Source organism: Strix aluco, chromosome Z, assembly GCF_031877795.1.
Source record: "Strix aluco isolate bStrAlu1 chromosome Z, bStrAlu1.hap1, whole genome shotgun sequence".
NCBI classification, from domain to species: domain Eukaryota; kingdom Metazoa; phylum Chordata; class Aves; order Strigiformes; family Strigidae; genus Strix; species Strix aluco.
Genome location: NC_133971.1, coordinates 47,316,393 through 47,447,797, shown reverse-complemented (window position 1 = coordinate 47,447,797; position 131,405 = coordinate 47,316,393). Strand labels below are relative to the sequence as shown.

Genomic DNA, 131,405 nt, shown 5'->3' with positions numbered 1-131,405 from the left:
TGTGTTTTCTTTTTTCTATTCAGTGAAGGACAGAAAGAGATAACCCATAGCTCTTAGGGATCTTTCACTGCAGAGATCCCCAAGAGAGTATCCCACAGGAATCCATCTCATGGTCTTGTTTTCAACAGATCAGTGAGACAGGGAGAGATGGTATAATGTCTGCAGCTCCCTTGTCCACAGGGATATTAGGCTACTTGTCCCTTGATCAGTGAATGTATTCACTTACTGTTTCAGAAACTGAAGCTTCAGACAACTTTTAGGAAATGCAAGTTTCAATGAGGAGTAACTCATTGAATCTCAGTGGAAGCAAAGCCAGAGTGATGCTGACCAGGAAAAATAATTCTTTGAAAATATTGTTTCCCCTCTATCAAAGACTTTTCTAGTTAGTATAAGGACCTCCAGCTGAACTTGACTAATCAGAGAAACCAACTAGCTGCTTTGAGTTTGTTGGTTTTGAGGGGGTTTTTTGTGTCCTTGCCCATCTTTGGCACAAGACTATTCACTGACTCCCACTCAGAGTTTAAAACCATGAAGTACTCCAGTGTTCACATCCTTGTGGGACAGTGCAGCTCATGAAGCCCTTGACTGCTACAAGTAAAACATTCCCATATAAAGGGATCCAGCCATGGGGTGAAAGGGACTGGCTGTTTTTAGAAAACACCCAAAAGTACCCTCTTATTGGAACATTTCTTGCTTAAGAATGATACTGACCATGTGATTTATCCTCAGCTCAATAAACTAATCATGCAAAAAATTTTATAAGTCAGAGGAGCACATCTTTGTCATGAACTTGGTAGAAGAAAACATATTTTTATGTCAAGTCAAAACAAGCATGGTGTGTCAGGTGGCTGGAATAAAATACCACCCTGCTCTCTGTGCCAAATGTGACCATGACAGAGTGCCAGTATGGGCAAGAAGGGTAGATATTATACAAGAAAGCAGTGGGGAAGGTGTTTGAATGTGCTGTTTTGAAAAATGCTATTATGTTACGTAGCAGAATCAGTGTCAAAACACATCAGTGAATAGGTTAAATACATGAAGGAAGTAATACTTTAATAAGGTAGAGCAGAGAGCAGTTTTTGTTATTATATTACCTATTTTGAAGTGTTTTATTAAGTAGTCAGTGAGGTTATTCAAAAGGTATGACAAAAGCCAGTACAAGTTGTTAACCAGCAATCTAGGCTTCCTGATACCATGAAAGAAACTGTACTTCATGTATGTTTTCACCTTCAGGCTTAAGGCTTAGAGCTAACCATTATGTATTCTGGGACTGATGTAACTTCTTAGAGCATTCACACTTACTATTGTACTTACAAATCAGATGAAGTGGATGTCTTTATACACACTAAAATGAAATATGGGTACTAGCAACTTTTCTTTTCCAAGCTATCAAGCTGTGTGATTTGTGGTGTAAGTGAAATAAGAAGTAATATCATTGTTCTGTTATTAGAGGAATGCTCCTGGCTCCAGCCCTGGCAGGCTGTTAATTCAGACTGGGAGAGGTACCAGCATTCTTTGGTGAAAATAATTTCCAAAACAATCAATGGCACCTCAGCAGCCCTTTCATCTTCAGAATGAGAATTGTCTGGAGATAGATATCTTCAGGAGTCAAAGGTTCAGTTTCTGTTCTACAATGCAAAGCTGTGTAAACCCCACACATCTGTCCTTGTTAGTGTCTCCAATGTAAGGAAAGTCACTGGTGGACTGGTGCCATCCCTCCTCCTTTTGACTGGGAGAAGGCATGTGGCCTGAGGAAAGAAGAACAGGGGCATGCACTAGTTTGTGATAACTAGACTGGCTTCTAGGAGCTGTTGGCAGGCAACATATGCTGCAAAACCCTGGAGGCTGTAGTAATTCACATCAAGTGCTGTCCCACTGATGAGCAGCTTGGTAATGGGAGAGTTATGGAAGTCATGCAATCTCACCTTTGTGTCCCCTCTTCTTCTTCTTCTTGGATCCCTCTTCCTTTTGTCAGACATGATAAGCATTTTTTGGCTACATCTGACTCACTGGGTCATCAAGATTCATTACAGTCACTTCAAGAGCAGAAACATGTTTTAAAGAAACTAAACAGTCTTTGCAGTCATTGCAGTATTTGGTACTAAAAATTTAGCCCTGATTTTTGGTGGAATTCAGATGTCAGAGTCTCTGTGTCATTCTGAAAGTTGGACTCAGATTCCTGGTGATTTTAGATCTGTCAGAAGTTTCACCAAGAACAATTTTCCTGTGTTTCGTTGTCAGCGCTATTCTTGTCTACTTTTTATTTTCTGGATTATTATCCCAAAACCCAATGAAATCTGCCTCATGAGATGAGCAGAGTGTTTATAAACAATCACAAAAGTACTGATATTAACTGTACTTATAGTGTGCTGTTTTGTCTTGCCCAGAAACACCGCTGTGTGGGAGCTCCTGATGCCATAAGCCTTAAGTATGGTTTCCATATCAGCCTTTGGGGGAGTCAAATGAGGATTTGGCAAATTAAGAGCTGCCTCTGCTTATAGGTGATTGCAGCTGAGTTCTGAACTTAACATGGGATCTGTGAAATGGTGAGCCTTACCACTCACAGAGGCAAGCCAACATTGGGCTGTGAGGGCTGCGGTGAGACCAGAGCATGCAGGAACTCAGCAGGAGCCAGCAGCCCTCAGAAAGATCTCAGAGGTAGTAACATGCCCTTCCCTCCATGGGTACAATGATCTTCAAAATATGTAGAAATATGGGAGTCCATATTGTCCCATTTCAAACACTGACAAGATGTCTCACTCACATCTCCAGGTTACTCTGTCATGAGCTTTTCTGCTGAGCTCACCAGCCCTGGTGTTAGTTTCTGCCAATGATGATGGTGAGTTCTGTGGCAAGGTTTGTTTACTGCCTAAAGGTTTGCTCTCAACAGAGTTAAGTTCTTATGAGCATTTTTCATTACCGCTTGTCATTTATCACTCTGACTTTTTTTCAGAAGAGGAAAAGGAAATGAGAAATTGAGCTACTTTTCTTCCTTTGTTTCCATACTTTAGTGATTTGTCACTTAACCTTATCTCATCCACTGTTGGCTCATGGTGATTTCCAGCTCAATCCCATGTTTCCTACTGGCACAACACATTTAAAGAGCTGAAAAATGTTTTCCTGTACTTCAAAAACAATGACATTCCATCTAGTTTGCCACAAATGTGCTGTAGCAGCTAAAACTATTCCTGGACAAAATATACAGAAAGTCAGAACATGGACTGACAAGCAAAGTTCAATCACATTAAACAAATGAGCATCCACTTTCAGACCATAAATCAAATCCTTGACTAATGTTTCAGTTGAGCCAGTTGAACCTACCAGTTCCAATTAAAAAATTAGACATTTTAGAAAAGCAATCCTGAAGATCATAGTCAAGCTAGATTAATTTATCAGCAGACTTCAAAAATCAGACATTAATGAAAGAACCCACAATTGCAGATAAACACTGTATGTAAAGTGGTACAGTTTAGTGAGTTGAGAATGTCACAATCCCTTAGTTACCATACAAGTTCCAAAAGGTCCTACACCTTTAAGGGTAGTAGCAAAAATTGCTTATCAGGCCTTAACAAAACAGTTTCATGGTCCCTTTTTCTTAAAGACTACCAGCACTTAGTAGACCACAGCTTGAGGAACAAAAAATTTGTACATGAAATGTCAGTTTCTATTTAAAAGATAGTGAGAACCTACATAGATCTGTGAATTCTCTCCGCATGGCATAGACCTGGAAAATATATAGCACCATACGGAAATTATGTTTTCAGCACTGCCTCCTGACCTCTGACAATTTGTATGCTTAAGCTTTAGTTCAGGATTTGTAAACATTAAATTTGATTCTGTGCTCACTGAAGACAAGTCCCGCACTACCATATGCATACAGGATGGAGCCAGAAAAGCTAAGGGATCGATCAGATGTTGACACGTATATGCCTTAATCAAATTAGTTCCTGGAGGTTTTTATGATAGCACACAAACTTTTGTGGCCTATGTTTGTTTAACAATATCATTTCATAATTGAGAATTAAGTTTGGTTTTATTACCCAGTTCAGGGAGCTGGTCCATGCAGAAGGAATTCTAGGGAGGGTCTTGTCTGAATCAGTACTTTCTTCAGGGCTTCTGTCTGCACAGGTGGTTAGTTGTGCTTCACTGTCAGTGAGATAGGGTTTCTTGAATTCTGTATTTCTGAACTGTGTCAACCAAAGTGGGTTCAAATGAGTTTGCCATATCTGGAGACATGCCTCAGTGTGCAGAACAGGAGGATCATGCAAAAGCAGGATTCAACAGGGGCATGTGTTCCACTAGGAAGCAAAACCTACAAGCCTGGAAAACCCTGCAAGAAGTTGCAGGAGGGACTGTCTACATTCTTACATGCTGTTATTCACTTGCTCCTCAGTCAATATCATAACTGACATACACAGAATATTACTGACTCTAGGGCACACAAGGGTTAGGGACTCATCCTAAATCTGTATTTCTTAGAAAACTTCTGACATCTACAGTTCAAGAAAAATTATTATAATCTGCATAGGGTTGAAATGAGAGATGTGATTATAGAACTGAAAAATCTACCTGACAAGTGAGGACTCCAGGAGCTCAGACTATTTAATTTTTTGAAAAAAGATTATGAAATGCCTTACTGATTGCCTGTACATATCCAAATTACAGACTCTCTTTCCAGAAGAAAAGATTTAACAATCTCCAAGACAGGAATTTGATGCTAGACAAACACAGAAATAAGAGATTTGCAGTGGATTATCTGTGGCAGGATTTTTCCAAACTAATGAACTTTTTTTAAAAAAAATTATGCATAGGTCTAATATGAATAAATTCAGGCCAGCCTTGTGTTACAATATAGCCTGTGGAACATTGGACTAGAAGACTGTTTCAGTTTATAATGAAATATAATAATTGACATAGAATTTTCCTGACAAAAACCGTTAACAAAAGTCTAAGAAATATATTACAAGTAGCCAATGGTATCTCTGATTTAGGTAGTTAAGACTTCAAAAGTAGCAATTAAAAATTAGAAACTGAAAGGTGCATATCTTTTAGAAGTATCTGCATCTTCAGTAGCCCCATCTCTCCAAGAATGTAGTCCTCATCAAACATGGAAATAACAAGAGAAAATTGCTTTGAAGGCAAGAGCAGTTGACCCAAGGTAAGCTTTGTATCTGGATTTGGAAGTTGAATCAGACTGCAAAGTCATATTGGGATAAGAAGGTCTTCAGAGCAGCACTGAGAGAGATCTCTGGACACAACATTCTGAGATACAGTCTCAAATGGAAGGTAAGCTGCTAGTCTGGTCAGAAAGAGGAGACTGATTTCAAAACAAGTAAGTGCTTTGCTTTCCTTGCTTTCCCTGATTGTCTTAAGGGGAGAAAGATTTACCTAGGTTAGCTCACAGGACTTGTGAATCTAAATTATTAGGAAACTGGCTCTTTCAGGTTAGTTTCACATTTTGGTTTTGTAATACATCCAATTCAAAATAAGTTATACTTACTACTGCCTATTTATGCCAGGTTTAAAGGCATGGCTATGCTACAGTCTGCAGCATTGTGTTCAAATATCCAGATAATTTCAATTTAGCAAGATCTGACCTCAAAAGCAGTCTAACCATGACAGTCCAAATAGGCTAATATAGTCTGTTTTCACGCGGATTTTGCAGCATGTGTGACATTCCTTGCTGTTAAGGTCAAATTCTGAAGTGTGCTTGCCTGAACTCCTTTAAAAGTACCCCAGGTATTTCCACTCATGTTGCATTTCTTGGTGTGCATTACTTTAAGTCTAGGAGCAATAGCAAGCTAGAACCCTTTGAAGAATTCCAAACATATAAGTGAATCATTTTTTTCAATAACATGTTTTCCCAGAAAAATTCAGTTAAATATTTGTAAACCCTCTGACCTGGGGGTGAGGGAGAGACAAAATAATTGCACAAATGAAAGCTGAACTTTTTTAGGGTTGGATCTTTTGCTAGTTTTAGGAAGTTATTTGTTTGTCCTTGTTCAATAGCATAATGGTGAAGGAAGCAAAATCAGTTTAGGATAAAAAATACAGGACCAAACTATTTCTACAACTTTGGTTTTAAGTTTCAAAAATATCTTTTCCCACCTTATTTTTTCTTTCATCCAAAGAATTTCAGATTCAAAAATTCCCCAAATATACTGTCTCCTTAGATTTAATTTCACTTATTTCCTAAAAGCTATTTTTGCAGAAGAAGGAATATTATTATTACAGAACACAACACTTTAATAGCAAAGTCCCATATGCAGCAGTTTCCTACTAGTCCCCACTCTCATGATTTTTCTAGATCTAAAGAGAGGAAAGATGTTTGACAAGTACCTTGTTTGCTGCAAACTTGTCAGCAGTTTTGGCCATCACTTACATCTACACCAAGTTTGCTGCATTATCTTGTAGATGAGCTGCATTGCATAAAACAATACTAAACAGTAACTGCATTGACACAGTTGATTATAGTTTGAAACTGATATAATCGCACAGTACCATGCACAGCACTCCACAATATTTGTATAACCACAGAAGTGACTAAAATATTCAGCATAGTGGAGGTGTCAATTATTCTAGAAAAAAAGATTCAAGTACTATCCTTGCAGTATTAGATATTGCACTGTAGTAAGAACAGCTCACTATTTGGTATGTCAAATATATTTTGTCCCTTCTTGTAAACAGATATTTTCACATGTGGTAAGAGTTGCCAAACATGTGCCTCAAAAACGGATTTACTTACATTTTAACAAAAAACAATCTGAAAAATTAGTAAATTTTGTGCAGAGGAGTTGATGTTTGGGGATCCCAAGTATAAAATTGTGAGAGGTAGTCCGTTGGAGCCATTAACACTGATGGTTTGGGGATTTTTTTCTCTGACTCTGTTCATTCAACTTGGACTGATTGACCACTCTGCATCTGCAAGAGGCATTTGAAAAACAACACACGTTTGTGAAAGACCTTGTTGATCTGCCTCGTTTGCTCGTGAATCGACAAAGCCCAGCAGGTGGCAATATAAGCACTTCTCGTAATTTGAAATCATTAAACTCTTGTCTTCCAATAGCATTATTATGATTTAGTCATTTATAGCTCTGACATGCATGGAAAATAAGCTTCAACACAGAAGGTGATTTTATTCACTAAAATAATGCAAATTCCATCTGTGAGAGTCTGGCATTCTTTCCATCTCTGGATCCTTCTTGTGTCTTTGGGATTTACCAAGTACTGTTACATTCATCTCAGGTTGAACAGAGTGTCTTCCAGTTGCTGAGAGCAGATCTAGAACCACACCTCAGATATGTTCTTTATTTCTGTAAATTGACAGAGTGAGCTCTGATCAGATAGTTCTCCTGAAATGCTGTTCTAAGCAGATTTTACATGTGAGTCTCATGAAGTAAACACTCTCATCTGGTTAAGGGTTCAAAAGGTTTGCTCTATCTGCAATTAATCAGCTTCCTTCAAAAGCTCAGTATGACTTTAAGGTCAAGTCTCCTGATAGGTAACTGATTGCCAGTTACTTTTGTACATGAATGTATACTGCTTAGAGATGAGTGAAAATACTTGAAATTGGAGTAGAATGTTTTACTTCTAAACAGGCTCAAAGAGTTCATGGGGGAAAGCGTGTTTATGTTACAAAGGATATATTTAAAGAAGGTGTTTCTAGCTATAAACTACTTCCTTAAAGTGACTTAAATATCTGTATATGCTTAGAGAAATATATCAAGAAAGTGAGCCTAGTGTACATCAAGTTTTCTTCCAGGCTTCTGGGTACTGCAGTAACTGGAGAGTCCCCCAGGGTGAAATTAAGAACCAAAAGTGCTGAGAGCCTCTGGGAACTCTGCAAGGACTGCTGAGAGATCTGACAGACTCTAATAACTGTAATACTTTGCACTCCCATTGCACCTTCCATTCAGAGCTCTCCAAGTACTTTAAAACCAGCCATTAGTTAAGACTTACAGCCTTTGCCAGGGGAGGCTCATTAGTGTCTTTTTAAAGCTGGGGAACTGATTGCTGGAGTACAGCATTACAAATCAGTCCTGTTTTCCTCTGCTCACCTTGACCTCCAAGAAGTGGACCCTGACTAAAGTGTTTGTAGGAACCTGAGGTTTGCCAGAAGCCTGATCTTCTGCACTATAGCAGGCAATCTAGAAATTAAAATAATAATTTATATTGCAAAATTGGTTCTAGAATTAGTTAGATGCAGATAGATCAATCTTAGGCATTTTCTGTAATGTTGAAGAGAAACAGGTCTTTGCAAATGCAGGCCCAAACAGGGATTATGGAGAATAGAACTGGTTGCTTCTGCTCACAGTGGTACAGTTGCTTGAGAAATGTGTGGAGTAACCTGCTCAATGATGTGTCCTTTATACTGCAGTTATATTCATGTAATACCTGCTATTTACATTCATGTCATGCATCTAGAGTGAAAAATGTCTTCACCACAGACAAACCATGTATAAATGAGAGGCTAGTTCACTCCAAACATTCTCCCTGACTCCCAGATGCCCCTACATCTCAAGAAGGAATCCTTCAATAATTACCCAACCCACCATGTGCCAGGGAAGCCAGGAGCTATCCTTATGCTATAAGAGAATAATTCTGAGGATGCTATACATACCTATGTCTGACATGATGCACAGCAATTTTCTTAACATTCAGCTCTTAGCTTTCTGGTACACTATTTGCTCTTTTGCATCTTATTATGGGATTATTTTTTTTCTTTCTTGTTTTCCTCTTTCCTTTTCAAAGAAAAAAAAAATAGAGAAAACATGCTGTCTCAGACCCAGTCCCAGTCCTAGTCACACATGGGGTCCAGAGGAGATCATTGTCTGTCTTCTGGTTAGGCTATGCCAGGAGAGGGCTCCTGGTTTTAGAGTTAACTGGTGTCCCCAGAGGCAGCATCAGGAACCTGAGCAGGTTGCTTCTGCTGGCTACAAGAAGCTGAGGCCCTGTCAGTGAGAAAGACGAAGACCATCTTTTTTCTAAGTCAGACTGTCTGACAGCCTCTCATGGGAAGAGACCACAGTCTGACAAGTCAAAGTCTCCTGCCAGCACTGCGTCATGGTGCTACTCGTGGTCTGTGACTCCCCGGCCTTGGGGCCTAGTCTTCAGATGCAGCCCCATGTGGAAGAAAAGCATCAGGGCTCTGGCCCACCATCACCATCTGGGTTTGATGAAAACAACTCAGAGAGGAGGCCACCCAGAGAGTTGGGTACGGGCATCTTCCTCTCCCCAGCTATCCAATGTTACATGCACCCTCAGCTACCAGGCAGAAGCTGTGCATCATTAAGGATGCAGCTTGGCTAACGTGTGTTTCAACCTGGGGAAAGAGGAGGTTGGTGGGAGAAGAAACATATTTGGGGGCTGCTGGGTGGAGTATGGGAACTGTCAGCAGCTTCCAGCACTTTCCCACATCATTCCTCCCTGCTGTGTACCACCCACAGGCTGCATGGAGGAGCTTTCTGGCTTAGTGGCAGCTTTCCATGTCCAGAACTGCCACCACTGCATTGCTGTTTGGCTCCCCCCAGCCCCAACTGATGCACACAGCGACAGCGACAATTTCCATTGTACGCAGGTCTCCTTGACAGCCCTTACAGGCGTCCACAGCCTGCCACAGACCTGGCATCAATCCCACACACAGAAGATTGCACAGTGAACAGTCACAAGGGACTGGATGAACATTTCTAAGAGAGATTCAGCTTCCCAAGTTTTGAAGTATATCTCAGGATCACAAAGTCCATCAGTTACTCTTCATAAGAAGGGGAAATCCAAGTCACACTCATCAGAGTAGTGTCATAAGGTTTAAATTTGTTGGTACCCAACCTACATTTTTTTTTTAAAATGAGGGTATCTATTGAAAAAAAAGGCATACTAGTAATGCAGGGAAGAAGGTGAGCATTTTGGATTCTGGCATGTATTGATCTTATCTTCTCACTACATTCTTTGAGCCTTTGCTGTTTCATCTCTTCTTTCCTCCCTTCTATTTTAATTTACTATCTAACTATCTGACCATGTCTATGTTAGCTTGCTTTAAGTTTCAGCAGACATACTTTAAACATTGCCAAATCTTGATGGGGAGAGTTTCATTGTGTATGCTCTACCACAGACTTGGAATTTTTGTGGATCAGAAACTTGGTGGAATATATTTGCAAAATTTAAAAAAAAAAAAAAAAGAAAAAGAAAAAAAAGAGACTGAAGCCTGAACCTTAATCTTTAAATCAGAGAATACAGTTAAATTATTTTTTATTTCTGTGTGTGTACCTGAGATCAGACTTTGGCTGTAGCCATGTATTCTGTCAAAGACAGAAGACCACAGTCACCTTCGGGATAATGGTCAATTATAACCATCAGGCTGCCTTTCCTCTGCAGGTGGTGCAAGTCATATCATGTGCTTATTATCCCCAAGTATCTGACTTACTAGGTCTGCAAACTTCCCAGTCTCTATGAGGTGTTCTGTAATGAGGAAGAAATTAATGGTCAAAATCAGTGATAAGCCACAGAGTTCAAGTCCAGACTGGACTGTTGTAAGAGCTGGTGCTGGGAAGGAAGTTTTGGTTATAAGGTTCCAGCTCATCTAATTTATGTGGAGCAGAAATGGATTGGAGGAAGATGTTTGGCACCTGCAAATGTCTGCAGGTGGTCAGCACCGATTTAGGTATGTCCCAGTGTGATTATTCACAAGTGTAAAAAGAAATTGGACTATTCCCCACACATGCATGCAGGATTACAGAGAACAGCAGGAATAGCATTTGCAGTATCCTCCTGACCTTGAATTCACCTCATCCTTTTTTAGTACATAAACTACCGTAAATATCAAATGTGACATACTGCAGTTTGATGCAATCCAGTACAAAATTGCATGTGGTTCATTTAAAGAAATACCTCCTCTTTTAGCAACTAGATAGAATCAAAGATGACCACATTTCCACTGTTTCCTGTATGCACCTGATATTTGCTTCTACAAGTTCTCAGTTACTACTAGAAAAACAGCACATCTTGTGCAGTAATGCCAAAGAGAAGAAAATGATTGCATTGTGCTGAAGCATAGAGATTGTTCATTTTTATCCTGACAGTGCAATTCACCTCTTAATACCTGCAGCAAGCCCTAAGCTGAGCTTTATTTTAAAGGGTGGTGAGAGATACATTTAAAGTTAAAAGGCAGCCTTCCCAGTCTCTGACCCACTTCCTTACGGAAGGCAAGAATGGAGGATGTGGTTCCTGTGATATATTAGAAGACAGGTAGGGCCAGTGTACATCCTCACAGATTCTGCTTGCAGGAATATACACTCGAACTTCTAAAAAAGCTGAGCACGTAGAGTGAGAACCCCTGAACCTGGCTGTGGAGAAGAACATGCTAGATACTGGATTAGTATCTAGCTAGAAGAAGTAACTGCTAGATCTTGGATTAGTGGTAATTCCCAACAGTGCTCCTGCATATTCCAGTCCTTTCCAGTATCTCTGGATGCCAGGAAGAGCAGCTGCAGGTGTTGCAGACAGGTGTGCTTTAATCAACCTCACTTCTGAGAGCTGTCACCAGTTTTCAAATGGGGAGAATGGTGCCCTCTGTCTCCACAGCAGAGTCTCCTCTAAGGAGATGACATTCTTCTTACTCACCAGGTGTCCAAAGAACTAAAACCCTCCTCAGTCCGCTTCGTCAACCTTGCACTGATGCTAAAGCCAGTCAGTTTCAGCTGAAACTGTCAGTTTCAGCTGGTTTTTTTCTCACCACACACATCAATCAGGCTCTCCAACAGTCAGACACTCTCCACATGCTCTTGTGATGACCCAGCACTGGAACAGAGCCTCCAGGTCAGGTTTCTAACTTGGAGACAAAAGAAAGGGCTGTAAAATTTGAAAGTGATTCCAAAAAAGAACTATTAAGTATTTTAAAATAAAATGCATCCTTTTCCTTCACAAGAATGTTAACTATACGTGACCTAACCAGTAAAAAATACATTTGAGAAAAAAAACCTATCCTCCAATATGGAGATGAATACTTCTAACTCCATCATAATAGTTCCTGAAGAAAGAACATGTCCACAAATGTAATGTTCATGTCAGGGTTTTACAAGTGATAGCCAGTTAAATATTTTTCAAAGCATCAACTGAGAAGGAGACCGGAAATTAAAAATACTCAATTATCAGTTAGCTTTTGCCAAACACTTGCCTTTTATCTTTGTCCATATCGCAAGCTCTGAATTCCAGTCTCTGTATCTGTGAAATGTTCTAGGAATAGTAATACTTAACAAAGTGCAGGTACTATGCAGCACTAATGTATTTAATATCTGCAGGATATACGGAAAACTTTATGTGAAATACTTTTGAATACACAGAAGAAAGTCACAGAAATATTTTCCTAAAATGTATATTTTTCATAATCAATCATTGCTAAAGGCCAGTAAATATCTAAAGAGAAAGCCACCGAACTTCCAGACTTAATAGATATATCCCTGTAAAGAAGTTAATCCAAAAGAGTAGTGTGCCTTTGTGTGTTTGTCCAGGTGTGTCTATTAGGCAAAGAAGGGGAGGAACCAAAGATTACTTCAGAAATTAGCTAAGGTGATGAAATACATATGGTAGGTTCTTGTTTCAGCATCTCCAAGGTTGTTTATTGTATAGCTAATTTACTACATTTTGAAAAAGCATGAAATGTGCTTACAATTACGGGTTCAACACAAATGTGTCAGTCTATAAAGGTTGATATATAGTACCAGGAAATGCTACAAGAATGGATTTTATCAAAAACAAGGACTGGGCAAATCTGGCAAGTTGCAAGGTATCAGTAGCCAAAAGATTGTAATTCTTTAGTGGATTAATTTTTACAATACCTATTCCAAATTTTTTTCTATGTTGGAACATGAGCTATATGTTGATGCTGGGAAGGGATACTGTAATATGAAAACAAGGACCAAAGCTCCACAGCAAGCAAAAGACCATTTGCTCAGACTGAGTTTTAGTTGTTTGGAGCACTCCAGCAGCTCCATCACTACTGTGTAATGTAACTTTACAGAAATGTAGTGCTTCAGTTTCCAAGTGAGATACTGCTACTTAGCCTTCCCAGTGATATTATTTCACTGTCTCAGGCATGTACATTAATGAGGGGATTGCCGTTCAGTTTACAGTTCTGCTGTTGTTGGTCACAAAGCATAACAAACTAAAGTCCAACCACTTTCTAGTGCCACTGAAATAACCTTTTCCATTCTTTAGGGTCTTGAATTTTAGCTTTGTATCTGTTGTGCCTTTGTGTAAATCAGTCTTTGTAGCAAAAAAATCTAAAGCTAAAATCCTGACCTTAGAATCCAAGAGAAAATTTGCTATTGATTTTGTTGGAGACAAAAGATGCTGGGGCATTTACCTGATGTAGTCTTTGAGTTGTACTGTTGAGTTGAGTTGAGTTGAGTTGAGTTGAGTTGATCATTCACTGAATATTAAAATAATATTCTATGTTTCTAGCAGGGAAGTAGCCGTCATTTTCTTCTGTGGCATGGAGTTGCAAAACAGTCTTGGCTCATTACAGAAAAAAAGTTATGATGTGTTAGCAATAAATGCTGAAGTGAAGCAACTCTTCAAAACAATACCCATAATCAGGGTATTTTTGAAGGCTCAAATTCTCCTTTTTCTTGTAGGTCCAGATTTCTTGCCATATTACTTCAACCAGTCTTTTAATAATTGCTGTAATTATCTTACCTCTAAAAGACAATTTATAGATGGATGGCTTGATGTAAAATTTTTTGCCTAAGTGAATACTTTGTCCCATTAAGCCACAAATTCAAATGCTAGCAGTATCAATTTACCTCTTCTTTCCAAATCAAAGCAGAATTTCATGCCCTTTTCTTTGTTAGAAGATGATGAGTTATATTAATTATTCTCCGACGTTTTATGCAAGAGATTTTTGCATAGATCAAGTACCTTTGATCTATCTTCCTTTCTTCTCTTTATCATCTAATGTATTTCATGTGCGTTAGTTTTCTCTCCTTCATGGCAGAAGAATAAAACAACTGACGATGTTGCACAGCTATAATCCCTGAAGTGCTTTGTAGTAAAACACAAACAAAAGACTCACTGCTATGTGAAATAAATGTAAAATATTGCTCGGTATTAAAATGTTTTTGTGGCACAATAAGAAGCTCCAAAAAGAACATTTTTAAAAGGAAAAAAATAAAAAGGGTGGTGAAAAATTATCTAAAAGCATTCCCCCAGTGCATCAGTGCCCTGTATGACTCATGCCAGCCTGTAAAATACAGTTCTGATTTCATCTTTTTTATTAGGCTTTTTTATATTCCTAATTTACCAGTGCATATAGGAATTCTATTCATTAAAGGCTTGGAAAAGAATAAGACTTGTTTTCCTTTTATGTTTATACAGTGTTTATACTGTCTTGGAATGTTTATCCAAAGCATACTTGTTTCCGAAGGATAATGGCACTTGGTCCTTCCTTCAGTGAAGTGGGCAAACCAAACACCATCATTTCCCAAGGAAGGAGCATCAGCAAATATAAAAATATAAACGTTCTGTGGAAAGTACCTGATTTCACTGTTCAGTCATCCTGACTAAATGTTCCTTTCTTCTGATTTGAATTTATGCCCACGGCAGCACTCTGTCTTCAGACACCAACCCACAAGCAAATGTTAGCACAGCAGAAGTCATAGCATCCTTTTTCTCTATCTGCAGTTTTGTGCACTGACATTAGTCTGTCATATTTGAAACATTCCATTTACATATATGAAAGCTTTGTAATTGTGACTAATATCTGCATTTTGCAAACTTTCAATAATAATTATATGGAAAATAATTCACAACAAGAAATGACTTTTTTTTTCTGCATTTGGAAACCATTTTGAAGATTGCTAGATGAGAATTTATATTATTGACATGACCTTCATTTAAGCTACAAGACATGTGCAGTTACCTTTTACTCCAACTAGTGTCTTGTCCTTGAGTGCCAGTGACATTTTGTGTGAACAGAATCAGACTTACTGTATAAGACAGTAACACAGGCCAGTAAAACTTGTCCTGCAGCTCCTTTCTGTTGAAGTACTGATACAAAATAACTTAAAGCCCAGCCTCTAGTGGTTCAGAATTGTAGTCAAGACTTGATATCATCATAGCTTGAATGGACCTAAAATAGAAAAAGGCAAATATATTTTGGGTTGTCTTGCAAAAAACCCTTTCATACTCAGTGATTAATATTTCGAGGTGTGTTTTGTGGTTAAAAAAAAAAAAAAAAAAAGAGAAACCAAAGCCCACACTTGTCAGAAACAATGGATTTCCACTTTGGAAGACTTTTAAAAAATAGTAAAACAGGAAAAAATATGACAGGCTGAGCTAGCTAACAGCATCATTTTTCATGTCAGCTCAATTATCAGAAAATCCACCAAGACATGGCAGCTCCAGGTTCAGTCACATTGTCTGCCGGTGGGGACAGAAACAGTTAGTTCCCTTTTGTGTATCCCAGCCACCATGCAATACAATACCTGGGAAGGCTGGAAAAGGGTTTGTGAACATTATTTTAACATCTTCTACTTCATATAAAGCACAAAATTGTTGTTGGAAGATGAAAGTTCTTGCCCTGAAGAGAATGTCAAAGGCATCCATCAATGCAAACAGCATCTGCATCCTCCTTTGCAAAGGAAGCATTTCATACGTGAATGGTCTCTCTTAGGAGGAGATGAACTTTCTCATTTGGCTAATCCTTTCTGAGCTGGACCCAAATTCAAATCTATTTGCTGCCTGAACAGTGTCAAGCTGAACTCATGAATCATTTCAGGATGAGCTATTTCATATTTGAGGAAAAAGAATGGTGCTACTCAGTGCTATACAGTTCAAATTGTGACACTGCAACCACTGACCAAATCTCCAGTATTTGGCCTACTAGCCAGTAACACCAGCAGCCAGGCTGTCTGTGCTACAGGATGCTGGAAAGGCCCAATGAACCTTGAAAACAGAGAGTGAACAAAGGACAGAAAAGTACTTTGCTTTTTGTTTCTCGTTCTGATTTTGCATGACCTCAAACACAGTTGAAAACCTATGATTTTCCTTTTTTATTATTATGTTATTAAATACGCAGTACATAGACAAAGTGGATGTTTAAAATGTCAAGGTCCATCTTTTTCTTTGTTTCCTGTGTTCAGGGGTTCAGTAAGTCTCTAACATAAGAGCCAGAGCATCAACTTACTGCTCCTTTCTCTCAATACAAAGGAAACTAACGAGGGTCTTGATTAAGCCCAGCCTGCCAGGCAGCAGAGCCCATGTCTATGCCCATGGGCAGGGGGGATCCCAGCTGGGAGGTTGCCTTACTCCAGGAATAGGTCAGTAGCTGTAGATCTGGGCAACAGACACAGAACCCTGACCCTGAGCAAGTGAGCAGCCAGGGTGTCAGACAGAGCTGCGCTGAGGATCCTGAGCCCTCATCAAGCTGGTGGGCATAATGAGCACCTTCCACCCTTCCCTTCCCACCAGTGGCAGCAGCATTTGACAGAGCTAGAGAAGCCCAGAATAAGTTCTCCTTGTGGCCTCCCATACCTGGTTTTAGAAGGTAAGGGAACTCAGGGCGAAGGAAAATCTCAGTGTACCAGCAGGAAGTTGTTGCTGTTGCTCCATGCTTTCCATACCATCCATCTCCTCGTTCTTTCCACTTTGATCTATGGATCTGTCCCTGTGTTGTCTGCACAGTGGGATTTCTGGTCTGAGCTGGGTCAGAGGCACTAAAGCATGGCAAATAATAACAATACAATAATGTAGTAACACAAAAAGGAAGTAAAAGTTGCTTTAACTTGCCCTGATATAACCCGGCACTGTATATACTCCACATGCAAGTACCATAATGATTGGCATTAAAAGTATCTCAGTTAGGGTGTAATTTTATATAGTGTACATACTAAAATACCCAGCCAGACCAGGCTGACTTAAGGATATAGTTTTGCCTTTTTAGGTTTAAAAGAGATTATTATCTTTAATTGATGTAGTTTTTCCTTACTTTTGAACATAGCGTCTACAGTAAAACAAAACCAAATCTTGTCTTTGTACAACTTCCAAAATCCAAAAGGATCAGTTATATCCATAGGAAGCAAAGCCCATGCTATTGACACTGTATCCTGCCTGCAGCTTCTTTGGATCTGATAGATCTGTGGAGCCATTAACAGCGAGTGCCTTTTATGAGACATTGCCTCTGATATTATTATCAGACTCTGCAGACATGATATCATGAGAGTGCTGTTAGTGCGGTGCTATGATATAGTATGTCACTGAATTTTTCCATAATGTAGCTGAAACTGTCACAAGAAATAGCTTAGTATGGGTGGTATGTGAGTGCACACAGCTTGTGTGCTGGGGGGATTGTTTAAAGTAGTAGAAAGTATCATTTTGTAATAAGAACTAAGGGACTTAGTCTGCATTTCTTTTATCGTTGCCAATGGCAACTTCTTTTATCCAAAGAGATTAAAATTTGCTTTTAAGTGCTTGCGAAGCCCTGGAATGTGTGGTTTACAATAGTATTAAGAACTGACCTATAATTACAAATAGACGCAGCACTAGTAATTTATTTGGTAAGCTTCTGAAATGCTGACTGTTTCATTCCTTCTTATAGATTGAACTTAGGTTGTACAAAAGCAGACAATGCAGAAGGCCACGGTTTCCTCCTGTCTCCCCTTCCCCCAGGAAATCAAAAAAGCTGTTATTTCTGGACTCATTCTAGATCTAAATGTTTTCTTTCCTTCAGAATCCATGGTACCAAAGCATCCCTGGCTCTGTGTAACACAAGCCGATGTTGGTCAGATGTTTTTTATATGATACTCTTACTGCCAGGAATTATCCACTTTACAACAATGGTGTTATAAAGTGGACAACTTGGATAAAGCAAGAGGTCAACAAGGTAACTTTAAAAAGATTGGGAATAGTTTATAGACACCACCTTGCTGTATAAGTCCTCTCTTGGTAGAAAGTCTTAACACCTTTTCAAGCATCAGAAAAGTCCAGACACTGATTGCTTTCCCTGTGTCATGTGAAAAGCCTTTAGCAGAGACTAGAGAGCAGAGAATGGAAGCCTTTGTCTTTACAGTTCATTTGATGTACTTGCTGAGCCACTCATGTGAGACTGAAATGTACCCATCACCTATGACCAAAGGACTCGCCTTCAAAACCTGGCTTAAAGAGTAAAACTGGGAATTCTGCCTTATATGAATAAACTGGTGACCAATTTTGTTGCTATTTTTACAAGATTTATGTGTCAGCTCAAGTCAGTTTTTTTAAAGTAATCAAATTTTCAGTGTTCCATTGAAAATTAAGAAGTGAAATACAGTTGGGCTTCTTTTAAATCAAAGTTCATGCAAAACTCATGAAAATTTGTTGCACCACAAGTAACTTGTAATTTTTCATCAGACTGTCATTGTTATACAAATAACATTGATTCTTATATTTAATCAAGCTGTGTAAAGAAAAGGAGTGAGAAGGGCTGTCCAACTGTGCTTTCTTGAAAGAATTTAGAAAATGTCATTTTCTTTGTATATGTTGACTCACTTACTTCAGTGATGACATATTCAGAACTGGAATCCCTGAGATTAAGTATTATGGCAGTGGCAGAAAATTAAGCTGACAAGGCCACCCCGTGTCAAGAAAGCATAATTTGAGAATTTGAGGTTCAAAAGTTACATCAGAATTTTTAATGTCAGTCCTAAATAATGAAATAAATTATTTCAGGATTGCCATTTGGAAAGATGTGGGTACTAGCTGGATCAGTTGCTATTACAGTTTTTTACCACTTTCCTCATCTTGGTCCTCATAATTAATGAAATGACATTAGTTGTAATTCTGAGTCTTTAAAAATATTTTTTCTTTAAGCATGAGAATTTGTCTTTACCAAATATTATAACAAGAAAAATGGTAATAAAATTGCATCATCTGTTTTAATTAGTGTTTGCTATAAGGTTAATTATCATGACGCGGTATGCTAAAAGTAGCAGCTGGAAATGGAAGATGCTCATAAGGATTATTAGAAAGGAAGCTAGAAGTGTGTCTTCTTACACAGGTGCAAACCCCACTGCCTGTGCCCCAAGCTAGATAGTGATGGGTCTGTTCCAATCTGGAAGTGATTTTAGTGGTGGTAGTGAAGTGCTGTAACTAATTGAGTAGGGCCTGCTGAGAGTTTTCCTGAAAGGCAAACATATTATCTCAGGTCCACTGCCATGCTAAAGCACGAAATAGCTTCAGCTATCCAAAGTCACCAGACCAAGCTTTTGTCTCCTTGCAGAAGACATACAGACATGATCTCAGAGTCAAACTCATAAATTTAGCCCTAATTTTGCCATTCATTTAGTACTTTTAACTTCAAGAAATTTCAACTATCCCATCACAGATTTTTGCAGGAGTAAGAAAGGACATTTGAATATTGGAAATGGTTTACAGAGAGTAACTCAGGTTTGAAGTGCGTTCTGGAGGTGCACATGAAGAGTTTTTTAGGCTTGCCAACTCTAAAGAAATTGCTGCTTGAAGTAATTTGGACATACAGACAGATAGATATCGATATCTCTATTTTAAGTAGAAGCAGCAGTGGAAGGAGCAGAAAGTTTCAGTGAAGCAACCATGTGCTAACTTACATAAGAATAGGAAGACAGTTTACTCCAGCCTTTGGCCAGTTACAGGCACGAAGAAAAGCTGGGTGATAGGAACAGAGAATAAGCCTCTGTGACTCAATCTAAACTTATTGCACGTGACAAAGGGTACACAAACAGCAATGTGGATATTTTTATTCCTGTACTGTCCAACCTTCATCTGAGTTCTTCGATAATACATTTCTTATTTGGTACCTTTTCCAAAATTTTACTGCCATTTTGCCCTTGCCCTGCTTACTTTGGCTGGTTATCCCTTTAGTCTTCTCTACCATCCTCTGAACAGACACCCCTTCTTCTCTGGTCTACAGTAACCTAGTTGTGACTGCATACTTCAAGGATTTCACTTTGAATCAAATTTCATGGAGAATATGGTGAAAGATACGAGTGACTTTTGGGATACTGTTACTGGATATTTTATACTTTCAGAAAAGGTGATGACAAAGGATAGGTGAACTTTCCATAGTAGTATTTTTGTTTTCCAAAGGCACACCAGTTTGCTCTGGTTGTTACAGTTGACCAGAAAGTATGAAAATTCTGCTGTGCTTGCAACAGCATAATACACTCGAGGGTATCAACATTTCAGGAGGGGATATGGGGAGGAGGTAGTTGTGTTCCTTTTGCCATTTCTCATCATCCACTATAAAAATATGTGCAATGCACCCAATCATTAAGGTCTTCAAATATTTCAGCTTATCACAATACAAGTACTTGAGTTTGCTCTTCTTATGTACAAGCAAAAATCATTGCAGCAAAAGAAAAGATTGGTCTGCTGTTGTGTCCTTTATTTATCATAAAATTTTCTTTTTAAAACAAATTAATTTACTTGCATACTCAAACATGAGCTGATAGATCTAACTCCTGCCCTACTTTTCAGACTGTGCTAGTCTCCTTGAGTAAAAATCTTATATGATGAACTTTTCATGAATTGGACTTCCAGGATTATAACTGAGAAAAACACTGACTTATAAAGGTGTTCTTTCATGCATAAGGAGAAAGGTTTATCCAGCTTGATCCTATTATAGACTCTGTTAGCATAGCTTATACTATTACCATGGCAGTGCTCCCTAATACTTCTGTAGCTAAAAATCTGTCAGCATTCCTCCAACACTCATCTCTTTGAACAATACCCACCTTTTATCTCTCTTAAACCTTGTAAAGATACATTTTAAACAAACAAGGCACATAGATATTTATAACTGTAGCTGTATGAGATTGTAGGCTGCATTATGTACATTGAAAATGTACAATAACATCAAAAGCTTGTGAACAAAAACATATAGTGGTGATGAACTTATTCCTTGGTTTTAAGCATGACAACTCAGTGGAATGAATGTCTATTTCCATTAACTATCTGCATTTTCATCTTACCACATAATGTCCTCCCTAAATCTATAAAAAGAAACAAGAACCTAGGCTTAATCCACCCTGAAATAAAGCATTGCTTTTAAAACTGTTTGTCTAGCAGAACTGAGGGATCTGATACTTCAGGACTAATCTGCAATCTAACCGCATTCCTACAAACCTGAATATATCTTGTTATTTTAAACAGTGACAACAGTTTAATTTCAGAAGTATAGAATTACATCAAATAAAAGATTTCCTATTTTAACAGTTGTTTCACTCTCTGAATCCCTTAAAAAGATCTGAACTTTACAGGTCTACCTCACAGGATATGTGAAAAGCAAACATAGGTTAAGTGGCAAATGAGTTGACTTTTGCAATACGGAAACATGGCATCTTTTGAGTAAAATCCTGACCCCAGTGAAGTCAGTGGAAATGTTGTCTTATTCTTTTCAGTAGATCCAGAATTATGCTCTGCATGGGAGCTTGCAACACTTTGACAACCCACTTTGAACCCTGTACATTAAAAAAAAAAAAAAGAGAAACACACTGAAAAAGATTTTTTTAACTTAGTTGACCCACTTCTCTTCACCATGGATTTAGTGACAGTCTGCAGCTTACTCTGAACAGCTGTATCAAAGCAACCAAGCAAACAACAACGGACAACATAAAATTAATAGTAGGTAGTCCTTGAGAAGTTGAAATACACTATTGATTGAAGATGGATCTATGTTACTATATGTTTCATCCACAAAAAAAAGAACAAAAAAAGTCTTCGATTACCTTCAAGCGTTCAGAAATGGTGAACTAAAATTCAATAAGTGCAGACTAAGAGAACTCAAAGAAACTTTTTATTATTTTTGTATACCTACTTTTTCCTTGCAATCTTAAAAATAGTGAGGTTTCTGTAGTCAACCATAACTCTGACCTTAAATCTTCATCCACTTACCTAATGGGATAGTTTTTCAGTGTATCATGATGTTCACAATATACATAATACTTTCTGTATTCCTGACTACTTATGTTGGAATCTAGTTTGGCTCTAACTTAGAGAGAAATGGAGATAATGGACACTGCTTTCTAATGGACATGAGTATCTAAAAATATGACAAACTTGCCTTGTCTGTTGTTGATGGGATAATTGATGGAATAGTTGAAGCAGGTTAGAAATTAAATTCCACGGAAGCATGTTCACCAAACAGTATGCATCCCTAGCACATTTAGCTTAAGCCACTGTGCAATCAGAATGAAGTAGAGATTCAGCTCTGTGGCATGCATACTTTGTCATTACTTGCCATAGTGTCATGATGCTGACCATGAGGGAAAATGCAGGACAGATATGGGGTGAAAGTATGGAAATGTAGGTTTCCACAATTGGTATATCAAAATGCGAGGAGCTAAAGTAGGAGAAGGAGAGTGAAGATGAGTGATGAGTAAATCACTTCCACCCCAGGGAGATTAGATCGGGCAAGTAAATTTTCATTTCAGTTGGACAACAATTACCCATGTAGTTATATATAGGATTTGGGATTAGATGAGGTTATTTTGTTTGTTTGCTTTTTCCTGATGATAATCTTGCTGAGGTACTTTTTTTGTTGTTTATCTCTGGTTAGTGTTACATATCGAAGAATGACATGAACTGAAAAAAAGAAACAAATAGAACAAACAGAAGGGATACATCAAGTCAAGGATACTAAATCTAAAATAGCAGCTGTCTGAGAGAACGTTTGGCAAGGGGAAGAACAATGCCAGAGATATGCATCTCAGTGCTGCGTCAGGATTACTTCATATTCAACTGCATGAAATGTTTTACTATTTCCTTTAAATCAATAAGGCATTGAAAAACCATCCAGCAGTCCGGGGACATGTGCTATTTCTATGCAATGTCAGAACAGATGGTTAACAACGAGCTAACACTGGCAACAACATTGGATTTCCATGTAAAAAGACCAAAAAAAAAAAAAAAACCATGAAAGAATTTCTCTACCTTATAAATGTCATTTGGGCACCTTTGTGGGCACTACTCTCTGTTCTCACCGACAAAAGAACAATATATTTTATAATTACTCCATATGGTCTGAAATTTCTTGAAGGCATTTACCTTGCAGTTAACACTGTTCTGACTTATTTTCTCTCTGGATCTGCTGACTGTACTCCCAACCTTCTTACGTGTCATGGTCAAGTTCTCACCCACTCACACTAGACGCATTATAACCCCTCTCCTGAATATTTCCTGGTTTTCTCTATTTATTGTGCCTTTCTTTTCTGCTTTCAGGATTCTCTTCACTTTCATGTTCCAATCTATGTTTGGAAAACTTTTGTGAAGTCAGTGTTTAATCTTGACAGGTGTTGAGACTGAAAATTCCCCTGCTTTCCTTAAATGGGGTGGCTTCAAAGGGAAATGTGGGGTTCTGGCAACTATCAATGTCAGATCACAATCACTCTTGTTTTGTCTATTTCATCCTTAAAATTCACAAATCCTTCTTAGTTAATTCACAATTACCTCCATGATCTCCAATGCTTGAACTTTCACTTATATTTTACTTTTCTTGATATCATCCTTAAGTGAAAGAAATGACTGCAGACTCTTAGGTCTGGTTCTCAACTTGGCCTTTTCATGCTTCAGCATTACTAGTTACCCAAAAAGCAATAGCTGGCAAAAGTACCTTTGTTTTTGTGGCTGGCCAGGAGACAGCCTGTTTTGGCAGATGGAGATTTGGCTAGGATGACCAATGAGCTTGTGAGCCTCCAGGCTTCATTGTTGCAATGTACCATATCTGGCCCAAAATAATTCCCACAGGCTGAAGGATGTGACAGACTATTGCTGTACAAATTCTGGTAGTACAGATACAGCATCTGATTCAGTAGGTTTCTGGGTTAAAGTCAAAATTCTGATGCAGATTCTCTGAGGAATTCAATTTGGACTTGGCAATCATATAAAGGGGTGTGGGGGGAGGAGGGCTGAATAGCTTGATCCTCGTGTTAGTCCAATGCCAGCTCCCAAACAGTTTAAAGTGACCAAAAGGAATTTCTAAACCTCACCACCTGCTAGCAGCTCCAGAGGAACCATCTGCCAGGTTAGCACATCCGAGTGCAGTCATGCCTCGATTATGCAACTTCCAGTTCTTGCACTAGGAGGACAAATTGTATGTAAGAAACCAGCTAAATGTTAACACAGGCCTCCTTGGAAATCAGGAGATCCTGTTCTGGTAGCTGACAAGTTTCAAGCCCCTTTGTAATCTTCTTGTATGGCAAAGAGACTACAAGAAGGAGAGAAGATACAATTTCACATCTTCCTTTTCCAACCTCTGAACAGGCTAAGTATTCTGGAGTTGTCCTCATTATGCAGGCATACCACAATAACAACAAATATCTAGAACAATGGAGTTGTCACTAAGTTCAGAGGCTGGTACTTCCATGGTGGCCCATGGGTGGGGAACATGCTGCCAAGAGAGATTCAAATAAATCTGTTTTCTTCTTCAGAAAAAAGTTGGAACCTGTTGCTTTGCCAGTTCAAATAATAATAATATCTCAAAGGAAAAGACACAAAGAAAGAGGAGGATGCATCTGGAGAAAAGAGAAAAATAACTCTAGTGTAGTACACAATGTTAAGAGGACAAACACAAAATATGGATACTATGTAAGACCCATTATCACTGGCTACTATTATGATCCTTACTGACATATTGGAAGGAAGAAAATGAAAGATCAGAGCTGGAATCTCAATGGGTGTAAATCAGCATCGTTCTTCCTTGACTGCAAAAAGCTATGACAACTTAGAACAGCTGTTATTTGGCCCATATTGGGTTTTAGGTTTTTTATTTCTGGTTTCATTTTTGTAAATCAAAGTGATGATCACGGGACAGAGGATGGATTGACAATATGAGCTGTGAATCCCATGGGACATGTCTGCTGTTTTGAGTTTTCAAAGTCCTTTAAATGTTTAATGCAATGCTATTTGAGTAACTAACAAAGTTTTCTTTGGCAGAAACCCTATTTAGTATCAGAACAACAAAATGATGACTTCAAATAACAATTACCAAGTTGTGTTACTGCTGGTTCATAGTTGCATGTTTGAGTGTTGGGAAAGGGAGAAATTAAATTCCGTATCATTGACCATGTCTGATATTCTGGTATTCTGAGTTCAGAGGGAATGAGTTTAGACTTCATTTCAGCTTTTGCTTTGAAAATATGCTTTCTTCCTTAGGGACAACATTGTTACATGTTGTTTCTTAATTAAGTTTTGGTCTATTTTGCCCACAGTCCTTATCTGCTTGTCAAGGATATTTACAAAGAGTACCACAATCCAATAAGCCCTTATAATTGTGATTCTTTTACAAATGACTGATTGCAGGCACATAGGAGTACATATTACTTAGTAGCAATGGCAGAGTTGTAGAAAAAAGAACATAAATTGTTTCTTCTTTAGTTCACAGTACTTTAAATAGCTATGCGCTAGACATCAGAGATGGCAAACAGATAAATAATTACAACAGTGAAAGAAAACAACAGTGAAATACAACATAGCAGAGCCAAAGGAAAATGCTGTCTGAAATAAGCTTGTTTGTAACTGCTTTTGTACAAGGGAAGGAAAAAAGAGTCTTTCCCTATACTGTCATCAAGCAGTCAGGTTAAGTCAGTTTGAAGATTCACAAAACAATTCACTTTATCCACTACGAATGTATATCGTGTAAAAATCTTTAATTTGAAATGTTAATTATGGTAAATGAAAGCACTATTCCCCTGTGCTTTTCTTTGTTCACAATACTATTTCAGATCTTACACACAGAAGTTCAGGCAGGGAGGTGGATTTAGTAAGCTCTGGTGAACACAGATTTGCTAAATATGAAGTCATGTGAATGGAAATTTTTTTTCTTAATGTGAACGCTAATGTTCAGAAGCATCTTGTCAGCCACTGAGGAGGTGAAAACCCTCACCACCTGATCACAAAAAGAAGAGTACTTTTTCTCTGATGCTACAGGTGAACTGGCTGTTTTCCAGGACAAAGCAGCACCTTTAGTGAACGTGGCCATAGCCTCCTGTCAATTCTCATCCACAAAATGCTTGTACTCAACTTCTATGCAACTGCCATGTTCGTTTGCTATCATCCGTCTCAACATATTGAAACTCTGTTATTATTTTTACCCAAAGTAGTGGGTCGATCTTGACAGGAGTATTCTGAGAGGTTGTATAAGAAGGCATCACAATGAGAATGTTCTGTAACTGTGTGGTGTGGCCACTGTCAACACCCTTTCTTTTGTTAGAAGCAAAACATACCACTGTATACTTTCATTTATTGAGCCAACCTAACAGACGAATCTCTTCTAAGTGATTCACAGAGAACTGAGGGATAAAGAATTGGTGTTTACTTCTGAAAACTTGTTTTTAGGGCTACTTTTAGCTATCACTGTGACAAGTTCCTTTCATATAGATAGATATGCAGATAGATTTGTGTCTGTGTGCATCTGTGTGTCTGCATGTGTTGTCTGAGATCCAACAGGACAAGAAAACAGAAAACAGCCACCTTTCTAACTGCCTAGCAACTCCTTGTCTCATCTCTGTAGCCCCCAAGTTGCCTCCACTAAGAATTATTGCAGAACTCTTCATTTCAGCAGAGAAGTACCAGGCCTCAATATAGGCATTTGGTCAACTCCCGAAGTCTTCCACCCTAAATTTTAAATGAGAAATAGTCCTCCTCTCTCATGTAGAGATTTATTACAAGTAGTCTAGAAGTCTTACTTTGCCTTCCTTTCATGCCTTCATTACAAAGTCAGCTGGTTTCCAGAGTTTTCTCCAGTCTGTTTTTTTCCATATCATTATTTTAGCAATTTTTTAAAGATTGTTTGAAATGCCTTGCTTTGACCTCATTCAGGAGATGGAGCGTTCTGCCAAAAGATTGACAGGAAACATGGATATAAAATTTCTTAGAATAATGTTATTAATGGGGCCATCTTCAAAACAGTTGAATTAGTAGTGATGTATTGGTTATAGCTGTAAAGTTTTCACTAATTCATAGGGTTGCTGTGATTCGAATTCACTTCCAGCTCTCACAATAAGTTTATGATGGTAGAGATTTTGCTTAAGGCTCAAGTGAGACATAATATTTGGTCTTCATCCAATCTAATATGTTGCCCAGTCAGGATTTCCTCTAATGACTCATTCATACCCCTACTGAATTGAAAAGGATATGTGTAAATCGACATTGAACTTACTTAAACTCCAAGACTTTTGACTTTTTGTCTTATCTCTAAATTGGCGCCATGCAACATCTTTATATTCTAATCATATAAAAAAATAACTGTTCCCTTTTTCATTGTTTTTCTTGTCTAATGAGGTCACATCAAAGAAAGCAGGTCACACATAAAGGATGGGACAAAAGCGGAGTGTAATTCTGGACAGCCAACTACACATGTATTCCCAGTATGAAACAGTAGCCGAGTAATCCCACAAGCAAGCTATAATGCCGTAAACTAATGACGGAACCAGTGGGGTTCAGCTACCTTGTGGGATCTGCTTCACTGCATGCTCTCACCTTCTGATGCATGCAAGCTCACTTGCCCCTCGAGAAGAGCACACTCCCTTAGCAAGTGTTCTGTCTTCAGCACAGGAAGGAGAAGGAGCTACACCAGGGCAGTTGTGGAGCAGAGGATGTAATCCACTACTTCAAAGTCCATCTCACCTTGTGGCAGCATGTTTATGTGGCCATATCCAAAGGTGGTCTTTGTACACAGAGCAGAGGAATAACAGAAAAAGAAGATGTATTACCATCTGTAATTTGTTTTGAGGACTGCACTTAAAAGCTTTCCAATTTGACAACATTAATTTTCAGAATGTAAATCTGTGATGTCAAATATTCATTAATTCAAAGTTGTAAGCTTGTATTATTATGAAAAACTCAGGGAACTCAAATAAATCCTTTATAACCTATCCAAAAAACTTTTGAGAGGCAGCTTGAAAATATACTGGAAATACATGGATGGTAAGAAAATCTATGAAAATGGAGAGCTTCTTATTTACAGCAGGCAAAGGCAAAACTAAAGCCAGTGTCACAGTTTCAAAATTCAAATGGCCAAATGTGAAGCTGGACCAAGCATACATAATTTAACAGTGAAGATAATTATCTATTACAAACATGTTGTTAGGAGCGTAGTGATCAGGATTGGATCATTTTCTGAAAGATATTATCTCGTTCAACCAGGAATTATGGGGCTTTATGCCAGAAGCTAGAGTAGCTGATTGTGGTAATTGTCCCTGACCTTTTGATCCAGTAATGCCATGTACTAGCTTTCCAAGCGTAGGTATTATGCTCAGTTCTTCTGCACAGTTGTGCTGAATGTGTGAGCAGGATCGTGGATGCCACATTGTGAAGTTATCAGTGTGATTCACCCAACAGAATAAATCAAATCAATAAGCGTTTAATAAAGGCCAGGTTTGAGACTCTTCTCCCCTCAGTAAATCGCCTCTTGAGACTGCAGAACATAACTTCCTGTACAATCCCAGAAACAAAGCTGTATGCACGGAAAGATGTTTTTGAACTAATTATGCAAGTTTTCATAATCCTGTCTCTTCTTATGGATGAGGATCCAGTCTGCATTCTTTTCAAGGCAACCTCTTGCTTTCTGACGTTTATTGGCAGCAGATTCCCCCATTGTGGGCTAACGAATCAGGTTCAGACATTACAAACACTGAAAACAATACAAAAACACAGCAGAAAAACAATTCATTTTTACTGCAGTCCCAGTCTCACGATTCCTTCAGATGTAGCAATTTTGTAAATCTAAGATGGTAGACTTATTCATCAGCATGTGTGGTACTGTTTGTCACAAAGGAAAACAGTAAATCAGTACTTCTAACAGCCTATGCAATGTTGTCATCGTTCTCTCAGTCTAACAAAATTATGCTATATTTTTACTATATTTGCTATATTTTTATATGCTTTTCAGAATTAAAATATTTTTCCAAATTGAGTAAAATATTTGATATATTGTTGGGCAAACTAAAGGTGGCATAAACTAAGAACGATGGTTTTTGAAAGTTAGATGCAAGGTTGACTTGATCTGTGTTCCATTTATCTCCACTCAGAATCTGAAGGTGAAACAATGCACCGGGTTTGGGCTCACTCTTGAAATAAGAACATAAATTCTGTCATGCTCTAAAATGGTAGTTATTCCTACTGGTCCTCAAAGCTGAATGGGATTTTTTTTTTTTTTTTTTTTTAAAGAGAACATCTAAGTGCCCTGATGACTACTTTGAATGACTGTGACTCACCATGAATTATCATATGACTAAGTTAAAGCTTGCTCTTTGTTATTTCAGGAGATACACATTCTCTGTAATTGCTAGGTTTTGCATAATATGATACTGTTGGTGATGTTCTCGGCTGCCTTTATATATGAAGTACTTTTAAAACCCTACGGTGTTATCAACTGTTTAAGTTACCTGTACAGCAAAACACTGATTCCCAACCTTGATGCTCTGAAAAAAAGTGGCAACATACTGCACCTTACTGCATTCATCTCTTCCGGGCTCCTACTGCCTCTTTTCTGTTCCCGCCCACCTTTTCCATTCCAGGACTGCTGCACACTTCGAGGAACAGGTATAGAGGCACCAGAGTTGGTCCTGCACAGGAACAGAAAAGCTCCTGCGGGACAGATCTCCATGGGCTTCGTGCCTTAACTAAGATGTGGTCATGTCTTCATAAGCAGTATCATCAAGCACCACAGTTTTAAATCTGTCTCAGGGTCATCTCTTAGAGGAGTTTCAAAAGTAATGGAGGGTTTTCTCTCGTAATCATTAACATCAATGGATGTGATCACTGATGGATGCTGTGATTGCTGCTGACTGCCATGGGCCCTTGATGGGGGCCACAGAATTCAGCTTTGCAACTGCTGCTAGCCCACAGAAGATATGTCTTTTCTCATCTGCATCCAATCATACACTGTGCCATTCTGGTGCAAATACCAGCCAGCCTCAGCTTCATCAAGTAGGAACACTAAGGTTCAACAAAACATTAAATGATCCTGGAGAAATGTACTAGGAAAACAATGTGCAAACACATTTTTGAACCACTTTATTGGGAATAGGATTACCAATGAGAAGTTGTTTCTATTTCAGCAGAATTTTGTATCTGTGCACACAGCAAGAAGAGAGCTAGTGTTCTGTGATTTTATTTTAGAAAAAAGAAAAAAATAGTTCCATGTAACTGTCAGTAAAAATTCATCCTGAAATTCTTACAAGACCTGAAGTTGAATATTAGAATTTAGTTTTTGTACAGCCATATAGCCTAATCATCACTTCTTATTCAAACAGTATTTTCAGCAGTGGATTCAGGAGTAGATATATAAACAGGGTTATCAGCTCTAATTGAGATACTATCATATATAACACATACAAAGACACTTGGCAAGCTTTTATCTTACAAGCTGTATTTGCATATGGATGGTATTTATAGCCTCTAAATTAAAATAAGATTTGTTTTGTTTTTTCATCAACGTTGCTCATCAAGCAGGCCATACTCCTATATGACATTGTGTTCTGGAGCTGACCTGCATTCCTTTCAAACCATTTAATCACACACAGCTGACCAACATTCCTGTACAAAACCACCTAATCAAATGCATTACAAATACCCCAAATGGTTACTTAATTTCCATATATGTACAAGTGTGAAATGTGCAGTGTCCAAATACGCCCTTTCATAAAAATGACATAAAAGCAAAAGACGTTTCCAAAGTAAACCTTCCCCCCCCCTCCCCCCAATCAGCACAAACATTTTTAAGGTGGTTAAGACAGTATTTCTCCAAGTAGTTGGCCTTGCACATGAAGATCAGAATTCACAGTAATTCATATTTAAGCTTGTTTTCAACACACCTTAAAAATACAATTTAAGAAGAAAGAAATATAACAGCTTTCCACTTTTGGGCAAGTATGTTAAATGAACTGCAAAATATTTGCAAATGCATGACACTGCAGCACCTAGCTAGCCATGCCATGGACGACTGTATTTCCTTTCATCTCCAGGTTGCTGGGTTCAGATGAAAAGCTTCTCAAGGTTGTTACTCTCTGGTGATTGTGTCTCAGGATTAAGCAGAATGAGATTTTTTTTTCCATGTCACTTTGATTAGCACTTTCAGTAGAAATCCCTGTAGGAAGGACAGAGACCCACTGAGCTGGAGACTGAACTGTTTTCCCCATTTCCAGAGATACTTGTCCAGCGCAGAGCTGCTACGTGCTGACTGATGTGGGCATACTTGCGGTACTGCTGAGTGTGCTCTATGTGTTCTGCTGGCAGTAGTTTTCCAAAATGCCAAACTAGCATAAATTCACTTTAATTTCCTACATGCATCTTTTGGGGTTTTGCACCATTTACTCATTAGAGAAAATGAAATGTAAGAAGCTCTGTGTTTGAAATGTAAAAACACACAAAAGCAGGGGCAGATGGAAAGGTATGTAGAGCGATACATAGAGAGGATGAAAATTTGCCTACAAACAGCAAGGGGAAAAAAAAAATCCCTGTTAATGCTGTGAAAGCATGGCACAGAACAGGCTAAATCACAAAGAAGAAAACCAGCCAAATGTTCCCTTTCCTGCTCTTCCGTTGCTATCAGGTGTCCCGGTGGCAGAGGGTTACGCGGGCCCAGCTGTGAGAAGGACCGACCCTTTTCTCTGCGCAGCCCCCGCAGTGGCCGGTGGCGGTGGCAGGATTACGGAGCACTGGGGGCGGCTGGGTGCAAGCGCACCCTTCCCAGCTCCGCTGACCCTCAGCACTGGGAAACGAGGATTTTCGCCAAGGCAGGTGAGACCCACTCAATGGAAAGGTCTTTGAGGGTAACACCGGCTCCACCCGCGTGAACAACAGGGAAGCAGCGACGCTTTCCAGGTTTTACAAGAGACCAGAAAAAAAACAAAAACAAAAAACCCCAAACCCCCAAACCCCAACCCACCAAGTTTTTATTTTAAACAGATGTGAGCGGACTGAAGTCGCTATTTTCAGGTATTTTTAGTGCAGCACAGTGCCACGCGCTCAGCATTTGACACGACGGCGCAGCGTTTCCAGACGCCGAGGGCATTCATTGCCTTACACGTGCGTAAGACCCCGGCGGGTGCTGCCAGCAAGCCGCGGGGCGGGAGGAGGCGGCCGCTCGCCCGGGGCTCCCGGCGGGGCAGCGTTGCCTCCGCTCCGCGGCGCGGTGCCCCGGCTACGCCGCCGCCGCCCCCGCCCCCGCCGCTCGCAGAGCCTCGGCGGGGGCCTCTCCCCCCGCCCTCCCCACGCCGCCGGTCACGTGGCAGCGCCCCCCGCGCCCCGAGACCGCGGAGCGCGGCGGCATTGTGACGCAGCAGGCCTCCGCCGCGGCGGCGGGAGGAGGCGCGGCGCGGCGCGGCGCGGCGTGGCGGGCGAGTGCCGCCCCTGGGAGCGCGCCGCCGGGGGAGACGGGCGTGCGGCGGGGCCGCCCCCCTCCCTCCTCCCGGCCGCTGGCCGGTGGAAGGGCAGGGGCGGAGGGCGGGGCGGAGGGAGCCGGGCCACCGCCGGAGCCCTGCCTGCACCGGCGGGGAGTGGCGGGGGGCGGCAGCCGAGAGGCGGCACCTGGGTCCTTCCCCCTTCTCCATCACCCTGCGACTGCCGCGAAACGGCCGCGGACGAGCGGAGCGGAGCGGAGGGGTGAGGCGAGGGGAGCGGGGCGGGCGGGGGGCTTTGTTGCCGCCGACAACGCTGTCCCCCCGGGGCGGCGGGAGGGGGGCACGGAGCCGGGCCCGGGGTCCCCCGCGGGGCTTGCGGGAGGTGCGGGTAGCGCTGGAGGCGCCCGGCGCGACTGCGGACTGCCCCCCCCCCCCCCCCCCACGCCGGGCCGTCCCTGGGGGGCGCGGAGAGGGGGTGTCCGGGCGGCGGGTGAGGCGGCTGGGGGGTGGGGGCGAGCCCCGGTCCCCGCCAGCCCGCCCCGGGGAAGTGCTTTCCGCATGAAATCAAGGCTGAACGCGGGGGTTTTTATTGGGGCTGAGCACATACGTGATGTCAGCTCTGCGAAGTGCGGCTGCAACACCCCTTGTAGCGCAGCGAAACCCGCCGACACCCGAAGCCGACGCAAATCTGCTTCAGCTCTCCTCGGAGCCAGGCATCGCTAGCGGGGACGCAGCCTTCCACACCCTCTTGACCCACCGGGGCATGCCGAAATCTGGAGGAAAATCAAGTAGGAGATGCATGTTTGTAACAGTGGGGAAGCAAATGCAAAGTTGTCCAGTAGAAAAACTGCGCCTTGGTCAGTCCAAGATCGTGTTTTTGCAGCACCAGGGAGGGATCAAACCTTTTTCATACCCATATCAGTGAGCGTTTTTATGAGAGCAAATGCAGTTTATATGAAGAAGAGCTTGAGGATCAGGTCCTGATGGTACTGGATACAAACCAACCCATAAATAGGCTCAGTCCTCACTGTCAGTGTTATCACCTCATGGCACTTTCAATGGTTGGCTTAAAGCCACAGCTCTTAGAGAAATATTAATCAGCCGCAACTGCTTCTCAAAAAGCCCCCTCCCCCCAAAACTCACCAAAAAACCTCGTAGTGCCTATGGTTCCATAGAAAATCTTGGAAGCGTAGCCTTGTTCTACACCTCAGCGATCCAACCACAAAAAGTAACCAAAAAAGTTTTAAAAAAACTATTCTGAAGCAAATTGCTTGGTTGTTGGACCCGTTTAAGGTATTTAAACATTAGCTGAAGAAAGGGATACAATCATAGCATAGAAAAATCAAAATTGCAAATAGCTCTGATCCTGCTGCCAGGAATTATGTTGAATGATGTGCACATATTAAGCCTTGCACAGCGTGTTGTAGCGGACTTTCTTAGGGTCCTGCCCTTACTGAATTTAGTAGGTGTATGTACTTCATGTACTCCCGACAAGCCATAAATAATATCACCTCTTCCCTTACTACCACCCATAAACATGAGCTTTCTGACCCAAACATCCACTGCAACTAGCTGATGGGCTGCCCAGTGAACATCATAGGGCACTTCTCTCTTCATACTGCTAAGCCTACGAGTATGTCTGGAGCCATATTTTGAAGATTTTGCACCTAAGCTGGAAACCTGGTTTTGAGAGCAGGCTTGAGGGGTTGCTCAAGAGAGAGATCAAACACAGGAAGAAGGGGTTTGCATCTCAATAAAACAATTCAGATTTGACCTGCCCAGCTGTCAAGAAGAAACTTGCCTCAGCACTATAGTTATAGTTCCAAAACTGTATAGTAGCTTTTCCTCTGGGTATTCCTTCAGTTAACACAGAGGCATAATGCCCACCAATGCTGGTGTGAAAAGGGTTCCTTTGTAAGGTGTGGTATATTTCATTTCTGCATGTTTTTGTGTGTCAAAGACGGACTTAAGCAAAGTGACTGTTCCACTTCACCCAGTAACTAACAGTATCTTAAACCAGCAGTTCAGTTACATTTCAGATCTTTGTGATTTCTGGTCTGTGTCGAACTCAGTGTGCTGAAGAAAGCAAATGTGGCTTGTAGCTTGTTTAAAAAGTGGGTAAAATACAATCATATCAGAGGAAGGGGCCAGTGAAGTGTTATCTGCAAAGCCAAGGAGCCTGTAAGAGACCAGCCTTTAAAAAAACCTCCTTGTTTGAGTGAGTAGTCCAGTGTGGGCTACTCAAAATAACAGATAAGGAGGTGGGCAGTCTTTCAGGTAAGGAATTCCTGTAGAAGATAGTCAATGATATTGGATAGAAAGTGCTTCTCTTCTTAATGTTTCTTTTTTTCTAATGACAACGACGTGGTAAGCAAGTATGACGTGATTTCTTCGGGACCAGTTTCTGAGTTTACAAAGAGCTGCATGTAAGAGGTAGACGGTTTGGACAAGGTGACTGACTGGTACCTTTGGAGATGCAGTCCCTCCCCTGGCTACTGTGAATAAGTGATAGGTCACTTTGCATTTATTTTTTTCATGATTAGAAAACCATAATCCCAAATACCTACATATTTTGTAACATTTTTTAACAAGGCATCAGCAGAGCTTCAAGAAACTAGGAAGTGCCTCTTACTGTCCCTCTGCTTCTCATTTGTCTGGTCTCGCTGGGAGCCGAAACCTGTCCCCATGCAAACTCCAAAGGGGAAAGAAGTCTTCTTCTGAGGTGGAATACCACCTGCACTGATGCAGCTCTTCTTCTCACACAGTCCTCTTCCAGGACATCTCAGGCCCCTGTTGTCTCTACACCAACAGCAGCTCTGTCTTGCTTGGACACTTGCCTAATTAGAACCAGGAAGGGGAAGGTGTGGCAGCCTTGCTGTGGGGCTTTAGCTTCTGTCCTCTGAAATGGAGATATGCATGTAGTGCTGCTTCCATGCTGTGTTGAGATGCCAGCAAGAAAGGGGAGCACACAGCCAGATGCAGCCCAGTGTAGGGGACTTGACCGTCATTGACAGCAGCACAAAATCATGTTGGCAATAGTGCAGGGATGCTGGTACTCACAGTTGTGGCATTGTTTGGTGTCATGTATGCATGGAGTGGTGATGCTGCACCTCACAAGCACAAAGACCAGTAGTTCCAGCAGCCTTTGTGGGATGCAGCATGTTACCTCCACTCACATGGTTTTTAAACATTACAGCTGACCAGATAGGATGTGCAGCAAAACTTTATTTCGAGCCCTGTCTGTCTCAGATTACCTTCGTGAAGCTCCAGAAGCAACCCATGAATCGCAAGCATGATTATGGGAGCAAGAAGGGGAAGAAAAGGGAACAATTACCATTTTTATTCCAGTTTTATTGCATCTATTTCAGGTTACAGTTGAAGGTAAAATGCCAGAAGGTGAATATTCTCATCCTTTATGCAGCCATGTTAATCAATACTAAGTAAAATAAAGAAAAATTCCTGTTTTTCAGGTGAAAGTCTTTGTAAGGAGCCCGTTTGCCAATGCTTTACTCTGTATTGCTTAGAAAATACAGTGATTTTGTATGGTTGAAATGTATATGTTCATTGTCAAGATGAAAAATATGTTAAAAAATGTTGAGAAGTGTTGGATTTTGGAAGGGCAAGTAGTTGTTCTTTTCAACTGTTGTCAGAATAAGACCGTAACTAAACTAAAGGAAATAATGGTTAGAGAATTGGCAAGAGGACTTGGAGGAGTGTTGTGTCTGTGCTCTCTCTTTTTCTGGAAGATCTGTCTGTTTCTCAAAGGAGACAGAGAAGAGAGGCTTACATGGAGCAGGTGCATAGAAAACACAAGGGTTTTTCCCTTTAAATGCAAATGTGGTTGTAGGGTGGATTTATATGCACAGCGGAACCATTGGAAACAAGAAGATAAAACATGCGTCAGATACCTTATTGATTTAAGGTCCTAAGAGAGTTTTTAACCAAGGGGAAAAAAGTAACTGATTAATTATTGTGGTAGAAATACCACCTGATGTTTACCTGTCTAAGGTGGAACTGTAATTTCATCTTTTAAGATAAAGCTCTAAGTGATTCAGAGGTCTGAAGATCTTGGAGGTATCAAAGAGAAGTACAATTCAGCTATCATAGTTTGACAGTTATGCATATCATTCATTAGGTATATTTTCTTGTATGTTAAGGAGCATTTACAAAAGCTTATTTTGAATATGAATGTGGTTGATTTGCACTTTATAAGGAGTTATTGAGTAACCCTTGAAAATGTATTTTTCTGCTTAAAACATAGCATTAGGTTTGCAAGGTTTGCTGTAAGCATTTCTTTTTCTGTTTCCTGCCCAGTTCTTGTTTGTAGTCAGACTACTGGCATTATTTTTCTTTGTTTATACTGGAGAAAAAGGCATTGTTTCACTTTTAAACTCAACACAGTGTATTACCATGACCCCTCCTTGTATATAAATCCTCCTTCCCTCCCCCCCACCCCCCATCTGCTTTATTGTTACTGTATCAATCTAGGACTTATCATTTAAAATTAAATTCTAATCAGGAACTTAACATTCCCTTCAAACCCCCCCATTTTAGCAAACTTGTTTACATCTGTGAGTAAAAATAAGGCTGTGCTGCACAGCTTTCTCACACATGCATGACAGGGGTATGCACGGGAATATGATTTGAAGCTATACTGTTCCACTGGTTATTCATTCATGTAGTTCTTTTACAGGATCTAGTCATACTGACTGTCATTTTTCTTAAGAAATAGGAAATACTTTTAAATGTCCAGACTAACAACATATAACTGCTGGCATGTTTATACATGCATGTACATATCTCATGTTCTCTTTTACTAAAATACAACTGTAAATACTCTGCATTTTGAATGCTGTGCTGTCAGTTCCAGTTGAATCTCCGTAATAAATTTATGAAGAGCCCAAAATTGCTTTTGCATTGGCTCAAGATTTTAAATATTAAAGTTGTCAGCATGATGAGAGATTTATTTAAATGTTTGTAAATGCTGTGTCCAAGATGTTTTTAAAAGCAAAACCCAAGCAAACAAAATACAGCAAAATAAAATGGAAATATGCACCGAATGCACACCAAAGCAGAAGACTGCTAGTAAGGTCAATAAGCTACATGTCACATTTCCTGACCCGCACTTCTATTGTGCTCAGTCTAAGTATACTCATTTTTCCTCTTGTGCATTCAGAGTCTTAAGGTACGTATCCTAATTATGTTAAATATTTGGATATTATCATTTTGCAAGGTCATATGTTGAGCACTGGATAAAACACAATATTTGTGCTTGTTGCTAGAACATGGGAAAAAACTACCTTGAGTTACCGAATAGAATCACCAGGAAAATGAGTTATACTTACATCATCAATTATTTGGTTTTCATTGACCTAAACCAGTTTTTAAATTAGAGGTAAAGGAATTTATGGTGGCTAAATGTAAGCAACTTTGAATAAATACTGTAATCTTGAACTCCGTCAATGCTTTTTACTTCATATCTGCAGAATTGTAGTTACCTGGGCCCCTTGACTAAGATTGTTCATGTTTAAGTTAGTGGTCATCCTTGTGGTAGATGTGAATGAAGTGAGACAATGAACCCATGCAACAAGCAACAGGTTAGAAAAAGGAGGATTCAGCTTTTCACTCTCCTTTTGAATATGATACATTCTACATCTTGATGCAATATTTGCTTAAAGCAATTTGATAGCATAATTTTCGGGAGGCTGAGTTTATTTGTATTCTTCTGTATACATCTTTGTATTAGTTATTTGCATATGGCATTTTAAGTTTTCCATAGGAAAAGGAAAACTACCTTTTAAAATGTAATTATGGTAAGAGTAGTTGCTATGATTGAACAGGCTAGATCTTGGAAAAAATGCTGTAAAAACAATTCATTGCAAGTTAAGAGAACCAAATTTGTTATATACCGTTACAGAGCACATGGTGCAGTTCCAAAAATTAATGGATAGAGGTTTTGCATTTAGTTAAATATGTTTCTGTTAATGTTTGTTTGTGTCAGTGTACATGTAGCTTTTATAAATGCTAATGATGCTGCTCTTGGTGATAAGTTGACTCTTAATTCTAGATTCAGGAAATCTCTGTTTACAAACAGCTCAATACAACATTTCTTGGAACAGAGTTTCGGGAGCACCAATATCTGAGAGATTAATATAAAATCATTACTTATTGTTCAGCATTATGGATCTGCTACTGGTGACACAAATATGACCCAATTTAGCAATTATCTCAGCTGCTTGCTAGTGCTTTCAAAACCATAGATAGTGTCAGTCTAATGGGTAGGTTTTTCACACCATAACTGGCAACTTTAGCTGTTGTTCTCTAAGACTGATCAGAGAGCAATTAAACTCTCACCCACCTCCTTACAGTTGTTCGTGAGGGTCATAGATGAAGCACATTAGCAAACAGTGTAACGAAAACTGTATTTCTGCTCTTTGCTGTGATGTCCCCTATGGGGAGGAGTTAACCATTGCCTCTCTGCACTGCCTAGGAGAGCACTTCATGAATCGGGTCTGAGATGAAATGCCTGGAACAGCACTGCCTGATGTCTGGAGGTTTAGCTCTGATGAAGTGCTGAGGTGCCCAGGTCTGGACAGCTAAGTGGAGCATGACTGTGCACGTGCTCAGGGTTTCCCACAGAGAGAGTAAGCAGCATTGGATTTCTATCCCTGCTTCCCAAACTTTCAGTATTTCAATAGCTCGCTTCTTCCTATGGTAAACTGGCCCGTATGTAATCCCTGCTGCTGTGATCTGATTCCTACCAGAACTTTAATTGTCTGAGTCAACACTAGCTTGTGTGTCTTTATACTCTCCTCATAAGGCAGCTAAGCGTGCTGAAGAACTGCATTCCTTCTTAACTTGTCTTCTGGTTGTGATTTAGCAAAATGCACACAAAATCTCCCTGGAGTGAATCATTCATTACGCAGACAGTTTAAGAACATGCGTAAATCCCTTTGGTCACTTGTTGGACAAATGGTAGTAAGCTATCCTTGAGAGGATGTAGTGTCTGTAGTAGTTTGTAACTAACAGAGTATGTAGTGTTTCAGCTGTACAGCAAACCACTGTTAAAGAGAGGGAGGTCCTGAATTTGAAGGACTTTATTAGCTCCAGGGTTTCTGCATCACAGTAAGTTCTGCCCCTGGTAGCAGCAGCAGTGGATGAAGGCATTGTTGGTATCTTGATGTTCTGCTGAAATAACTGTCCTTGAAACAGTAGATAACTAATGCGCCTGCTTGGGTTAGGGCTTCAGCATTCGGTGTTAGTACTTATGAAGAGGAACAAGTGCCATTCACATGTAACATGGTTGCCTCCAGCTCCCTGTAGAGTGTAACAGTGTCTCTGCATTAGATGGTAAAGCTGGGTGAGTCGCTCTACCTGAAGGATCAGGTTAATCTGGCCTGACCGTGTGAATCCACACAGGAAAGGCCAACCAGCACAGGTTACGATGTCCTCCAGGAGTGCAATGGAAGCAGGTTGTGTAGGGGGAGGAATTATCCCGTCTAATACAATTTAGCAAAATGGACACTCTCTCCAGCATGTGTTCCTCGTCAGGTCCCATCTGCTTTACAGTATGTTCCCAGGCTTTACTCTCTGCAAATGCAGTTTTTAGATGAACATATCTACAGTAGCGCTATTTCTGGATGTGTCTACACTGCAGCTGAGTACTGTGATTGCAGAACATGCCAACAGATCTATACTAGCTATGATCTATATATGATGTGAAGACATGCCAGCCTAGACTTAAGATAGGGCTGTCCAAGCCTTCTGGACAGATTGTTAAGCCATGCTGAAGCCTGCTTTCATCTGTCTTTGCTGCTATTTTTAACTGTGCTATCTAGATTAGCACTACCATGGATACTCCTACACATGCTGACATAAATTCATGACTGCATGCCCACTGCACCCCTACAGTGTTGTTGGTGGATGCTCTGCATCTGGGCGTACGTCCCTTATCCTGAGACAGTCTAGTTTCTTTTCCACTGAGTTTAGTTGGTTATTTCACTATTTAATTCCCCTCTGTAAGGAATTATAGAAAGGGCAACAGAATGTAGGAGAGACTTCTGGCAATTTGCCACTACAAAAATTCATGTTATAGTCTCTATTCCAAGTTTAAGTTCAGCCTTAAAGAACCTCCAGATCCAGGCCACACATTTTTGCAAGTGTTAAAATCCAGATGAAAGACCACGTTGATGAAACAATATTAGAAAGTTAGCATTTTAAAATGTTCTTTATGAAATCATTGAATCTAGAGCACAATTATGTAAAAAAAAATATGTGGAATTATATGGAAAATATCAGCAATGATGGTAAGGTGGTTATCATGTATAAAACGCAGTCCAACTTTATTAAAAGGATTTGAATGTATTTTTAAGAGAAGTCATGTGTATGTATGTTTTTTGAATGTTTCAAGGAAGAGCCCTGCACTACTAAGAGTTTCATGTTGGTTTTGTCTGGTTTTTGTTTTTTGTTTTTTAATGGATGTCATAAAGGTTATTTTTGTTCTGTCAGTCAGATTAATTGTTAAGTTATTCCACAGGCTTGTAAATGAAATGTGCTTCTAATTAAGGTACTATGTTGTAAGAGTAAAGTTTGACAACAACAAGTATACTTGCACATCAGATTTTCATAATTTTTATTCAGAAATAGACTTTTCCTTCCTCATTAAAAAACAACCAATCAACAAAAATTGCAGAAAACAGCAAAACTTATCTGTATCTAAGGATGTAGTCTGAAAAGATCTGTCAAGTATCCCAATTCTTTTACTATGCAATTTTCATGCTATATAACAAAGACGGGGAGAAAACATGGCCTGAAAATTGAATTTAGGACATAAAAAGATAAATTCATGCAATTTTTTTCATGCCCCAAAAATATTTCACATAAAAGGGAGTACTGTCAAACAAAGAGGAATACAAAATAAACTCTAACAAGGCGTATGTTTTTGTGACATGAGACACGCTGTGGAGGAGTAAGGTGAAGTTGAGCTTTTCAGCCTGGTGCAATGTTGCAGCTTACTTATCTGCCAAGAAAATATCTTGTTTCTAGATAAATGATTGAACTGAAATAAATGAAATATTCCCTCAACTTTCCTTAAACAGTTCTTTTAAAAAAAAAAGTGTTTCTTATGAGCGTCGTTGCCACCTTTCTGAGGAAAAAGAACAGCCTTGGCTCACCAAGTGGAGCACAAGAACGCAAGCACATACCAGCGAAGCCTGGTTCTAGCACCATGTGGTCTTGAGTAAATTATCTAACTCTTTTCACTTATCCACATGAAAAATGAGAATAAAATATTTTAGGGAACTGCAATAGCAGAATTGTCAATAGCAACATCTTTTTGTAATATGGAGATCTAACAGTGCTTAAGATTTTTCATTATGAAAAAGATTCATCCTTTTCCTGAACAGCTCCACCACCTTCACAGTTTGAAGGTGCTAGAGGCTGAGTGTATCTCCTGTGGTGTACCTAGTCTTCCTCAGTCCCCTCAGTGGTCCTACATAATGCTAGGGGAGCCCTCCCACAGGACTGTGCTCTACACAGATAGCTGGTCGTGTGCTGGAAACGGAGTACTTGACGTCTTATTTTGGTTGAAGCTCCTTGAAAAACAAAGCCATCGTTGGAAATTACATCAATAGTTAAAAGATTTGTCATGGTTACAAAGGTGATTTAAATTAAAAAATGGGAGAGCCACTTCATGCTGTCCTCACTCTTCCCTTTTTGGCAGGTTTCATGATGGTCAGGGATACTTAGCAGATACCCTTGGCTTATTTGCTAATGGAGCTGGGAGGCCCATAGGTAACTGGTTAAAGAAATGTCCTGTGTAACCAGGTCCCGGAAAAGCTAGAAGTACTGAATGCCTTCTTTGCCTCAGTCTTTACTAACAACGCTGACCTTAGAGGGGGGGAAGGTTGGAGCAAGGAAGATGTACCCTTGGTGGAAGAGGATCAGGACAGGGAATACTTCAGCAAACTGAACATACATAAATCCATGGGCCCTGATGGGATACACCCATGAGTGCTGAGGGAGCTGGCAGATGTCACTGTGAGGCCACTCTCAACTTTCTTTTATCAATCTGGGTGGTGACTGGGAGAATTACCTGAAGACTGGAGGAAATCAAATGTCACCCCCATCTTCAAGAAGGGCAAGAAGGACCCAGGGAACTACAGGCCAGTCAGCTTCACCTCAATTCCTGGGAAGATGCTGGAGCAGCTAAACCTGGAAACTATTTCCAGGCACATGAAGGAAAAGAAAATCATCAGTAGTAGTCAGCATGGAGGGGAGATCATGCTTTACCAACTTGATAAACTTCTGTGATGAAATGTCTAGCCTAATAGATGGTGGGGAGAGCAGTGGATGGTGTCTACCTAGGTGCTCAAGTAAGATGCTCATAAGAAGCTGTTTATGTATGGGCTGGATCAGCAGACAGTGAGGTGGATTGAAAATTGGCTGTATGGCCAGCTCCAGAGGGTTGTGACCAGTGGAACAAAGTCTACTTGGAGACCACTGACTAGCAGCGTACCCCAGGGGTCAAATCTGGGTCCAGTCCTGTTTAACATCATCATTAATCTGGATGATGGGGCAGAATGCACCCTCAGCAAGTTTGCAGGTGACACAAAACTGGGAGGAGCAGCTGATATGACAGAGGGTCATGCTGCCAACCAGAGGGACCTCAGCAGGCTGGAGAAGTGGGCTAGGAGTAACCTCAAGTTAGTGCACTGAAGTGCAGAGCCCTGCACCTGGGGAGGGACAACCCTACACACCAGTATATGCTGGGCGTCACCCAGCTGGAAAGAGACTTGGCAGAAAAGGATGCAGAGTTCTGAAGGACACCAGGTTGAATGTGAACTGGCAATGTGCCCTTTTGGCAAAGATGGTAAATGGTATCCTGAGCGGCATTGGACAGAGTATGTCCAGCATACTCTCAAGGTATGTCCAGATACACCTCAAGGGAGTTGATCCTTCCCCTCTACTCAGTGCTGGGTTGCCTGGTACAAGAGGGACATGGACATACTGGAGAGAGTCCAACAAAGGGCCACAAAAATGACTAAGAGATTGGAGCATTTTATACGAGAAAAGGCTGAGATCTGTGGCTGTTCAGCCTGGAGAAGGAAGGCTCAGGCAGAGATCTCATCAATATGTATAAATAACTTCAGGGAGGGTGCAAGGAAGATGGAGCCAGGCTCTTTCCATTGGTGCCCAGGGACAGCAAAAGAGGCAACAGGCACAAACTGAGATACAGGAGGTTCCTTCTGAACATCAGGAAACACTTTTTGACTGTGAGGGTGACCAAGCATTGGCACATGTTGCCCAGAGAGGTGGAGGAGTCTTCATCCTTGGTGATATTCAAAAGCCACCTGGACACAGTCCTGGGCAACTGGCTCTAGCTGGTGCTGCTTGAGCATGGGGGTTGGGCCAGATGACCTTCAGAAGTCCTTTCCAACCTCAACTCTTCTGTGATTCTATGAAACACTGCAAAAAGAGACATTGTTACAATTAATATGGACAAGGCAACATTGACTAGCCTGTGTCTCTGCCTCTGTGATGGTGGCCTTGTATAGTGCTAAGCATGAAATACAAATCATTATATAGCAGGTAGCTACGAAAACTCTGTGCTTTAACGTTTAGGCTGTCTACATTGAGCCTTTTCATGTCTGGTGTGTAGGAGAAATGAACTGCAGTGAGAGCTGTCTCCCACTTCTGGTAGCAATCGATACAGTCTGGAGATACGGATAGATGTGCAGGTACTCCCATGTGCTGTTTCTGACCCTGGCCCTTCTACTCTGTTTTTCTGTGGTTTCCCGTAAGTCCCTTTGTCTCTGTTTCCAATTTATGGATGGGGATAATAATGCTTTCTCATCTTGTAATGCAGATTGTGAATGAATTAATTAATGTTTGTGAAACACGTGGACAATACCAGTGAGCATCCTTAAAAAAGCAGTAAAGATATAAATGTTCTTTCATTCACTATAGGGCTTAGACTAAAATAAATAAGATTTAGACTAGCTAAATGCTGAATAGGGGAAAACAAGAAATGGAAGTAGCCACCTGATATTTCTGGGTAGGTTTGGTTGTGCCCTGAATGAGGTAGGTATGCTTTTGTAAAACATTAAAGTGTGATACTTCAGTTAGACTCTATCAAAATCAATACAAGCAAATGAATGTCCCATGCATAAATTTTGTAACATTGTAGTTTTTGATGTAGTGATGTACATTTCTTTAAAATATTTTCAAAAATGTAATTCAATTTTTGTGAAGGGCTTTAGTTAGGAATCTCTGGCAGAAGACACTACAAAATTACGGTTTAAAACAATATTACTACTTCTATAGGTATTTCTGCCATCATCTCATCCCACACTTTTGTTAAGAGCACTGATATCTGTACAACTGAGCACTAATATTGGGTTGTATCTGCTGGCCATATTAAACAAATAGTATTGGATAGCAGTACTCGATGTAGGATAACATTGTATAGTTGCAGAAGTGTACTTGCAGCCTATTTCTGATTTTGCAAATGAAAAAATACTGGCGGTTTCAGAAGACTGCATTCTGATCTCAGGGGCATAGATGTCTCTCAAGAATAATTTAGCTGTTCTTCACTGAATTTTCCAGTTTCCACCAAACTTTAACTGAAATAAAAAGTTCTTGTTTGACAGTGCCTAAATTTGCAGTAGTTTACACTGTTTAGCTTCTAAGAATTTTTGCAAAAAACATCATAGGCTATATCTAGGGAATAAGGTATGAAAAATTGTCAAGTTTTTGTCCTTCAATTTAATTTTTTCAAAATAAAGATATTTGAATAGTTGTTAATGGTCAATCATGCCAAATATGCTATTGATATTTATGAAAAAATATTTGCAGTAAAATTGTTCAATGCTTTTTAATAGTATTTGTTTGCTTTAAAAGTAAGTACCTGTGATATATGCATACAGTCAGATTTGTGTGATTCATCAAGTAGTCTCAAATGAAAGTGGTCTGGTCTGAGTGATAACGAGAGTGAACTCTTGTGAGTGAGTTTCTGGTCAAGCTTTGTTTTTTTGGTCCATGGTCACAGTATGCTCAGATATATGCTCTGATGTGCCTTGCCTAAGGCTGAGTCACACACCAGTGGAAGTACAATGCTGGGTACCCACTGGTGCCCCAGATCCTGACCATGAGTAAAACCCACTTTGCATCAATGGGAAGTTTTACTTTGAAATTTGAAGTATTGCAGTTTGTTAAGATTTTAGCCATTGAATGTCCTAGTGAATTTCAGTGTGGAAAGGGTGGTACAGTAGAGTTGATTGTCCAAAAATTAAAAAAGAGAAAAGAAAGAGTGCAGATGGAGAACAGAATAGTCCCTTGTTGCGGAGAAAAGAGACTTCCCACACGTGAGCAGGGCAATGCATAGACTTCACACGAATGGTGGATACACTTGACATATTGTGACCCTTGAAGGGAATGTTACTTATATAGGAGTTTTCCCTTGAATTTATAATTAAAGCTCACATGAAGCAAAAAATCATCATGGGACTAAATGCAGTATATATATTTTGGCAGGCAAATGTAAATGAGGCAAGTTCTAAATTTCTGACTTCAAATACATCATTTAAATTTTACGAACTTAAGAGAGTACTGTTTGGCATTAGTTCTTTCCCAGGATATTTCTGAAAGTATTTGAACAGACCTCTATGGGACTACAAGGTGTTGAAATTCTAATGTATGATTATTGAATTTGGGTTGCGGAATTTAAATGAGAAAAGGAAAGATGCAGGGAAGTGTTTGAACAATGCCTTTTTCTCATCCTAAAAATAATAATTAAAAAACCAAAACCCAACATGACCTAACAGATGCTTTCAGCATTTGAAATATATTGAGCAAAGATATCTCAGATTACTTGGTTTATTGAAACAACAGTTATAAATGAAATGTGTTCTTCAATGAAAAAAGCAGCTTAGGAAGATTTATGGGAATGGTATACTGATTAGATTAAGTCTGCATTTTTCTATGATCAGTGCCACCACAGAAGATAAGGTGTTGCATGGTGTTAAGGAGACAGACAAAAGCCAGGATTTGAGCACTGCATCACAAAACTGCAGTATCAGATACCATGGTTTAATTGAACTGATTGTACTGAGGGCAGAATCTTGTGAAGGATTGTTGCCTCAGCGCTACTCCCTCAGTGCTGCTGCCACTGATTCAGTGGAAAAAGGAGAGACCTCAGTTGCTGACTTTAAATGAGAGTGCAGTGAGTCATATCTGCTTTATTAAAGACATTGACACAGAATTCCCCACCTCACCCCAAACGAACGCGTGGTTTGGAAAGGCTGAGCTCAGCTATGCTTGATTTCATTCTAACATAAGTGCTGGAGCCTACATTAGCAGTTGTAGTTGCCATAAGCCCTTTGCTTCTCTGACTGACTTTGGGGCCAGGTATCTAGTTCCTCATGGAGGTTGTTACTAGGGTGTGTTATTTTTGGATTTTTACACAAGAACTAGGCTACCAAAAGAAGGCATCTTTTTTATTTCTGTAGTTCATGAACTTGCAACAGCCCTGCAGATGTTGAATATTCATTACCTTTGCCAAAAGTCTTGAGAAGTTGTGAACACTTTTATGGCACAGTACTTTTCAAATTGTACCTGGAGTAAACTGTTGTTAAAGGAAAATATGCATATTTGTATGTATCACTTTCCTCTCAAGTTGATTTGGAATCATATGTAACCGTTAATTTCCTGAATGTTATGTTTAAGTCTCCTAAAAATGCATGTCTCTGAAGTCTTGCCTAAGTAAATGCAAGGACAGTGTGTACACACACACGTTTTCTCACGTGGTGTTTCTTTACTTTGGTAAAGGTTACGTTAATATGGAGTGGTTTTAGGCAACATGCGGGCTTTGTACTTTCAGCCACCATTTAAGATATAACAGTTGAATTTTCATTTTTCTTCGTGTTTCCCGTACAGAACAGGTTGTGGTGGTTGTCTTGACTAATGGCTTATGGTATGTAATAAGGCACGATAGAGAATGTGAAAATGGAAAGCGAGACGTTGTTAGTATTCAAATAGTTAATTCCTTCTTATTTGACAATGTTACTGAATAGCTGCACAAGGCTCTGCTCTTTCTTTGCTTACATTAGCATTGTACTGCTTGTGTGAAATTAGGACTTCTGATCTCCCAATTGTCATTTAGTAGTTGCTTCCTGAATTAAAGAAAAGGAATAAGCACTGGCTTTGATGTGGAATGCACTGTATTTCAGTTGCTAGTATTCTTTGAAATAATTAAGTAAACTGCAAGTAATCTTGACATGAAATAGCACAGCATTTTATGTCTCTCTTTCAATGTTCCAAGCAACCATGACTTGATCCATGTAAGTCTTTGGTTCAGTCTCAAATTGAAGTTTAATGGAGGATTTACAGAAATGTTAAACAGCACTAGTACTCGTACATGATTGATGCAGTGTTCTGTATATGTTTTACAGTTCTGCATTATACATTATTTGGTGTTTTAGTATTAAAAACAGATGACAATCTATAGCTTTAGTATGATGTAGGCATAGGAGATGGATATATACCCGTATACTCTCTGTATTTGTGATTGTTGAATCTCTATACTATATTAAAATGTATTATTCATTTCTGCCAACAGTTATGAGTCAGTGGAAAATAATGGGCACAATCATTTGAAAAATGCGCATTCACAATTTCCTTGTATTCATCTCAAAGTTCAGACTGCAGATGTTTAACCATTCATTTTACTGTTCTCGGTGATGCGTGTAAACCTCCTGAGGATTCACATTTATGAACTTCCTCCATTGCCATTGGTATTTAAAGTAGAACAGCTAGGTAACACGAAATAAAATCTATTTCTGCCATACAATTTACTGATAGGAGGTAGTTATTTAAAAAAATCAACACTCAACCTGACTGTGTTAGTTCAGCTGCTGTATTTTCACTTGTAAAGTCATAAATTCAATTTGCAGTGGGCTTTTCCTAGTAATTGCAAATATTGTATGTGCATTTTCTCCAAGGAGTCAAACTTTGGAGAAGTGGATTTTTTTTCCTTTTTGCAGGAAGTAGAGAAAAAAGATGAGTGTCTTTTAAGCTTACTTTGTTAAGCAAGCTTTTCTGGTCAGATTTCACGTTTCTAAAATTACTGAAGAACAGAATTGTTAATTCCTGATCTTTCTGCTCAATCATAATTTTTCATGGAAAGTTATGTCATACACAATCTCCTGATCTATATGTGAATGTATTATTTTAACCTGGGTTTGGTGTTAGCATTAAATTACTGATACTCAAAACAAATGTATTTGAAGACTTCTTTGAGTAGCTCTGCTTAAGAAAATATTTTCAAAGCACAGAGGAGGTACAATGAAGTAGTTATTAGCTGTGCAATTTAAAGTTGAGCCTTTGTACATTCAGTGCTCCAAAATATATCAATGGCAGTTTTCCCACTATTGTGCATGTTCTGTTTTATTACTGATTGTTCCACATTGTGCTTCTGGTCTAATTTAATATTATTCATAGCTTGATAGGATATGTAATTTTTTTTTCCTTTGGTTCAGTTCTTTTTATTTTGTTTTAGTCCATTCATTGGTACTATATCCTTTATGTTTCTTCACCGTTTCGATAAGCAAAGGAAAAAGCCCTTTCATAGACTTTCTTAACAGAGCTGCTTTTTACATATTGCTGAGATCCTGCAATTCCAGAGGTTGTTTTAATTATGGGGATAGTGCAGTGTGATTAATCATAAATTTAATGTTGTTAGAACCTCCATAAGAAAATATTGCAGTATCAATCCATTGCTGTAATTTTGGCTCTTGAAACAGTTTGTAATCCAAATTAAGAAAAGCACTTTTTCTAATTTGAAAAAAAATGTTAAGATTGATTTCTGTAATGGGGGAGGAAGCGAAAACGATGTTTTAACTACAAGTATAGTGTAATATAATGTTTCCTAAGCATATTTTAGATCTCCAACTGCAGTGTGAAAAATGCGAGTTTCACCATGACTGACACAAAGATTCTTTTCCCGTAAATGGAGTGGTTTAAACCAAACAGGATGCTTGAAAAAGTACAGCACTTACAGAATCTTTTAAAAATATTTGCGGATTACAGTTTTTCTAGACATGGGCCTCCAGGATGGCAACATAATAAATAATCTGCTTTAAGGGAAATTGCTTCCTTAAAACTGAGAAAGTAAAAAAATCACAAATGCGGTATTTACATCACCATAATTCCACATAGTGAAGGACATCATTCTCTTTCTCACTTTGAAAACTAAATTTAGTGTGTATTTAGAAAGAGATAGTAATTTCTTTGCATCACTCACTCACACCCTATGGAGTACTCTATGGTGCCCTGTCCTGGCTGAGAGAGGTGGTGATTTGGAGCCAGCACAGCTGATGCCAGAACTGTTATGTCATTCATTGGTGAAAACAGGAGGATAATCAGTGCTTGCTTTTTTCTAGACTCGAAGCTTTTCAGATTTCTGAACTGAAAAGTGCACATATGTCACAACTTCTGGGGGCTAAAGTACCTTCCTCTGAGTTCAGTTTTGGAGACTGGCCGATTTAGCAGCTGTGGTTTTCAGGTGGGTAGGTGAATCTCAGTTACATTAGCAGCAAATCCTGTTTGTTGTTTAGCGTAAATCTGAATTTTAGGTTCTGTAGTAGAGCATGATATTCTGTAGAATTGCCTGTTATAGGAATTCTTGGTTTCCATTTATACACAAGTATACAACAGTATTTTCTGTCCTAGTGAGACTGCCAACTGATCCTGAAAGATCTTACTTAGATGTGACTTAGATCCACTTTCCTTAGCATGGAAATAACTGCTTAAAAGGTCTTGCTACATTTTTAGATAATTTGTACAAGCCTTAACTAACTTGCAGGCAAATGGAAAGTTGACTCATCTTTCAGGGAAGAATGTGGCTTCATAAGTATTTTAGTGATGGGCTCTTTGAATCTATAAATTAGAGATTATTGTCTTTACCACTTTTGATTCTACAGTTGTGCCTAATCTCTTGTCAAAACTTTTTAGGGCTCCGCTTAGTAGTTTCTTTGTATGACTGTCCAGCACTTCTTAGGGCTTTGCATGTGTTTCTGCAAATCCACAAAGAACAGTACTGCTACAAAACTCAGTTGCTCATCTGCACTTGTGAATGTGTTGGATCTTCGGGTGTTTGAATAGCCAAAGTGGGTGAAATTCTTCATAAACTGTCAGAACTTCAAGAACTCAACTATGAGGATTCAAGACGCTGTCAGATCCAGGATTTCAGGCAGATTCAGAATTCACTTGCCCCTCTTACTCTTCCTTCTCTGAACTCAATATTGTTTTTAAGGTGGTAAAGTTGGAAAATTTATATGTCTGAATAACTGCCTGTCCAGCGCAGGCAGTATCTGCACTGTAGTTCACATAAGGTTTTACTATGATATTGCAGCTATTCACAAGAAAGAACTGCTGATGATGACATAGGGGATGTTTTCATATTTTACATGAACCTGAATCACCAGTTCGCAGAGGACTCTGACAGCTGCAGCCAATGCATTCTTTTCTTTGCCCAACCGGGATTCTTCTGGAATTGTGAGACATCATCTCATCTCCTGAGAGCATTTGTGAGAGTTACAAGTGACTTTTGAGGAACAAGAATATACTTCTTGGAAGATAGATTTGCTAGATAATGAGCAACCTAAGGTCATATTCGTCAGTAGCAGCTAAGTGCTGAATTGACATTGCAATCCAGAGATCCTTTTCAGACTATACGGCTATGATAAAGATCAGTGAATCATCTGTATAATTGAAACACCATATGAGCATCCTGGACCACATTTTGACAGTATTCCACAATGCAAATTCTGGGATTGGCAGCACTTTCTTCTGTGTAGTAGGATATATGAACCAGGAAATCCTTGTTCTTCCCTGTTCACCAGATGTAATGCCCCTTTACCTTGAACAAGTGAATGGAAAAGATTGGAGTTGGTTTAAAAGGAATAATCTCTTTAAACAGTTGCAAACGGTGCTGATTTGTTCTGAACAATATTAATGCTGTCTTCTCTTCCTGGAACTGGGACAGATCCTACCTGGAGTGTTGTTGCTTGTGGCGGGGGTGGGCGTGGGGGTGGGGGGAAGAGGTTGTAGAAGAAATATTCCTTTGTTGAAAAAATGGAATAACAGTCTTACAACACTGCCTAGCTAAGTACATTTATTCCCAGTAAAGTGACTACACTTGTACCTTGGTCACATGCCAAGACTGATGATGTGCTTTATAGATGCAGAAAATTATGTTAATAAAACTACAAATTATAGTGCTACTATCCACAAGCACAAGCTTTTCTATTACAATATTGTTTACTTAAAAACTAAGCATTATAACATTGATGCTAACTTGTGCAGATTTTAAACCAAATCTAGCCAATCAGTGTTTCTGCTTACTTGTCAGTTGCAGATAACTAAATATTGGCTTGTGAAGCTAAACTGCTGCCAAATGTTCTCATTTTTTGTTTTGTTTTGTTTTTTTTTTCTCAGTAGATAGATGTATTCCCAGTTTCTACTTCTATTCTTTTACACCCTCTTAGAACTAGGAATAGAAATGTTGGTTGTTACAATTTTTAATGAAAAAACAAGAGATGGTGGTATTCGGCCATACATTCTTTCAATAATTCCTGTCAACAGACTGTACTATATGTAACAGCTGTTCCTGGTGGGCCCAATAGTCATTACTACAGGAGAGTTCAAGAGTGCAGTACATGCTGTCTGTGGAGGTGGAGGGGTTGGGGAAACTGAAAATGAAGATTATAGTTTAATGGTGAGAGCTCAGTCCTTCTCTTTGTATGATAGGCATCTTGGACATACAGTTTCTGTATCTTAAATTACAGTCCCTTTCAGAGGTCATCTAAGTGATATGGTTGCATAATTTCAGTTGTGAAGACTAGTGGCTAGGAATCAGAATTGCATATTCATTAATAGTTACCAGAGATTGGAACCATCTGGTTTTGGCTTTTGTCACCTTGAACAGAAATGTAGTTGGTGTGGAGCAAAAATTAAGCTACTGCTGAGTAAAAAGACTTACGTTACAAATCAGTCAAGATCTAAGTGCATCTCTTATCTCATTCACATCACCAGGCCCTATCTGATCGTCCTTAGCTATTAAACTTCATAGTTGTCACTGTCTAGCTCACTACACCGTTTGATAGCTTTATGAATGACTTCTTGTTCAGTGAAGTTTGAGTAGAATATATAAAAATATGTTTTTAAGAGTTTCAGTAGGCACATCATTTTTATCTTTTTGGTTTTCCATTACCTTTGAAACCTTGAGGTCATTGCCACAATTTTTCATTTGAGGCTGATTTTTGAATCATTCAGCTTCTTCATATGCTTGAACAAGAGGCGCTAGATTGTTTCTCTCAGCTGCAAACATTTCCTGTTATCCAGCTCCAAATTTTCCTACTGTTGTCACCCATGTCCATGTATTCTGGTGTTTTTCCAGACAACAAGGCTGCTTTTTGGCTCCCTCATTTCCTCTCCATGTGTCCTTAATTAACAGTGACACCCACAGAAGTAGCTGGAGTCCTTTAGGCAGAGCACTGAAAATCTTGGGCTTTAAGAAAGTCACATGTAATGGAGCAGGGGAGTCTGAATAGTTGTCTGGAGAGTAGAGTCCTGGATGGAAAGTAACAGAAATGCAAATGAAAAGTTTTTATGTTTGTTTTAGTAATTTATAGTGTGGAGTCAAACCCAAGAGATAGATTTAAACTTTAGCGGTAGGAGGTAGGACATCTGTGGTCTGGTTTCCAACTGTAGTAGCAAGTCATTGTGGCCAGCTGACATCCAAAAAGTTAAAAATATTATTACAATATTTTTGCATGTGGTGAAGGAAAGCACACTGGTTTAAAAACTAACCTTACCATCTGTAATACTTCAACTTGGAGGGCATTGGTTATAAATTTGTGTATGTTCATTAAAGGTCTGATTTTTTCTTTCTCCCTCCTGCTTTTTGTGCAGCTATTTTTACCAATACAGAGTAAGTGACAGTAAAATACTGGTAAATCAAAATGGAGGAGTTCTAAATCCACTTTTTACAATGTAGTAAATTACACGGGGCAGAAGTTCACCCACCCCTGTCCTCATCTGTGCTATCTTTTAAACATACAATTTAAACTTGCACAAATCATAAAGGTCAGTATTGCTCCAGTGAGTGGAAGACAATGAGGCATGCCTGTTTATCTGTCTGGTAAACAATTCTGGAAAAAATAGCAGTTGAGAGAGGAGATGATGCATGCTTTCAGAGACAACATACACAGTAGTCCTGGCAGAGTTCTGACTGCTACTGGTTCTGGTTTTGGTAAAAATAGATAATTACAGTAGGTGATACTGGATCACAGAGCTCTTCAGGAAGACTAATGGCTAGGTGTCTGATTTGGAATATGAAAGAACTATGTTTAGAATAAAAAGTTCAAGATATTTCTTGCATTTTTCTTTGGTTGCATTCTGTATATTTCCATGACTAGTGTGATCTTGTTTTCTGAATTGCCTCATTTGATGCAGGAGGATGAAAACTCAGAAAAGAACTAGTGAAGAAAAAATAGCTGAGGAAATCATGCTGTCCATTTTAGATTGTAAAGAGTGATCTACATTTTTCAAGTGGTGAAGTTTTTTAAAATTTTCATCAATGTTAGTGTTCCCCATCCAGAAATTTGTGACTTTTATATGTCCCTAATGGCTTATAGATATTTAGCTGAATGACAATTAGTAAGGGAGCTGTGTTGATCTGTTTGTGTTCTTTTTGACATATCAGTCAATAGTAATAAAAAAACTGTAAGATCAATTTCTAAACCTCTTAGCAACCACATAAAAAATAACAACTGTATTGATTTCGCTGATAATTGTCCTGGAAGAATGGTAGGACTTAATGGTATGAATGTAATGAAATGCATTTATCAATAGACGATGTGTTGGATATACTGTGTTAGAAGCCCACAGTAAGATGCTGTCAGTGGGGCGTCTAGGTATAAACTTTCACGGGCTCTTTCACAGATTGATGAAAATGCAGAAATAATGAAAATAGGAGAGAAAACAAGAATTGCAGAATACCTGTAGCAAAATGCAGACATTTGAAAGGAAATGCAACAGTAATGTCCTCTTCATTAATCTAGCAAGTTCCTTAACAGGACATGAAATGTAGTCTGTCATACATATGTTCTAGATTTTATAGAAGAGACTTTGTGAGAAATATTTTCAGAGCCTGCTGAGATATAGTCAGGATTATGGCAATTTCCCATAAGAACATGTGTTTACCAGCTCCAGCTTCCTTTTGAAACACTGTAAAGAATTGCTTTCATGAATAGTGTTTTGTTTTGTTTTGTTTTTTCTTCTGTTTGAACAGGCAGAACAAACAGGATATCTTGGACGTAATGAGTGGCATAATGAAATGATAAGTACATCCTAATTGCAGCTTGTTTATATCATGTTTACAGAAACAATTATTTTGATAGGTATTTCTGTTTCTACACACCCTAAAAAGTCTTTAAATAGTATTGTCTCTTGTTTGTTCTTTTCTCTGTTAAATACTTCAATATATAAGAAGGTCACTAAAATGAAAAAATATTGAAACCATGCCAACCTGTAAAAACATATATAAAATGCAAAATTAGTCTTCATCTCTGCCTTGGATTTAGTTCTCAGTGTTGGATATCCTACCTTGCTGGTATTATGACAACCAGTGTTTGAAATGTAAACTTCCTTTTATTTAATTTCACAGAAATTTATAGGCTAGCATAATAGAAAATAAATGCTTAGAGAAAGAAGTCATTGTTAACATAACAGCCCCTAGTACTAACTAGTCCATACATCTCTTCAGAGATCTGCTTGGAAGAATCCCATGGGTTACAGGAATTAAGGGACAGGAGCCTCTTTGCTATGAACAGAAGCTGAGAGAGCTAGGAATGTTGAACCTGGAGAAGAGAAGTCTCAGGAGAAACTTACCCATGTGTATAAATGCCTGATGGGATAGAGTGAAGTAGAGGGAGCAAGACTTTTCTCCATGGTGCCCACTGACAGGACAAGAGGCAATGGGCACAAAGTGAAAGATGTGAAATTCCATCTGAACACAAGAAAACACTTTTTTTACTGGGAGGCTGGCCAAACACTGGCACAGGTTGCCCAGAGACATTGTGGAGGCTCCATCTGTGGAGATACTCAAGATTTGACTGGACACAGTCCTGGTCTTAACCTGTTCTAGCTGACCCTGCATGAGTAGAGAGGTTGGACTAAATGATCCTGGAAGAGATAGACCCAGCCTAAGATTCTGTGCTTTAACCTCAAGAACTCTGTGCTATTTTGGGGGATAATGTGATCTATCTGTGAGTTATTTTTGAGGATATATAAAGCTGTTAAAAAATGTCTTTGCTCATTTTTTCACTTTTTGCTTTGAGAAAATGGATTTTCCATTGAGAACATGAATTTTCCTTTTCTGAAAATTGTTTTTTGTTAATGGAAAATATTTTTTAATTTCAGTCTTTGCTGTTAAAATTTCTGCTTGTAGGTGCACTGTTTGCCTCAAGCGTCCATTTTTTTGAAACCATTGGAGCATTTAATATGAGAAAATCAAGTATATTTCATGAGGAAGATGCTGATCTTTTTTGTGAGTGGAAAAAGTGGCCCTTTCATGCTGGAATGATAAGAACATCATACTTTTAAGTAGCTTGGCAACTATTTCATATACCTCTAGATGACTGGTTTTTAAATTTACAAGTAGATAATTTCGAAGGGACATTAGTATTTCTCCTGTAACAGATTTGAGTATCATTATTCCCTACATTAAGCAGAAACACTTCATCATTTTAGAGTCAGGCTGTCACAAAATGTTTAGTGGGAAAACTAAACAAATTTGTTTTGAGAACTAGCGGTAACTGAAGATAATGTGAGGTTAAATACATAGTCATAGAACAGTTTAAAGGAAGAAGCAGAAGTTTTTTACCATTTAAAGACCCTTTTTAAACAAATGAAGGGAGCAGCCATCATACCCAAATAGGGTCAGCAGCTGTCAGGAAGTAGTACTCCACAGCTTAGGTAAGTGGATGAAAGTAACAGTAGAAGTAAGTAGAGCTACAGGATGTTTTCCACACTTGACTAGTTTAATGCCCTTTAACAAAAAATGGCTGAGAAGAATGAACAGTGCATTGTTTCATTTTATCTTCCCTCACAGGTAAAATCTCTTTTTATATGGAAAATTACTAAATAAGAAATGAGCTTATAGAAATTAATGGTTAAAGTCTGTGGTCCCTGTGTGCAAGAAGTATAACAGGATGTCACAGTGGAGAGGAAAGGATGCTGCTGCAGTGCACTCAGTCAGTAGAAACTGTTCCTCTGTGCATGGTACTTGAGTTAAAGCATTGCTTTTCTTACTGGCATTAGTTGTCAAGTGGGTAAGTGGCAGACCCAGACCAGGTTCCACTTCTAATGCAAAAGTTAAGATGTTAGAAGTTGGAGTAAATCCCACCACCTGCTTTTCTTACATGCGGATTGCATCCAAGATGGCGACTGTATGTTCCACTCCAAATACACACAGGGCGTCCAGTACAGCAACTATCCTCTGGCCTCTGTTGTCACTAGCTCACTAAAAATTGTGGCATTATAGAAATAAGTTATGGTAATGGAACAGCATGGATTCTTACTGTGTGTTCTGGTGAGGTTTCTGTCCAGTCCATCCCTCCATTTATGTACATATGTCATTTGCAGGTGAGACTTGTTTGATCTGGTTTTGATCTGTGTGTTGGTGAGTCTTAAAGCCCATAGGAAGTGTTAGCTGGTGTGAAATAACTGAAACAGTTGCCATATAAGCTGGAGTACAATGAAGTAAGCATATTAATTTTGCATGAATGAAGGGTATTTCATATTAAGAGCAAATAGCCTTGTAGTAGTTCAAAAGGAATAAAAACATAAATAATAAATACAGCCAATGAAATATCTCTTTTACAACAGATCGGTTGACCTCTTACTTGTTTTGATCCTGTCATTAAAGTTAAGTCGACAGTTCATTAGCTTGTATACAGTGCTTGAATCATGTATGCTGTTTCAGTTTTAACATAACAGCTATTAATTTCCAACTCCAAAGGTTTCTCCTTCAAGGCTAATTGAAACAAACAAGTTTATTTTTCTAGGCCTCACTCCAGAATGCTTAAGTACATATATTCTGGCTGAATGCTTGGAGTCCAGTTTTCTTTATGCTTGAATCTTGAATGACATATAAAACCGTGGGTTGGAAAGGATGGTTTTATTATGAGAAATCTGGGGTAGTTTGTAGTGAGCTGATGACTTTCAAGTTGTGTTACGGTAAAAACAACTCTTCAGTTATTCAGATCACCCAGTAGCCTGAATATTGATTTCTTTTTTGTTAGGTTGCTTTTGTTTTCTTTTGGGAATGAATAAGTAGAATCACTCTCTTTTGGTATTAAATGTAATAGTTATTCATGAGAGCATTAAATGGAGTAGTGTTTAGAAAAGCAAGAAGGAAGTACTTCCTAACAGCCAAAGAGACACTCCTTGCCTTAAGGTGGGTGACGTCTTTGTCACACAGATATTAATGGCAAAGCTTGTACTTTACTGAAGCTCAGTGTCATCCTTGGAGTAACAATTTCCTTTTGCAATAAGTTATGTGGGGTACTATTCAGTGTGCTAAAAAAAACCCAACAGACATGAGGAACTGTGTCTTAAAAAATATATTTTATCTCCACTCTGCGCATCCTGACATATATATTACTTACAGACTACATAGCATCAGTCATTGTAATTGTTAAAAATACTTCATGTTAAAATGCCTCAAGTTCTGATGAATTTTCCATGCAATTCATGGGGGTAGAGATAGACTAGGTGAACCATACACTGTTACGTATCTCCACATGACTTCTTTGAAATCATAAAATCATAGTTTGAGTTGGAAGGGACCTTTAAAGGTTATCTAGTCCAAACCCCTTCACTGAACAGGGACATCTTCAACTACATCAGGTTGCTCAGAGTCCCATTCAGCCTGACCTTGAATGTTTCAGGGGATGGGCATCTATCACCTCTCTGGGCAAACTGTTGCAGTGTTTAACCACCCTCATCGTAAAAAATTTCTTCCTTATATCTCATCTAAATCAACCCTCTTTTAGTTTGAAGTGGTTACCCCTTGTCCTATTGCAACAGGCCCTACTAAAAAGTCTGTCCCCATCTTTATTGTAAGCCCTCTTTAAGTATTGAAGGGCTGCAATAACATCTCCCCAGAGCCTCCTCTTCTTCTCCAGACTGAAGAAGCCCAACTCTCTCAGTCATTCTTCATGGAAGAGGTGTTCTAGCCCTCTGATCATTTTTGTGGTCCGTCTCTGGACCTGCTCTAAAAGGTCCATGTCTTTCTCACAGAATCACACAGAATCATCTAGGTTGGAAGGGACCTTGAAGATCATCTAGTCCAACCATTAACCTAGCACTGACAAATCCCAACTACACCATATCCCTAAGTGCTATGTCAACCCGCCTCTTGAACACCTCCAGGGATGGGGACTCCACCACCTCCCTGGGCAGCCCATTCCAATGCCTAACAACCCATTCTGTAAAGAAATGCTTCCTAATATCTAGTCTAAACTTTCCCTGGCACAACTTGAGGCCATTACCTCTTGTTCTGTCACTTATTATTTGGTTGAAGAGGCTCATCCCCAGCTCTCTGCAACCTCCTTTCAGGTAGTTGTAGAGGGCGATGAGTTCTTCCCTCAGCCTCCTCTTCTCCAGACTAAACAACCCCAGTTCCCTCAGCCACTCCTCGTACGACCTGTGCTCCAGACCCTTCACCAGCTTCGTTGCCCTTCTCTGGACACGCTCAAGTAATTCAATGTCCTTTTTGTAGTGAGGGGCCCAAAACTGAACACAGTAATCGAGGTGTGGCCTCACCAGTGCCAAGTACAGGGGCAAGATCCCTTCCCTGTCCCTGCTGGCCACGCTATTGCTGATCCAAGCCAGGATGCCATTGGCCTTCTTGGCCACCTGGGCACACTGCTGGCTCCTGTTCAGCCGGCTGTCAATCAACACCCCCAGGTCCCTCTCTGACTGGCAGCTCTCCAGCCACTCCTCCCCAAGCCTGTAGCGCTGCTGGGGGTTGTTGTGGCCCAAGTGCAGCACCCGGCATTTGGCCTTATTGAAACTCCTACAGTTGGCCTTAGCCCATCACTCCAGCCTGTCCAGGTCTCTCTGCAGAGCCTCCCTACCCTCGAGCAGATCAACACTCCCACCCAACTTGGTGTCATCTGCAAACTTACTGAGGGTGCACTCGATCCCCTCATCTAGATCATCAATAAAGATGTTAAACAGGAGTGGCCCCAAAACTGAGCCCTGGGGGACACCACTCGTGACCGGCCGCCAACCGTATTTAACTCCATTCACCACAACTCTCTGTGCCCGGCCATCCAGCCAGTTTTTTACCCAGTAAAGCGTGCGATCATCCAAGCCACGAGCAGCCAGTTTTGCCAGGAGAATGTTGTGGGAAACAGTGTCAAAGGCCTTCCTAAAGTCATGGTAAACTACATCCACAACCTTTCTTTCCCTCATCCAATAAGCAGGTTGCCACGTGGTAGAAGGAGATTAGGTTTGTCAACCTTTCATAAACCCATGCTGACTGGGCCTGATCATCTGGTTGTCCCGCATGTGTTGTGTGATGGTACTCAGGATGAGCTGCTCCATCAGCTTCCTGGGCACTGAAGTCAAGCTGACAGGCCTGTAATTTCCCGGATCATCCTTCCAACCCTTCTTATAGATGGGTGTCACATTGGCCAATTTCTAATCTGTTGGGACCTCCCCGGTGAGCCAGGACTGCTGGTAAATGATGGAAAGCAGCTTGGCGAGCACCCCAGCCAGCTCCTTCAGCACCCTTGGGTATATCCCATCTGGTCCCATAGACTTGTGTGTGTCTATGTGATGCGGTAGGTCACTGACTGTCTCCTGTACTTCCTGACTTCTCATACTGAGGACCCCAGAGCTGGACACAGGACCCCAGGTGGGTTCTCACCAGAGCAGAGTAGAGGGGCAGAATCACCTCCCTCCACTTTCTGACCATGCTTTTCTTGATGCAGCCCAGGCTACTGTTGGCCTTTTGAGCTGCGGGCACCCATTGCTGTCTCACCACCCTTAAGACTCCATAGGATTGCTTTATTCCAAGCAATCATCCAGGCAATGTGGATGAATATGTTATCTTGAGTTCTAGGTAGATGTCTAGGAGGAGTTCAATTAAGTTTGGCCAGAGAGAGATAAATTTGTTCTTATCTAAATTCAGTGCTGAATATGCATTGACTTCATTGGAAACAGAACTGGGCTCAGTATTTTGCCTGTTCAGGGCTGCAGGTGGATTGTTTCTGCATGTTTGGAATACAGTTTTTCTGAAGTTAAATTTTAAAAATAGCACCTTTTGGTCTTGGAAAATTGTTGTGCTTTGCTGCATTCCTTCTTCCTGTCCTGTCAGTGTAACTTGTGCACTGATCGTACTTGCATGGTGATTAAAAGCAGTGCTTTTATTTTGACTTGCTTTAGAAGTATCATACTATTATGAATTGCTGCTGTGAACTTTTAAACTCAAGAAAACTTCTGAATAAATGCGATAAGGAATAAGGTAGTCCTGGTTTTAGAATTCATTTCTTCACTCAAAAAATCACATAATTTTGAAGACTCACTATTAACTTTTCTGTTTTTTTTTTTACAATAAATTATTTAAAATTCATCTTTACTCTTTAAAATCTCCCTCTGATCCTATTGAGCCTTCCCTTTATATTTTTATATTTTAAATTTGACTGGACAGATAATTTCTTTTGCATGATAGATTTTTCTTGGCTTACACAAAAGGAAGAAAAGTAAAACAAACTAGTACAAGAGAGGTGCTCAGTCAGTAATAGATAATCCAGACACTGAGCATGACAAGTAATTGAAAAAATGTTATTTCATGTAATTAGAAAAAAATACTTTGAAAGCCCTAAAAGGTAGTAAAAATTGGTTGCACAATGCACTTCAAGATGGCATTGTAATATCACAAACCCTTATATGACTTAGAAGTGTCAATATAGTCTAACCATATGTCAGGTTGTCATTTTATTTGAATGCATGAAGCTATGCTCTTGAAAAGCTCTATTTGAGCTGCAGTGTTGCTCTTTACATTCTCAAAGTCATGCACTTGAATATTTATTGGTTATATCCACATAATTTTCCCCTTAGAAATAATGAAGAGAATGTAAATATGAATGAGAAGCTATGTTGTTAGCCCAGACTAGGTTTGCTAGGACACAGTGACCAAGCTTTCTTGCCTTCATTCAATAGTCCAGCTCTCATATTCCCTAATTATGGTAGCGCTCCTGAATATACTATAGTGCTTTCCTTATACTGTGTAGTAAATAGGGTTACAAGGCCAAATTAATTTTTGGTAGAACTTCACTGTTACAGTGGAATACAAGGATGGAAGAATTGAATTCAAAGTTCTAGATATTTCTTACTGCTGACAGATGATGTGCCTTCCTGAACTGTAGATTTTAATCGGGTGCTGGGCTTTTCACTGCATGCTAAATAGGTTTAACATAATGTAACATTACACTGTTCTGTTTGTTTGAAAGTGAAGAAAGTCGGTTTTATGCTTTTGCTATTTCTTAGTGTTAGGGAGTAAAATTCAGACGCTTACCAGATTTCAAGCATTACTTGAAACACATACTGTGTACTTAAATTAAAGATACAAAGTCTTTCCTTTCTGTCCATGAATCTTGTTCATCTTGAGCTACTAGAGCCTCTGATGCTTAGGAAAGGGCAATATGTTTATTTTGTTATATTAGACCTATAATTGTAAAATGTAACCTTATCCCCTAATTAAAAAGCAACTATCATAGCATTCTGGCATTTAAAACCTAAATCTTTAATATTAACTGTGCTTAAGGAAGCAGCCTTTTGCCAACCACTACAGAAGTATTTACATCTGATTTACTTTATATTTGATTGAAAGTTTAAGTAAATCCCCAAATATTTTGGTATAGTAGTTCTGAGATGCGGAAAATAAAATCCCATGTGACATTTAGCAGTATTTCTTAGAGTTACCACTTAAGTAGACATTTAATTGACAGCAGATCTTTTTATTGTTATTTGTTCTTATTTATGTATCCATAAATAATTAAAGTGATGCATTCTCAATTAGTTGTTTTGCTTTGGCTCAATAAAAAACATTTTCCCTATGCTCCCTCTTGGATTTGTTCTTTCACATACAGCAGTGAGACTGTTTTTTTGCTGAGATACTGGATCAGATTCCTTTCAAAGCTACTGATTTCACTACAACCTTGTTGCAAAGGGGTCGCTACAAATCAGTTATGCATTTTTAGTCCACAGTTTTGAGCAAACAGAACAAAGAAACTGAACCTGATGCTTTCTTACTTTCTGCCTGCCGTACCAGTCTCTTCATTCACTCAGTTAATTGACAGAGAGCAAATGCTCACCTGTATGGCCTTGTTCTTGCCTGATATGCATTAGTATGGATAAGGCAATGGCCATTGGTTTCACCATACAAAGTCGGTGGCAGGACTGGCTTTTAAAACATTCCTGCCCTTCCCACTTTGAGTCCGTCTTCATCCTCAAAAGCCCCTAGGGATTGTTGTTGGTGTGACTTTTTTGAGACTTTTGTGGTGAGGCAAGTCCAAGGCTTGATCTACCTTAAAAAAGAAATCTGTGAACAATGTAAGCATTTCACCTGTAGGTAAGCATGCCATCAGTCTAAAGTAGAGTTTTAGTGTTTGCAGAAATTGATGGATTTGTTCCTTGTACCTAACACTTCATTGCTTTTTTTTTTTTTTTTTTTAATTGGGAATTGCTTTCTTTGCACCTTTTTTTCCTCATTCACGTAATGTTATTGAACATTTGTCAGTAACAGGATTTCAGTTCAGACAACTAGTTCTAGCTGAGGACAGCAGCAGAGAAAATCTGTTTTGGAAAAACAATAGGGATTGTTGATGTTGTTTGAAAAGGATGATTTTTTTTTTTTCTCTATTTTACAACCTAATCATTGTTTAGTATCTGTTCTAGTGCAACATATGAAGCATGTTATTATACTGGTATTACTATTACCATATTTCTGTGTGATAATTTTTAGTGGGGTGATTTCTCCTGGTGGAACTGTTTCATGAAACTAAAAAACACTCTTGAGTACATGTGGGTGATGCTTATGCTTTTTTCTTTTAGCTGTGAGTTCGGAGAGGAGACAGGATTTCTTTTACCTGTATAAAATGTGTATGTGTGTGTATGTCTCTCTGCCAGGCAAATTGTCAGACAAGAAATGCCCTTTTTTGGGTTAAAATTTTGTGGAATATTTAATGACTAGCTTCCAAAATACAGTTGGGAAAATTGATCAGTTAAATGTCAGACATTTCTGCTGGCAAGCTAGAGACAGTCATCTGTATTGCTTTGGTGTTGATGCTGAGAATATATTATTCATCTCGTCACCATTGCTGGCAGTTGCAATTTTGTTTGCAATTATTTTTACCTTGGATTTGACCAGTTGTGCTTATGATCTGCTTGTGAATGCTATTCAGATTATTTATACTTCTGGTGATGTGCTGGATTCAACCTTTGCAAGTCTCAAAATAGTCACAACTCTGAGTACTGTCCTTACCGTATGGTTTGCATTATACATGATGTAGTCCTACTATGTTAAATTGTATCAAAAAAGTGCACTTCTTGAATAAGACTCCAAGTATAGTCATGGGAAGTCTTACTTGGTCATAGTATTTGTCCTGAGTTGCTGTCCAGTTTTACCTCATTGAGAAAAAAATTAAAATCTTAGAGCGAATAGAATTCATGAGTCTCTTGCCCTAGTGTTCTAGCTGAACACTATCTTCAGAAAGATAAGTTCTCCATAGAGAAAGTGTGTTTGGTTTGGTTACCAACTTTCTCATCAGCCTTTGTATATTTCATACTCTTTGTTTCTTGAGAAGACAGAAAGTAGTATTTTGGGGAAGTAATATTGCAAGACTGTGGACTGACATGATGAGTTTTGTATATTGCTAGGTGAAATGCAGTCTTTTCGTCAGCCGTAGATGGATGCAGCATTTTTTTGCCTCAGTAGCTTCTTGCAATTTAGAACTAAAAAGTAAGTTTGAAATGTTGTGAACTTTTTGTTCTAAAATCTGGAGATATGTGGTAATGAGGAACAGTAGTTCTTTTATTAAATCTATGGAGTTTTTTTACCTGAATAAATCAGTTTTAATTCCAAAATAAAAATTTTCGGTCACTTCTTGATTCTGGCTTATTATGTGGCATGTTTAAAGTAGCTTTATTTATCTCTTTCATTGATTTTTAAACATACTGAGTGGGTTGTTTTTTTTAATATCCATTTAACTGAAACTTAGTGAAGCTTTGGTTTGTTTGTAGGGTATTTGTATGTGATATGGTCCATATATGCCTTTAACCTTTAAATTTTTAACTTTAGTTCTCATTCTTACTTGACACATGTATCACCTTACAGAATGGTACTGGGTAGATTCTACAGTCCTGCAATTTGTGTAGGACAGTATGTATACACTTGGCATTTATTCTGCCTCTAAAACTGACTTAATATTTTGGTTTGAGCTGTCAGTTTATCACTGAGTCACAGTGATAAACTGACAGCTGATCTTTACCTCTGTGGAGGGACTGGAGGGATATTGTGATGGGTTGACCTTGGCTGGCTGGCAGATGCCTACCCAGCTGCTCTCTCATTCCACCTCCTGAACAGGACAAGGGAGAAAATAAGATTAAAAAGTTCAGGGTTTGAGATCAAGACAGGGAGGTTGCTCACCAGTTACCATCGCAGGCAAAACAGACTTAACTTGAGGAAAATTAATTTAATTTATTGCCAATTAAAAATAGAGTAGAATAGTGAGAAATGAACACAAAATCTAAAACACATTCCCCCAACCCCTCCTTTCGAGATTCAACTTCTTTCCTTTGTTCCTGACTCCTCTACATCCTCCTCCCCAAGCTGTGCAGGGGGATGAGGAATGCAGGTTGCATTCAGTTCATCACATGTCGTCTCTGCTGCTCCTTCCTCCTCACGCTCTTCACCTGCTCCAGCGTGGTCCCTTCCATGGGGTGCAGTCCTTCAGGAACAGACTGCTCCAGCATGAATCCCCCCACAAGGTCACAAATCCTGCCAGCAAATGTGCTCCAGCATGGCCACAGGTCCTGCCAGGGGCCTGCTCCAGTGCGAGCTTCCCACAGGGTCACAACCTCCTTCAGTCGCGGCCATCTGCTCCAGCGTGAGGTCCCCCACGGGCTGCAGGTGGAGATCTGCTCCATTGGTGACCTCCATGGGCTTCAGGGGACAGCCTGCCTCACCATGGTCTTCACCACTGGCTGCAGGGGAACCTCTGCTCCAGTGTCTGGAACACCTCCTCCCCCTCCTTCTTCACTGACCTTGGTGTCTGCAGAGTTGTGTCTCTCACATTTTTTCACTGCTCTCTCACAGCTGCTGTTGCACAGCAGTCTTTTCCTCTTCTTAAATGTTAACACAGAGGCACTACCACCGTCACTGATGGGCTCAGCTTTGGCCTGCAGTGTGTCCGTCTTGGAGCTGGCTGGTGTTGGCTCTATCAGACATGGGGACAGCTTCTAGCATCTTCTCACAGAAGCCACGCCTGTAACCCCCCTGCTACGAAAACCTTGCCACCCAAACCCAATACAGTGACAATGCAGTTTACCAGAAGTAAGCTGTAATGTCACCCAAATGCAACACATTAAAGCCTAAACCTTAAAAAAATATACTGAAATTCTCTGTTTCTGTTAAGAAAGCAAAATCTGTAATGTGGAAAAGAGTCTGTAGACTTGAATGTGTCACACCTTTTCACAACAGCAAATTCCTTTCATTGCAAGGATTTGTCTGATTTTAGTGTTTCCCTCCAAGAATAAACTTAGCATTTGGGAATTGTGCAAAATGGAAAGCTTCCGGTTAGTTTCACATTATAGCCATTTCTGTTTCCTCATATCAAGTTGGACTGAAGGCTTTATACTGCTTTTACCTTTTCATAGCCATCTCCTTTCCACAGTGAGAGCCAATAATAAGGTAGCTGAGGTTATTCTTACACGCTGCCTTCCTCCCCAGTTTTTCATCCCCAGGAATTACTTCTCATATTGCAAGGAGCAGAAATATCCTAATACATTAAAGAAAACCTAGGCTTTTTTTTTTTTTTTGCCTTTTTTTTCCTTTTTCATTTAAAGAGAAAATGCTCCTGAATAGTCCTTTACCTTCAGTAATTTGGTGAGAAATAAAAATTTGCTTTTCCAGCTCTTTCAGTTTAAAACTGTAGATTTGCCTCTTGGTTCTTCTAATAACTTTTCAAGAACAGGTGTCTTAAGGTCAGCTTTGTGCTTGGGAGGGGTGTTGTGGAGGAGACTGAGGTTTTGTTTGCCAATAAGTGTAACACATACAGAAAAGCATTTTCTTCAAACGCCTTATCCTAGGATATTCTTAACTGCATTATGAAAGTTTCACACAGTGATTTTATTTAGATCTGTACAGCTGACTTCATTATTCATAAACATATTTCTTGTCAGTTGTGATAAGAATAAACTGGGCTTGTATTATTTTTTTCCTTCAGGCTTTTCCTTTTGTTATGTACAAGTACTAGAAGGATTTGTTTCCACAATAATACTTAACACTTACATAGTGCCTCACATTATTTAAAAATGCATTACGCTTTTCTTTTTCAGCTTCCTTTAAAATAGCTTTCTTTTCCACTTTTACTTCTGATGTACTTGTCTGTAGTGGTAATGCACACCTTCATTCTAGTTAGGATTAAGAAAGGATTGAGGGTTTTGTTGTCTTTCATCTTCTGGTCAACTCCAATTTATTAAGGATTACATATTGATTTTTCCACTCAAATTTCTTGCTTTGTAAGAGAGTTTTTTATTATTTTTCCTTTGCTGTGAGGAAATGGTTAAGATCCCTGATAACGAGTGCACATTGATATAATTCTGGCTTTGCCTTGGTTACTGTTTTGGGGGACGGACACTTGCAGGCTGTGGGGAGATGAATCATCCATCTGTACAGCACTGACTACATTGTGTGTTAGTCTGCTTGTGAAGTGGAGATAAGGTGTGATACGATTTTGTTTTCTGTGCACAGCATGATTCTCAGATTTTTTCTGCCTTCTTGAGCAGAGAAAAACTATAGTAACAGAAGTTGCTGTGTTCAGGCCAGTAAAGTAATAGTATCCTTAAGAAGATACGTCATTAGTGCAGCTATGGTTGCAGGGTCATGAGGGTGCTCAACAGCTTAAGTCTTTACACCTGTATTGAACTTCTGGAAGGACCAAGTGATGCTGAATCAAGTATTTTTGACTTCCAGTTCAAGTACCACTTAGTTATTCTCCCTGAAAATTGGAATGGCTTCTTCATGATATGCAGAGTAGAGATGGAAAATCATATTTAACTTTTAGAATTATGAAAGACTTTACTATACAAGTTGTTTTCAATAATCTAGCAACTATATTAAACCATTTCTGTGTGGGTTTGACTCTTCAGTAGACAATCCATTTCTTTTTTCTTAATTAGGTCTTTACTACTGTGCTGACTCACCCAAAATGTCCATAGAAGAATAATGGAAGCCCCTGAATACCTTGATTTGGATGAAATAGATTTTAGTGATGATATATCGGTAAGTACAAGTCTTATTTGTTCAAGTTGAGACAATCTTCGATATCTCAATCCTGATATAACAAACAACGCTATTGTTAGAAGCCACACTTCTTTTTACCTTATGTATAGGAATGTTTCAATAGGTTGAATCTAGAATAAAATAAGGTATTTTATAAGGGAAATCTCTAATGAGCTTGGAAGGAAATCTTGATTCCTTCAGTTAGTAAAAATGACATGTAAATCAAATTAAGAAATGAGTTTTATTTCTGGGTAGCTTATCTATTATTTTGAATGAGTTATATGCGCTCTAATGCTAGCCTCAGGCACCAAAATTATAAGTTTACCTTTTTTTTAATAGAATGTATTTCAGTTGGAAAAAAATTCCTGCCTCTCTCACCTCTGAAAGGCTCCTTTTTCATGTAAGTTGTTCCTCTACCCTTTCCACCAGTAGCCATCTCCAAATACAGTAAGGTTTTATGAGTAGGTGTGATGTAGCTACCTGTGACATGCTAGAGTACAGAAAGAGGCTGAATGACTTCCAGGGATTCATAGACAGCACTGATCCTTAGTGTCACAACTAAAACAACTGCAGCTGTATTTGCAAGCAAAAATACTGTTAATCTACATTGTTAGTGGTTCTTATAGTTAACACTTTTACAGTATATTCTGTTATTCATAATAATACTCCTACTGCCAGTGTTTCTGCTTTTTGTGTAATAGAGTTGCTAATATGTTGAATGTCTGATTATAATGGACTTGAATACATAAATTAAATCCACTGTAATACAATTTATTAATTCAGTTTCCAGATCAAAGAAAGTGTGCCACCATCTCCTTCCATGTTTTTCATAATTTTATAGTTTTATTTTTTTTTTTACAAAGGGCCTGGTTTTCCCTTTAACATTTGGCACTCTTGATTCATTTTGAAACATTCCAGATGCTCTATTCACAGAGAGATTCCTTTTGGAGAGGACTTTTTTTTAAACCTATTGTAACATTGAATTTTTATTAAAGAGGAATATGGCAAATGCCCAAAGTACTACAAGACAATGAGCCAATCTTGAGCGAATACCTTATTCTGGGCAACTTTCTTTTTATTACTGTTATATGCTAGATCATGTCCTGGTATCTGTTTCTATACTCTGTTTTGTAAAACTGTAAAACATAATAGATGTAACCTCTCCATGTCTCTCCCATTGTGGCTGTTGCTGCGTACTGGTGGGTTAGGTTACTCGCTTCTCCGCTGAACAGCTCTGGCTGCCTGTTTTAATAGGCTGTTCTTACACTGGATGCTGAACCTTGAATAAAAAATCAGCGCAAATTATAGAGGTAGCAATTTTACTCCCTGCTTTAGCAGGTAAGAGAAGGGATTTGTTGCCAGAATCTGGATTAACAAGAGAATTCATGGTTATTCTAGTCCTCTACTCATATCTCATCATACACAATTTAGAGATACCTGACCTTCACATTTTATCATTAGCCTGCTGCACAGCATCAGTGTTAGCGATTTATATTTTTTCTGTTAGCCCTCTGGTTCTAATCCACTCCAGAAGAGTACTGACTAAAAATAATGGCAGCAAGAAGGCTGTTAAAATGATGCATTTATAAATGTACCTGAGTTAGAAAGCCACTGTGTATAGTCCAGACCCTTGTAGATCATTCCAGTCAGAATGACCAAAATGTGGTAGACATAAAAAAAAGACTGAAATTTGTTTTAAAAGGCAAATAGATATGTAAGTGGGTTTGGTTTCTTTTTTTTTTTTGGTTTGCGTTGCATTTGTATATAAGAAAGTAAAACTGTATATTTCTCCAATATCATTGAATCTTAGAATGGTTTTGGTTGGAAGGGACCTTCAAAGGTCATCTAGTTCCAACCACCCTGCCTTGGACAGGGATATCTTTCACTAGATCAAGTTGCTTAAAGCCCTGTTGTGGTGGGTTGACCTTGCCTGGCCACTAGGTGCCCACCAAGCTGCTCTATCACTCCCCCTCCATCAACAAGATGGGAAGAAAAATACAACAAAAAGCTTGTAGGTCAAGGACAGGGACATCACTCACCAATTACTGCCATTGGCAGAAAAGGCTTGACTTGGGGATATTAATTTAATTCATTGCCAATCAATCAGCATATGATAATGAGAAGCAAATCTAAAAACACCTTCCCCCCACCCCTCCCTTCTTCCCAGGCTCAACTTCACTCCTGACTTCTATACCTCCCCTCACCCATAAGCGCAGGGGAACAGGGGAAATGGGGGTTATGTTCAGTTCATCACTTGTCTCTGCTGCTCCCTCCTCCTCACACTCTTCACCTGCTCCACCTCAGGTTCCCACCCACAGGAGACAGTCCTCTATGAACTTCTCCAATGTGGGTCCTTCCCACGGGCTGCAGTTCTTCGTGAACTGCTCCAGCATGGGTCCCTTCCCTGGTGTGCAGTCCAGGAACAGATTGCTCCAATGGGGGTCCCCCATGGTGTCACAAGTCCTGCCAGCAAACCTGCTCCACTGTGGGCTTCTCTCTGCCCAGCTCCACAGGTCCTGCCAGGAGCATCTCCTCCCCCTCCTTCTCACTGACCTTGGTGTCTGCACAGTTGTTTCTCTCACATTTTGTCACTCCTCTCTCCCAGCTGATGTTGTGTGCTGTTTTTTACCCTTTCTTAAATGTTATCTCAGAGGTGCTACCAACATCACTGATGGGCTCAGCCCAGCAGTGGATCTGTCTTGGAGCCAGCTGAAACTGGCTCTGCCCCACATGGGGGCAGCCCCTGGTGTCTTCTCACAGAAGCCACCCCTGCAGCACCCCCTGCTAGTTTGCCACATAAACTCAATACAGCCATCAATGATGGGCATCCACAACTTTTCTGGGAAACTGTTCCAGTGTCTCATCACCCTCATTGTAAAAAATTTCTTCCTTATATTCAATCTAAATTGTCCCCCTTTCAGTTGCTCCTTGTCCTGTTACTACAGGCCCTGGTAAAAATTATCCATATTTCTTATAAGCTCCCTTTATATATTGAAAGGCCATAAGAAGGTCTCCCTGCAGTTTTCTCTTCTCCAGGCTGTACAACCCCAGCTCTCTCAGCCATTCTTCACAGGAGAGGTGTTCTAGCCCTCTGACCATTTTCATGGCTGTCCTCTGGTCCCACTCAACAGGTCCATGTCTTCACAGAATGATAGAATTGTCTAGGTTGGAAAAGACCTTGAAGATCATCTAGTCCAATCATCAACCCAACATTAACAGTTGCCAACTACACCGTATCCCTCAGCGCTAAGTCGACCCTACTCTTACACCTGCAGGAATGGGGACTCCACCACCTCCCTGGGCAGCCCATTCCAACGCCGAACAACCCATTCTGTAAAGAAATGCTTCCTAATATCTAGTCTAAACCTTCCCTGGCACAACTTGAGGCCATTACCTCTTGTTCTGTCACTTATTATTTGGTTAAAGAGGCTCATCCCCAGCTCTCTGCAACCTCCTTTCAGGTAGTTGTAGAGGGCGATGAGTTCTTCCCTCAGCCTCCTCTTCTCCAGACTAAACACCCCCAGTTCCCTCAGCCGCTCCTCGTACAACGTGTGCTCCAGACCCTTCACCAGCTTCATTGCCCTTCTCTGGACACGCTCGAGTAATTCAATGTCCTTTTTGTAGTGAGGGGCCCAAAACTGAACACAGTAATCGAGGTGCGGCCTCACCAGTGCCAAGTACAGGGGCAAGATCCCTTCCCTGTCCCTGCTGGCCACACTATTTCTGATGCAAGCCAGGATGCCATTGGCCTTCTTGGCCACCTGGGCACACTGCTGGCTCCTGTTCAGCCGGCTGTCAATCAACACCCCCAGGTCCCTCTCTGACTGGCAGCTCTCCAGCCACTCCTCCCCAAGCCTGTAGCGCTGCTGGGGGTTGTTGTGGCCCAAGTGCAGCACCCGGCATTTGGCCTTATTGAAACTCCTACAGTTGGCCTTAGCCCATCGCTCCAGCCTGTCCAGGTCTCTCTGCAGAGCCTCCCTACCCTCGAGCAGATCAACACTCCCACCCAACTTGGTGTCATCTGCAAACTTACTGAGGGTGCACTCGATCCCCTCATCTAGATCATCAATAAAGATGTTAAACAGGAGTGGCCCCAAAACAGAGCCCTGGGGGACACCACTCGTGACCAGCCACCAACTGGATTTAACTCCATTCACCACAACTCTCTGGGCCCGGCCATCCAGCCAGTTTTTTTACCCAGTAAAGCGTGTGCCCATCCAAGCCTCGAGCAGCCAGTTTTGCCAGGAGAATGCTGTGGGAAACGGTGTCAAATGCCTTCCTAAAGTCAAGGTAGACAACATCCACAGCCTTTCTTTCCCTCATCCAATAAGCAGGTCACCATGTGGTAGAAGGAGATCAGGTTTGTCAAGCAGGACCTGCCTTTCATAAACCCATGCTGACTGGGCCTGATCATCTGGTTGTCCCACATGTGTTGTGTGATGGTACTCAGGATGAGCTGCTCCATCAGCTTCCTGGGCACTGAAGTCAAGCTGACAGGCCTGTAATTTCCTGGATCATCCTTCTGACCCTTCTTACATATGGGCATCACATTGGCCATTCCTTGTACTGGGGGCCCCAGAGCTGGGTGCAGTAATCCAGGTGAGGTCTCTTGAGAGTAGAATAGAAGGGGAGAATCACCTACCTCGACCCTGCCAGCCGCCCTTCGTTTTGTGCAGCCCAGGATACGGTTGGCTTTTTGGTCTGAAAGTGCACTTTGCCAGCTTATGCCCAGTTTTTCATCCACCAGTATTCCCAAGTCCTTCTCAGAAGGCCTGCACTCAATCCCCCAGTCTGTATTGATACTGGTGGTTACCCTGACCCAGATGCATGACCTTGCACTTGGCGTTGTTGAACTTCATGAGGTTTTCATGGGCCCACTCCTCAAGCCTGTTGAGGGCCCTCTGGATGGCATCCCTTTCCTCAAGCAAATCAACTGCACCACTTGGCTTGGCATCATGTGAAAACTTTCTGAGGGTGCACTCAATCCCACTTTCTATGTTATTGATGAAGATGTTAAATAGTGTTTCTTCCAGTACGCACCCTTGAAGGATGCCACTCATTACTGGTTTCCACCTGGAGACTGAGCCATTGACTGTAACTCATTGGTCTTGGCCAATTCCAATTCCTTATCTATCCATCAAACCCATATCTCCAAACTAGAGGCAAGGATGTTGTATAGGACTGTTCCAAAGGCCTTATGGAGGTTGAGGTAGATGACATCCGCAGCTTTTGTCACTCCATCATAGAAGGCCACTAGATTAGTTAGGCACAATTTGCCCTTTGTGAAGCCATGTTGGCTGTCTCTAATCATCTCTCTGTCATCCATATGTTTCAACATAACTTCCCGGAGGATCTGTTCCATAATCTTACTGGGCACTGAGGTAAAGTTGACTGGCTGGTAGTTTGCAGGGTCCTCCTTTTTACCTCTGTTAAAAATGGATGTGATATTCACTTTTTTCCAGTCACTGGAGACTTGATCTGACAGCCATGACTTTTCAAATATGATTGTGAGTGACTTAGCAACTACATCTACCAATTCCCTCAGAGCCCCAGAATGCAAATATGATGCTTATTTTACAAACCAAGATTGTACCATTCCAGATTCATCTGATATAGTATATGTGAGCATAGTTTAGACAGCAGAATAGGTTTCTGGGACTCTTGTTTACATTAAACAAAAATAATAGCTCTGTCTGTGATGATGTTAAGCAACCAAGCTGAACATTTTCATTTATTTCTTCATGAATAAGTACTCACAGAAAGGAAGAAAAAAAAATACAGCCTTTAAGTTGCATTAAATGATAGACACACTATTAAAAATATGTTTTAAACTTCCCCCTTTCTCCCATTAGTAGTTTTGATTTTGCCCATAAATTTATTCCTTCTTATAAGTTGTATGCTATCATTATGGTTACCTGAAGGTTTCCTAATCCTTTAATTAAAATGCAGGTTTTCTATTGCACTGGCAAATTGTGCAAATTGATACTATTTTACTTCTTGGTTTACAGAAATAATACCAAATGACCTAGTCATAACCAGAGCTCCTGATGCTCAATATTAGTAAACTGTTTGGGGTTGAATGTATCGATTATTGCTCTGATCATTCAAATAGCTCTGTATGAATAAAAGCCTGGCTCGGTGCTAGTGCAGAAATGGGCCTAATTTGAAAGTCTGTGAAATGTGATGCAGTAAGTGAATGCAAACATAATTAAGCAGCTGTTGAATTGTCAGGTATTTTGAAACAGCTTAAAAAACTTCTTCATGTCAATCCACACCTGGCAGAGCAGGTGTAAACTACGTATGGTCAGTAGTATGGCCAGTCTCCTGGCCTCCCATTTACTTGGCACAGGGCACCTCCTGATCCTGCTGTCACCCTTCCTTGGCCATGGAAAGAGCTGGGTCACCTCTGGCTCACACAGGTGTACGGGTGACACACAGCCAGACTTTGCCTACCCAGCAACTAGAACTTCACGACTCAGCTTGGAGGGTCCTACATAGCTATGCAGGCACAGTCACTAACTGCAGCAGGTTGATTTATTTCCCATCCGGCTGATGAACTAATTTATCTTTTTTCTATTCCTCTCTTCCTTTTCAGAATGAAACAAAATTAAGATGGCAACTAAAATGTTCATAGAAGGTGTTAGATTCAGACAGACATTTTGTACCTTTATGAGTGTTAGTGTCTATATAGGTCTCCTTTAAAGTTAAAGGGAAGAATAACATATGAAGAGTCTATATAAGATGCTATAAACAATACATAGCACGAATAACCTAACCAGTACTCCAAAGATGTTGATCACAACCATTAAGTAAGTTTATTTTTGGAAAGGTGTTATTTCTCATCTCTTTCCACCACTTTTTTGATCTGGAGCTACTTAAAATGATACTACTATTGAGAAGAATCTTTCTGCAACCTCAAGTCAAGTATTGTTGCTTTACTTGTTCTTGATGTAGCTTGCTATTCTCAAATAAATGTCTAGGAAAAAGGGAGGTGTTGCACAGTTATGAATTGTTAAGCAAATGTAATATAAAGGTATTAATTTAATGGAATTTGAATATTAATGAATCTGTTTATTTTCTACTATAACAAATAAACTGAAATGAGACTGTTAAATGGCTTACAATAATAATAGCACCTGGAAACAAATTAGCTATAATGAAGGAAGTTGTCGGTTTTCTCTATCTAAATGAAAACAAGGAGCTGTGCATTTAAGAGCAGGAGACAGTCACTGATGTCTTGATCCAGTGGAGGTGAATTTGTTGAATTCTGATACCAACTTCAGTTGGAGCAGAACATGGTCCTTAGTGTTTTGAGGGTGCCATGAGTCTGATGATGTGGTCTGAAAGTCATGCTATGTGTCCAGCTTTGCCCTTTGACTCCATTCCAGGAGACATTAAAGGTATTCTCCACAACAGAATGTTAAAAAATAACCTTTTTAATTTACATTTTTTTACCATTTTGTATATAAATTTCTATGCTACGACTCGTGATCCAGTATTTCTTCTTTCTGATACTTCACAGACACAAGTGAGTCTGCAGATGGCAGACAAGTGGCACAGCACAGAACAGCCTTACTAGATTGTTTTTCTCCTGTGTTGGATTTAAAATTCATTGCATTAAAATTTGAGAAACCATGTGAAACTTAAAAGGTTAACATTTGCATTAATTCAAATTCTGTAGTGCAGTTTTACATAATGAACAAATGTTTTGTATAAGGGAGGTTCCCTTTTCCCCTGAATTAATAGTGTCTGTTGAAGAAAATTGGGACTATGTTGCATTTGCATGGAATACTTTTTAGTGCTTCTTGTCTCTTGTTTGCTGTTGATGCTGTTCTTCCATCTTACAAAGTTCTTAAGGGGTTTATTGAAATTCACTGTTTCGTGTTGCACATAGGCATGCCTTAAATGCAGAAAAATAACCCAAACCTCAAGCAGCAATCAAAAATGCCATTACATGCATTATCTTGGGAAGAAGCCCTTAGTTTGGTTACTGAATTGCACCGTCAACCACAACACACATTGATTAAATACCTAAAGAAGCAACATGACATGCTTAGCTCTCACTGTCTTTGGGCACAGCCCTCAACTCTGGTTGAATTGGTTACTCTAATGGTGAAATGTCAGAAATGGTATTTAATTTTGAATGTAAAACAATTTTGGAGTGAAAGAAATTATTTGAATGTAAAAAAACTGTTGACTGAAAAGTGAGAAATAATTATTTTTTAATGCCATTGAAAAAGCATTAAGTCTAAAATTCTGTTGCAGGTAAGGGTTACAATCTAAACCTCTTTTGCTGTCCCTCTGTGAGACTGCTAGTAACCTTGAAAGTTTTGGTTGAAGAAAAGCTAACAGACATTACTGATGATCAGAGCTGGAGCTAGAGTATGAGAGAAACTAGTTCTAGAGGGAAGAGCTGGCAATGGTTTGTCCATATGGTTGGGAAAGGTCCACTTTAAAGAGTAATTTTAATTGCTTCCTGGATCAAAAGCCAGTTCTCCACATCTTGACCACAAAATACAGATGGCAAAAATGTAAATGTGCAGAAGTCTTTTTGGGGACAGAGGTGAGTGGGAGGAAATCTGTTAATGAAATCAAACCAATGTGATTAAAATGCATAATCAAATTTATAACATTTAGTATGTTTTTGGTGGTGGGAGGTGGTAACTGAATACATTTTAGTGCAATGCTGAAATAGAAAGAAAATATGTTCTTCCAGGAAAGAACAGGAAAAAAGACAAAAAGAAAAACGGCTGTCTGTTTTTGAGGTTGCTTGACAAAACACATAGCAATGGAATACAAAAGGCCTCATTCTAATTGAATTACAAACTGTGTAATAGTTTAAACTGCACCAGCTGGTCTTATGAAGCTACCATATTCCTTGGAGACATGTTCCTTGGATTGTCTTAAGAATCCTACTAGACCAACATTGCCTTCTGAGTCTTTGTGCTGAAATAGCAAGATGTATAGCTTAACGGCTCAATCTTTATTAAACAATAACTACAGTGAAGCACAGCACATGGTGTTTGTGCGTGTGTGTGTTTAAATTGTATTAATTTGTATTTAGTATCATCTTTCTCCCTGTCTCTGCTCTTCTGCTCTTTGTTGCTTTAGGCTGTCACATCCTGAAGCAGTCACAGTCTTAAAGACAATCCCTTGTTTAATGGGCATTGGTGTCACTAGGTAGTTTTGTGGAGTGCTGCTACACATTTTAATTAATAGATTTGGTGTTGATCCTGGGTATACTTATGAGAAATTCTTGTTGTAGTTGAGGTTTCTCAATACATCCCTGATTCAGGTCAGCAAGGGAAAAAGTAAGGCATGGGAGGATTTTGAGGCTTAATAAAGTAATTACAATCGAGCAACAGTCTTAAACTTGCACCAGAGAAGTAAATTACTTCTGCAACTGGTCACTTGAAGTCGACTTTAGATTATTTTGAAGTAGATTGCCAGCTGTGCTTTAGAACATCAAACTGGGAATGGTGAACTGTCAGCAAAAACCAGGACAATGTATGACCATTTCTTTTTTGTGTGTGTTGAAAAAAAAAGCTCGTGGTTTTATATGTAGTTGTTTTGCTTCATTTGTCAATAGCACACAAGCTAAAAATGTCTGTTTCTTTGAAAACATATGGTGTTTATGTATTCTTTAAAAATTTTGAGTTGTTTTAATCCTAAATGCTTTTTTCTGTTTTAGTTTTCAAAATACTGTTTTTAATCATTTATTTATATGAGCAAAGCCATTGATCTTTAACAGACATGATGATTTTCATTTGTTTAAGTGAAGATTCCTGTAACATTTAAGCATTTGATTAAGGAAGGCTTGCTATTAAGTAACTTAATTTCTCTATGTCAGAATGTGTAGTTTTATAACACTGGATCATGTGTCTTACCAGGGGTATTCCACAAGTTTATAAGAAAAAGATTTCTGTTTAGTAAGATATGTATGTCATCCCTGTTTTTTTCCTTTTTAATGCTGAATTTAGAGAATAACATACTGATAATATTATCCTGTTGCATCAAAGTAATAATGCAAGTTTGCTTTAATAAAGCCTAGGTTAGAGAAATGAACCTCTAGTCTGATATGTGTATGTACATGCATCCCTCTCTGAAATCAGATCTCTGTGGTGCAAATATTCTGCATTACTTTCACATATTGGTTTGTGAAAGCTTTAATTCTAATTCTTTAAGCATGAAGTATCTTGCAGTATAATCACCATAATAGATGCCCAGATGGTCAAAGTGAGACCCTTGACGCTTACAGTGAGGGCTAAATCTATTCTCAACTTTGATCCCGTGGAAAGGATGTATATATAAAGTGTATTTGTGACTTGAATAATGGTGATCTGCAGGAAGAAGAAATCTGAGGTGTGGAGACGCTTTGCTGTAGCTTTGAAAGTCTGTTTAATATCCCTCAAGGTGAGATACACAAGCAGATGCCATATGCTTGTCTCATGCAACCTGAGAAGACCATCAGACTGACAGAAGTACCCTTGGGTTGATAGATTTAGGCTGTGTCCATGACATCAGGACTTCTTGAAAGTCTTACTTTTTATCTTTTTAAATGAATTATTTCATATAATTTTTTTCCTTTTTTACAGTATTCTGTAACTTCTCTCAAGACCATCCCAGAATTATGCAGAAGGTGTGATTCACAAAATGAAGACAGGTCAGGTATGATGCCACTTTGATCCACCCATCATTTTCTAGGCTGCTTTTTATGATGTACAACTTGGCAACAATAGTTTCTTGGCAGTGTTCTGTTGTTTTGTTTTTTCTCATTTTTGTACAGCTTTCTGGACACATGACTTCTTTTTTTTTTTCAACAGATGTTAGTTCATTAGAAGGAAAAAAAGTTCCAAAAAAGGATTTGGCTGTATACAGATAAATGTAGGGCTTCATCTCAGCAGCTCCAAACCACAGTATATGCAACAATTTAGTTGAAAACCCGAGAAACCATTGGTGACAAGACGTAATAATGTAGGCGCCAATGAAAAAATGTTGGATACATTTACTACCCATATGGCCACAACCAGTTTGAGGGATGATGTTTTGCCAGAGTCTGAAACTGTATCAAGGATGCTATATGATAGAATCTACTCTAAGGCATACTGTAATAGTTAAGATTAAAGCCGAGTTTTTTAGTTTAATAGTGTAAACTAAATGAAGAATCATGGCATATAGATGAGAACCAGCTGGAGACCTTCCCCCTGCCTCCCTGACAAAACGTGCATTCAGTGTTGTTTTTCACTCTGTAAATCAGATTAATCCACTTTTGTTTTTCTCTTCCTGATGGAGGAGAAATTAATTGGTGAGAGGAGCATGTTTGTTGAGCTATGAAAAGTTTCTGATGTTTTAATTGAACTTTTGTTAGTGTTTCATCAAATACTTTTATAATAGAAATGGGAGACCTGGAATTTGTGGGATGATAGAAGGCTTTAAGAACTGTGCTATACTTTAGCAGCTTTTATTTCTGTATTTCCTTTCAGAGAGTTGTAAATTTCTGAGGTGTGTAACTAAGTCAAAACTTTCTGAGAGCTACTTCTTCTACCAGAGTCATTAAAAGCCAGGTCATCACAGCCATATGCCACTGCCCTTGGCAATAAAGGAAAGCAAAGCTCTCCTTACCATACCTGCTTGCCATGTTACTGCCCGCACAGGGCACAGCAGTGATTGCACACACGGTATTACCTGCTGCAAGCAGAGACGGGGAAGAAGTGGAAAGGAAGAAGACCCCTGATTCACCCCCCTCAATTTGCCCTATCTCATTCTATCCCAGTCTTCCCCCTGCCCTCCCCCATCTTCCACCATCCTCCCCTCCATATTCCCCTCATCTTCCCCATCCTCCCCCATTACACTCTTTCATCCTCATGCTGCCTCACCCCTATCCCTTTTCTTCTCTCTTCTTCCTACCTTTTTGCTCCTTCTTGCCCTTTCCTCATTCTTTTCTCCCCCTTTTGTCCTCTCTCCTTCCCCCTTTCCCCCTCTCCTTCCCTCCATATTACCTGTTCTTACCCCCATTCATCCCTCATTCCTCCTTCTTCTTTCCCTCCTCCTTTCCTCTTTCTTCCCCACTTCTTGCCCCCTTCTACTCCTTATTCTTCCCTACCATTCTCCTTACCATTCCTCTCCTGATTCCTCCCCACATTCCTCCCACCATTCTTTCCCATGTTCCTCCTCCCATTCTTCTTTCCCCAGTATCCCCACCATTCTCCCCACTGTTTTCCCACCTGTTCTCCCTACCATTCCTCCCCAACATTCTTCATCCCCATTCTCTCCAATGTTCACTCCACCATTCTTTCTCCCCAGAGCTTACCTTTTTTTTCCCCCATTGTCTCCCAGTTTTTCCCACCATTCTTCCCCATGAGTCTTTTCTGTTTTTCCCAAGTCTTCCCCAGTCTTTCCACCAAGTCTTTCCCAATATTCTTCCCACCATTCTTCTAGACCCTTCTTCTTCCTGTTCTTCTAGACCCTTCTTCCTCTTATTCTCACCATTCTCCTCCCCACCATTTACTGCCCCTCATTGTCACCCCCTTGATGCCCCACACAGTACCGCCCTCATTTCATCCACATACCCCTCCCCCACGATTTTCTTCCTACTGCCATTTCCCCCCATCTGTCTGCCTATCAGTATTAGCAGCTGATCATGTGGCAGCAGGGCATTATCTTGTCGTGTCATAGAAGGAGAAAGCCACTCATTCACTCAGCTGCTCCAAGAGCAAGGTAAGCCAGAGGAAAACAAGAATAGCCCCTAAGACATATTATACTGGGTGATCTGTTCATGAGGACTGCTCAGCCACAGTAGCATCATCAGTATCTGTTTTCAGGAAGAAGAGTATTTTTAAAATTCATATAGTAGTCTTAAAGTAAAATGTAGACCAATAGCAATGATGAAGCACTGGTTACGAGCTCTTCCTTAAGACCATAAAATATTGACAACTTATTGTGTAGCTCTGTTGTTTCATGGTCGCCTCTGCAGTCGGACATTTTTCAGTGATGATTTTAATTACATCTGCACTCATCTGTTGCCTTGAAAAGGGGTTGACAGATGCAAGTACAGGCATTGCTGGAAGACAGTAGTAGCACTGGGGAGTCTGCCAGTGGAAGTTAATTCACAGCTTTGTTTAAAAGTCTTGAGTCAAAAAGGAGGTCTTTAGCACTGTATTTAGTATTGGCAAACTGGAAACAGTACTAAAACCTATTTTTTTCTCTACTTATCACTTATGAGTTTTGGTGAATTGGAAATAGCACTAAGATCTATTTTATTTTTACTCTGCTTAATCACTGAGTAAACATAGTGCTGAACAGGAAGGTATCACTTTACATCTCTGTACATCCTTCAGTATCTGAAGTATCTTGTAATATCAACAGAGCTGTATCAGTCAACATTGTCTAAGGCCCCATCTGTAGATTTTTCATAGTTGCTTTTGAAGCAGTCTCTTGCCTTCCTCATATTGTAGACCATTAAAGAAACATTCCCCAAATTATTGTTGCTATGTGCTTTTTTTGATGAAGATAGATTATATCATAAATCTTTATTATGCATGATATTCATGCTATGTGATATCTATATTCAATTGGCAATTTAAGTAGTTACACATAGAAAAACTCAGAGGTTTTACAAAGAGCTGATCCAAGTTTCTACCTCATACTGACTTCTGCTTAGTTAGAGGTTGCATTTCTTCTTTAAAACTGGGAAAAATGTGGAAGTAGAACTATCCAAGAATTATTTTTTAAAAGAACTAGAAGTTAAGCATAAGTTAGCTGTAGGATTAGATATGTCAGGACCCTAATAATCTAAAAAAGAATTCTCTGTCAGCTTTGTCTCAGAAGAATATTTAGTTCACTAAGACAGTGAAGAGAAAATTACAGAGAAAATAAGATTCAACTGCAGGTAACCATTTTCACCAACAAGATTGTTAGAACAGATTTAAACCAGACAGTTCCTTTTTGTGAAATTAAATTTTTTAATTATATTTATATAATATGGCTGATATTATGGAAGTCTTACTGTTCGTTGTTTGCAGATAAGTTTAGTAAATAGCCCTGTAAATCCCATTTTCTTTCCCCATTTTGTGTAAACATTTAATAATAAGTTAGTAACATATGAAAGTGTTTGGTTACATTGTTTTCAAATTACTCTAAGCACTTATAATCCTAGGCAAACATACCAGTGTTTACCAGTCAGTGTACTTTCTCAAACATTTCACATAGACCTTTCAACAGATTTGGGGATTTTTTTTTAACTATTTCTGCCTGCCTGTAACTTTTGCTCAAATTACGTTCTCTTTTAGACAAGGATAGATTAGAAAGTCTGAGAAAGTATATCCCTACGTGTAGTTTTTCCTTCCTGAACTCCCAGTGTCACCTCCCTTTATTGGACAGCACTGGCCAGGGACCTGTACCAGTAAGAAGGTCCTGTGGTTCCTTCCTCCCCCTTTTGCAAGATGTGCGTGAAAGTCATGCAGTCAGTACAGTCTCAGTCTTGACTCTTCTGTGTCCTTCCCTGGATTTAGGGAATTCTGGCTCAGGAAAATTCCAAGGGATCCTTGGAGCCAAAGTCGATGTGTCAGTACCCACAGATTATAAGGTAAAAGATATATGAGATTGGAGAAAAGGTGTAGGGCAAATCCTGGTATATCCACGATAAAGCATGATTAAGGGTAATTGTTTACCATCATGCTTCAAGAGAATGATCTTTATAGCTAGCATAAGAACCACTAAGATAAGCATTGTTCTTCTTCAAAGATAGAAAATTAAAGAGTGTAGTTTAAAAATGGGTCTAGCTAACTCATTTTTCTGAAGTGAAGTGTTAGCCAGCCTGCCCACTGATTTTCGGCATTGTCTAATGTAGACTGATGAATTGAAACAGAAATCAGTCCTTTATGCTTTTGTTACTAAGCATGAAATTCATTGCTTTCATTCTGGGCAGATTTTGTAAGGCCATTTGAGCAAATGGTTCAAGACATCTGTGTTCAACAAGCTTCACTGAGCCATATCATTGTTAAAGTATATTCTGTCAGCTATGATGACTTTTGGTTGTCATTAAATGTATGTGTCAAATGAGGGCAATGTCCTATTCTAGATCTTTATTCACAGGTTGATAAAAGCAACTTCATCTTTAATTTCCAGCAGTTATCCTTCTGCACTGTGTTACTCATTTTCAAAGTAACTGTCATTCACAGAATTATTCAGATTAGTTTCCTAATTGAGAAAAAGAAATAAATCAGTGAACATAAAATTGCAAACAACTTCTGTCTAAAGCTCTTGGTAGTTTTTTAGGTATAAGAGAAATTAAAGTAAAATTTTATTTGGAGGCGATGTTATATGACATTAATTTCAGAGTCTGTTGTGTTCCAAATACCTCCCAGGTAAATATGTCTGAAACAATGCAATATTGATTGGATAATTCCTTGGTACAATGCTGAAGAATTTTCTCAGGAAAACCAATAATTAGTATGCAGTCACACTTCTGATAGCTATATATATGCTCTTTTCCTACCTCATTTTCACATCCTCCCTCTTCCTGTTTTACACATTTTGTGACAGAATGACATCTTCTGATTTTTCAGTAGAACTTTACTTGCCATCTCCTTTTTACAGGATCAGTATGGACAAATGTAAACCCTATTTATTAATTTTGAAATTTTCTTTGCCTCTTCTGTATTCTTTACTTTAGAAATTACAGCTTTTTTAGTGTTCTCCCTCAAGCCAAGATAAGAAAAGTTATTCATTCGCTGAGGCTCATATTAATGTTTAAATTACCTATAAAAGATGCATTGTTATTTAAAAGGATGAATTATTATTTACTCTGTTTACCCTTTTTTTCTTCTTTAGAGTGGCTTCGAATTCCACTTAAATGGGAACAAACCCTCTCTGTTCTTAACTGTGAAGGGTTATTATTTAATTCAGGTTCTCATGCTATAGAGCTTATATTAAGGAACCCTAAAATGCACTCTTAGAAGTTATTAATATATTAAAACTGTAAAACAGTGCCATCTTCAGTTAAAATTGTTGAATATTATTTCAGTGATATTAATAAAACAGTAAATAGATATTCAGAACTGGTTTTGATTATCCATCAATATGTAAGGAACATCCCTTCCTTCTTCTCTTGAAGCCCCAATATTGCTGCCAGTGTTGGAGATAAATTGGTGTTAATAACAATGAGGAATTTTCTAAGTTTCCCTAGTGTGAACAGCACCTCAGTGTCTGTATACAGAGGCAGAATCACAGTACTCTAAATAGACCTGGAATAAGTACAATAGACCTGGAATGAGTACAAGTCTTAACTGATTCAAGAGTCTCTGTTGAAGTCATATCACAAGGAAGAAGCTCAGGCATTTCTTTCAAAGGACAGTAAAGCTCCAAACGTGAAACTTTGTATATACTTACTGCAGGCCTCCAAATGATTATGTAGTACATGAGCAATATGGTGAAATACTGCATTTAAAAAAATATTTAATAGGTATTAGCAGTTATAGGTGCTAATCCCAGGCTTCCTTAATGATAATGATGGAAAGTGAAGTATATTCCACAGTAAGTGAATTTTTAAAGGAAGAAGGAAGAGTTTCAGATCAAGGAAAGTAATGCATTCATCCTTGGGTAGCAACAGAGTCAACATAACAGAGTTTGTTCTTATTTATAGAATCATAGAGTCCTAGAATACTTTGGGTTGGAAAGGACCTTCAAAGACATCTAGTCCCCCTTTCATGGTCAGAACTATCTTTCACTAGATCAGGTTGCTCAAAGCCCCATCTAGCTTGACCTTTGAACACTTTCAGGGATGGCGCATCCTGTTACAATGTCACACCACCCTCATTGTAAGGGTGCAAGACCTTGCACTTGGTCTTGTTCAACTTCATAAGGTTCACATGGGCCCAGTCTTCAAGTCTGGTCAAGGTCCCTCTGGATAGCATCACTTCTCTCAAGCTAACCAGCTGCACCACTCAACATGGTGTCATCAACAAATTTGCTGAGGGTGCACTGAATCCCACTCTCCATGTTATTAATAAAGATATTGAACAGTACCAGTCCCAGTACAAACCTAACATGGTTTGAGCCCAGAGGGCAACTGAGCACCACACAGCTGCTCGATCACTCCTTTCCCCTCAGGGATAGGGAAGAGAAAATAAAACAAAAGGCTTGGGGATTGAGACAAAGGACAGGGAGGGATGACACACCAGTTATGGTCATGGGCAAAAGACAGATTCAGTTGAGGAAGAAAAAGAACATCAGCTCACTTTGAAGACCACCAATACTAATTTACCAATCAAACAGAGTAGGTCAGTGGAAAATACAACCACATCTTAAAGACACCTTCCTCCCACCCCTCCTTTCTTCCCAGGCTCAGCTTTGCTCCTGATTTCTCTACCTCCTCCCCCTAAGCAGCACAGGGGGGCAGGGGATGGGGGTTGCGGTCAGTTCATCACCCGTTGTCTCTGCTGCTCCTTCCTCCTCAGGGGGAGGACTCCTCACGCTCTTCCCCTGCTCCAGCATGGGGTCCCTCTCCCAGGAGACAGTCCTCCACAAACTTCCTCCAACACGAGTCCTTCCCATGGACTGCAGCTCTTCACAAACTGCTCCAGCGTTGGTCCCTCCCATGGGCTGCAGTTCTTCATGAACTGCTTCAGTGTGGGTCCCTTCCACGGGCTGCAGTCCTCCCAGCAACAGACTGCTCCAGCACAGGCTTCCCTCAGAGTCCTGGCCTTCTTTGGGCACAGCCACCTGCTCTGGCATGGGGTCCTCCACAGGCTGCACGTGGGCATCTGCTCCACCAGTGACCTCCATGGGCTGCAGGGGCACAGCCTGCCCTCTCGCCATGGGCTGCAGGGGAGTCCCTGCTCCATTGCACCTCCCCCCACCCTTTCCTCCTTTCTTCAAACTGACCTTGATGTTTGCATAGGTATTTCCCTCACAACTTGTCCTCCTCCTCCCAGGTTCCCCTTCTTAAATATGTTATCACACAGGCATGGCCACCATCACCTTGGCCAGAGGCAGGTCTGACTTGGAGCCAGGGGAGCTTCAAGAAGCTTCTCACAGTAGCCACCCCTGTAGCACCCTCCCCCGCTACCAAGAACCTGCAACACACAAACCCAACATAAAACCCCTGAGAAACACCACTCATTACTAATCTCCATTTGGACACTGAACTGTTGACTGCACCTCTTTGGACATGGACATCCAGCCAATTCCTTTTGCATCAAATAGTCCATCAAACCTATCTCTCTAAATTAGGAGCAGGAATGTTGTGGGGGACAATGTCAAAGGCCTTACAGAAGTCAAGGTAGATGGCATCAGTAGTTCTTCCGTTGTCCACTGATGCAGTCACTCCGTCTTAGAAAGCCACTAAGATTTGTCGGACATGATCTACCCTCTTGGTGAAGCCTTGTTGGCTGTCTCTACTCACCTCTCTGTCATCCATATGCTTTCACATAGCTTCCAGGAGGATCTCTTTCATGATTTTCAAAGGCACAGAAGTGAGGCTGACTGGTCAGTAGTTCCCAAAGTCCTGCTCTTTACCCTTTTTAGAGGGTAATAAATTGAAGCCTAAATGGTAAAGAAGCTACTTCTTGTATTGTCAGCAACGGTAGAGAGTACCTCCCGGTATTGTGTACTGGGAGTTTCCAAGTACATGCTGACAAGATCTTGAGGTAAAAGCTTCCAGTCTTCTGTCAGTTTTACACTTTGTTTCCAGTCTTGCTACTTCCTGCAGGCAAGCGGCATTCTTTCAGGGTGGTTACATCCTCATCATAGCATAACTGAAGTCAGAAAGCACCTCTGAAAGCCATCTTGTCCATCTCCCTGTGCTCAGGGCAGTTCCAATTACAACAAATTGCTCAAGGACCTATTCTCCAAATGAATGCTTCAATAAAGAACATTGCAACCAAGATACTTTGGGGAAGTGTTATTAAGGAAGCAACCATAATGCTCTCACGTCTTCGTCAGCAAGGAACAACTGATTCAACCTCAGAGGCTGATCTGTTAGACATGATAAAATCAGATGGTCTTACCATAGGCCAGGACTCAGCTCCAGGGCCCAGGTAGCATGTTGATCTCCATTATTCACAGTTTTATTGTGGTTTATGCCTACACAGATACGGAGTTCATGGAAAACAAAGGTTGAAATACAGAGGATTTAAGAGTTAGCACAGTCTGGATGCAGGTCAGGTCATTAGGAGGAAGCATTAATCCCATTGATGACTGATAACTGTTTGAATAAAGGGAAGTCATCCAGTTTTTCTCCTGGACAGTGGCTCAACACAGTTGACTATAAAATATTGCTCTCCATCATGAGAAGGAATAGAGATAGCAAACTGAAAAGGTTCAGGGATTTCATTGAGAGATGTAGCATAGTAATGGGGATCACTGGTTGCCACCTGCGGAAGAACAGAAGTGAATTGATACTCTTGTTCATTCCTGTTAAAACCAATATGTAGGTGTCAGGTGACCTAGTAGAACAACATGGACTCAGTTGCTAACTGATCTGCAAATGACTGAGATCTTTACATCCATTTTCCTGTTTGCCTGCACCACTGCCTGTTGAATGTCCCAGCTGTTCAACAGCAGCATTCATGACTACAGAACATTGGTCAAAGCATAAAGCTAAACGACTCCATGGTGATGATGACAGAAACACACTGTTAGGAGTTTGACCGTTTCCTCAGTCAGTCAGTCCTCTTTGAATGTGAGTCATTCTGGGTTCATGAAGATCTGGCATAGCAAGATCTACAAATACCACTCTGGAGTATGTTCAGTTCATTTTGTAATGGTACTGGTGTGATACACATCCTTTCGCCCCCCCTATTTGTGTCAGCAGTGCTGTAAACTTCATGAAGCTATCATCATTTAAAGAATGTTAATGTACCCTTATGCCAGGGAGACAGGCATACCAACAATGAATTTCGGTAGTAGTTTCTTTATAGAGGTGAAGTAAAAGCTGAGTCCTTTGTTTTTTTCATTATACTAAGGACAGTTTAAAGGTATTCTGATGTTTGGCATTAGATTGTATCACAGAAACTGCCTATCACAAGGGTAAAGTTTCATCTGTGCATGAGGTGGTCTTGATGATTGGATAAAACTCGTATAGTTACTCTATAATTCTACAGATGCACGTATGCCTGATAAAACTCCTCCTCTCACCACCCCATGCCCTAGATACAGAGATGAGTTTAAAAAATGCTCTGAAGTCAACAGGTACTTCCAATTGGAAACATAAGGATCTTTTTTAGAAAGTTCAAGATAAATTTTGATTCCTACAATAAAATCTGATGAAGTGATTACATTGCAAGAGAAGTCCCCTTTTCTGATTATTGGCCCCCAGTAGTTCTAGGACACCTATAAATATATAAATAAATAAGTGAATAAATAAAACTATAAATAAGCCTATAGGCCTCTTTATTCACATTTTGCATTTTCTCTTCCTCAAGAAAAGCATAGAGCACAACATATGGTTAAGAACTACTTTTGCAAATTTAACCGTGTGGATTTTCATCAGATACTATTTTCTTTAGTGCCGAGAAAATACTTTGGCACCTCAGGTCTATCCAGGAGCACGACAGTTCTTTGTTGAGTTCTTTGTTGTGAATGAAGTCTCCCTAGTTCTTGTGTTCCTCTCTTTTTGCTTTAGCAACACAACAATGTTATCATCCAAATGTCTCATATTAATGAATAAAAGTTAAAGAAATAATTTTGACAATAGTTGGGAAAAAAAACCTGTTGTCACCTTTTTACATTTGAGATACTGGTGCACAGAAGAGATATGACTTATCCAAGATTATACCAGAATTATTTGTTGGATTCTGGAATCAAGCTAGCTGTTCAACATTCTAATCCCCTACCTTAAACTCAGATCATCCTTTACTGTTGTTTATAAAATAATCAAACAGTATTTATTTAACCCAGTTTTTAAATGGCCTCTGCCTGAGTTCGTAATTATGAAGAGATGAGCAAGAAGAGGCTTTTTCCCTGGAACATCGGTGGAAGACCACTTACATAACTCCTGCTGTGCTGGTGCTTTGGAGGACAGAGGCAGCACTTGCTTTTGCTTCTTCAGGGAACAAGCATCTGAAAACAGAATGGAACAGATTCAAGCCATGCACTGGTCCACTCTGGCCTGTGGTTTCAGCGTTGTGCAGGGGGAAACCATGCTGTAACTGCCTAAGCACTGAAGCAGTCTGTAAAGCACCCAAGTATAAAATAGCACAAAGAAGGACTGTGTCTACCAGTCTGACTTGCTTTCTTCCCTACTACTATGTGGTTAAATGCTATATTCTAATCCTTTATTAAATGCAGTCTAAATTCATCATCCCAGTTCAGTCAAGAATATGTTTGTAAATCTGTAAAAATATTGCTAGCTGTTCTCAGTGTTCCAGTTTGTTTTCTGGAAAACCGGTGTTTGTAAAGAGATGCTGCGAAGAAAAACAATGAAAAAATGGAAGTACCTCACTCTGCTCTAACTATAATGAAAGAAAAGAGAAATACATGACTTCACAGTGATCCAAGACAGACTTGTAACAAAGGTCATTCCTGCTTCACAGTGTCCAATTTTACAATTTTTTCATCAGTGGTTTATGTAAATGCGTGTTATTAAGCTTAGAAAGTGGAGAAAGCCAAGCAACAAAAGAAATGTAAGTTTAAATAAAGTGACGACAAACAAAATGTTGATGCCTTTTCCTCTGTCTAGACCCCTGTGTTGAAAGCAGTGTTTTCATAAAACTCAGACAGAATTCATTTCCATACTGAGTGCTTAATAGTTCCTGTCAGAACAAAACAGCTGGGAAACATATGGTATCCATTTCCCTGTATCACTTGGAAAAAATTTCACATGTAAATAAAACCAACATAAAAGTGTAGGCCTTTGAACCTAGAATCTTACACAATACATAAATAAGTCAGTACAGTGCGTTCTTTGTATTGGCCCGCTAAGTTACATGCCTTTTGATTATTATTATTTTTATTTCTTCTTCGGAAATGTATTCTTAAGCACTTCCAAAAGTATTAAGGTGATTTTCAGATGTCCGTAACTACTAAGTCATACTAACCTTTCACTTCAGACATTAACGTTGCACTGAAAGTGTATATATCTGTTTCCTTAGGAAGGTGTTCATGGCAAATTGTGTGTTTTGACCACAAATTAGATCCCAGTGATACGCAGTTAGCACATGTAATAAATCTACCTTGTTTAAACAGTATTCTTGACTTTCAGAATGCATTAACTCTTAGTGTACATTGAAAAGGCCATAGAAACTGCCTAAAGGCTTTAGTGGCTTTAGTGCTGTCCCTCAACTGAAAATAACAAAATAAGGAAAACTTTTTGCCAGAGTTCCACTGATTATGGAGATCATAAATACCACCAGCTAGGACTGTGTGAAAGAGTGCAAGTTCAGTAGGGTTGATTTCAATTTCAGTAGGATTAAGACTTCAGGTGCCTTGAGCTCCCTTTCTTCTCTGCAAGTCAAATTCACTGGGCAAACTCTGTATCCAGCAGTGCACTATAACAGTCTGGAAGGTCCAGATCTATATATACACATATGTTCATGTGTGTGTGTATATATACAGGTTATATATATAGGGGGTAGAAAGTTTGACAGAGCCCAAGCTAGAGAGGAGAAGTGGAAAAGGAAACACCATACCTGAATAAATAGGCTTAATTTTCAGATCAGAGAATCACAAAATCATTTAGACTAGTGAGGACCACTTGAGATCATCTAGTCCATTGGCCCTGATTAATCAGGGTCAACTAGGTTAAGACCAGAACTGTGTCCAGTCAGATTTTGAGTATCTCCACAGATGGAGACTTTGCAGTTTCTCTGGGCAACCTGTGGCAGTGTTTGATCAGCCTCACAGTAAAAAAGTGTTTCCTTGTGTTCAGATAGAATTTCATGTTTCACTGTGTGCCTGTTGCCTCTTGTCCTGTCAGTGGGCATCACAAAGAAGAGCCTTGCTCCCTCTTCTTCATTGCTTCCCATCATGTAATTATACATAAGGATAAGATTCCTCCTTACCCTTTTCTTCTCCAGGCTGAACAGTCTCACCTCTCGGTCACTGTTCATATGAATTTCCAGTTCTTGTATGAAAAATACATCTCCCAGAGATAACAGGCCTTAAAAATTAAATTGTTGTTACTGTTGTTAAATCCATTAAAAAGTTTTGACTAACCCTTTTGTTGACCCTCCCAGAAAATCAGCCTTGGCTTATGATGCATCTCCATACAATTAAAAAAAAAACCCTGCAAACAGCATAGTTGGACAAGACCATGGTAAATTACACTAGGCTCTTACTGATGTCCATTACTTGATTAAAACTACTTTATTTGTAATTGATTACAGTATATGTCCTGTTTGAGGAAAGCTTCTTTTCTGGAGTGTCAAATTTTTCAGCTGTCTTGATAGACATGCCATTAAATCTGCTTAAATATGTGTGTGGCATGTTATCATGTAACTCTTGCTTCTGGTGTTTGGCCACGTATATCTTTAAAGCATGCTGTATCATGTCACATGTCTGGTAGTAGTCACTTCTACATCACAATTCTCTACGTCTCTAGTTTCCAGCAGCAGCTGGAACTGTGGAGTCTCAACTCTTATCGGAAGTGCACAGAAACCAACAGGAATTGCAGATGTGTGCAATAAATTCAGACCAGTGAAGAGGGTTTCCCCATTAAAGCACCAGCCAGAAAGTTCTGAGAACAATGAAAGTGATGACCAGAAGAATGAGAAGGGAGAATACCAGAAAGGCAGCGATTCTCAGTCTGCACCTCCAAATGATGACCAGAGTCCAGGAGAAGGAGAGAGTCTTAAAAGCAAAAACATCGAGCCTGCTGTTCTGCTTGGGGAGCTGGAGCACTATGACCTGGATATGGATGAAATTTTGGATGTGCCTTATATTAAATCAAGCCAGCAAGTTGTTCCTTTTACAAAGGTAGCTCCCGAGAAAAAATGTTCAACAGTGAATGGTCTTAGTGGCAAGGCCTGCTCTGCAGGAAACACAGAGAGCTCATCTGCCAGCAGGATGCAGTTCTGTGTGCTGTCTCCTGTAAAAGGCTCTCAGCTGAGAAAAACACAGCCCATTGTCCTTGATCAGCACAAGCATTTAACAGAAGAATTAGAGCTTTCCCAGCCTTTAGTTAAGTGTAGCTCAGTCCATGAATCTGAAGCCCAGGGCAAAGACTTCCTCAGCAGGACATTTGTTGATCCTCATGCTCACAAAACTGAGAAGACTATGCCAAACTGCCACCTGAGGACTTTCCACCTGCAGACTGTAGTGGCAGAAAGCAAGCAGCTAGAGGAACTGAGTATGAACTGGAGCAGTGCAGGGGGGCCAGAAGAGAGGAGCGAAGAGGTGAAAAAAATTAAGAGCATCTTAAACATTGTAAAGGAAGGCCAAATATCTTTACTGGTAAGTATAACCTTTTTCGTAAAACACATTGAATAAGGGCAATCTGTGAATTGGTTTATTAAGTCAGCAAAGCTGATGAAGTGTGTATTTTGAACCGCTGCCCTTTTTATTATGTATGCTCCTTAGAAATTGAGCATATCGGCTTCCAAAGGGAAAGTTTCAAGCTTTAAATCAAATAACGTAGCAAAACCAAGATACTAGTTTTATGCAAACATGGCCAAGATTGCTAGTTTATGCAGTACACTGAAATCATATAAAAGGCAGGCATTTTAACTATTGAGATCACTTAAATATCGAATTTAAATCTTAATTGAATTTTGCCTTTCACAGCATTTGTGGGTTGCTTTGTTCGGTTATTGCTGATTTACCTCAGTTAATTAGAGGCTGATGATGGGAACAGAGGGGCTTCTGTTGTATCCTGATTATTATTCAGGAGTGTTTACGCTGTCTTGTTGCAGCAGTATTCTCAGGCAGGAGCTTTGTCTAAAGCCTTGTTGGCCTCTGAGCCATATGAGGTTTTTTGGTAAATTCTAGCACTGCGATCAGGCACTATCAATGATGGTTTCCAAAGTAACTAGATGCAAGTTAACACAATGATGCAGAGCATGTGATGCCAGTGAGCATCCCACCTCTATCTATTTGGTAATAGTAGCCAGGTTCTGTATAGTGAAGTGAAAAGCTCCTGGTTTTGAGTTATAAAAGAATAGGACTATGGGGAAACGTCTTTGTATTTGTCTTGTTTCTTGGGCTGTGAGGCTTAATGTTCTGTGTATTTTCTTATCCTTAGTTGTAACTAACATAATGCTTTTTTTAACAGCCACATTTGGCAGCAGATAATCTGGATAAGATCCATGATGAATGTGACAACAATCTGTTGCATGTAGCAGCATCAAAGGGACATGCAGAATGCCTGCAGCATCTCACTTCTTTGATGGGTGAAGACTGTTTGAATGAACGAAACATTGAGCAGCTAACTCCAGCTGGATTAGCAATAAAGGTAATTTAGTCTCTGTCTCTACTGTAAGGTGACATAAAGGTTTCTTTCTCATTTAGTTTCTTTCTGTGATGGCAGTAATACATCCAGCAGGATGTTATTTTTTCAAGCATTTTGTTAAGTGAGAGCAAAAAGAACTGTTGGCTGGTACCACATAAGCAAATAAAAATGGATTACTGTGCAGTCACCTGTATATATCAGTTGTATAACATTGACATTTTATATGTTGTTGTCAATGCATGTACATTCATTTTTAAATTAGTTAACTGACTCTAAAAAGAATTGTCGTATTTTAAGGAACTTTTATTTAACTCAGTCTCAGTTGTTTCTTTGGAGAGCATAACAGTTTCTTGGTTTTTTACAGATACAGATCTAATCTTGTAAAACAAGTGCGAGAACATGTTTACGAAGCAAAACAAACCTCTGATCTGCATCAGGAGGTGAAACTTCTTAGTTGTCTAGAACAATTGCATCAAAGTTAAAATGTACATGTTACAGAACAATCTGTTAGAAACTGCAGAAATTAATGTCAAAGCTTACAGGAAAACCTATTATGTAGGAAACTGAAAAGCATTGGTGTTGCTGCACTGAAGTAAAATATCACGGTGCGGGAAGGCTGGTAATTTAACCATACTGATTCTGGTTCTTTAGTAAGTGAGACTGAATGGTTGAATGCCATTCCTTTTAGCCACTAAGTACCTTAAGAAGAAACAAGGAAAGGGGTGAAATATAATACAACAGTTTCTGTTTCTTTTGGGGTTTTATTGTTATTTGCTTCTTGGGAAAACTTTAGAAACTGACAGAGGGACTGGTGGATTCCAACCTGCACGTTTGCATCTTTGAGACATGATTTCAGTGACCTAGGGCCCTGGTGCACATTTCAGGGTTGGTTTTTTTTGATTGTTCTGGTACAAGCCATATGAATATAATGAAACCAATATCTAGTTGTACTAATGAAATGCTGTTGTAAAAGCAAGGTACTTACCTTCAATACCTTGACCAGTGTCCAAATTGAATAGTTAACATCTGCTAATTTAAAGTCTTATGGTTTTAGTTGGAAATAATTTTCTTTCTTGTTTTTTCAACCTAGGTATATTATATGTTTATAAGCCAATAAAACCTTTTGTCTTTTTCTCCAGAACAATTGGATTTTTTAACAATTGATTTGTCTAGTTTCTATAATACTTGAGCATGCTTTGACACTCACAGAAGAGTGTGTAAATGTAATGGAGTTCTTCATGTAAGTGAGGGTGCTGAGACGCAAGTGTTTCTAACAATGACCTGCCTGGCCAGGCTTGTCCTGGATCATTGTGAAGTTTTGTGAGATCCTTAAAGTAATCTGGCTTAACTAAACTTTGTAGACCCTTACTCCCTTGATCCTTACTCCCAAAGTATTTTTGCACACTGATAGAATGGACTTTATTCTTCTCACTTTATATCACTGTAACTCCCATAACCATGTAAGGTGTGCACCTGTGTTCCACAATATGATGCCTATCAAAACAGAAGAAAACTTGTATAGCAGGAACATTAATTTCCATGGAATTTAGTGATGATGCATAACATTTCCCAGTAACAAATTACTTAAATAAACTAATTCTTTTGATTCAAGACCTCTTTCTGACCTTGAGCTATGAACTAGAGCGTGAAAATAGAGTGGTATGTTATGGTCAGTCACACTGTCATATTGATAGTTTATTTTAACTAACTGGAGAAATCCTTTCCACATTATCAAAATTATCTTATTTAGCATATACTTAATTTTATTAATTCTTTACCTTAATTTTAAAAATACAAAAGTATTTTACTCAGTTGTGAAAAAAGGAAAACTACATAAAAAATTATTAGTCATGCTTACTAATATCTGAACCTAAATATGATGAGGAGGATTCTTCTAGCATAATGAATAGTAATTTCACTGTTTTACTTCATTACTGAAATTGAGACAAATAGAGGAAATTACGTAAAGTAAAATGGTATGCATTTTTGTGTTTATATACATACATTAAATATGGAAGGAATAAGACAAATATCAAATTAATTTTATTCCAATTTTTTTCTCTCATATAATTTTAAATGGGTTAATATTCATTATGTTCTTTTCCTTGTTTTTATAAAAACAAAGCTGAAACTCAAAATGGATATTTCTGTCCTCATGATAGCTTTTTCCATTTTATGCACACAAACAGCTTTTTATGTTATGTATGTTGACCTCTGTGAGGTTTTGACTGAGTAATTGAAATACTTGTTTCAGCTATAAAGAATATAATAGCCTTTATGAACATGAGAGTTGAAAAATGAAGAGCACGCTGAAATGTAGGTCATGCCAAACTGCATTTACCAAGCTACTATCACTGAAAAGGGACTGCAGCAAGAGAAGCTGCTAAAAACTCTTGCCTTTACACAAGCATGCTCTGAAGAAAATGTTAATCTGTTTGACAGCATCTACATTGCACTTCATAGTAACCTGCAAACTACCAGGAATGTGCATAGCAGCTTGGGAATCTTGAGACTAGGCTGTAAAAGGTGTTCAGGGCAAGAACCATCTCCTCATTTGTGTTGGTATAATATCTATTACAGATAGGTCCTAATCCTTGAGGATTAGGTGTTCAGATACTACATACTTAAGAATAATTTAGGAAGCATGCATTTAAGTAGTCATCAACAAACACTTGAGTTTGTAGGGAGACTGTTCACTCTGCTCCAGCAAATGATCTCGTTTAGTCATTGGGCCTTGCTGTATAAGTGATGGAAACAGAACTATGGTTTTGCTCTGAACAATCTGAGAGTAGAGACCGGATTGTGTATGTAATACTGTTTGACTGCCACTTTCACATTGCCACTTTCGCTATAATCAATAGCCAAACTATAATTGATCCAGGACAGCAAGATAAACAAGTGCATTATGTGACAGCAGATAAAAGAACACATTTTCAAACAAACTGGAATTTCATAACATTTTAACAATTCTGGTAAGCTTTTCCCTGTTTAGTAGATGTGTTTAGAACTGAAACAGCTGAAATTTAACTTCTCTTTTTATTTGTTTAGAATGGTCAGCTGGAGTGCGTTCGATGGATGGTGAGCGAAACAGAAGCTATTGCAGAATTGAGTTGCTCAAAAGACCACCCAAGCCTTATTCATTATGCAGGTTGCTATGGCCAGGTATGACTTTCACTTACTTTTTCAAATAGATTATTTAGATGCTCATACGAGAATTTCAATTTAAAGCATATTTATCATTTTGTGGCTTTTAATTACAGGTGTTCTCAGTTAGTTCAAATATAGCAAAATCTTTTCCCACTTAATCTGTGTATTTTTTTCAGTATTTTCCCTCTGATTTTTTTTTTTTTTTAAAGCTTTAAGTAATGGCTAGGAGAAGATCAGTTCTCCCAAGAACATCTAGGGAAATTAGCTGTTATGATCCCTAGAGAACTCTGAGGACACATCAGAAAATCATCAAACATTTTGGGATAGTTCACATTCTCTTTCTAGCAGAGACATCTCAAAAAATTTTGGCAAATTGTGACAATTTAGGAATTCAATATATTGGCAGTGAAGTGTGGTGAAATTTGAATATCTGTCTAGCTCTAGCCACTTTTATTGAGAATTATATATAAAAATATGTTGTAAATCATTCCTGTTCTACACCTAGCTTATCTATAAATTTAATTATGAGAAACCACAGAAATACAGCATTTCAGTACTTTGCTAATGTCTGGGGGAAACATATACCACTTAATTGCACCACATTCTCTTGCCACAAAGTCTGCTTTTCCTAAACAGACCTTGCAATAACCCCTCTTCTGAGGACCTTCTCGAGGATCTACTATGCAAGGAGTAGTGATTGGTTATTCTTCTCTAATCTCTTTGTCAGAGGGTCCACTTTATCATGTAGTTTCTTCAACAGACATTAAGGATAAATGCAGAAAACCCACTGTGTTTGTGCTAATACTTTTTTTCTCTTCCTTGTTAAGGGAGAACAAGCAAAATGTAACCACTAAGAAAATTATCTTTTTGTTTCCTGTACAAGTGTGGTTGTCTCATTCAATGCCATACAATTATTGTGGCGTATTTCTGCTGTTAACTGATCCTGTCCAAGCATGAATTTATCGGAGGTGGAAGAAAAGAGAGGGGGCAGGTTTGGAAGGCTATGGAGCTGGAATTCTATCCTTTCTTCTGCTGTTTCCATAGGCACAGAGACACCTACTATGCAGATGTTACTGGTGCAGGTTAGGACCCTGCTTACTGATTGACTGTGTCCTGCTTTCCGTAGCAAGTTTGGCCTGTAAACCTAGCACTGAATACAGGGAGGCTGAAAGCCAGATCAGAACTGGATGCCAGAAAGCCGTGTTTGCTACTGGGAAGAAAAAGTTCGGAAGAGAAAGTTTCATGTGAACCTACATTCCTATCTTCAATTGATTAGCCTAATTTTGTCCTCATCTGTAAAGATATTTACACAAACTAAATCCAGTGAAGCTTTGGGTTTTTTTAAGTAAGTTATGCTGTCTGGTGCCAGAAACAGATCTGGCACACTTTATCTAGATTCTTTTCAGAGCAGGACGGAAGCTCTACCAGTTAAGAAACACCAGCTACAATCAGCCATCCATGAAATTTAAAAAGGTGATACATAAATTGCTGGCAAATTTTCTTAACTGAATGCCAAAGGAAGTTCACATGTAATGTCAGTTATCCTTTTTTTTATAATCCATAAACATCTTGCAAACATGAGGGAATGTTGAGACTGAAGGGATGCCAGAGTATCTTACCCAACTGTGTTAAGAAAAAAAAAACTGAGAAATTCAAATGTGTAGTTGGCACTATCCTCGAAGACTTAATTTATTTTACCATTACTTACACGGGAGATAATCCATGTAAACACTGGTTTTGGCAGAATTACAAGAGTAATATTTTTACAAGGAAGACCTGCTATTGAATCATTTTCTAAAAGAGTCAGTCCATCCCTCATTTCCTCAGGCATTAGACATGTGCACCATATTTTTCTTCAATAAATATTATTTAGAATGGGCAGCAAAAGGGAGTTCTTAACAAAGCTCCTATGTTAAAGGTCATCAAACCACAGTCATGGCCTGACTCCAAAAACATCCCGACAATATTGTATTTTTCCAATGAGAGGGGGACCACATAAGTTCATCTGATGGAAGAGGAGAAGAGGTTAAAGTCAACCTGTAGCCTGGTCAGCATACCTTCTAGCAAGGGCTTCTTTAAGCATGGCACTGTGCAAGAAACAACCATCATTATTGGCAGGCCTACCCACGTCACGCATAAGTCATGGGTATATGGCAGATTGTGTACCAGCTGTGTCTGACACAGTCACCATGTGACAGGAGGGAGACGGTGGTACAGCCCTAGGTGCACATAGTAGGTCTTGACTAAGAGCTTCACAGGGCTGTAATTTCTTTCCAACACAAACGCTGTGGTAGCATGGACTGCATAGGTGAGGGGCAGAGGATGGGGAATGCCAAGCATTTGTTGCCTCTGAGCTCCAGAGAGTCTAGGGGGACTTTGGGGAACCAGAGCTACAGCGTGACTGAGGACCTAGAAGGGGTTCTGTGCACCACATGGTGATGATGTAGTGCTGGAGACAGCAGTGGGGAGGAGTGTGTAATTCAGATATGCGAATGCCTAACAACTCACCTTGTTTGCACTTCAGGATGTTTGCCTTCCTGTCTAATGTAATTTCTGCAAGGATAATGTGTTGTTTTCACTCACTCCTGCTCCTCTACTGTGAAGGGATACTGGGAAGGGCAGCTTATTTAATTAATATCGAGTGATGGGGCTAGGATTAGCTGTAGAGTCAGTACTCCTCACCATGCTAATCCTTCCATTTGTAGTCCATTTAATGATTTAAATGGTCTTTGTTAGTTGTTCTTTCTGCTCCAAAAGATGGATGATGGAGCCAAAGTCTGCAGTCTGTCCCAAAACAGAAATTATGTATTATGACATTTTCCCAGAATTCTTTTTTAGAGAGGTGTGAATTATTGTAGGTTTAGAATATGCCAGAGGGATGTTAACCACTACTACAATATAAGACCATTGTAGGTCTTAAAATTATCAGATATACTGAAAATTAATCAGTATTTATCAGTTTCTGTTATATAATGAATATGTGATTATTTTTCATTATCTTAATCTCATTAATTTTCTTATTATCCTTCATTTTGTCTGAATAAATGGGATTGATGGCTATAAACATATTCCTAAGAGCACTTTTCTTCAAATACATAATGTGAGTGTTACTAAAGTGATATATTTTGATATACGACGTTTTCATTTTCCCTAGATGTAAGAAAATAGTAATTTTCTTTGTTTTTGTCTAGGATACATTTGTTAAAAAGCATTGTCATTTGAGAGAAACACAAACTGTTTGAGCAGGCCTCTGACTTTGTGCCTGTGATCAGCTAATGTACAGACAGTCTTAAACACAGATGATAGCATTTAGCCATTCAGGCACTTGATTTCCATGTTGATAAGATAAATGACTAGAAAGCATCGTTTGCTCCATGCTGCTTGTGATCATAAAATTACAGAACATGCCTAATAGTCTTATTCCTTTTATGTTCCAAAGAAATATATAATTTCAAAGCTATAGTTGTCTTCCAATTCTACAGAGGAGTTTTGCTAAAATATTTTTCTTTTAATTATTAAAACATAAGGGTAATTCATAGGAGTAGTGTAATGCTTCTTCACTGATGGCCAACACCACAGGCATCTCAAGAAATTGCTCAAAAGTATTTTAAAAGAGATATGTGTTCTGAAGTCATCTCTCCATGCTGGCTGTCAACTGTATTGGGCATTCAGCCAAGGAGAAGTAAAAATACCTATCCCTTCACCCTGTAATAAAAACAGAACTGCTATTAAAGTGGAAATATGAAGAAGATAAGTTCCAGACAGACTAGGCCTCTGAAGCAGTAAGCAGAGATCCAGGTGCTTGAAAGGACAGAATCATTTGGTGGAGACCTAAAAGAGTCTGATGACCCATCTCCTTTTTCTTGACATTAAAATTTCTGTGGTGCTTTTATGCAAAAAAAGAGATTTATACCCAAGGTTCCTAGCTAGAATTTCCTTTCCTCATTTTTATTCTTTCTCTTTCTTACCTGATTACTGCTCAGAATCCTAGACATGCTTTCAGTACTGCTTTATTTAGGTACACTTCACTCTTACAGACCACGTATCTAACTGTGGGCGATTATGTACTTATGTATCACTGAAGCTACTGAAGTGCTGCAAGTTAAGTCTGTGCACTGGTGTTTGCCCCACCAACACTAGAATCTACAAAGCCCTTTTGAACTAGAGCTCCTAGCCAGTATAAGACATGATAGATGCCCATAGAAGATAATAAAAAATACATGTTTAACTAAAAAAGTTTTAAGCTAGAAAGTAATTTATTCTTTTCAGTTATTCAGATGCAAAAACTGGAAGTACAGCTGTACTCAGTTATTCTTTAATGGACCTCACTTTTTAATGTAATCTGTAGATTTATTCTAGGTTTTCAATATGTATCACATTCAGCAGGGCACAATCAAATGTAATCTGGAGTGACATAGAAAGTTCCTAGAGAGAAAAAGATTTTTCCTTAAATAAACCCGATAGGGAAAATAAGAAATAAAATAAGGTTAGTGCATATATATAAACTCTCCATTGTTAGAGAAGAATACCCATATAAATGTGTATTACACCTGCGTACACACACAAAAAGCGATTTTAGAAAGAATTAAGAGGGCACCTCAGTTTTGGCTTCCAGACTTTCACTGGCAAGATTTGCGGTCCAAGTCTCCCCATCCTTCCCGACATGCAGGCACATACAAATGGTCCATTAGACAATACACTGAGAAGTCAGGATAGAGAGATTTCCTCAGTTTAGTTGTGTTGCTTCTACTCTTGCACAACAGCCCAGAGCTGGGTCTTGATGATAGATTTGAAGAATCTAACTGCTCAGCAATGTGATCTGCATGAACTCCTGTTTTAGTTTTCCAAAGAAACTTGTGAAGTTTCACCAAATTTCACAAGCTGATTTTCAGATTGACACACAGGCTGTTCTGCCTCAGGTCTCCTCTCCAACATACAGAAATGCATGCTTTTTAATGTACAATTTCTCAAAATGTGTACAGTACTCATATTTTTCCTATTCCTTTTTTTTATAAAACAAAGTATTTCAGCTTATTTCCATGGGGGAAAAAAAAGAAAAGCAAAAACAAACACCAAAACCAAAACAAAACAAAAAAAACCCCCACACACAAAAAAACCAAAACAGAGGCAGACCCATGCTACACTAAGTCCTACAAAGTTAAGAGAGACTGAAAACAAGGAATTATTGGGCAGTATTAATACAGGTGACAGAACGAGTATTCTTCTAGTACATTTAGCTTTTCATTATTTCTTATCTTTTGTGACACCTCTTTCTCCATCCCTAGGAGAAAATCCTTCTGTGGCTTCTCCAGTTTATGCAAGAACAAGGGATTTCACTGGATGAGGTTGACCAGGATGGAAATACTGCTGTTCACATAGCTGCTCAACATGGCTATCTAGGATGCATACAGGTAGAGTGATAGCTATATCAGAAGCCTCTTTACATCAAACTTGAATGACAACAACCTTTAAAATTATTAAAGGAGATCTTACAAGTGGGAATAATTATTGATACATTGAAATATACTAGAAGGAAGAACTTTAAACTAGTAGGACTCGGACTGAAATACCAAAAAGCTCTGGTTTTTGGATCTATTCTCAATTATACTATTGTTACCGTAAAGTAACTGTTGTATTGCAAGAAGAAAGCATGATTATATTGTTTATACATAAGTAGCTAATGTGTATGTTTTTATGTTACAAAAGGGCAGCCAGTATAGATATGCATACTCTTCTTACTGTTCTGATATTTTCCTTCTGTTTCTTTTTCCGATGAATACTTGTAGCTCTCTGGCTTAGGGGAAGACTTAACAGATAAGTTTCTTCTGTATTGAAGGATTTCCACCTTGAATAAACCATTCTTTCCAGACTTGTAATTTTTCAATGTATCTATGCTAAACAATGCAACATGATGTTGATTTCTCACTAATTCTCAATGAATCAGCTTGGCCACAGAAAGCAATATAGTTCTGTTGTACAGAGCTGCTGAAAAGGTTAATTTGTCCTGCTGAGAAGGTTTACACAGCTACAGTACTTTTGGGAGCCAGATTTGAATAAACCAGTTTGGATACCTCTGTGCAGTACCAGGGTTCAATGCAAACATACCAAAAAAGCTTTAGGATTGAACTGTATGGTTGGGTGAAGGGTCTCAACTTTGTACTGAATTGCACATGTACCCTCTGTCCATCAGAGTTACTAGAACCACCATTAGTCACATGAGTACATTTCAGTATTTGCTGTTGGCACTTTTGAGTGAAAGCTGTTTGAACAAGAGATAATAATTATTCCAGGAAATTACAGAAAGGTATTTGAGAAACAATTAGTCATTGGAGAAAAATAGATAAAAGAATAAATAACCACATGGCAGAAAGGCAAGAAATAGATGTCAAAGTGATCAAGTCAAATAGGGGAGGAAAATGTGTCTAAGAAGGAGTAGTAATTCTTGGAGTCTAAGGATTCATATATATTTAGTAGACATGTTAATCCTGTTACCACACATGAACTGATCCACAACACCTCTTAGGCCACTGCAAAGACAGAAGATTTGTATTAGTTCAGCCCTAAAAGAAATACAGCTACTCAATTATCACTAGCTAACCTCTTCAGAGAGCTAAATATATTTATGCATACTGTTATGTTGAATCTACAGATGCATAGCTGCTTCTTATTATAGCAGTTTATTTATATATCTGGACACAGAGAATACATAATTCCATAAAATCCAGTTTGAGATTCTCACACAGTAAAAAAAGAAAAACAGGTAACAGTTAAGCTGAATGAATAGACTTGAAAAAAGAACACATTCAAATAGATTTGGAGGACATGACCATCTCTGCATTTCCCATGCAATGGGACATGTCTTTCTTTTAAAGATGTCAGGACTGAACCCTGTACAAACTCTTAATGAGAATATAATAAACAAATCATTACATCTGTGCTAAATCTAGTGTTTTTATTATTGTATTGTAGACAATTACTATGATCAGTTGGAAAAAGTGGATAGAATAACTGTTTATGATTTACTAGCGAGGACACTGTTGTGGTAGGGTGTGTGCTTAGGATTGCTAACTCAACAGTGCCTGATCAAGATAAACAATTCATTTGAAAGAGAAATGACAGTAGATGATTTTGAACAGAGTGGTGACATCTGCAGGCTGTTTTCATGGATAAAATAAACCAAAAAGAGAAAAGCCCTGCTTTCCCTGTGAAGAATGAACCTTAATAAATGGCTTAGAATTCTCAAGATTATTTTATTGTGGATAAATATACAAATCAAGTGTTTTGTGTTGAAGTGAAGCCATGAGAAATAAATCATGAAAATATCTAATGACAGCAAAAATATACATTAGTAATATCACTTCATTAGCATCTCACAGTATTAAGTGTAGTTGATGTTTTGTTGTGCTGTGCAACAAAATAAGCCCTCTGCCCAGTAAGCTTATAGTCTGATTTAAAAGAATGTACAGTGAATGATCTGGTAAAAAGAAGTGAAAAAGGAAGCAGGGAGATTATAAATAGCAGTACAAAAGATGGAGGGTCACAGGCTGTCAGTGATTCCCCAGCCCTCTCATTCACTGTGTTTATGAGCAGGTGACTCTCCTATCATGTTCCAAACTATAGGATTGCTTTCTGCAGGGTCATAACTCTCTCTTCTTTATTTTCTTTATTGGCAAATTAAACCAACTTTATTGACATGAGATGCAGTGCAAGACTGTTCTTAAGTTTCCTTTCTCTTTAGATTTAGCAGACCAGGCAGACCACCATTCCTCTTTTTTCCCAGCAGATGTAGAGGTCTCTCTGCCTGCTATTCTGAGTCAACAAGGCCACTCCAATCCTTGATGCTCAGTGTCTTACCAGCTCTGCTTGGATAAGTCAACCAAGAGCTCAGCCATGCAATTTCTCTTCTGTGTGTGTATGTGCAATGTTAATGATGCTGTAGTTTTTGGATGCATTATGATTTTGTTCAGAATTTTTTCCAAAGTGCTATGACCAATGTGTGTCTGAACATTGCTGAGAATATTTAGGTCCTATTCTAGGCTCTCCAGTAAAGTAAATAGTGTAAGACACTGTTTATCACAAACAGATCAGAAAGAGTGAAGGTTTAGTTGCAATTCTTGCTTCAGTTATTGGATGTCTTGAGGTCAGACTGACGGAACTTCTTTTGCCCTTATAACAGTCTGGATTCAAGTCCCAGAGGTAACTCAAATGTCAGGCTCACAACCTGGACAGTTCTCCAGCAACAAGCTAGGGTTCTCCACTAGTACTGTGAGTAACACAGGGGTATACATCAGAGTATAAGCCATTATTTTTCTTAAAGACTAAAAGCTGACACATATTTGAGTATGTCTTTGAAAGAAAATAGGGGGTAACCAAGCAAGTGCAAAGCAATGAGACTTCTTTCAGCATTAAAAAAAAACCAAAACAAAAAACCAAAAAATAAAACACACACACACACCCCCAAACAGAAACAAAAAAACCCAACCGTACAGATTTCTTTCTGCAAAAAGAAATTTGTGTCTGTCTGACCTAAAGTTGTTGGAAAGTATCTGCCATACCTTTCATATATAAACATTACTTGGCTAAGGAATCAGGACATTGAGACTACTGTGTTGAGTGTTTTAAACTTAGGGATTGTGCTGTGGTAGGAAATTGAGAGCTAAACCACAAAAGGAGTCAGCAAATATTGTAGCAAAGACATTCCTAAAATGAGAATCTAAGAGCATGTTGCAATGCCTTGCAGTGCAGAGATCCCAAGAATAGCAGGTACCAGACCTGATAAGCCATTACAGCTCATCACCACCCTCTATAAACTGTCTAGTAATGTGTTCATGCTGCCCCGGACCCTGATGTTATCTAGCATAGATGTCCTTTGAATTGCACTTGCCTGTGTCTTCTTTTCTAGGTCTACCATGTGCAAAGTTAGCACAAGGTTCAGTAATGCATAGAGAGGTGCATCTGAAAAATTTTATTACTGTGGCTCAGGAGAGAATCAATAGGTTCCTAAATGTAAGTCTTCTGTTTTCATTTAGTGGTCCCATTCACTCTATGAATGCTACAAATTGTGCTATGTTGTACAAACAAATGAACAGAAAAAAAATTAATTGAACAGAACTTCAAGAGAAGAGGAAGGAAGAATATAGTCTTTTTGCAGTTCTTCTGAACCACCACTCACTCTTCTGTGTTATCCTTGCACTTGAGTGATAGATTTTAGCGTTATTGAGTTCAGACTACATACAGACTTGTCAGTGACTGATTTTTAAAAATGGTTGGCTTAGACCAACATTTTCAAGCATTTTATTCAGGAGTGCTTTGCATTCAGCTGTTCTTGTGGTTGACCAGAAGTCACAGCAGAGACTTACAAGTGTCAATGTTTCCTTTTCTGTTTTTGCAGACGTTGGTTGAATATGGAGCAAATGTCACCATGCAAAACCACGTGGGAGAGAAACCGTCACAAAGTGCTGAGCGACATGGGCACACTATGTGTTCCCGCTACTTAGTAGTTGTGGAGACATGTATGTCATTGGCCTCTCAGGTTGTCAAGCTAACTAAGCAGCTGAAGGAGTAAGTGTTGCATTGTTATCAGAGGCGTTATTTTTAAAACAATACCTTACTTTGTCTTCAATTTATTAGCAGTGTCTGTTTTCTGCTTCTTATATATGTTATTTTCAAGTCATATTTCTACCTTATTTCTCCACTATTTCCTGCTCTGAAGTATTTGCCCCTTCACCTTTAGCAGTTCAGTTTTTCAGCTGTTCTCTTTGTGGCAGTTTGCTGTGAATATAGATGACAGGAGTGGGAGTGGAAAAGGGTATGTATGTAGCGATCTGGTCCCATTTCCCTTTGCATACCTTGGGATCACATCATTGCTGATTGTAATTTCTCTTTGCATAGCATGCTTTTATATACAGTGAGTGGCTCTTCCCAATTACAGTGCTGGGTGTTGATGTTGGAATAATGGAAATAGTAGTTGGAGGGGGGTTTTTGGACTTGGAAGGTCACCAAAACCCACAGTCACTGCTCAGGAAATATGTTCTGTTTTTTCTTCATAGGAGCTGTTTTTAATATTTTAGTGTGGTTTTTAATAAACATCTGTAAAGAGCCTGTTATTTTGAAACATGAGTTTATGCAATTGCTGCTTTTATTGTAGGTTCAGTTATTGTGACATAGCATGTCAATAGTCTCATAAGATAAAACTTAGAAACCATCAGCACTGACCTAACATTGTTTCAACTTAGATATATGATCAAGAGCTTGGCAGCTGCCACAAGCCATGAAAATGGCTTCTGACAATCCCGTGTTTAGAGGAGACCATATCATTTTATGCAAGCAGCATGTGGGTAATTGCACTGGGTATAGATTACAAGATTGTTAGCAGGGGAGCTGCAGAGGTGGCCTCTGAGAAAAGGTGAGGGCGTGTCCTTTGCTGGACAAAACCAGTTCCAACTGGCTCTGCAATAGACCCACTGCAGGACACACCAACCCATCAACCAAGTTGGTGGCACGTCTATGAAAACATCTCAGAAAGGGCAAAAAATTCCAGAGAGGAGGAGGGAACAGAAGAGCGACAGAGGGAACAGCAAGGTCAAAGAAGCAGAAGTTGCACCATGGTGGAGCAGACACACCCCCAAAGGGACTGTGGCCCATGGAGTACCCATGCTAGAACAGGTACACCCTTTGAAAAGACTGCAGCCCATGGATAAGCCCACACCAGAGCCAGTGCTTCCCTGCATGGACTACAGCCTGTAAAGGACCCACATGAGAGCACAGGAAAACATGAGAGGGAAGGAGCAGCAGAGAGGAACTGCTGCACATGAACCCTGACCTGTGCTGCTTGTTGCCTCACTGAAAAGGCTGGGTGTAACCTGTAGCAATGACAAGAGAGGAAGAGAGGTGTCTGGAGTGAAGCCTGAGAATGGGGGAGAAGAGTGGCTTGAAGTGCAGATGAATCTGGTATGGAAGTTCAAGCCTGGAAGAGGGGAGGATAGGTGTTCTAATTGTCTGTCTTTTTTTGTTTCCCAATAGCTGAATCAATAATGAAATATTTATGCTAATTGGCAATGAATTAAGTTAAATTCCCCAAGTTGAGTCTCTTTTGCCCATCACACTAATTGGTAAATGATATCCCTGTCTTTATCTTGACCAATGAGCTTTTTTGCCTCTGTTCTCCCTATTTTCTGCCCCCATCCCACTGAGGGATAGGGGCAGTGAGAGACCAGCTGTGTGGGTGCTTGGCTGCCAGCTGGGGTGAACCCATTACAGTGATACAATTTTTAGAATCAAAGTGGGTGTCTTGAAAATAAGGGTAAAAAATATCTGTATTGTTAATTCACCCTTTCGGTAATAATCAAGTATCTATTTTGTACTGTTTTTACAACAAAAGGAGTGTGTAGTAACAGTCCTCTCTGTTATTACAAAATACCTTTCTGCATTTGAAGTATACTTATTTTTATGTTTATACCTCTGTTTTATATTATAAAGGCATTTTGTCTTCATGATATCTTAACTCTTCTTTTACATTTGTACTCTCATAAATACAGTGAACTAAGGATTATTACAATTTTCACAGTTTTCATAATTTTACAGTCTGACATTGTTCACTGGACATTTCAAAGTACCAGGTGTTTTGTAGTTGGTTCATTTGCTGAGAAATACTAAAATATACAAATCAGCTGATATAAAGGAAAAAAAAAAAACCAAACATAGGGTATTTTTTGAGTAGCCTGTATTAACATCTGACTCATCTCAATATATAATGAAATTTATTTTCCCCATAACTCAGCAGAAAAAAATGCACACACCAGGAAGTAGAAATGGCAACCACAGATTCTCCATGTTTCAGTTCTCTTCAGTGCTCACCCAGTACTTGATATAAGTGTTGCCTCTCATATTGAAAAGAAAGACTTGTTATGTGAGTCAGCAGGCTGTTTACCCCCATAGAAATAACCTAGTTCTGACTTTCCTGACAAAAACATTAACATTTTTCCAAGTATCCGCCCTGTCACCTCACAGACTTCATGCATAGGGAGTCATTTAAATGATTCTTATCTGACTCCTGATGGATTCCTTTGTTTGTTTCAGCTGGAGTTAAATCTGCTTGCCTTCAGCAGTCTTTTTCCCTGCTTCAGATTTAGTTCCAGTAAGTGCAGCAGCAGCCTTTTCTTCCTCTTCTACAAAGAGATGTGAGTCTTTTGTGCAACCCTGTTGCAGTTTACTGAGGCAGTGAAATATTCTATTTTCTGCCTGAAAGAACAGCTTCTGCATGGCTATTTGGGCTTCAGGCCTTGAGGTCATGAGTGGCTCTGATAGAAGCAATGGACCATGTTCAGAGGCTCTTGCTCAGAAGCCAGAGGGGATGATGGAAGAAGACTCTTGCCCTGTTTTGCAGCCTCATCCTGCATAAAAATCCAAGGATGGTACAAAGTACCTGCCTGGGACAGCTTCTCAAGGGGCCTTACCTCTAGCATAGGAAGGGAATTCATTGGCTATAGCACTTTTGAAGATCCTGATAGCATCAGATGACAACAGATGGAAGTCCAGTTTACAGTCTGTCACTTCAGACTACTGTTACATAGAAAAGCTTCAACTTCAGCAACTGAGCTGGCTTTCCTGTGTTTTCTCCACCTACTTCTGTTGGTGTTAATAGACATTGTTCTAGAGACTTAGAAGAGTTATGATTGTATCATGATGGATTACTTGAATGGTCCATATCGACACAGAAAGCCCTTAAGTGCTTCCCAGCCTCCCCTCAGCTGCTGTAAACATGATTGATCATGCAATCTTCTTTTATTCTGGGTGCCATATGAGCCAGGGAGAAGAGCCTCTATCTGATAACACTGTGTGTTCCCAACAACAGGAAGACTGGAATGGTTGATATTGTGTAACAAGAACAGCATCACAGAAACTGTCTTAGACCAGCACCTAGCAAGACCTATCTCCAGAGGTCCTAAACCAAAGAAGGAAGTACTGTCTTTCATTCTCTATGAGCTCTTCTAGTCATCAAGGCAACACAGATTAGTTCTACAGAGACGTTATCCCAATCCCACTCTTTGGAGCCATTGCTGAAAAGAGCGCACAAAACCAAAACATTAAAATCACATTTTGCCAGTCTTCATATCTTTCAGCTCTTTGATCCAAAGCGGCTCTGATGACAAATACAGGAGTATAGCAAAACCTTTTGAGTTGGGTATAAGTCTCCATTCAAGAAGAAAAGACTTTACATTTGAAAGAAGCAAATAAGTGGTAACTACAAATGTTCCATCAGATCTTCACAGGAGGATTAACTGAGACTTTTCCCCAAAAGAGGCAAGGAACCAAGCAATTCTTTCCATAAGTAAAAAGGAAAGTGGCAGACAAAAACTGCTGCTGCTGGCTTTAAAATAAAAGCTTTGCTTTGCATTTCTTGCAAATTATAGAAGTTTAGTGAATCCAATAGGATTTTCTGAATTTAACAAAATGTTTAGGACAGTCACAGAAGTTTTTCACAGAGTCTGTACAAAATATTGGTTTGCATTTTACTTCCTGAGGTCTCCATGGGTCTTACAGTCTTAGTTATTCCCTCACTGATTTCATCTGCCTAAAAAAACCTTAGTTGCCAGTGTAGAAAATTCCTGCCTAGCACTGATGATTAGCAGTACATTAGCAGTACATTAGCAGTAATGGCTTATATTGCTTGAGCTTTTCTGGACTGAAGAGACCAATTCTGAACTAACAGCATAAAATTAATGCTTCAAAATTAATGCTTCCCTAGACTTTTTTTACAATGCTGCTTGATGACAGAGCATTCTACCTGCATTCCCAAAGGGTTGCACTGTCCTACATTTATGGACCTGGATGTGCAAAGCAATTAATGAATGAGATACTTGATCGTTTTGATACACTATCAAGCCAAAATCTCTAGCAAGGCAAAGATCAAAGCAAACCATGAGTCAAAAGATGAAGATGAGAAAGTGATTTATCACTTTAATGGAGAAGTAAGGCAACATACTATGAAAGGTACTTCAGTAGAGCCCAGTGCCTCAGCCTGTTCCCTGTTCAGTTACTGAGCTCCCTGGTTTCATTAGGAGGTAGCTGGGTTCCACGATTGACTTAAGTAAACACAGAAGGGTCCTTACATATTACTTACTGGGAACATTGTCCAAACTAAGACCCTGAGAATTTGGGCATTAAATACTATAAAGTAAGTAGACCCTCTTACCCCTGAAGCTACAGTGATCTTGCGTCCTAAATCAGTCTGGTTTTAATATTTAGCAATATTGCTGTTCCAAGAAATTGTGATCTCTTGTTTTCAATGTTATCTTAGGTATATATGTGTGTGTTACATATCTTTAGGGATAGTGCTGGCAAGATGTGTGGGTTTCTGTGAGCTATTTGCTAACTAGTTAAACTGTTAAAATAGGGGGAACTTTAATTCTTTTAGCACAATAAAATGTTTAAGTGGAATGAGAACATTAACTCAGCAGAAGAGGTGTCAGAGATTTCCATTAAAGCTGAAAGCATAAGAAGCTATTAGCTACATTATTTGGATATTTAGAAATGGAAATTGAAGGAAGCATAAAAGGCAAATAAAACAGATGAATTGCATCACAGTCTAATCTCAAATGAAAATTTCCCTAGCTCTTAAAAGAGAGTATCTGGGGAGTTGCAATATAAGCCAATGTTGACAGATGGTAGGAGTAATTTTAAAATAGTCTAAGGAAGTGTGTAGGCAAGAGGAAGGAAGATGGAAAATTAAGGGAAGAAAGGATCTACATAAAGCGTAGTTGTATTGTAAAATGTGATGGCAAGGCAGTATGTCAAGATCCCACCTTTATTTCTGTAGCACTGTTTAGATCCACTCTGATATGTTAAAAGTAAAATGTTTGTTTTCTACCAGCCCTGTGAGTACAACCTCTAGTCTAAAATGTCGTCTGGATTCTTTCTGGCTTTGACATTGCCAGTTATAAAGACTGCATTTGGAACTCAGCTAGTTCTTCTGCTTATGGTATGTGAGCTAGGAAAGAGTCCAGCTCACTGGTGGAGAACTGTATTAGTTCTGCAGATCCAACAAGAATAAAAGTACTAAAAACATATTACTTCTACAGCAGCAGGAGCAGAGCCTGGGAGAAGCAGATAAAAAGTCATTTTCACATGGTCATTTGATCAGGGCCGGGGAATAAAACCAAAGGTACCAATTGTATTCCAGGTGAAAGATAGCGTATGTGCAGTAACAAAAAGCTGCAAGTCTCTTGTTTGCTAGTAGTCTCCCAGTAATTCTTTCTATGCAGTGTTTAGAGGCAATGGAACTTACAGGTCACTAAACAAGATTGAATGTTATCTGTGGTGGTTGGCAAGCTAAGGAGATGTTTTGATGTTAGAATGGAAGGTTTAAATTGGATGGGAGCAGGGAGAGGGAGAAGAACTTTTTGTGGCAAATTGATCTATTCCTTCTTTTTTGTAGAACTACTTGAAGATTTGCAGGCTATCTGGTTCAACTCAGTCCTTCCTATGGAAATAAGTATGTGGCAGGACAACAGAGATTGTAATTACAGTTCCATGGTAAATGGAGTTTCTAGTATAGATGTCATAGAATCACAGAATCATAGAATGGATTGGGTTGGAAGGGACTTTAAAGATCATCTAGTTACAACCCCCCCTGCAGCAGAAAGTGATGAACTGCAGTAGGTATAGCACTACTGAGTATGAGGTGGGTGCAGAGCACAGGTAGGACCTTTGGTAAGGTAGAGCAGCAAGCAGATGTGTTTTTTACTTCTCCCCTGAATACACAGAGGACATGCTTAGCTCCATCCTGCAGCTGAAGAAGATTGGACCAGGCCTTACCACTGGTCAAAAGCTCCTCTTTGTGTTCATTTGCAGATAGGAAAGGAGAGAGCAGTTGTCTGAGCTATTGTTTAGCTGAGTAAAAGCCATCCACCAACTTTGGAAGTGACTTCTTAATCTGTCAGAGGGAATGGCTTTAAACTCCAACAGGGGAGGTTCAGACTGCACATTAGGAAAAAGTTTTTCACAGAAAGAGTGGTCAGACAGTGGAATAGGCTGCCCAGGGAGGTGGTGGAGTCACCATCCCTGGATGTGTTTAAGGGTCGTTTAGATGAGATGTTGGGGGATATGGTGTAGGGGAGAACTTTGTAGAGTGGGGCTGGTGGTTGGCCTCGATGATCCCAAGGGTCTTTTCCAACCTGAATGATACTGTGATTCTTCCTGTACACAAACAGGAAAGAACAAAGTGGCTCTAAGTTTGCTCTGCCATATCTTTGTTTCTGGACGACTATTTAATGTGAGTCACTCAGTTCCAATGAACAGCTGCTTATGATCCCACACTTGTCCTTATATGAAGTATAATAAGTAGTCTCTGACAAGTAAACATCTCTCAGTTGGTCTTGTACAGTGATCACAGTGTCCACAGGGATTCAGAGACAAGTACAAACTCTTTGTTTATGTTATTATTTATAATTTATCTTTTTATTTACTATGTTAAGTATAGTTGAAGAGGACTTCTTTTTTGAATAGAAAGTTGAATGGGTAGTATCAGTTACACTGTAGCTTACTAACGCTGACAGTTTTACAATTCAAGGTAAACAGTTTTACATTTTCTTGCAGGCAGACAGTGGAACGTGTGACATTACAGAACCAACTCCAGCAGCTTTTAGAAGCCCAGCGGTCAGAGGGCAAGTCACTACCCACATCCCCAAGGTAAAGTGACTGGAATTGTGCTGCAGTCTGGATTTGCACAGTTTTGTGGTACACCGGTTATCAGGAGAAGCTGTGACCTGTCTAAATAGTGGATGTATTCTGTAAAGTAAATCTCTTTCCTTACTTCATGGGCTTGAAGCTGAGCTTGCTAGAATTTGACAGTGTGTAATGTTTTATATGTACTGGAAATTTTGAGTATGAAGTGAATAGTCCCTATTTCCCAACAGAGTGAAAATCAGATTTACAGTGGAATAGAATATATTTTGTATTAGGTGAATAGCAGAGGATCCTAGAAACCCTTAGGAAAGTTGTAAAGTTTGACCTTCTGGTGGTTCACTGTACATTACTGCCAGCAGTAACTCATAAAGCCAGTAACCAACAAAACCTCCTTTCAGATTAATAAGACTCCTTACTCTCATTAAATCTTTTGCCTGCAGTAGCTTTTATAAAAAGTCAAAACTCCAGAAATTTTATGTATTGTTTACATATCCTGTCAGAAGTCCCAGAAATAGACACAAACTGAGTTACATTAAAGAGGAGGAAAGTAAAGGCAGAGGACTGGATCTGGAGTCTGCTAACATATCTCTCTGACTTCTGCCATAGACTTCCAGTGTGATGCATAGAAGTCAAACAAGCACACAATTTCTCTCTGATAACACTCTAAAGAAGACTTTGAAAGGAATTAAGTAACTCACATGCAAATAGGACTCGGTTTATCATTACCTTCTCATTCAGTTTCCTCTCTGGAGGACACATATTCTTCTGTTTGTTTAAGGGTTCTTAGGGAGCTACCTGTATGTTAAAGTATGAAGCCAGCATAAAAGCTTCTGCAGGTGTTGATGGTCAGAGCTTTGGGTCATCAAGTTTGAACTCATAGGATCAGTAATTGCTTTTCTTCCATTCTCACAGAATCTCAAGTGCTTTTCTGGACAACAGCTCCATGTCCCTGAATTTCATGTGTCAGTGTTTCAGACAAGTGCAGATAGTTACAGAAGTAGATGACAAAGACACTGAAATTGGAGATCCATTTGTGTAAAGTAACCAGCTAGGAAATGGCTGTAAACTCTGAATTCCCACTGAAGTAGAAAACCACACTGAAAAGAGCTGTTTTGTCCTTCTTTTTTGAATCATGGTCTTTGTCGTCCCTGTCTGCCAGCTCAGCAGGAACAATGGGACCAAACTCTGTCTTCCAGCTAATTTGGTTTCTTTGATTTTTGCTGACTGGTCTTTCCAAGTGGTCTCACATCTGAGTACTGGTGAGCACCAGGACTGTTTCAGTATCAGATACGATCAGGTGAGAGCAGATCTCTCATGATTCATTATTCCTGTAAAAGGAATAGTAGGAATGTAGGTTTCAACATCTTTTTAGTTAAGTGAGCAAGTCTGAAAATGATACTCTATTATTTAAAATTTTATTTCATAGTTGGCTACTACTTTTCCTTCCAGCTAGAACTCACTTGTGGATGTTACCATCATCCAAGGAGCCTGCAGTGGATGTAAGAGAACCTATCCCTTTTACTGGGAATGTCTATTGTAGATACATGCATATTCTTCAGTGCTTGTTTCAGTTTGCCACAGGAAAAAAAGCAGAAAATTAATTGAAATCGAGGTGACTAGTATAGGCATGTGAATTTTGCACGCTGTGAAAACTACGGACTCATCAGAGTAGAAGCTGCTTGCAAAAAAAGAAATTAAATTTGTGAATTCACTGCCTTGCACTAACTTTAATTTTGTCACCCTTGCTTAGAGGAAAAGTGGTTTAAAATAAGAACATGGAGTATTATGAGCTCTGGCATGTGTCACAGGGAAAGAAATGTTCTCTGATTTATGTCCTTTGCAAATCAGACTTACTTGTGATTGCTGGTTCCTTGCTCTGTAACATTTGGCATTTTAAATTTAATTTATTATTCTAATAGTATTGAAATCAATTCATGTTACCTTTCTCATGCTTTTCAGTATTTCATATCTGAAGAGGTTTTGAGTGCAAATGGCCCTGATGTTTTATGAGGTCTTATATGGCTATTATTAATACCAGATGAAGTTTAGATTTATGAAATCATTGCTATGCAGAGAGCTGGTACATTCACAGTATTTAGAATAAGCTACTTTTATGTTATGGTATGACTTGGATAGTAGGCATTTGGCCTTGTGGGGTTTTTTTACCTTCTAGAACATGTCAACTCCCACAAACAGGAAGCAGTAGTTTCTCTAAAGTTTTCCTCAGAAAGTCATCTTTGGCATTGAAACAACCGTTCTAAGTTTTGATTTTGAGGAGTTTTCTTTGTAAGAGAAAGTGAAGAGACTCAAATCCTAATTAGGAGTGGAAGCAGGGTTACATCCTTCTCTGTGTAATCTTTGCTGTGGCATCGTAGTAATGAATTCCATGTGAATAGCAATGAAGAGGATAAGTAACAATAAGCTGAGACAGACACGTACACTGGAAATGGCAGTTTCACATTTTATATGTGCATTAATTTGGCTGTGGTATTTCCTCCTCTTTTTTTCTTTAAGCTTGCCATCATCTCCTGCTTCTGGCAAACCCCAGTGGAAACCATCTGAAGCAGATGAATTGTCTCCACCAAAAAGTAAATTGAACACCCAAGATGGGATTCAGATTCTTGGCAGCTTGGGAACTTCTAGTCGCACTCGAGCCAAGATAAAAGATGAGGACTCAGATAAAATCTTGCGCCAGTTGCTGGGGAAGGAAATCTCTGAAAATGTCTGTATGCAGGAGAAGCTGACTTTGGAATTTCAGGATGCTCATGCATCCTCCAAGAACGTGAAGAAGATTTTGCCAGAGAAAAGGGAGCTGAAGTTAGCCAGACTGAGGCAACTGATGCAGAGGTCACTCAGCGAGTCTGACACAGACTCAGCTATTTCTGAGGACCACAAGAACACCCCTGTGAAAAGAACTGACAAACCAAGGCCTCAGCCCATAGTGGAGAGTGTTGAGAGCCCAGAGAGTTTGCACCTAATGATTAAGAAACACACTTCTGCAGCAGGACGCCGCTTCCCTTTTGGTATCAGGGTCTCTAAGTCTGTGGATGGCCACAGTCCTTCCCCAACTTCAGAGAGCAGCGATCCAGATAATGAAGCCCTGTATCAGTCTGGTACTGTACCTCAGACCCAGTTTTGTGGAGACAACTCTCCATCCAGCACAGATAGTGCCACTGCTCAAAAGGTTGCCACCAGCCCTAAGAGTGCTCTCAAGTCTCCATCTTCAAAGCGCAGAACCTCCCAAAATTTGAAACTCCGAGTAACTTTTGAGGAGCCTGTGGTGCAGATGGAGCTAGCAGAGTCAGAATTAAATGAGGAAAAGGATAAAGACCGGGGCAAAGGACTCATGCGGGTTCCATCCAGTTCTGGGGAGCCAGCAGGGGACCAGCTGAAAAGGCCTTTTGGAACCTTTCGGTCCATAATGGAGACGCTGAGTGGCAACCAAAATAACAACAACAACTGTCAAACAGCAAACCTGATCAAAACCTCATCCACGCTGCCTTTTACCTCATTAGGAAGGAAGACAGCAGACAGCAAGGGAAATCCAGCAGCTCTCACAAAAGGAAGAAACAAGCCAGTGAGTGCACTAAAAGGAGGAAGGATCTTTTTTTTTCTCTTGTCTCTTTAAGTAATGAATAAGTTTGACAACTTCTTCTTCCTGCCTTTCTATAGCAAATGGATGCACACAACTACTTTACTGTATTTGTCCTGTAGAAAGGCATCCACCGTTTTAATTTTGGAAGGCTTTTCCAAGGAGTGGCAGGTATTGCTTGTGTACAGAGTCCATACTCTTAGTGCACGTGATTCACATGTTCTGTGTTGAACACAGAGACGTGATTCACATGGAAATGATGTTTGACGTTGCTGTGAGTGGCAGGTCATACAATGAGAATGTCATGCTTGTATCCATGGGATTTCTGAGGAGTAAATAACTGAAGGACTAGCCCTGTCGTGTCCTATAGCTGACTGATGAGGCCAACAGGATAAGAAAAAGAGATAGAATATAAAGAGGAAAAATAGCAGAAATGGTCCTTCCTGCTTCTGTGGGAGCTACAGCCATCCCCTAGGTGTTGAAGCTGTCAGTACCCAGCCTTCTTTGCCTACCCTCTCCTCATAGTACAGTCTTCTTATGGCAGAGTATATGTATTGGATCCATATCATCCCCTCTTTGTGGTCAGCAGAGTGCCCTTTCTGGGATCCCAACAGAAAGAGGGGTGTCTCCAGGTAGGAGGCTGACTCTTATGTTCAAAAGAAAGGAGAAAATACTTTGAACAAATGTATCTTCCAAGAGAAAGGAAGAGGTATTGAATAAAAGAGATAGAGGTAGGAAATACTGTGAGCGCAGTGTGTTTGTGGAGCAAAGCAGAGAATAGAGAGCATCTAGAGATACAATAAAGAGTTGAGTGAAAGGGAATGGTAGATGATTTAATCCCCTGTGAAAGACAGGGTGGGAAGGAAGGAGTGGATGGAAAGACATGAGATGAAAGAATAATTTCAAGATGAAAAAAAGAACATAAAGCAGGCCAAGAGGAGGAATAGTGAATTATATGCTGTAAAATTATGACAAGGTAATGGGAGAGAAACTCAGGGAAATCTTGGGCATAAAGGAGGAAAAATGTGTATGGAAAAGAAACTGTGGAAAGAGAGAGCTGGGAAATAGTGAGCAATCCATATTAGTGGGTACTGCTAGAACAGCAGTGCTGTAGCAGAATGTGAAATTAAATGAAAAATTCAAAGGAGACCTAATAGGCTAAATTGAAGTGGAACTGCATTTATTAAAGTTTACTCAGAATCACAGTATGAACTACTGCTTTGAGCCTTTAAAGACATGCACCATCTAGTCAAACAGCCCATTTAACATAGAATTATTTTTATAACACAATAGCAATTTTTTTCAAAAGAGTGATTGAGATTTTATAGTGACAGAAGAAAAGACAGTCTGTCTTCAAAGGTGTTCTGATAGATGACAAGGTCATGAGCAGTTTTCATAGTTCCCTAAGAAATTTGAGGAGTTGAATGAGGTAATTCTAACAGTATTGATGCTTGCACTGTAAAACGCATGTTTTCTGTGAAAAGGCCATGTTTGCATGTCATTGTTGCCAACATCAAAACTGTGGAAAGAATACATTTTCATACCAACCCAAAGGACCACAGCACACATGTCAAAGAGGTAACAGATTCAGCCTCATTTACTAACTTAAAAAGAAATCTGTTAAAATGTTATTGTTGCAATTTGACTGCATGTTTTGGGAGACTTCCATGTTATGCATGTGGTAAGCTCAGTGCATGTTTTTAACTGATATGATGTTGTACTTTCTTAGGGTCCTTACTTCAGCTACACCAGTCTTTCCTCTAGCACGCTGAATGAAGAACTTCTGTGTAACTATGCTTGGTATGTGCTTATGCATGGTGATGTTTAGCATCTCTGTTGCTTTGTTTTCTCAAGTTGCATGTGTTTGCTAACATTATTCATAACTGAAATACTGAAGTTGATTGATACACAAGAAAGGAAATAGATGAACAGGTGAACATCTAAATTCATAGAAAAGCAGAATTTTATGATGGATTTCTGCTGATGTCACCATTGAACTGACTACAGGATTTCAGTTCCAAGCAAGTATAGAAAGTATTCATACTCGTAAATCCACCAGGGAGTACAGCACACTTTGGCTGAGTATTCAGCCTTTGTTGAATGAAAGTCAAGTACCAGATGAGAATGGAAATTAAATTTCCTCTCATGAGGAGAGCAAAAAGACCACAGTTCATCTCTAAATGGAGAGTACAGAGAACATGAGGCAGAATGCTCTACTTTAAATCTAATGCTCTCCTATTTTCACATATTTTTCTTACTCTCCCTCAGACTTTGAAGTTAAATGTGTTTTTTAAAAGTCTGATAACTTTGACTGTGTTCAAACTCCTTAATTTAGGCACGTTCCATCAGGACTATTCAGGCAGATAGAGACCAGTCCCTCAAAGTCCATAAAGACATGTCGGAAAAAACGTCATTTGACAAAGTGTGGTTTATTTTATAAGCAAATGCTTTGTAAAAATTGTCTGTCATTTTTATTCAACTATTATCACTCAAATTCTTGTGATTTTTTTTTTTTTTCTGTTAAACTGAGATGTAAAATCCTTTCATTAGGCCTGGAAATGACTGCTGTTCACACCAAAATTATGCATTTTAGGATACTTCTGGGAAAATTATAAATTAGTCATTCTGCAGTTCGGGAGCCTAAATTACTTTCAAGTTACTCTTTTCTAAATGTTTAATGATATTTTTTGTTCACTTGTTTTTTAATGCCAGGACCTTCCTATACTCAAAAACTCAATTTCTGTAATGGAAATGGGAGTCTTGTTCTGAAGTCATTGGCACAGTATATGTGAAACTAGAAACAGAACTGTAAGGTTTCCAACAGTTTTAATTCTCTCCTGAAAACAGAGGGAAATTCCAGTGCAGAAAATTGACTGCACAGCAGCAGTTTGAAGGAGCATCAGTGGGCAGCCTCGTCAAAACACCCAGCTGCCTGTCCAGTCTGTGGAGTAATACAAAACCATTAATCTCATCCTTATGTTAGAGCTGTCTCCTGGAAGTAACCCGTTGTTGTAATTCAGTATTGCCATGTGTAAATGCTCTTGTGTGAGAAATCCCTGGCAGCACAGCATTTCCCTAGAAGCAGTGAGAGACAGGGAAGGTCTGGCTGCAGCTGCAGAGCTGCAAAGTCACCTGCTGGGAGGGTTAAAGTTGGATCTGAACTCCTGGCTATCCCTCTGGGCACTGCTGATCCAGACACCATGTCCCGAAGCTGTCCTCATGGTGGTGGGCACTGGAAAACCAGGGAGTAGGAAACAAGGAGCAGAGTGCACTAAGGGCACAGCTTGAGGAGGCTGTTATTGTACACACAGATTAGGATTTAGATCGGAAATTTCAGATGTGCAGGCTGGGTTGGGATATTTTTCACCTTTTGGAAGGATTGGCTAGTTTCTTGTGTATTATGACTCCAAGCAAATGCTTGTAGTTTTTTCCGTCTTACATGTATGCCAATGAATGATTCTTTCCCACGCTTTAAATCATCTGAGATCTGCAGTACCTTAAAGTAAGCACTAATTCACCATTTCAATACAAATCCTGTACTAGCTGCAGCTATCAATAGCAAAAATTGCTTCATACATCAAGGCAATCAGCAGCATCTACCAACAGGTTTCTGTCAGATAGTAAACTGGACATGCTTCTAAAATAGTAAGTGGATCTAACCTAACAGATATCTCCCTGCCAGACCTAGTGCTGGATAAATTACAACTTCAAATATATACTCTGGAAAAGGATGCTTATCTGTATGTCTAATAAAATAGTTACAATTCAAACTAGTAAAGTATAAAATCAATATGAAAGTAATTTATGCGTTGTCCCAGACAATTTACAGTTGTTCTGTTGTGAACCGTTTTGATCATGCATCGGTGCCCGTTGCACGAGGGGATGTTTAGTATTTCTGTGACACAGGCACCGGAAGAGATTAGAAATTTGGTTAGTAATTAGTAATATTGGTAATACGTTTCTTTCAGGTCAGCAGGCACCATTGTAGAAGACACATCTGTTCAGCATTGTCACGTAGAGACATTTGCATTAGCTAAAAATGATCCTCTTCAAGATCATAGTGCAACTGTAGAGCTGTGAAATGGAGTCTTTAGAGTGCTTAGTGAGCCACCACATGGGGGACTTACCCACAGGGTCTTTCAGCACTGCAAGTCTAAGCCAGTGTAGTAGTAATTTGATGCAAATTGTCTTAGCCTTATAAAGCATCCATAAATAAAGCTCCGTGGTTAACACTAAACATACTGTTGATATCAGCAATGCATGTTAAGTGCCAAAAAGTAGTTATGGCAAAAAGTTAAGTGCTCCTCTTTTACCTCCTCAAACTCAGTCCTATGAATTCTACTTCCCCTATCTCAATTCTGTCTTTTGCTCTTGCTTTGGGCATGTGACAACAGTAATTTAGATGAATGGAGGGAATTTTAAAATAAAATGATTCCTCATGCCCTCTTACTAGGACCCACAACTGTGGTCCCTGAGAACATCAGCTTCTGTTAAATCCTGATGTGACCACAAGGTTATCTAAGAATCCTAAGTATCAGTCTCTCAAGGATTTTTGGTTCTTTGTGGTGATTGTAGACTGGAATAAAGCTATTCTGGTTTGTAAGAATCAGGCTCACAAATATGTGAGTTTAAGGCAAACTTTTTATACACATACTCTTGCCCTTTGCAGTGGGTTTTTAACCTCCCACTAGTGTCTGTCCTTTGCAGGAACAAACCAGCTGGTCATGATTGTATTGTAGGAGTTTACTGTTCAGAAGTAATAACTATAAATGAACCTTTTAGCCTGTTTAAAAGCTGATGTGGGCTGGATGCTTAACCAAAAATCCTTCAGCTGGAAGGTTAATTGAGAAGAGGGGGAACATACCAGGGGTACAGAACAAGGACATATGAAAGAAGGTGAAGACACTGAGTGTTACAAATATTTAGTGTTTAATTTTTCTACTTTAATTGGCAAGCTCAAAATCATTTGAGTCTCATACAAAACAGATAGATTTTTAAATTATTTTTTTAAATCTAATTTTACCTAGTATGGAAATGAAGACACACTATAGCAAAATTATCCTTATCTGTGTATCTAATAAAATCTTAATGATTTGAATTGAGATTTTACCTAAATTACAATATTAAAAGAGTTATAGGCCCTGTGTCAGAAAAAGAATTACTGCTTGCCATTTTTCCTATGGCCTTTGCCACCATCTCCTACTTAAGCAGACACATAAAGTAAGTCAAATGAATCACTTTTTGAAAGTTTATTTCTCTCTGGTGATTGTTCATGGGGACTAGATGACTCTCTTACAGGTAGAGTCAGAAACAAACAGGGTATATTTAATGTTTGTTGTAGTGCATCTTTTTATCACTATAGTACTTTTCCTTAAAGGATGAGGAGGTTTTGGACATTCTGTTGATTATTATCAGAACATTATGACAGTGTACTAATTAATGCTGTGACTTAAAAAGCTCCTTATCATTCATTCCATTGTTTTCCACTTTTGATTTCAGAATAGGAGCTACAAGAAAGTCAGTATTAAAAAGTATTTTGTGTAGTACATGTCCAGAGAAATAAGCCCAGAGAAAAAGATTAATTCAGAGTTCAATACTTGCAAATGGAATAAAACAGAGTAAACAAACACAGGGCAAATCCCTCTATATTGTTAGTGTTACCATGAGTAATTTTATTCTTTTTCTCTCCAGGCATGATGACATCAATAGGAAAAGCTGGAAATGTGACAGTCAAAAGAGTACTGAAGAGCCAGAGCTGCAGGAGTTCTTCCTCTAAATCACATCTCGTGATGTCTCATTTCGAAATACCTGAAATATATCCTTTTGAAACATTAATATGAGACATACCCTTCACCAGCAAAACAGCAGCTGTTAGGATGCCTTAATTTGTAGCAGTTAGACCATATACAAAACTTTTTTATGATATATGTGTATATGTAACTTGTTTGTAAGATGTGCTGTGTAAAGGCATGGGTGAGCAAAAGTAACAATTTGAAAATTGTTATGACACAGGCAACCTCCAAAATGTTTGTTGGGCCACAGAACACATTTTGTACTTTGTGTCTTGCATGGATATATTGTCATATATCTTTATTTCCTTTGTCAATGGCATATACTGTCAAAAAGTTTCAGCCAGGACTCTGCCTGCTCAGCTCCTCAGTGAGACCAAGGCAAAAGCATTGATTTTTTTGAGTATGTTTTGTCTGTTGTTATTTCTATTTTTTGTAAAAAGGAAATAAAGACAGTGTTAATAGGACACACTGAGTGCAGATACTTCTCATACTTCATTATTTCATCTTTTGAGCTTTAAGTGTTTTATTGGTCTTTTTGTTGTTCATTTGATAATGAGGTAATGTCCAATACCAGGATTTCAGTTCAGTCAGTTGGTTGAATCAAGAATTGATTTAATGTTTAGTGGTCCCTTTTCATCTTTGAAATGCGTAGAAATAAAAAGAAAGCATAAATGCAATTTTAAATTACCATTTATTGTTACGTGCCAAACACTGGCAATGTCCTTAGCTCAAGTCAAATTACCAAGTAATCTGCTAAGACCTAGTCCATATTCTCTCAAAGCTGTCATTATCCTTTTATTGCGTGTTCTTTGAACCTTTCAAGAGAAAATGCAATCTCTTACTGAATTCACTTCATTTGGGGTAAACTCTAAGTACATTCTGCAAAGTTGTCGTACAACACAACATCCAAAAGCAGACTACTAGGTAATCTTTACTTGACACATTTATTTATATCAGATATCTGGGTATATATTTGCTTTATTTTGATTATATTGATCTATTTCCATTTGAAGACTGCTACAGTTTGTTGAGAAAGATCCAAAGACATAAGGATTTGTTTTACTGACTGTTCTAATAGAACATAGGGAAGTCATAGGAAGTTTGCCAAAGAAATTTATCACAAAGTCGGTCATAGAATCATAGAATGGTTTGGGTTGGAAGGGACCTTTAAAGACCATCTAGTTTCAACCTTACTGCAGTGGGCAGGGACATAAAAAATTATGAGATTATGCAAATTAAATTCCTGCAACTGCAGAACTAATTAATTAATGTGGACACTCAAGAGGATTTTTATTAAGTACAATGGAGTTTCTTTCTATGCAGTTTCTCTTGCCTATTTTTTGCTGTGTTCATCTTGACTATTGGGCTTCCTTTCTGGTCAGTGAGAAGAGAGAGTAACTTCCTGCATGAGATTCATCCTACCTATTACAGGTTTCTCATTTACAGGAGTACCAGTCCCTTCCTGCTTACTACAGGGGAAGCTGAGGTAGTAGAGGTCTTGGAAGAGTTATTTAGTATTTGAATGCCTTTAATTAAGTGAGATAAATGTCTTTCTCTGGGTCACTCTTCAGAATGATGTCATGTTTGGCCATACAGCCACCATGGGCCAAGATGACTGAATGCCCCAGACACTCTGCTTATAGGCTTTGGATAAGCACAGAGTACTACTGGATAAAGTGGAGCCAACTGAGAGATCAGCAAAAAACCCCACAAATAAAAATAATAAAAGTGTTCACTTACAGAAATGAAATTCTGACTTTCTTTCCACAGTTCTTATCTGTCACTTGGCAACACTTTGATTTTTTGAGCTAAAGTAATAAACCTAGCACTCTAGCTGACCTGAGCTGTGCTGTTTAAAGAAACAACCAAATCTCCAAAAACATCTTTCAGCCAGGAACAGTAATGCCTCTAACTGGGCCTCCTGTCTTCTGAGTGCATATGAAAAATCTGAATGCAAAGTGAGAAGACACATGTGCTGCAATTGCCAGAGTGCTGAAAGAGAGCATAGGAAAGAGAGATCTTGTGTCTGGTAGATGGGCTTAAAACAAATGGACAGTTGGCATTTTTGTGAGTGTGAAGAGTGTTGACTGTGGTCATGTGAATGGCAGAAACAGCAATCTTGCTGAGTGATCCTGACTGACTGGAGATGTGTAAAGTCTGCCATAGCTATCTGTAGTATCTAGCTGAAGCAGGGGATAAAACAGCTTCTATGAAAGGTTTTGAAATAGTCCAAGGTGTAAGTATTGTCAAATCCTGAAAGAAAGAAATTGCCTATTCTGAAGACAGGATTTAAAAATCACCTGCCCTCTGCGGGGTAGCAATTTCTACAGAATAATTCACAGTATAGCACATGGTAAATCAAATTATGCAAGTATCATAGGGCTATAGATGTTACTAAATGAGATAGGATTGGGATGCCAGAAGATGTTCAGGGTCTGTGGTTAACGATACCTGCTAGGTAATTGATCTCTCAAAGACTCCCATCCCAGATAACTGGATAACTGAATACAGCTGGGGAGGGCTGTGTGTTTCCAGTGAAAGCTACACATGCTGTTCATATGGCTATCCACAGTTCCTGAGCACATTGGGGCAGAAAGCAGTTTCAGGTCTAACTAGTGCATAAGAGAGGCCAACTTGATGTAAGCACGAAAAGTAGTGTCTGGAGGGTTTTATCTCTGGAGAAGGTGAACTCATGTTGTATAAACTGCTGATTTTATTGTTCCTAATTTGTAGTTTCTTTCCTACTTAGGGCCCCAAAGCCTACATGTGGTACACTGATGTCATGCCTATTAGAGAAATGCTGATTCTGTGATCTTCAGCTGGCTGAAGCCTGTGCTCTGCATATTTGTATCCTTAGTAGCTATAGAATCCAGGTGCCATAACTCCTTCTGTTTGGTTTATAATCCTCCAGGCAGATCCCTCCTGGCATGAGTCTAGGTCAGACTTCTGTCAGCAAAGCATAAGCATTTCCCAGAGGCAGAAGAGCCAATCAGGGATTTTCCAGCAAACATCTTCAGAAAATATCAGTTATCCAAAGCTTTTTAACAGGACCACAAACCCCCTTTGAATACAACCCTTGACAGAAAAGGTCCTCTCCTATCTACTCAGAAATTTCTGATCAGAAGAAGGTAATGAAGTCATTTGCAAGTGAACCAATGTGTGTCCTAGTAAAACTATATCTGTGAACACCACAAAGAATGGCTTTTCATATTCTGTTACCCCCAAAGATGTCAGAATAAGACCTCTGTGTTTGTCCTGTAGTTCTGTACCAAAGGTGATAAATAATGTGTTGGAGAGCAGTAGTCAGTTCCCAATTCCATGTAATCTCTGGCTCTCATCTTTTGAACAAGGACAATCATTTACTAGGAGCCTTTGTTTGTTTCAGGTATTTGAGATAGGCAGCATATGGATACATGCAGTATCAAAACTGCAAGTATGGTGCTTTTTTTCATGAGCAGAATGGTGGGTTCTACTTTGCCCTGCATCAGTAGAGCAGCATTTTAGTAATAATTACTATTTGGTTTTGCCCTTCAATCTCTATATTAGAGGGCAAATACATTGGTTTACTAGGTTACTAATGAATAACTATAGTCAGCATAGTTGGTGTATGAAGGCAATGAAGGAGACAAGTTAGACAAACAGTTTAGATTTAATATTCATTTCACTGTAACTGTAGTTCTGAAACCTTTTCATAACATCAAGCTAACATAAGATAAATGGCATAACAAAATGTGATTGACAGCATAACAGTAAAAATAATACTCCAACGTCCACTTATTTAAGTGTCTCAGAAACATATTCTCTGAGAGCTGATTTGTTGCATGTTTCATTGCCTGCCATTACAGCAATGTCAGAATATGGCCATGCAATACAGACAAAAGTAAAAATGTCAGCATATCATATGCCAGGTATGAATTAATGGATTGGTGAATGTATCTCGTGGTGAGACAACTTTTGTCTGCATGTAGACTAAGATTCAGCTCCCAGTATCCTTGAAATATTTCTTAGCCTTTTACAAACCTACTTGATGAAAATTTGACTGAAAGGTCTGTGAAAAATGTAGTCCCTGCATTTGTAGCATCAAACTGCAAGGCTTAATTGTCTGTCATGTAATGGTTTCACAATGACATGATAGGAATAATTTCTCAAATTATATTGCATTTCCTATGGTAAGTTCAGAAATGTCTTTCTAATTGTACATCAACTGTACCCAAGTATAGCCTGTTACATATTTATCTTTTGTATAATCCTGTTTCTCTGTAAATGCATTTTGAGGTTGCAAGTAAGTACACAATTGTTCATGAGATGTAAGTACAGCACATGTCTTTTAACCGAAATGTCTGTCAAACACAGAGCTATGTTGAGTATAGATTGCCCAAATGAAAAAGCCCAAGCACTAACCTGCAGTTCATCCTCTGCCTCTGCACAACATCATTGCCATATCACATTCTTGCATAGACCAGACACACTGCCCACTATTTGTGCCTGTCTTTTCTTCATTATATTGACCAGTCAATATGTAACTTTGACCCAAGTATCAGAGACTGCAGCCAGGAGAAATAAGGTTGGTTCTTAATATGCCACACAACCTCTTCCAAATAAAGGGGTACTACATACACAGCATCCAGCATCCATCCTTGCACACGTTTAATAATGCATCACCAGTTTCCAGATGCTCCCGCTTTTGTAACATGGACTGCTTTTGTATCACATATATGGACAGCTATAAATACTAGCTCAAGCCATCTGTTTCCTGAAGAAAATGTTACTCTTTGTCTTTGACGTCTGCACAGCCACTTCCTTTCCCAGTCTAACTGCTAGGTTTTTTGCCAGTGTGATTACTGGCAAGCAGTATACAGGAGGAAGGAAGATAGTTATTCTGGGTATATTTGGGAAACTGATAAGAAATCCTGAGGCTGTTAGAACACAGAGCTAACTTTTACATATCTCTTTTGTCAGTCAGCAATACTGCTCCAAGAAATTACAAAAAAAAATCATGTGGGTCTAGAAGGTAAGAGGCCTGAAAGGAGTTTACCCTCCTTCCTGTATAGATGTGAATATAAATTCACATGTAGATGGTGTACAGATATCTGTAGAACCTTGAAAAACTGCAGAATAGGGACCAACTCAGGAGATTTGCAATGCAAAAAACTGTGGCCCGACCGTATACATATGTGTCTGTGTATGCATGCAGATAAGATTTCTGTATGGGCATGCAGTAGAAGGAAGACTTTGCTTTGAGAAACCTGGCCTACTGGAGGCTGATGGGGTCCCTCTGTCAGAGAAGGGGAAGAGCATCTTCGGTCATAGGCTTGCCAAGCTGGCCAAGAGGGCTTAAAACTAAAGTTGCTCAGGGAGGGGAACCTCAGTCTATCCCACTCCTGTCAACTTGGTGCTAGTGCCAGCAAGAGATGCCCAGAGCCTGGAGAGGGATCACAGATCAGCAGGAGAGCACCTCAAGAGCAGCACACAGGAGTTCCCGCGAGAGAGTCAGCTCCACTGGGGGCCCAACTTAAATGCCTCTATGCAAATACGTGTAGCATGGGAAATAAACAAGAAGAGCTAGAGACATGTTCACGCCTGCAGGGCTATGATCTTACTGGCATTACAGAGACACGGTGTGGTGACTCTTATGACTGGAGTGTTGCCTTGGAAGGATACAGGCTCTTTAGAAAGGAAAGGCAGGGAAGATGAGAAGCAGGAGTCACCCTCTATGTCAATGACCAGCTGGAGCGTGTGAAGCCCTGCCTGGGGATGGATGAGGAGCTGACTGAGAGCTTATCGGTCAGGATTAAAGGGAAGGCAGGGACAGGAGGTGTATAGTGGGGGGCTGCTACAGACAACTCCACCAGGAAGACCGAGCAGACGAGGGCCTCTATAGACAGATGGGAGCAGCCTCACATTCACAGGTCCTCATGGGGGACTTCAACCACCCTGATATCTGTGGGAGGAACAAAACTGCAGCACATAAGCAGTCCAGGAGGTTCCTGGAAAGCATTGATGATAACTTCCTTCTCCAAGTGATAGAGGAGCCAACAAGGAGAGGTGCTACATTGAACCTTGTTCTCAGAAACAAGAAGGGGCTGGTGGGGAATGTGAAGCTCAAGGACAGCCTTGGCTGCAATGACCATGAAATGGTAGAGTTCAAGATCCTTAGGGCAGCAAGGAGGGCATGCAGCAAACTCCCTGCCTTGCTACCCTGGACTTAAAGAGAGCAGACTTTGGCCTCTTCAGGGATCTGCTTGGCAGGGTAACATGGGATAAGGCCCTAGAGGGAAGAGGAACCTAAGAAAACTGGTTAATATTCAAGCATCAGCTCTCCCAAGCTTGGAAGCAATGCATCCCAACAAAAGAAAGTCAGGTAAGACCACCAGGAGTTCTGCATGGATGAACAAGGGGCTCCTGGACAAGGTCAAGCATAAAAAGGTGGTCTACAGGGGGTGGAAGCAAGGACAGAGAGCTTGGGAGGAATACAGAGAAACTGTATCAGGGATAAGGTTAGGAAGGTCAAAGCCCTGGTAGAATTAAATCTGGCCAGGGACATGACAGGTAACAAAAAAAGCTTATACAGCTTCGTTGGTGATAAGAGGAGAAGTAAAGCAAGCGTGGGCCCTCTCCAGGAGGAAAAGGAAGACCTGGTCACCCAGAATATGGAGAAGGCTGAGGTACTTAATGACTTTTTTGCCTCAATGTAAGGATATTTTGCCCCCAATATAAGAAGGACATAGATCTGCTTGAGTGGGTCCATAGGAGGGCCATGAAGATGATAGGGGGCCTGGAGCACCTCACTTATGAGGACAGAGTGAGAGAGTTGGCGTTGTTCAACCTAGAGAGGAAAAAGCTCTGGGAAGACTTTATAGCAGCCTTCCAGTACTTAAAGGAGGCTACAGGAAAGATGGGGAGGGACTCTTTATCAGGGAGTGTAAGAATAGGATGAGGAGTAATGGTTTTAAGCTGAAAGAGGGTAGGTTTAGAATAGATGTAAGGAAGAAATTCTTTACTGTGAGAGTGGTGAGAGGTTGTGGATGTCTTCTCCCTGGAATTGTTCAAGGTCAGGTTGGACGAGTTTTTGAGCAACCAGATCTAGTGGAAGGTATCTGTGCCCATGTAGGAGGGTTGGAACTAGAGGAACTTTAAGCTCCCTTGCAATCCAAGCCATTCTATGATTTTATTAAGACAATTTTTACATTTTTCTTTTCAGCTGTGAATATGGACAACAAACCAAGGAATATATTAAAGAATGAAACACAAAAGTGCACAAATGCAAAGCCATAAGGAAATGCTGAAAAGGAGTCACTTACCAAAAAAAAAGACAACTCCCTTCCCATATACAAGTAAAATGGGGGGGTGGAAATAAGTGCCCCTCCTTGTTGCTGTGCACGTTGTCTACTGTGGGTAGAACAAGAAGCAGTGAATATAGAACTGTATCAAAGGGGATAAAGGTTATGCGTTAGCAAAACTTTCCACAAGTAATGATTGCATTGGAATCAATAGTCTGCTGGAAGATGTAAGAGAGTCATAATTGGAGGATTTTAAGAACAGGTGGGAGATACAAATGTCAGAAACGACATGCCAGCAACAACCATCAGAAATGCCATGGGGCAGGTGGTTGAATTTGGATGACCGTCTGAGATCCCCTTCAGGCTGCTCTCTTTTAATGGGTCTGTGATTCAATTGTGGCAGAACCAGCTTAAGAGAGAAAGCTGTTGAGGTCTTTACAACTCATGGTTTCTATAGCACTGTCAAGACCACTAACAGTTCTGTCAGATGTCTGTGATATGGCATTTATTATCTGAGAACATTGATCAAATAATATCCACATAGAGGCTTGCAAAGGAATCAAATCTGTGACATAACTTTAGGCTTCCTGAAAATGTGTACTGGAGTTGTGGCAGCTTCTAAAGTGTGTTTCTGGTCCATTTAGAAAACAGAGAATATCCTTTTGCTCAGATCAAGGCCAGTTTTCACAAGGCGCCAGATTTCTGAGCTGTAAGAAACATTCTTTTAGAGGATCCTCGGATTTCACAGGAGGGGAGGGGAGGGCTCTTGAAAGCCAGACTTGCTCCTGCTGCTGCCAGGTTCTGTTAGGAAAAGAGGACAGGAGAGTTTCATCTTTAGCAGTACTTCCTCTTCAGCAATAGCTGGTGGCAAAAGTACTCCCACTTCTCACTTATCGATAGCCACTATTGTTTCCACTGCATGGACACCTGCAAAGTGCCAGCAGTGCTGGTGCCCTACACAACGTCCTGCTTTACCATTAATGGACGCAAGGCCTGTGCAGAAAATAAGAGCTGCACTGAGAGAGCACATGTGTAAAACCGGCTGTTGGTGAGCCTTTTCCTCTTTTTCAGAGGGAAATGTTTGTAAGATGCCATTGGGTAAATCTGTTACAGGTACTGCTAGCTCTCCTGGGTACCTTGCTCTGCAGAACACTTGCTGCTCTGCTCACTGTTTACTGCTGGTGTCAGGGGCTTATTCTCTAATGTTGCTCAAGAAGGTCTCACTTGGCAATACACAATAAGATGCTTGTTGTATCTGTGTTGCTCCAGGTCCTTTATTTACCTGGGCAGGACCAGGTAAATAAATCAGACAAGTTCTCCTAGAGGAGACAATAAACTTTATCTTAAAGTGAAGATTTACACCTCAAAACAGTGGCTGAGGCAGCTGCATTTGTATGAATTACTTTCTGAGACACTTGGTAATGAGAATACCCTTTAAAGCACTCCTTATAGTTCATAAATGTACTTTGACTTCATAAAATCTTAACAGGAGAAAGAAATATCCTGAAAATCTATAGTCTATAATTTCTGATCTCCTGGGA

At 39.5% G+C, this 131,405-nt stretch overlaps 1 protein-coding gene across 4 annotated transcripts; it reads left to right on the top strand.

Moving 5' to 3' along the window:
• The first annotated feature begins 32,427 nt into the window (after positions 1-32,427).
• Positions 32,428-123,048, top strand: SNCAIP (synuclein alpha interacting protein). 4 transcript variants are annotated; one of them, XM_074812793.1, is made up of 12 exons: positions 32,428-32,607; positions 67,881-67,983; positions 78,579-78,651; positions 91,523-92,373; positions 93,191-93,370; positions 96,416-96,529; positions 101,800-101,925; positions 105,906-106,075; positions 113,111-113,203; positions 115,715-116,777; positions 118,522-118,592; positions 122,484-123,048. In XM_074812793.1, exons 2-12 carry the CDS (start codon positions 67,927-67,929, stop codon positions 122,566-122,568), a joined length of 2,883 nt encoding a protein of 960 aa, XP_074668894.1. In that variant the 5' UTR covers positions 32,428-32,607; positions 67,881-67,926; the 3' UTR covers positions 122,569-123,048. The 4 variants fall into 4 exon arrangements, with proteins under 4 accessions (XP_074668894.1, XP_074668896.1, XP_074668895.1 ...); XM_074812794.1 differs by lacking the exon at positions 32,428-32,607 and adding an exon at positions 33,124-33,133; XM_074812795.1 differs by lacking the exon at positions 118,522-118,592.
• Positions 123,049-131,405: the final 8,357 nt, after the last annotated feature.

Coding starts and splice junctions, on each gene's coding strand:
- SNCAIP (XM_074812793.1), top strand. CDS start 67,927: ATGGAAGCCCCTGAATACCTTGATTTGGATGAAATAGATTTTAGTGAT. Junction 78,652..91,522: donor ACAAAATGAAGACAGGTCAG/GTATGATGCCAC, acceptor CTACGTCTCTAG/TTTCCAGCAGCAGCTGGAAC. Junction 101,926..105,905: donor GCTATCTAGGATGCATACAG/GTAGAGTGATAG, acceptor CTGTTTTTGCAG/ACGTTGGTTGAATATGGAGC.